This window comes from Equus przewalskii, chromosome 2 (assembly GCF_037783145.1).
Source record: "Equus przewalskii isolate Varuska chromosome 2, EquPr2, whole genome shotgun sequence".
NCBI lineage: Eukaryota > Metazoa > Chordata > Mammalia > Perissodactyla > Equidae > Equus > Equus przewalskii.
Window position 1 is genome coordinate 102,838,741 of NC_091832.1, and position 144,179 is coordinate 102,982,919.

Here is a 144,179-nt window from a genome sequence, read left to right on the forward strand (position 1 = left end):
TTGTACTCCTACTAGATCAGATTTCAAAAACAAAAGAGTGGATAGACTTCCTCACAGGTCAGTTTATAGGCAACAATGAAGAAGACGTGGAAGGCAAACACACTTATTTAGAACCTACTATTTGCCATACATGTTAGGACATATGAAATCAATGTTAACACAATTTACATTTAAAAATCCTATGCTTGTGAAAGTTAAGTAATATCCTCAAAGTGTCCCTGCTAGTAATCAACAAAAGCTAATATTCAAATGATTTTCTATCTCCTTTTTCCCGGCCTGTGTTGTTTCCTCTACTGTGCTCATTCCTCAGGAGTCATTATAGGATCCAAAGATTCCCTTAGCCCATTAGCTTTGGTAGCACCTGTCCTAAGTGTTTAAATATAGCTCTCAAAGGCAAATGATTATCATTTTCTCCGAGAATCTTCTAGCTTCCTTCTTTCCTGCCTGTGGTCCCTGAAGGCTGCAAATCCCCTTCACGTATCATCGTCTCTTAGACCATGTTATGACCTGAGCCACGCACTTCAGCTGCTTAATCAGGAGCGGTTACTTCAACCCTATTGTTTTCGCAGTCTTCAAACTCTTTGCTCACATGAAGGCATCACAGGGAAAAGATTTAAATGTCTGTCTTTATTTTATTTTTATTTTTTTTTAAAGATTGGCACCTGCGCTAACATCTGTTGCCAACTTTTTTTTTCCTTCTTCTTCTTCTTCTTTTCCCCAAAGCCCCCAGTACGCAGTTGCATATTATAGTTGTGAGTGCCTCTGGTTGCGCTTTCTGGGACGCCGCCTCAACACGACCTGATGAGCCGTGCCATGTCCACGCCCTGGATCCGAACTAGCAAACCCCGGGCTGCTGAAGCGAGCGCGCGAACTTAACCCCTTCGCCACAGGGCAGGCACCATCTTTATTAACTTTTGAAGGTTTAAAATTGTTTCTTTATTTGAAAAACACCTTGGAAAATTATTCTAGGCCAAAAAAGTGCTGTTAGTAGGTAAATTTGAAACTGAAATTAATTTATTTGCAGCTTGAGCCTGAGGAGAATTTTATCTTTTTGCAGTAGGAACGATATATATGGTCAAGCTGACGTAAGGAAACAAAGCTAGGCAGTAAGAGTGGTGGATCATCTAGAAATCCAAGAGTCCAAAAATGGACAATTAGCTTATTCTGCATTCTCCAGAATATCTTGCTTAAAATCAAGTAAATCAACAAATGATACATTTAAAAAATTATTTCCAAGGCACTTAAAATTATCAGCAGTAATTTCTTAGCAGATCTAAACTGTCCTAATTTCCTGAAAAATTGTAGCTATTTTCCATAAACTTTGTTTTGCTACTGCTTTCAAAAAAAAATTTAGGCCCTTAATTCTCTGTGTTGAATACCTTCCTATCCAAATTATCTAGGCTAATTTCTCTTTTCCTGGACAAATCCTGATTGTTAAAATCTGCTTTGCTTTTTGTGATTAAAACCATCCACTGAATCACCACCTCACAGGTCTATATTTAATATGTGATTATATAATCACATTCTCTAATAAAATAAATGGCAAGTTGTAGTGGGTGGCTAGGTGAAAAAAATGAGTAGACCATCCAACTTACTTTTGATTATTTTTATCATCACCTACATTAAAGAACTATTTTCAAGCTTGAATAGGAAGGAATCCGAATGTATTGTAAGTCTCCATTTTAATTCATAATACTTCAATTTTAGTATTTTAAAACATCTCCAGATTACTTAAATGCTGTATATCAATTAAATTCAAACAAAAAACAAAATTACTTTACTGACTAAAGTCTTTTAAAAGCAGTTAGTAACACATGCTCATTGATTTTTTTTCTAAGCAGTATTACTATTTCTACGTGCAGCTAAAAACAAATTACACTGTTGATTACTTTAACACATACTTCCAACATCATAGTTTAAGGTCTGGAAATTTTTTAAACCAGATAACATTGGCTACTGTAGAAGATAAAGATTCATCTTAATTACCATCCAAATGGAAATATTAGAGTTATCAAATCTTCATCACCTTTTCACATCTTTATCAAGCATACCCAGTATGTAATCAGATTTTTCCCTTTAAATATTTCTTAAGATATTCTCACAACTGCTCGTCACTGATCTTCCTCCCAGTAGTCTCTCTCTTGTCCATCTTCTTTCCTCACCATGGCCAGAGTAACTTTTCTCATCAAAATATGGTTATGTCACTCTATTCCTCTTTACAAAAAAAAAAAAAAAAAAGCACTTCTAGGCTAGAGTCAGAATTGTCAGGATCATAGACCTCCTGCAGGGTACATGTCAGCCATGCATCCAAAAGAGACACAGAACATTCAGGAACTGGCTGGGTGCTGAGTGTATGATGGGAATTTCTATCTCCTTTAAATATTTGCTACAAGCATAGCTTGCATATTTGTGAAATATTTATCTCGTCTAAATTTCACTTTCTCTAGTCAGGATGCATTTTTCTCTCCCTCTTTACATGTAAGAAGATACTGAGGGAGACCCATCAGGGGTAACAGCAAAGCATATGGGACTCAATTATCTGCACGACATCGGAATTTACCTCCCTGCGTAGTGGAATCAGTGAATGCTTTCACAGTGGGGAGAGGGATGAAGAATCCTGCCCTACCCATGCAGACACTCTAACCAAAGTGACCCAGGTCAAGGGAGACCAGCAATTGCCTGAAGATGACCAAATGTCACATAGCATTTGAGAGTGAAATAGTTAACTTCTCTATCATTTAAAGATATGAGATTGCAAGATTTTATCATGAGTAGATATTTTTACAGGTACTTAATAAAGTTCTATTTTTTATCTGTTCCTCTCTGCTTCCTCACAAAAAAAAAGGAAATAACACTTTCTGATCATACTTCAGAAAGATCATCATAGTAAATTTTCTGAGAAGTGGAGTATATATATACACATATATACATATAATGTTTTAAATGCATATTAAATATTATATAATTAAATATATATTTATTGCCCACAGAAATGGAGAATAGAGAGCAAGGCAATATTAGTCAAGATATTTCTTGAATAACAAGAATTTTTTAGAAGCCATGCTCTCTCCTCACTATAGGGGGAGTATATTTCTATGCAATTGATCCATTTTTTTAATTGCACTGGAGATGATGAATTCTGTGTGCTTAATAAGGAATGTCCTTACTCAAAGTGATTGTGATGTCACGGCCATTCTATTGTTTCTAGTCAATGTCTATTTTAACTCAGTTCTTTTTAAAATCAGCAATTATTGCAAAGGAAATCTGTATTGTTTATGATGCTTCCACCATTCTTTTCTAAAACAACGAGACTTTATCAAAAGTAAAGTTGTGTGTGGCTATTTTTTTGAGTTTTTATTTTATTACCAGTAAAAGAACAAAACATCAGACAAGACTATTGTCTGATCCATCTGGTGTTATATTTCCTCCACACAAGCCTTGTATAACACACACACTATTTCAACTGCAAATGTTGTTTAGCTTTTAAAACAATTGCCTATCAAAGCATCCAGGTCCCATTGATAGTGGAGCAAAGCCTTTCCTGTAATTGTGAGCCAGGAAATGCTGGCCCCCTTGGCAAGTCTCATATGTCCTGTTGCTTGTAATCTCCCTCCCTCCTTGCTGGAATGTGTTATTTTTAAGCAGCTAGACTAACAGGAAGAGAAAGTTGTTACTTCTTTTCACGGGATGGAGGCAGGCGGGGGAAGGCAACTGTGTTTTAAGAATTGGGGCTGATCAAATCATAAAACCACTTACCAGGTACCAAGTCACTGGCGCGAGGGAAATCTCCAGTTCAAAACAGTTTGTGATCCATAGCAAGTTCCCCATTCCACAGCCCAATACATTTTGCAGACTTCTGAGGACTGAAAAATAGTTAAAAAATAAAGACACAGACTGTATTGAAGGTGCATAGAACTTCAGTGTTCTGTACTTACGTGGATGAAAGAATGTGTTTTCATTTTTCAGAGAGCTGCCCTGAAAATAAATTACCTTAAAGATAACCAAAGAAGTAGAGATGCATTTTATTTCATGGTGATTCCTAGAGGTTGAACCAATATTCAGTGGACATTTTACTGACCACCATAAACAGAATTGTCTAACTTGAAAAAGAAACACACTCTCTCATACTTACCTATGGCAGAAATAGGATTATTAGCTTCAATCTATCACATCTACTCATGTAAAAATTAATCTATTGCCTTACATAAATAATTCACTTTTTGTCCCCTAAGGGAGTTTGCTTTAAAAAGCAGATCAGCCTTAAGAAAACAAATATCCAAGGACACATGGAGTATGAAAGGCCCTTGCTTGCCCTTCTTGAACAGGCAGAGCATGTCCCTGCCTTTGCTCCTTTGCTCTTGCTGCTCCTCCTCCCTAAAATGCTCTCCCCGCTGCGGGACATTGACAAGTCTTCCTCTCTCCCTTAATCAGGGCTTTGCTCAAATATGACCTTCTGATGGCCATATAAAATAGCACACGCCACCCTGAAGCTCAGTCTTCATCCCCTGCCCCACTTTATGTTTTTTCATAGCCCTTAACATCATTAATAGACTCTATACATTACTTGTTTATTTTGTGTGTGTGCGTTTTTATTAACAATTTCTCCTCATAAAAATGTAAGGCCCCTGGGAGCAGAGACTTTGTTTAGTTCACTGTGGTATCCCAAGCACCTAGCAGAGAGCCGGGCCACGCCAGGTGGTAGAACGCAATAAGCAAATGTGCAATGTCTGAATGAGCTAATTTTTAGATCCTTCTTTATTAAATTGTCATGGTGTACACTTGGTTCCAGTTATCACTCCTCCTACATATGCAAATTGTTCAAATGAAGTAAGACTATGGTACAGAACACTGTAGTCTAGTTTATATAAAAGATGTCACCTGGACATTATGAATCCATAAAAGTCACACATGGAAATGTGTGTGTATGCATGCACCCATCAAGGTACTGAACACTGAAAAAGGAGCTGGAATATAATAAATGTATCATCTTTATTCTTGCCTCCCCGCATCCTTTATTTGCTCTGATATGTTAATATTAAATTCTCACGGGTAGATTATGCAACCTGCTACACCTGCGTACCAAAGAGCCAACATCCTCTCACTCTCACAAACTTTACCAATGTTCATATTCTCTGCATTGCTCCTAAAGGCCTCCAGTCTCTATCCCAGCTTTACAGATCCTTTCATGGCAGCGTTTTCCATTCAATCTTTCAACAGTCAGTTCTAAGTCCTAGTAGATTCCAAGTTCCAAGTTGATTGGTATTTAGAACATCTCTATTATCTCTCCTTTTGAACAGCCATTAATACTTTTTTTTTTTTTGGTAAGAAAGATTGGCCCTGAGCTAACATCTGTTGCCAATCTTCCTCCTTTGACATGAGGAAGATTATTGCTGAGCTAACATCCACACCAATCTTCCTCCATCTTGTATGTGGGATGCCACCACAGCATAGTTTGATGAGTGGTGTGTTCATCCACACCCAGGATCTGAACCCACAAACCCCAGGCCACCCAAGCAGACTGTGTGAACTTAACCACTATGACACCAGGCTGGCCTCCCCTCAATACTTTCTAAGATTTATCTTAGGAAGTAAAAGAAAAGAATGTAGAAATGACAAATAAGTATTAAAGAGATATTATTTTATTAAAATTGTATTCTTACTTAAATTTTAAGCCCTCAATCTGGGTTTACTATTCAGAGGAAGAGAGACCAGGCAATACTGCTTGCAGAATTTTGTTTATTTCAACCCACAAGACTGGTAGGACATTGGTTGACTCTGGTCCCTCTGTCATTCTGAATAATAAAGTGGGGCAAAGTTGAACACGTAGTGTGGGACAGCAGGGGGAAGTGAGTTTGTTGTTATTCTACTCTCCCCAGCAGAAAGCTTGCTCTTTATTAGAGACTTGGATGACTTCGAGGCTCCCCCAAATCAGCCATTGCTATTGGTTTACTCTCTAAGCTCTCCATCCTCCTGTTCTCACCCTTAAATGACTTCTCAAGATTTCCTATGGGGAGAAAACTTGCAATAATGAGTTAAACCTTTCCTCTTTTTCAGGAACCTCCACATCCAGGCCTTATATTGACAGAACAGAATCTCTAGGACCCAGTCGTGTCATGTGGATCACATCGGCCTCCAGCTCGCCCAAGTTTGCACCTTAGACATGTGGTCATTGCACAGGTCAAGTGTCTGGAGCACCCTTACAAGACTGCACTTAGTCTTAACCCAGAGTGAAGTCACATGCCCGTGCCTATATCCAGTCCCTGTACAGGACGCCAGATTCAACTGAAACCTGACTAAAGAGGAACATCCTCCATCCATGCATTTCATGCATCCACCCATTCATCAACTCTATGCCCAGCACTCTTCTCTCGGCCCTTCGCTGGGCTCACTGTCTACAGACCCAAGACTTTGTCCACCTTCTCTATATTCTGTGTTTCCTTGTGGTCTTAACCCCAGACCAGGGTTCATATATCTAACTGACCACTTGTTACATCCACTTGAATTTCTCACCAAAATCTCAAACTTAACATGTCTCAAACTAAGATCATAATCACCTCCTTCGCCTCAATAATACTTCCTTCTAGCGTACTCTAGCTAATACTCTACTACTACTCTAGCGACTAGCAGCACTACCCACCTAGTGGTTTAAGCCAAACTTCTGATTCATTCTTATCTCCTCTCTCAGCCTCATCACATACACAATCCAAGCTCTGTTGTTTCTGCTTCCCTTATATCGCCTGAGCACTCCTTTTTCTTTCTTTTCTCATTGCCAAAATCCATCATTGAAATAATTTCCTAAATACATACATGTGTGTGTATATATATACATACACACCTGCATTTACTCTATTTCTTAAATTCATTTTGAATGATACTTTCAGGACATTTCTTTTATAAAATACAAATAATGTGCATCAATTCTATGCTATAAATCCTTGATTTGTTTCCCACTTCCCATGGAAACACACTCCAAAATACTTAAAATGGCCCAGGATGGCCTGGCTCTGCCCACTTCTTCAATCTTATCTCTTAGCACAGTCTCCTGCACTCTCTCAGCTCTCTCCATAATGCAAAATGCCAAATCATCTGCCGGAAACGCTCTCCCAGGCTGTTATAACCTAGGTAACCAGCATGTATTCTTCAGGGGTCAGCTAAACAGCATCTCCTTAGAGAAGTCATGCTGATTGCCTGTTACATACTTTTCTAACACATTCTTGATCTTAAGAGTTTTAAAAATTCATAAAAATTGAGTATATTATTTACAATTTTGCTTCATTCCTACGTTCCTAGTCTATTGCAAGCTCCATGAAGGCACGAAATCTTGCCAAGCATAGTCATGTCTATGTCCCAAAATATCTGTTGCAATGCATGATATCTAGCAAAGACTCAAATATTTGATAAATGAATGAACGAAAACAACCATTGAGCAATTTTTATGGCCAAGTCCTCTATGTTCCTCAAGCTGGTGTTTCAATCCTATGAAGTCCATTCAAAATTCTTAGCTGCCAAGAGAAAACTTGAGTAATGTCTCTTGGCAAATCATTACACTTTCTTTCATTTCTCTCTGTTTAAAAGTGATTTCTCTCTCTTAAAAAAAAAAAAAAGCCTTTCAGTAAACAGTTCTAATAAATATCAGCTAATAAAAGAATGAATGTATCAAACAAACAAATTGAGAAAGGTAAACAAACCAAAGAAAGTATGGAAAGAAAATCTAAAATGACGTAAAGAGATTCCTTGAACTTTGAATCTAAGGGAGATCTAAGAGAATAGATGTTCTATTGGAAGAGTAGCAGAAAAGCATTGGATTTAGTTATGAAAAAAACCCAATGATTATAATCAGTATCTTCCTAGCTGGAGGAAGAAAATAAGCTGGTAAATAAACAAATGGTGGGTATGCTAAAGAACTACCCTAGGGAAGTTTGAGTAAATAGGAGTGAAAATGATTATGGTCTGGTATATGTTTTTCACATGTCACAAGAAAGAAACATCCATTAGAATCCACACGGTGGACAATAAGTTGCTCAATAGGAATGCTGAGCTGGGAGGATGAGGCTAAACAGAACACTGGGAAGTATGGGCAGGCTTGGCCAACCGTGTTGTTAAAAATGACACAATGGCTGAGCCGATAAAAACACATCTGCTTTCTTTCCTCGTATACAAGATAATAAATGCTTCTAGTTAACTGCAAGTCTTGCCCCTGGAAACTTTGATATTGCAGATGTAAAATAAATCAAGACAAGACAAAAACAGGCAAATTTATTGGGAAAAAAACAAATGCAAATTTAGAAAGCTCAACACGTAGATCATTGAAAGCAGGGAAGAAAATTGTTTCTAGATAGTGTTCTAATTCACATGGTTTAATTTTCAACTGATAAAGTATAGCTCAGCCCTGCCCCTGAAACATCTGATTTAACAAGCAAACTGCTTTGGAGGAAAGCAATGCATTTTCATGGCTCTCCTAGGGGGCAAGGCTGTTATCCCTGGTAGGTAGCATTTTCTAGGTATTAATTAGTTTTTAATTAATTTATTTTTTAGCATTAGTCTTTCTGAATTTTCTTAATTTTACTCCTTAACTCGAACCCGTACTCACCATGCATGTGTTAAGCCCTCTACCATCTACTGATCTGGGCCTCTACCTTACTGACCTCCTTTCCTACCACACCCCTCACTCACTCCCTCTGATCCTCCTCACTGGCCTCTGAGCTGTCCCTTGATGACATCCCGGACATGCCTACAACACAGCTTTAGTCCTCGTTCCCTCTAACACACGGGCTCTGAATGTGTCCTGCCCGGTGGGTGCTCCCTGGATGTCTACCATGACACTACCCAGAATGATATGTTATAACGTATCGAATTCACAGGATAACAAATGTAACCAATTCTATTGAAACAAAACTATCAAAAATATTTTTAAACTAAATGTGTTTTGTAGTGACATATATCCTTCTTCATTAATTCGTGCAAATAACAAGATCTAGCAGCAGGTCTAACAGTAACCATAATGTCAAAGTAGGGGTGACTATAAGTTTTTTTCACGATGTCTGAACACTGTTATCTAAAATAAAAATATCTGTAAACTGTGTGGGTAACAAAATTACAGTTCCTGCCAGGACTCCTGTGAAGTTTTTTTTTTTTTTTTTTTGCTGAGGAAGATTTACCCTGAGTTAACATCTGTGCCAACCTTCCTCTGTTTTGTATGTGGGTCACTGATGAGTGATGTAGGTCTGCATCCAGAACCCAAGCAGGGTGCTGAAACGGAGGGTGCAGAACTTAAACATCAGTCCACAGGGTGACCGTCTGTGGATTCTTGATAAAATTCAAAATTGAAGGGAATGCTAAATTTCAATTAGAGGTTAATGAGAGTAACATTTTAATTTTTTTTTCTAAATCGAGTTCAGGGACTGCCTGAGTTCTAGGGGGATTCCAGATTAAAAAGTCCTGCTCAATGGAACACTCTTTTCCCAGGTATCTGCTTTACTCACATCTCGTGTCCTTCAGTTCTCTACTTGTGTCCCTTATTCTTAAGTAAAATAGCTCTCCCTGTGTTCATTATTTCATATTTTCCTTACCCTACTTTATTTTTCTCCATAGCACTTACTGACCCAATAATATTCACTCGTTCTTTATTTCCTGTCTCCCCACTGGTATTTAAGCTGTGTGAGGGTAGAGTTTTTCTTTCTTTTTCAGTCATTGCCATATCCCCGAGTGCTAGCAGAGTGCCGGCACAGATTGAGTCTTCAGTAGATATTTGCTGAATGCATCGGATGAATGGATGATCTTTTAGCACAGCCTATAAAACCCTTCAAGATCTCACCTCAGATTGTTTTGCTAGTCTCACCTTGCACTGCTCCCCTCTTCACTGACTATGTCCCAGCCACTCCTGTCTTCTCTCTGTTTTCAGGAAGAACCAAGTGCCATCCTGCCTCAAAGTCCTCATCCTGGTATCTCAAGCTCTCTGGAGTCCTCCTCTTCTAGCCCTTTCCCACTCCACTGGGCCTGGTGAACTCCTAGACATCCTGCAAGACCCAGAATGCCTTATTTAACACTCTGCATGAAGCAGATCTACTTGTCCTGTACACTTATATATATGTTTCTTTCATTGCCCTCTTCAGGAACGTAGTTAAATGATTATTTGCATAGTCTTTCATTTAGTGTCTGTTGTTCATGCTAGACTATGGCTCACTGGAAGCAAGCCACTCACATTTAGAAGCACTCAGGCAACATTTTAAAAAATAAAGTGAATAAACCAAAGAAGTCACAGAGACTACCCTCTACAGATTCTTCTAAATGTAAAACTTGGAACACAATAACAAAGTTAGTTGGCCTAGCTTGAGCAGTCATCTCTTGCACCTGTTGTCTTTGAATTAAATTGTAATGAGATGGCAGAGACCACTCATAAATATTGATGAAGACGAGGAATTTGGCACAAACTGGCACTGGGCTGCAAACCCTATGTGATGTTATTTCTTGTTCAGTAGCTTTCCAGTATCACAGCCCCAGTTCCATCCTAACATGTTGCCAAAAATTTGATCTCCAGAAGGAGCTTTTTTTTTTTTTCTAGGTTGATTATAAAGACTGAATTTAGAAGAGACTCAACATTTTCATATAATTTTATCTTAGAGGCAGTTAGCTTCTTCATTTTATTCTAAAACCACTAGATTTCAGTAAACAAAATGCTATGTAAGAGATATGCTTCATAGAAAGTAAGCAGTGTAGACAAAAGGAATGTCACTTTCCTTTTTCTTAGTCCTACTGTTTACAAACATGGTCAGGACAGTGATGTTGGATCTTAAAAGTAAAGAACATTCAATACAAAAGTCTGAGTTACAGAAGGATTTGTAAAAACCAAAACCAAACCAAGCTAACAAAATCAGCAATGTTGTTAGAGTCCTCAAGAAATGAAGGTTAATAAATTTGAGGGACAACTCCTAAATACAGTTTCATCTCTTTAGCAAACACCTCCAGGTTGTCTATCAGCAATATGGACATTTTGTCACCTTTCTGGAATGCTTCATTTCTATCTGTCCAACTGTAATTAGCTGTTTGGGAATTTTTTATGCCATGTTCCTCGGTCTTTATTAACTCACAAGACCATCCCTCAGTGCCAGTATTTTGAAGGAAATCTCATTGAGGAGTGAAGGACTGACACTCTCGTCGATGAACAGTACAGAAGACCGCAATATATTAGAAGAGACTTAAGGAAAGTTAAGTAGATTATTCTGAATTTTAATTCCCGATGATTATTTGAGAGTTGAAAAATAACTGAATTAATGTTAACCTTATTACTTGGAAGTAATTTTCACTTCCATCTAACACTTTGGAAAAAGAAGCAAATGCACCCAAGGATCTCTTGAAAGTTACAAAAATATCAATAGTTATAAGAAAGAATTATTTTTTTTTACAAATTTGGAGCTCCCTGGGAGGGTGGTTTTATAAAGACAAAAGCCTGCTCTTGAAATAGTTGTAAGTAAAATGAATGAAACCACTGAAAAGACAGAAACTATTTTGAATAAAGCTTAATCAGTATATTCCTGAATTATTTTTGCAACTGTTTAGAGCTTTGAATAAAAATTTCCATGAGAAATATTATACTCTGTCAGCCTATGAAAAAGAAATAGTGATTAAGCATAGAATTACACATTTCAGACTTGAATTGCATTGATTGTAGTGAAGTCATGACACTTTTTTTGCACTACAGGAGGGTCCACACGTCGTGTGCTCGTGCGTTTACCTGCACGTATATAGATGCCACTGGCTATTACCTAGTGCACTCTATTCTGTGACCACTGAAGCAAGAGTGAATTTTGTCCTGTATACTCACACGTATTCTCTCTCTCTCTTTCTCACACACACACACAGAAACACACACGCATGGGTTCACAAAGCCAGTTTTGAGAAAAGTCAGACATCAATTTTTATAGCTTATCTACACTGTACAATATAAACAACTAAGCTTCATCCCACTAGGAAACAAGTGATAAGTCATTTCTTAGAGCATAATTTTTCAATTTTGAAAAAATCCTTTTGGTTCGCCTTTATTAAAAATGTTTGCTCATGGGGATTTTTGCAAGTCAAACCAGGAGTTTTGTTCACTTGTGCTCATCTGCATTAAATACATTTTTGTTCATCTGGTGAGAAATCAATTACAAAACAACTGCTTATCAAAATTAACATCTGAAAAATCAAACCGGTAATCGGTCTCACGAACTTCAGTATATTCAGTTAACATAAATCATTCTCTATGTGGACGTATTTTTCTAGACAACAAGAATGTAAAGCTTCTGTGAGGATTGAGGAGAAGGAACTTTATGCTGGAATAGTAGGGGATATACGTGAGGAGCAAGCACTTCTGAAGAGCAGTGGTTAACTCATCTCAGAGGAGAACGGAAACGTTCAGAAAGGGTTATACGTTTGAATACATTTTTGCAGAAGAGTAGATAATTTTTAGTTAGAAAAAACTGACAAGACAGCAACAAAGCACTAAGAAAATGAGATCATAATATCCCATCTCTTGCACCAAAATTACAGAGTAACAGCCAGATATGCCAGAAGGGAGAGAGGGAGGAAAAATACATATCTATCTGTATCTTTCAAAGTAGATGACATATCCTAGATAGATCGTGAAACATGAGTACACATTAAATCAGCTACACACTTTTCAAGAGAACAAAAATAAACCACAGTACTATTTATTTTACCACCGTTTAAATAGCAAAGCAACTTCACTAAGAAAGACGCATAAACTGGAAATCAGCGATAAGCATCTTCTAGTCCTATTTCATCCTGTTGCCTCTGTTTGTGCTGGCGGCTGGTAGGCGAGGGCACAGGTTGCCCAGGGGCCTGCAGGGCGTCCAGCCTCACTCCGAGGCTGCTTCAGTTGGGAAGAGCGCTCAGGTGGAGAGAGGCAGCACAGTGTCACGCGAAGGGTGGAATGGCTGCAGCTTCAAGTGTACCCCATAAGCATTCAGATTATTTCTGACAAAGGGGTTTCACTGGAGTAGGTTACCTCCCTCTGGGTGGGAACAGGCAGGGAATATTTGAAAAACAAGGGACTCAGCTGTCTCTTTTGGCTGAGCTCTTTTCTAAGGAACCAAGTATAATATTAACCTCAGACCTGTTGCAGACTGGCTCTCAGCTCTCAGTCCTCCCCCTCGCTCCCTACGTGGGCTGAGAGGGAGAATTTCTTCTGCCTGATGGTTCAAGCAAAAGAAGGCATATACCATAGGGAAGAACGTGTTCCGTTTTCTGTGGGCTTTGCCTGATTTCTTTTCCAAAGATTCCTCGACATGTCATGTTTTCTGAGCCACGTTGCTCAGTACGTTGAAGATGAGCTTCAATTCAAATTATTCCTCTAACCCCTAGCCCTCCCTTTTTCTTTATTTATCACATTTTATTGCTGCTCCACTGGAACTCTGTTATATTAACACCAAAGCTTTCCTCAAACTAAAGTCATATTTAAGCAATAATATAACCACTATTTTTTACCAGAAGACCCAAGTAAGGTGCCCTCGGAAACCATCCAATGTGTTCACTGGAAACATCTTTTTGAGGGTAGAACAAGTTACAAGTACATTACCATAGTTTTCCTGATGGAGACCACAGCAACAATTTCTCTCATATATTGAAATTAGGAACCATTCCTTGCACTTTACCAGGAACACAGTGAGACCTCATCTCTTGAGCACTCTGACCTGTATACCTGATCATGTTCCTTTTTTTTCACATAGCTGTTTAGACGGCTTTGAGAGAGACACATGTTCCACTTCTAGAACATGGACAGACTTTCATGACCTGTTCTTTGTGCATCTCATCCTGCTGCATTGTATTTTTCTATTCTACCATAACCCCATGCCTCAATTCTCTCACCTTTTTTAACCACATTTTGCCCTGTAGACACCTTTGTCAAGCTCCATTACAACTTTCTAGAATACAACAACATATGTCAATTATATTAATTAAAGAAATTTAACAAAGGAACTTCTGAGGGAAGATCCCTGACTGAGAGGAACAAAGAACATTAAACTGTGGTTACATCAACACTTCAAAATGTAAAAAACAGTAACCAGAAAAAATACAACTCCAAAAGGACACTCAAATTCGTGGGGAAATTCACACCAAACTCCTTAGTTTTTTGAAAACTTCATGATGTCTAGATCAGGAATTGGCAGGCTAAATCTAAATAAAGTTTTATTGGAAACCAGCTACAGTCATTCATTTACATATTGTCCACAGCTGCTTTCAGCCTAAAATAGCAGAGTTGAGGAGTTGTGACAGAGAGCATCTGGCCTACACATCCTAAAATATTTACTCTCTGGCCTCTTAAAGGAAAATTTTGCTGACCTCTGGTCTAGATGATTGTGTTAAACCTGCTGAGTTATTTTCAGCCGATAAGTGTTACACCTGTATAGTGCCACCTATGGAGAGCCCAGGAGGCCCAAGCTGGAAATGTATTATAGCGTATCTGCTAAAGAAATTCCTGACTCTGGTTTCTCCATCAGTATTAATTACAACACACTCCTCTGGGGTCAAACATACCTAATCATCAGGGACAGTTATTTATTTTAGAGAATGTGTGCAAACATAATTCACATATCTATCTTTGTGGGGTGAACACCTAGACAATATATAATAGATTTGTTATGGAACAAAACAATTTCCCTGTACATGGAGAAAATGTCCAATTTTCCTAATGGACTTACACATTATACAGTTCATATTCTTATACTTAAAAAATAAAAAGTGAATTAAATTTGTCAGGAGACCAAAAATCCCCTAGTAGAAACAAAACGGATGACCTCTGTTTTGATCAGTTTAATCCAACTACATAGCTCACAAAAGTAAAGCCAGCTTTTTCCACCCATATCACATGTGTCTGTCTGCCTGCTTGGGAAAGGGCTGTGAAACCTAAGGGGAGTTATTATGTTACTGATGAAAAGCTCCAATCTGTAACACATATATGCATTTCGGTATGTAGTATCTGCTTATTTTCATTAAATTGCATTAAATACTTCAATGTGTAGCAGAGTCATCTTCCTTAGGAAGCATATACGTGTGGAATTCTTTGTGGTATCCTTGGGAATCCCTTTACCATGTATCCATAGCATTCTGCCCCTACAGGGCTCATTTCTTCCTGTCCCCTGGTATATTTATTAAGATGGGGGAATTTTTCCTTTCTTACTCTTAAGATTTTGCTCTTGTCCCTAAGCTACTGTTTTTGAACTGAAAGAAAAGGCAAGGGACAATATATTTGAGGAAACAATATAACACTACTAGAAATTACAGCATATCTATTTTCTTACTTAAAGGCAAAAACAGAAGTTTTCTCTCATTTTTCCTTCCGAACTATTGTACTTTAGACCTAAGCTAAAGCTTGAAGTAGCAGAACAAAGCAAGCTGATATTTTCCAAGCTGGGACAATTTCACCATTCATACATATTCACCAGAGTAGGTATACGGGAATGAATCACCACTTTTTTACAAACTTCTATTCTCTGCTACAAGGCATCCAAGTCTATACATGAACTTTAAAAGAAAGAGTTGACTTTAAAATTTCTTCTTTCAACGTACTTTGCTATGTTATTCCTGGAAAAATAAGTGCAAATGTACCTCAACATTTAAATATTATTTTATAAATATGCTTCTGCAAGCATCTGATAACATACAGGGGGTTTTCTCTTCACTTCTTCTGGTTAACTATCCACCTTTGTAATCACTTTGACCACAGTGTGCAGATTGTAGATGCTAAGCAAGATTTCTTTTCAATCAAACTGAACGTCACATCCCCAAATCTATCTTATTTCTAAGTTTTTCATTTTGCTAGCTAAAAGTCATCATCACATTAATTTTGACGGCAAATAACTCATTTTTTGAGATATAAAAACCAAAGATACAAGCTGTTATTTATTTTTTGAATGCAGAAAAACAAGTAAGATGTCAAAAAAACAATTCTAGATGAAATTCAATCATTGCTTATTAATTTCAAACCAAACATATGGAAGGTTTTGCTTCTTAGAAAGAACAAAAAATTGAGGAGGAGGGCATATGGCATACTATTGCTCATAGGAAGAATCAAGAAACTATCTGTAACTCTGGAAATCAAACACCTGTAGAGTTTGATTGTTTTCTCTCATCTGGATGAGTCATTATAACAAGAAAACTCACACTTACAGTTTAAAATCTTGTGTTTACACTCATCCAAGGATGGCTGCAGCTCTGTGGCTTCCCACCCCAGGTGTGGGGATCTCAGGAACATGGCAAAGATGGCAGTCACAGCATTAACTTGTAGGCACTCATTAGTACCTCACCTTCTGGTTTTCCCTGCCCCACTTTTGGAGCAGGAGAATGCATGAGACAGCAGGAGAGGGAAGAATTTCCTTCCAAGTCTAGGTGCTTGTAGATATTCTGATGCAAATCAGCAATTCTTAGCAAGTTTAAGTGGAAGAAGTGAAATATGTAGTATTAAAATAATATTTGTTTTTTTTATAGGTTTAATTCTCCTAAAATAACTCACCTTTGTAAAATAGATAATTGAGAATTTGTTGTCAAGAGTAATGATAATGATAATTAATAGCATAATAATACCACATATGTCAGGCACTATTCTAAGCAATTTATGCATAATTAATTTGTTTAATCTTCAACACTTCACAAGTCTGAGGCAAGGACAGGTTAAATAATTCGTCTAAGGTCACAGAGAAAGGATAAATAATCTCTCTCCAGATCCAAACCATCTCCCCAAGCTCATATGAAAATAAATACATATGTACCTTGGGGTCTCAGATTTTTATCAACATCCTTCTAGCATGAGCATTAAGCACAGGTTCTTTCATGAAAGAGCTACTCAAAAAGGACTCGCATCGTTGAATGATTCCCATCTTATTTGAGAGGCTGTAGACTACAATGGGTAAAAGCACCAACTCTTCAGCTAAGATTTCGAATCCTGGATTAGTGGACTTGAAAGTTACAAAATCTCTGTACCTCAGTTTCCTATTCGGTTCTGTGGAGAAAATCATAGTACCTACTTCATAGAATCATTGTGATGATTCTACAAACTAATATGCATACAGTGCTTAGAATAGTGCCTGGCACACAGGAAGCACTATATAAATGTAATTGATGATTATGATTATAACTGTTATGAGTTGAATTGCATCACCCCAAAAGATATGTTGAATCCTAAGCCCAATGAATGTGATTCTACTTGGAAATAGGGTCTTTGTGGATGTAATGACGCTGAGATGAGGGAATACTGTGTTAAGGTGGTCCCTAAACCCAATACGGGTGTCCTTATAAGGAGAGAGCGATTGGAGATACAGAGGGACAGGGAAGAAGGCCAGGTGTTGACAGAGGGAGAGACTGGAGTTATGTTGCCACAAGTAAGAAATGCCAAGGTTTGCAAGCCAGAAATTAGGAAGAGGCAAGGAAGGATTCTTCTGTTCAGAGGGAGCGTGGCCCTGCCAACACATTGATTTTGGACTTCACTCCAGAACTGTGAAGAATATTACTATTATTATAATATTATTATTATTACTTACTCTCAAGTTAAAGTTTATTAATTCAGTGTTATTACATCACATGTCAGTCTATTAACTATTTTGCGTTAGACATCAAACTAATCTCAAATTATATGGTTTAAAATAGATTTATTTAAGCATGGTCTACTCATTATAAGCCTTGTCTGTCTTAGAATCAGAATGTAATATTTGGAAGGGAAAATGAAGTTTCTGAATTTAAAGTTGTTCACACAAGTCCTCTATGGATGTGTGTCCTCTATAGAAGTATTTTGTTTCTGGTTCTCGCATCACGAGTCACAGATGGCGATTATCAGGGTCTATCACTACGAGAAACCACCCGAAGAATTAAACTAATAGGAATTCAACACATATTTCTGGAGGGTAATGCCATTTTGAGATCTGGAAATTCATTTTATTACTTGGTTTATTCTGGTTAAATTATTTTAAAGATTTACTCTCTTATCCATGTAGCAAGAATGTGTTTTCTGCTGTTCATTCCCAGAGCAAAGGCAATGAACAGTCCTGGCAAAGCTTATCACTTTTGTTGAATTGTAATATGGTAAATTAAATATTGTGATTTAAATTGGACTACCAGATGAGATGACTTCATTCATTCCAGACCTGAAAATGAGTTCATGTTCTCTTTTCAGGCCATGACAAAAGAAAAGTATTTCATCGACGTGGAAGAATATGGAGAAATAAACTACTTTAATATTATGGAGCAGAGGTTGCTAGCTGTATCCTTCTGTTATGTTTGAACCGGTATATGCTTTGGGGATGAATTTGTCTGTCGCTTAGTCTCTCGTAAGAAAAAACACACATTGCAATTCATCAGTTGGTCATTACACTAAGCAAGATACATGGTATGAAAACAGCTGGAATAAGAAAAAAAAGATGGAAACATGCATATGAGTGTTTTGCATTCCCATTATAAGCTCTATTTCTTTGAATTCAGCCTTTAACATTAACACCATTACATCAAAATTTTAATTCTTGGAAAGCTGAGAAAGATAATTTGCACATGTGTGTATACTGTGTGTATTTGTGTGTACATGTTATCGCATCTTTCTAAAACCAATATTATAAGTTGATTTGTGCTATCTAGAGAAAAGCTCTAATTCAATCTGAGAACAATGCAATGTTTTCTTTTTTAATAAAAAGTAGAATATTACTCTCATTTTTCCTCAGACATCAATTCAGATTTCATAATAATGATAAACCATTTGAAAATAAATCAGGCAGATTAAACTCTTCAGAAATTAATGTTGCAAAAAATGTCTAAAAATCAATATATATAAAATAGTGTAAATCTAAGGATAAACATGCTCACTATTTTCTGATTTATTTTTAAATATAAATAGGTCATATTTCAAGATATAATGAGAATAACAGCTAACCTGTTAATTTGGTTTTGCCAACCACCACAATTCCTTACATCATTCTCCTCTCTTCTTACTCTTTACGAATCCACTCTTCCACAATGAATAGAGAAATGGCATCCATCAATTCACTTATCCATTCATTCATACTAAACTATTTATTAAGTTCCGATATGTGCAAGGCATTATGAAAAATGAGTAAAATAGGATACCAGAGGGAACTGGTGTTGATTCAACAGGTATTACAGGAGCAGACAAGATCATCCGTCTACATGGAACAGATGATTCTGCTTCCCTGGGTGGTTTAGCTTTGACCTAGGCGGTCTTCACCTGGCCATCTCTTCTCTCAAAGCTATTCTCCCTCTGGAGTTCCCAGATCTGGGAAACAAGGCAGAGACACACCTCCCACATTGTGAAGGAGATGTACAGACTACTGTGAGCTACAACAGCAGAAAACGCTACCAAGCACACCTCTAGTGACTTTTTAGGAAAACCACAAATAAGAAATTGCAGTAGTCTCAAGCATCTAGAATTTGGATCTTTGATCAAAGTTACAAGTAATTTCCTCTTTTACTCCTTCTATTTTAGATAGCTTGCATGTTGGTCCGTAGAGGATCTTTGGATCTCAAGCTGGTCTTATTAACCAATTGGAAATTTAGGTCTCTAGGGATTGAAGACTTAGTGCTTTGCACTTTTAAAGGAAGATTATAGTAAGTGAGGGTGTAAATTTTAAACGATTTTTAGTCTAAAAGGTCATATTAGTTTTCTAGGACTACCATAACAAAGTACCACAGACTGGGTGGCTGATACAATAGAAATTTATTTTCCCGTGCTTCTGGTGGCTGGAAGTCCAAGATCAGCGTGTGGCCAGGTGTGGTTTCTCCTGAGGCCTGTCTCCTTGGCTCGCACACAGTCACCTTCTCCCTGTGTCCTCGCATGGTTGTCCCTCTGGCTTTGTTGTCTGTGTCCTAGTCTCTTCTAACAAGTACACCAGTCACTCGTGCTGGATTAGGGCCCACCCTGATGACCTCTTTTAAACTAAATTGTCTCTTTAAAGTCTCTATCTCCAAATACAGTCCCATTCTGAAGTACTGGGGGTTAGGGCCGCAACAGTGAGTTTCGAAGGGACACAATTCAGCCCATAACAAAGATGTATCTTAAACATTCAAAACTTAGTGAAAAGTTAAATTTAGCAGCTAAGATGTGAAACTAAATACACATTTCAAAAATGAAAGGTGAAATAAAATTTTCCAAAATATTAAATTTAATCAGATTTCAAAATCTGTAGCTAATTGGTTTAACTAGACTGATGTTTTTCCTGAGAATCTCCCAAAACTGTGAAGGATCCACTGTTGACAGAAATGAACTTCTCATATCTTAAAATTAAAAAAATGTCCCAAACCTACCAAATTGGTGGTGCTTGTTTGTATACACAGAGGACTTTTAAAACATCATGTAGTATTACTTAAGTAGTTTCCTCTTGCCTCATATTCAGAGAGAGATTTACTCCTCATGTAATCTGTAACTGGCCACAATTGTTTGAACTGTTTTTATGTTAATGATGATCCTGTTCAATATAAGATGTAAATAAAGGAAAACACATATTCTCTAAAAGCTGAAGTCTACTACTAAGAATGAGGGTCATTCCTGAGGACAGAAAAAGGAAAAAAGGGGAGTAGTGTGTCATAGGATACACTTTTGTCTCCCAAATGTCTCTACTGTCCACAGGGAGAGGCTTTAGGGCAATAAAATTATAGAGTTTAACTTTTTTAAATTATTGCTTTGACCTATATTAAATTGGAAAAAAACTCCTGAGGGTAAGAATTTAGGCTACTTTGTGTCATGTGATTTTTTTATCATAAGTTTTATAAAAGGGAAGAATGAGACATTAACACCAAATGCCTAAGTGAATGTGTGTTGGCGGAGGAGGTGGTGTTGCTGAGAGCTGTGAAGTCTGAGACATTGTGGGAGAATATTGGTTGGTGGATGTGAGGGAGGAAGGCAGGATGAAGGGGTGGAAGTGAGAAAAAGCAAGAATGTTTGAGACGTTGAACAAAATACCGACTTAAGTGTATTATTTCAGATCAGCTCTTTAACTTTACTGACTTAAGAGTGCCAAATATTTCACTGAATCCATTTTTTATGCTGAAGAGTTTCAAAAATCTCTCCTCTTGCTGCTGAGGCTGAAATGAGTCATCACAAATTAATGTCAATCAGTTGGACCACTCAAGATTAGGCTCAGTCATTTGAAAAACAAAACGTCTTTTGTGAACCAAAGGAAGAGTAATATTCAGATAGTAGTCTTCTATTTATTCAAAATAAATGTGTTAAACAAACCCAACACTACCATTTTTCTCTCAAAATTCTAAATAGTGCTTCATACACCTACCCTCGCAAGCACGTTTCCAAATGCTTTCGTACCTTTTGATGCTCTCATTTTGGGTTTTTAGATCACACTACTGTTTTCTCGATGGACAGAGCTTATTCTGCATACACTATTTTAAATTATGTTTTAATAACGCGCAAAGTAACAGCACTGTTTCCTCTAATAGTTCTGTTATCAGAGAGAGCACTCAGCTATCAAAGACTACGACTGGATGTGTACTTGATATGGATTTAAGCTTGCTCTCTGATGATGAGAAGCTCTGGAAACCACACAGAGATTGTAAGGTGGACTCTGGGAAGCTGATTCCTGATAGCACCAACAAGCCTGAATACTGCTGTCTTTCAGTTATTAGCTAATAGGAGCCAATTTCCAGAATAAGCAGCAGTGTAGAGAAAGACAGATTCCTCTGCAGTATTAGACTCAGTGCAAGTGGGGTGAGGTTTTGAAAGCCCAGGCAAGAAGCCTCCATGATGGTATCAGAGTTGTAGCTGTTGCAGGAGGTGTTTGCAACCATACATGTGTTTGGGGATAGCAAACACTTCCTAGACACTTTCATTTAGTTGCTTTAGTTGGTGGAGTTACAGCAATTAATCCATAGTTTCTTCTTTCCAAGTCTTTAGTTTGATTGGAAAGAAAACAGTAATACTGCAAAAGCAATGGAAGGACACCAGAAGTTAATATTAAAAAAAAAAACAAAAAACTATTTATAGGGCCAGCCTCATTGCCTAGTGATTAATTTAGGCATGTTCTGCTTTGGCAGCCTGGGTTTGGTTCCCTCATGCGATTCCCCAGTGTGGACCTACACCATTCGTTGGCGGCCATGCTGTGGCAGAGACCCACATACAAAATAGAGGAAGATTGGCACAGATGTTAGCTCAGGGCAAATCCTCAGCAAAAAAAAACACCAAAAAACTATTTTTAAAAAAGAGAATTAGTAGGGGCTGGCCCCGTGGCCGAGCGGTTATGTTCGCGCGCTCCGCTGCAGGTGGCCCAGTGTTTCGTTAGTTCGAATCCTGGGCGCGGACATGGCACTGCTCATCAGACCACGCTGAGGCAGCGTCCCACATGCCACAACTAGAAGAACCCACAACGAAGAATACACAACTATGTACCGGGGGGCTTTGGGGAGAAAAAGGAAAAAATAAAATCTTAAAAAAAAAAAAAAAAGAGAATTAGTAATCCTAAAGTTGGGTTCGTGCGAGTGTTTATGTTTTGGAAAATTGGAATATAAAACATTATATTTTCCAAAAATCTACTTAAGAATATAATTAATATTTATGATAATTATGTAATTAAAGAGAACCTTTGCTTGTCTGTTTAGAAAAGCCTGCACTGACCTCCTTGTTTTTCAGTTTTCAGTGCCAAGACAAAGAACTAATTTGCCCGGTTAGGAGACAAAGCACCTTGCTCTCCGGTGGATGTTAATTACTTGAAGGCAAAAAGCAGAGGTTCTAGTCTTGGACCTATAGCCTCTCAGAATTTATTACCTAAGTGATGTGTTTATGTAAACATTTTAGGGAAGAAGATCATAACTCTTACCAGATTTTCAAAATAATGGCCAAAAATTAATAAGTAACATTTACTTAGAAGGATAATGCAAAACTAAATGCCAAGCCTTTAAACTCTATTTTAGTGATAAAAACATCACAATGACTAATATTAGTTTTTCTAACCTTTTGTCTCTAAGATCATTTTTACACTATCCTCAAATAAGTCCAACTTTCCCTCATCTTTATTTCTGGAATTCACTCTTCTTAACTAAAAAATTACGTTTTCCATAATATCTACCTACTTCCCAGAATATCAAAGTCATTTTTCATTTCAACACTATTCTCTAAATTTAATTCTCACCACATTCAACTTTATAATATTCTGGCAATAATCACTAAAGCATTTTAGCCATACTGTTTATTCCAAGATCAAGCCACAACTGTTATTCATTTCCCCAAGAAGAAGAGTTAAGAATAAAATTGTACATGTATTAATTTATTTTATAATTTTTAAATTATATTTTATATAAAATAATAAATGTATATAATTATATAATAAATAATAATGTATTCTTACATCATGTGAATTAACCTATTCAAATTTTGACCTCTGTCTTTGGCAAAGGCCATTGTCATCTCTAGAATCTCTTTTTGGAATATAAATCATAATATTTTAGCGTGCTTTGTTTTAATTTCCTTCTAAAATGTTTGGGATATGACAATTTTTAAATCTGTGTGTGTTATAATTGCATGTTCTATCCCACATCACAAATAACTATTTATATTTGTGAACTCCACTATCTTTTTACTGCATCGCTTTTTTAAATGACTGTTGAAAGACTTATTTGTAATATTCAACACTTGAAAATAATTAATACATCTGTATTAAATTTATTTTGTTACTTTTTTATGATTCTTTCAGATGATGTATATAAATATCTAAATATATACAAAAATATCTAAATATCTCTCCTTATTTATACTATTAATATTGTAATATTAATAAACATCTAGAAACTAGCAACAGTATGAGCCATTTTAGGTCAGTGTGTCTTCCCTGAGTGGTACTTTATTTATTTGCAAGAGACTAAGTACGAGAGCACCCAGGAATCTGAAAGATTTTTAAGAACCTAAAAAAGTAATTTCCCAAGAATAATTGTGGAAAAACATGACTTGGTTTATTTCGTGAGGTATAAGATATATAAAAGTTGGCAATCAGTTTATTTACAACATAAAACTCTACTAGTTGTAAAACTGTCTCCAACAAATGATTATTTCTTAGTTTTAACACACACAGCTGAATAACAATAAAAACCCAGAAATTTATAGAAACTAATCCACTCAGTGTTCCAAAGTTGACTTGATTGATACTCAAATAGTTGTGCAAGTAACATTGGGGGAAAGTAGATCGTAGGGTACTTTTGAGTATAGCAAAGTTAATCATCTATGATACAATGCTCTATGTGGTATGATTTCTTGTTATGTCTCTGTTTTGCAAAGGCAAAATTTGTACCTCTATTTTTTTTCCTAATTATTCTCTTAGTTTCTTACATTACATTTGTAAATCCTTAGGAAGTTTTGAAATCAATTATCGTTTCTCTTTTCCTTTTTAATTGTTCCTCACAATTTCACATGACATTCTTTCCAATAAAGTTATTTAATGGCAATAAACTCTGGACATACCAGAATATATTTGACATCAGTAATAATCAATTTGAATTTCTTTCACCTAGGACATCAATCAAGCAATAAAGTTTCTACTAGCCATTAACACTGAACAATTACCGCCAATCCTTCCACATTTCTTACAATTACAAAGTTGAAAATGCCTTGACATAATATCTTTGAATCTTTATTGCATGTTATTCTCCATATTGCAGAAAGGATGACATAGTCATATGTAAACTCACAATTGAGGACGATGTAATTAAGAAGCCGTAACAAAACATTATATTCAGTCATGTCAACAAAGTTAGAGTACGCTTATTTTCCCATTTTTAAATTTCACCAAGTACAACTATTTTGAAGTGCAGGAAATTTCTATCTTAGAATGTTTTCTAATTTTCCTTCATGTCATCATTTCTATTACCAGAGTAGGATATCAAGAATGAGTCAGAGACGGGGAAATGAAGACAATTGTAGCACAGTTTATATGTCAGATTTGTAGAACCAAATGCTTTACAAGCCTTTTACGTGCATTCTGGTACTTTGCGAGTGCAGCTACAGTATCTCCAGGCCTTTAACATCCTTTCTTTAATCTCTCAAGTGGCCCATAAATGATGGTTAGGAGGACATAGACTAAAAACAAAATCCCCAGAGGCGTTTTCCGGTCACTTTTTCCAGTTTGAACATTTAAAACAAATTCCTTTTCCTTTTCATTGGTTCTGCTTATTTTAGAGAAACTGTTTATATTTTACGGAAACCCTCAGGCTAACCAAATATCTAAGAAAATTCCACTCTTTCTTCTGGTGTTGACAGTGATTTTAAAGGACCTACGGGTATAGACAATGAAATTCTTGCATTGGGTATTTTATGAGCAAACAGTACAAGCTTCCCTCTTTCTCTCCTATCAGCAATGAAATAAGCCTAAAAATGGACTCGTTCAATTAGGGATTGTTAATTGACCTGCTGTTGGGTCAATCCTGATTTTCTTCTCACAGACTTTAGCTACAAAATTTATAGCGTCTGAAAATGTTGCTTTTTACAATGTGTTTGAAAACTGTTTGAGCCATATCTCTCCAGAGCTGCTGAAATCGTACAGAGTGAACATTAACTTTACCCTCCACAGAGAAAGGACTTATCTTTCAATGTATGGTCTACCTCCTCTTAAACATCAAAATAGTTACATTTTGCAACTTACATTTTTTTTTGCCTTTATATTTTAGGTTAAAAAAATATAATTAAGCAGAGCATATGGTCATTAACACCCAAAGGCAAAGGCACCTTGAGACCTATAACTCAATAATGAAAAGCAATATATAAATCCTTTTTTCAAATAAGAAGCAAGCCTCATGACCTGGAAAATTAAACCCCATACACTTGGTCTAGTTGTACACTCGTGAGCCTCCCTCACTGCGCTGGACAAGACTTCAAAAAGTCTAGTCAAGTATACTGCTTACATATACTTAGTAATGACTAAGCTATTCTTTCACTTTAAGAAGCTGAAAATAATTTTTTATTATTTACAGCCAATACAAATCTGATTAGCATTTATTAATAGCAATCAATTCTAAATTATTATGCCATAAGGAATATTTCAATATGGTTTGCTTTTTCAACTTAAGCCCCCTAACCAAAACGTTAACATAAACAAATGAATAATGAAACATTCTCTATCAGCTATTATTATTGTACAACAAATCATCCCAAAATTTGGCGGACCAAGAAGTAACAACGTACTATTGCTCAGGAGTCTACAGGTCAGGAGGGTGGTTGTTCTGGTCTGGGCCAGGCTCCCTCCCCATCTGTGGTTTTCTGTGAATCACCTTAGCAGCTAGGCTTCTAGGAGTTTGCTGGATGTCGATTGAGGTGACTTGTTTCTCCTCCCTGTTAGTTGAGATTTATTCATCTGCTAGCTGAGCAGGATTCAAGAGAATGAAGTGATATGGAAAGTTCAAGTCACCTAAAAACTTTGTAGACTTCCTTTGAATCAGACTCAAGTCCATTCTAATAGCGAAATCCACAATATTTGGGAGACGTGCATCTCTCTAGACCTGTGTACAGCTGCTTTGGCTGTGTCAGAAGGCTGTGACACAAGGCTCTTAGGTTTCTTAGAAACCCTGTTATCTCACTGAAAGGGAATCCTAGGTGCCGACATATAGTAATAAAGGGTCTTATAACAGCACATGTGATTAGATCTTGTCCTCAGAACTTATTTTATATTGAGACTCTTACTGGTTGGGAAGACAGAAGATGAGAAATAGTTTTGTTTTCATTTTTTCCTATGTACTTCTAAATTCTCCTTGAAAACTGGCCAGTTCTTCCTCTAGTTCAGAGGTTGGCAAACTAAGACCTAGAAGCCAGATCCAGCCCACCTCCTAGTTTTGTATGGACTATGAGCTAAAACTACTTTTTACGTTCCTTATGGTTTAAAAAGATCAAAAGAAGGACAATATTTGTGATACATGCAAATTATGTTATATTCACATTTCAGCATCCATAAATAAAGTTTTTTGAAACATAACCACACTCTTTTATATACACATTGTCCCTGGATGTTTTTGCATTACAATAGCAGAGTTGAATAGTTGAGACAGAGGCTCCATAGTCACAAAGCCAAAAATATTTACTATCTGTCCCTTTATGGAAAAAGTTTGCTGACCTCTGCTCTAACTCGTATTGTCCCCGTACTATCTTACCATTTACAGGGAAAAGAAGCCAACTGACACTTCCAACATTTTGTCTGGAAATCATTTTGCCAAAGACCAACAATTTATGAGGAACATATCTATTGGTCTAGTCTTGCCAATTGTTTTGGCTATAACATGAGGTTCTATTTTTGCAGCCTCCAATAACGTCTCATGCTTTTCCAGCCTCTACTAAGTATTTGTTCACCATGTTTCCATTATCTGCTCCTTGCTTTGCTCTCAAACCAGAGTCTCTATTTTAAGTCAATAGCATTCCATTTCTATGTACCAATTTCTCCATCAGCTACCTCTTGCAGTATAAGAAATAAACACAAAACTCTGTGGCTTAAAACAACAAGGATTTGTTATTGCTCCTGAGTCTATGAGTCAACTGGGCCATAGTCCTGATCTTACCTAGGTTTGTTCATGTATTTGAAATTAATTTGTAGTCTAGCTCGTCTAGAATGATCTCTTTAACAGATCCCTTATTTGGCTGGCTGTTGGCTGAGGCCGCAGGAATGACTGGGCTCTGGGCCTTGTGTCTTTAAGCAGACGACCTTGGGCCTGTAAACACATAGTGATGGGGAAGCAAAAGAATGAGGGCAAGCATGCAAGGTTTCTTGAGGCATAAACTAGGAACTTGTACTCCATAACTTCCTCCACAATATGTTAACAAAAGCAACCGAGGCCTGATTTAATGAGTAGGGAGATAAATTCTGTCTCCTGATGAGATAATCCTAAAACATAACATGATTTAAGAAGCTTTTGATATACAGAGTATACAGGCATGCAAAGCATACAGACAAATTTGTATTTGCTAACAGTCTTGGATTCTAAATGTATTGTTCACAAAAGAATTGTTCTATTTTTTCCAGTCCTAACATTGCAACGATGACAGATGAATAATGAACCACTTCCAACAAGTTTTTAGCACTGATGAAGATCATTTTTCAAAAAGAGAATTGGGAAAAGGACATGTAAAATAAACAAAGAAATATAAATCCAGGTAACTCAAAAGTCATCCTTTTCTAGGTACAGAGGCAAAAAACATCCATTTTATGTCAGCCTTGTGAAGCTCAGGCCAAACTTCCTACTGGGGTTATTAGGATACCTCTTGCTAAGAAAAATACATCAGAGACTCAGGGCCCAAGGGTCAAATAGCCAGTGGGTTCGATGGGCTTTCCTAACTGGGTTTCTTGAAGGGCCACAGAATTCATTCTCTTGGCTTCTTATGCTATTGTTTTCTTCAAGCATAGAGCTGTAACCAATCTGGGAAGACTACTTTTCTTTCCTGGAGACTCTTATGGGGAGCTCTGTCTGGGCTTTGCAGGGTGGCTGCAAAGGCACATATGATGGAGAATCTTTCCCTCTAAACCTAAGATGGGCAAGAAGTAAAAGTTTTAAAAATTTGTTTTGTATGACTGCCACAGAAGGGAATGTATCCAAGGAAGAAGATTTTTGCAGGGGTTGTTTCCATAGAAGGCCTTATTCATAACTCGCTTCTTTGTATCCAAGGGATTACCTCTTTAAAAGAGGAACTTGGTTTGGGGGCAGCTCCGCTCTTCCTGCTGGTAGGGGTGAGATGGGTCTTACGCTTTACTCAGTTGCTGAATCCTAGTCCTTTCCAGTGTTATCCGAAATGTCACTTCCTCAGAGAATCCGTCCTACTCCCCAATTTTTAAAAAATTTTATTTACTTATTTATTTTTGAAGACCTTACTTTTTTATGGCAGATTTAATGACCCTTTGTGTGTTCCTATGTAACAGCCCCCAACTTCCTGATCGACTCCTACTTTCTCCTACATCCATAGCCTGGTATTCATTGGTTACTTTAAAAAGACCCAGCAGACATGTTTATAATTTCCGATGTCCGAGGCTGAATCACCTCTCTGTGTAGGGTGTTTCCAGACTAGTCTTTACAAATGAAATGGAAACAGTGAGAGGATTTATAATTCTTCTTTATGAAATACCTCAAACGTGGGAAGTGGGCATGTGAATTGATCTTCCGATTAAACCCTTGTGTACTTTCCTTCTAGTCTAATTCAGTCACATATGCATTCACTTAACTGCTCCATCTCACTCCTTCCATCTCCTTATCCATCCCCACATACGAGCCTTAATCTGCAAGGTCATCTAACTCTTGAAAATATTTCTGTGAATAATTCATTTATCACTTCCAGGTACAATTTGTCCAAGCCAATGGAATCCTAAGAATTTTAATATGATTTATGATCCCTGTTTATTCATAAGGTTTTCAGGTTCTTCAAATATGTGGTAGTAGGTCTAGTCACATTCATTTCTCCTACTCTTCATTGTTAGTCTTTAAATAGCCAAGAATCTATATTTTGGTAGCACCATAAAATAGATAGCTTTAAAACTTAGAAGAAGGGATTATCTGTACTGAATCAGACCAAGTTTCAGCTGAAAATATGGGGGCAAGCTTATTAACTGTACTAAGCTTAAGAATTTTAAATAAATTTAAAGATAGATAAATAAAACAATGGAAGCATTAGTATTTTTTTTCCTTTCTAGCCATCGTTATTTAAACATCTAATCACTTTTTGAAGTATAATTATCTGTATAAAATGTACACTACATAAATGTGTAGCATGATGAATTTTCACAAACTGAACACACCTGTGTAACCAGGACCCAGATCAATCGGAGGTCAGTATTTTTGAAGGAAAAGAATGTAATGTGGGAGCAAATGTAGGGCCACCTGACACCCATCCGAGTTTTACTTTCTCCATCTGTAAAATGAGTGGAACAATAAACATGCTGAAAAACTGCTCTATTAAATGTGATCAACTCTATGCAAACATGTTTTAAACCACAGCAAGCTGCGCAAATGAACAGTATTATTTTAATTTTCTGTTACTACAAAGTACCCATTGCAGAGTTCACCTTGGAAAAATGATCAGACTTGGCTTGAGCCATGAAGAAGAGCGAGTGCGGCTGGGAACGCCAGCAGGCTGCCTTCCAGCAGACCTCTTAGAGTCTCCTTACCTTGGTAGACTTGCCTGGCTCCGAGTCGGGCCCTCAGCCTTTCCAGACTCTGAAACCTCGTTGTCTATTTCTAAGGGGCCTAGTGATATTAAATAAGCTCAAGGGACTGATTTTAAAAAATCAAAGCCCTGATTTATTAATTTACAATGAGGGGACCAGGCACTTGAGTCCTCTGCCAGAACATTCTCTCCAGGCTGATACTCCTTTGGGGAAGGCACGCTGTATTCATTAGCTTGCTCAGAGAGCATGGTTTCAGAATAAGAATTAGGCAACAAGAAGCTCCTCCTGTACTGTACAATCTTGGTTCACTACTTTTTTGTACTGATGCAACTCTGAATTTTTACTATTCTCTTCAGGCCGGCTCAGCTGCCAATCCTAGGAGAAAGCACTCTGAAGCCTCCAGCTTCCACGAAATGAATCATGTGACCTTTCTCACCCCGGAAGAAGCCTGTGTACGCAGCATTATTATCACAGAAGTCAATGAGAACGAGACCCTTACAGCGTTTGGGGCTCTCAATTTTAAAAACGATTTATAAGTCCTGTGTGGGCTCACCTGCTATGTAACCTCGCTGACCTGGCGCCCATTCTCCCCTCTGGCAGAAGGTATATATGCTTGGCTGTAGCACCCAAATGCCGTTGTATTTTCCTTGCCTTCTCTTGCTCTGTGTGATAATTCTGAATGTTTACTTCTGGGGTTAAACTTCTTTCTTGTGTGTAATTACTAGGGGGAAAGTAGAAGCTTCCCCAGAAGAGATCTGTGAGTAACTGAGATGGAAGCTTGTACCCCTGAAGTAAATGCTGAGCCATCATGCCCACAGTTGGATACAAGATTCAGAGATTCACTAGTACAATGTTATGGTCACTTCTCATACTCAGCACTTAGATGGGTAATGGCTGCCACCTTCCTTTGTTTCTGATCTCTCCTATTTCTATGCTTTCCTGGTTGAGCAATCCTCACCCTATCCCCAGCCTCTAACCCATTGAGCAGCCATTTCTTTAATAAGGTTAATATTTCCAGTCAAGAAACTCTTGTGTCCTTCTGGAGACATTCTTGCCCCTTGTTAAAATAAATTTTTTTAAAGTCTGGATTGATCCACTATGCATTGATTCTAAGTTCTTGAGCTAATAATTGACAATACTTTTAATCTATTCCTGGTCAACCTATCCTTCTATGATGTTTATTTAGATCATTTGTAAAATGGGTGTTTGAGGATTTATTGAAATGATAAATACAAAGAACTTAGAACAATATCTGACACTATTTATGGATGTGCCCCCAAACCACATATTTGACCAAATGCAAAGCGGTTAATGTTAAAAATCAATACTTATTATTTGTGATTTTGGATTTTTTCCCTCTTCATGAATTTTTGAAGCATTAAAATTGATATTTTGCTTTAAGTTCATCGTCACAATATGTGAACAATTCCAAAATAGGATCGTTCTTTAAAGACTCATGACCTAAAAAGGATTAAATGACAAAATATTAGAAGCATAATTTAAAGGTTATTTTTTCTACCTATAATGCTAATATACCAAATAATTCTAAAAGACTGGAATTATGCTAATAACATATTTGGCACTATGCCATTGTATGATTTATACTAAAACAGAAAACATTTAATAGCTCAAAAGGATTGAAATAGTCTCCCTAATTTTCAAGCTAATACATTGTCATTACATCAATTATTAAAATACTTCTCAACTTGTCTATTTTAAAGTTCTTAGAGTTTTCAAAACAAAATTCACAGCATCATAAGCATTATCAAATATGACAGTATTTTTTTCCTTTTGCAAAACAAATGAATGTATACTTAAAACGACTGTTTGCATTTCAACATATAAAATACATAATGAGATTTTCACTTCAAGTTACACCAAGAATGATCTCAGTATTTGAAAATACATATTTAATTATTAATAATAATAACCCAAGTAACATAATAAAATACTAATATCATTTTTAGTAATCAGATATGACAATGATCACATTATCATCGATGATGAACAAGTTCAGAGTTGTCAGAAAGGACACTAAACGGGTACTCAGATATTTGGGAATCCAAGGGCCAGGGTAAAAGCCAGGGTCAAATGGTAGGCTTTTGTGAATTTCCTGGGTTTTTTGGTTAATTTTATCCAAAAGCCAAAGTTTAGAGAATCCCTACTTAAGATATATTCAATAAGCTCTCATAGTTACTAGACTTGTTTATGTGTTTCTGTATGTACATAATCTAATTTTCCAGTAATACTTAAAAATTAAGTGATAAACATACATTTCAAAGAACCGTAATTTCTTCTGTTTCGAGATTCATAAGAATCAAAATTTCACAAATCGAAAGCAAAAACAAAAAGTCCTAAATCCGGAGATGAGTGTTTTAAAAATGCTCCTCCTTATAAAGAAACTAAAGTGTTTCAGAAAGGATTGCTTTCAGATGGCATATTATTAATAATTCTAGTTGACACATTTTAAATGTTTAAATCTGAGAGAATCATATAACTGACCTAATATTTAATTATCCAATCATTTCTCCCTACTCTTGATTCCTTTTATTTGGAAAGAGAACATCACTCTTGGGATAATTTGATAAATGTTATGTCAGCAATTTTTAAAAAGAGTCTTCTGTTGTTATAAAAACTGGCAGATGCTAAATGGACAAAGTCTCAGAATAATTGACATGGACAACAGAAGTAAGAATTTTGACTCCCAGTAGGCAAACCACCTGTACAAACAACGCTTCCAGCTTCAGTTTGATTTGCTGGCTTCTGAACACTCAATTATTTAGGGCATTTGAAAGATTTCACTGATGGAAGTAATATCTGCAGGCCTGAATTACAAAGGTGTTTTTTATCATTAAAGATTAGGTTTCAATAATAAGTATTGTTATTGCTATGTTGATGACAAATGCTTTTTTCTGTCAGAACTAGAACTCTTCCATTTTAATATATTATTAATGTTTTTGTTCAGAATGTTTTAATGCATTTTTGCCATGAAATCTTCAGTCGGATGTTTTTAGAGGCAGAATATAAAAAGACAGAAAAGGACCGTCCAGATGTTGCCACATTCCAAGGTTATCACTGCATTGCCATCCAGACAGATTCTGTTCTGGATTCTTAAGAAATTAGTTTGGGTTAAAGGGGTGAACCACTTGTACAATTGTTCTCTTTTAGCATCAATATGCATCACATAGCCTGTTATTACAACAAATTGACTTAGAGCTTCTGACTCATACTTAAGGGACAATAATGTTTTGTTTGGTTTGGTTTTATTGAGGAGTAGGGATTAAATTATTTTTAAATAAACTTTTTTATTTTAGGAGAGTCTTAGATTTACAAAACATTGTGAAGATAGTACAGAGAGTTCCCGTATTTCTGGATCCATTTTCCCTTATTAGTAATATCTTACATTAGTATGGTACATTTTTTACAATTAATAAGCAAATATTGATATATTACTGTTAGCTAAGATTCATAGCTTATCAGATTTCCTTAGTTTTTACCAGTGTCCTGTTTATGTTCCAGGAGTCCATCTAGGATATTACGTTACATTTAGACATCATGTACCCTGAGGCTTCTCCTGGTTATTGTAGTTACTCAAACTTTCCTTGTTTTTAACGACTTTGACAGTTTTGTGTAATATCATTCAGATATTTTGAGAATTGACCCTCAATAGGAATTCTTCTGATTTTTTTCTCAAGATTATATTGGGGTTATGGAATTTGAGGAGCAAGATCACAAAAGTAAGGTAACATTTTCATCATATCTCATCAAGGATAATGACTTATCACCAATGAGGTTGATCGTAAGCCCCTGGCTAAAGCAGTGTTTTTCAGGTTTCTCCACTGAAAAATGTCTTTCCTCCTTTTCCGTGCTGCCCTCTTTGGAAGGAAGTCACTCTGCAATGCACATGCAAGGAGTGAGGAGTATGTTCCTTAAGGGCACAATATCTACACGAATTATCTGGAATTCTTCTGCACAGGAGATTTGTCTCTTCCTCCTATTTATTTATTTATTTAGTCAATCATTTATTTTTATGAGTATGGACTCATGAATATTCATTTTATACACTGAGCTATAATCTAATACTACTTTATTTAATTTGTTGCTCAAATGGTTCCAATTTTGACCATTGGGAGCTCTTCAATTGGTTCCTGTATCCTTTTGGTCTAGCTTATGTGTGTGTGTATATGTGTGTGTGTTAAGCATTTTCTTAGGTCCCGGCACTATAAGATGCTCCAGGATCATCTTGTGTATTTTCTGTCCCAGTCCTAAAATCAGCCATTATCCAAGAAGCCTCATTGCCTTTATTGGAGAACAATAGTAGAAACCAAGATCTGAGTGCTAGGTGTGCTTATTGATATTGGTGTGTCATTAATTCTAGCTCCCCTCAGTCAACAGTGCAAGGAAATGGATTTATGTATGTATGCTAACCCCTGAATCTACACATATCCATAAGTATTTCCATATATAAACTTCTGTGTCTATATTAAACTAAATCTGAGTTCATTCTGATGACCCCAACTCTTAACTCACTACCAAATGGATCATTCTAACCTGCTCTCCCTGCTTATCTGCAAACTACCACTCTGGCAGTGAGAAAGCCTGGATCCAAACAACCTTCACCCATCGACTTAATTAATCAATTTCAGTGCACATATGAAGTGGTCACAGAATTGTTAACCTGTACAGCCATAGGAAACTAGTTTATCAAATACAGCACAGTAATAATGTACAGTTCCTTTTGATTTTACTCTCAACAAACTCCACTCTTTTCCATAGTTACTTCGGTTGCAACATTTTTTGAAGTAGTTTCTTTTATTTGCAATACACAAGATTCTTCTATCACATTCTACATTCCATCCTGGGGTCGTCTAGTCTCCTAAATGATTTTTTTTTGGAAATTTGCGTACATTAAGGTTCATGTTTTGTGGTGTAAAACTGTATGGATTTTAACAGACACAATTTCATGCATCCACCGTTACTGTATCATTCAGAAGATTCACTGCCCTAAGAAATCCCCTGCATTTGACCTATTCAACCCTCCTTTCTTCTCCCCACCAAAACTTCTGGCAACCACTGATTTTTTACCTTTGTTATAATTTTGCCTTTTCTGTAAATTATGCAGCCTTTTCAGACTGACTTCTTTCACTTAATATGCATTAGGATTCATCCATTGCTTCCCATGGCTTAATGGCTCATTTCTTTTTATTGCTGAATAATAATCCATTGTGTGAATGTAGCACAGTTGATCGATTCACCTATTGAAAGACATCTTGGTTGCTTCCAGCTTTTGACAATTATGAAGAAAGCATGCAAGTTTTGGGGTGGACAAACGTTTTCAAAACAATAAGGTAAATAATCTAGGAGCAGGGTTGCTGTATCATATTGTAAGATCATGTTTAGATTTGTAAGAAACTTACAAACTGTCTCCCAAAGTGGCTGTATCATTTTGCACTCCCACCAGCAATGAATGAGAATTTTGTTGCTTTGCATTCTTGCCAGCAATTGATACTGTCAGTGTTATGAATTTTAGCCATTCTTTTTTTTTTTAAAGATTGGCACCTGGGCTAACAACTGTTGCCAATCTTTTTTTTTTTCTGTTTTATCTCCCCAAACCCCCCCTGTACACAGTTGCATATCTTAGTTGCGGGTCCTTCTAGTTGTGGGATGTGGGACACTGCCTCAACGTGGCCTGACGAGCGGTGCCATGTCTGCGCCCAGGATCCAAACCCTGGGCGGCTGCAGCGGAGTGCAGGAACTTAACCACTTGCCCATGGAGCTGACCCCTAGCCATTCTTATACATGCCTAATAACACCTTCTTGTTATTTTAATTAACAATAATGTTGAACATCTTTTCATATGTTCATTTGCTGCCAGCATGTCTTTTTTGGTGAGGTTTCTGTTCAGATATCTTTCTTTTTTTTAAAGATTGGCACCTGAGCTAACATCTGTTGCCAATCTTCTTTTATTTTTTTCTTCTTCTTCTTCTCCTCAAAGCCCCCCAGTGTATAGTTGCATATTCTACTTGTAGGTCCTTCTGGTTGTGCTGTGTGGGACACCACCTCAACCTGGCTTGATGAGAGGTGCCATGTCCAGGCCCAGGATCTGAACCAGTGAAACCATGGGTTGCCAAAGTGGAGCGCACAAACTTAACCACTCAGCCACAGGGCCAGCCCTTGTCTGTTAAGAATTTTGCCCACTTTTTTTAAATGGTTATTTTCTTCTTGTTGAATTTCAAAAGTTCTTTATCTATTTTGGATACAAGTCCTTTAATAGGGAAGTATTTTGTTAATATTTTCTCCCAGGCTGTGGCTTGTCTTTTCATTCTCTCAACAGTATTTTTTGCAAAAAAAATTCTAAGTTTCATAAAGTGCAATCTATTTTTTTCATGTATCATCCTTTTGGATCATGCTTTCTTTCTGATGTTTTATATAAAAAGGCATCACCAGGAAAATATTTTTAATGGCTATATATCTGTTTTTGAATAGTAGATGCTTAGAAATAGTTTTCAAATCTCTCTCTTTGTTCGCCTTTCTCTTTCTCACTCTTTTTTGCTTTCTTTTTCTGTATTTCCTTATTTTCTCTCTGGCAATAAGTAACTAGAATACAAAAATGTAATTAAAATAAGCTAGTAAGTCAATAAAGGCTGTAATTTATCCATTTTTCCTCTATGGATTTTTTCCCTTAATGTTGTTATAAATATTCTTGTTTGATCTAGAGATCATCTATATGCCAGCTTATTGGTAGCAAAACATACTTAGCAGTAATCAGGGGATGCTCTAGTCATGCATCAATGAATCAAAATCTATATTTTTAAAATACTAAAAATTAATTATCAATAGAATAAGTGCATGTTGCTATCTTCTCTATTAAATATTTATTCAAAGACAAATATGTTCTCCGAAAGGATTCCCTATGAATGACCACAAAATTAGCTTTTGTCCTAGTTCCTTCCTCTCAGGTTTGGCTCTCAAAATCTAATGAAAGAAGACACATACAACTCAATTAGTGAATTCCAAAACCTACATTACATAGGGTTTACTTAAGTGAAAGACTACCATCTAGATGCTCCATACTATGTGATGATCGACAAATGGAGAGAGCAGTGAGTGCTGAAGTATTCATGGAAGGCTTTATGGAGGAAGCAGGGCTTCTGCTTGTCACCGAGGATGATTATAATATAGATACAGAAATAATATACAACACAACACAAGTTAAAGAGGAAGGGGTGCTCCAAATGAAGGAAAACACAAGCAAAAGCATTGGTGTGAGATGACTATGTCATACTTATTGCACAGTTCTAACACAACTCTAATTAACCAAATAGCTTTTAAAGTCGAGATGTCAAGTAGATTAGTAGATTACGTGTGGTTATCCAGAAAACTTAAGTTTCTGAGTAGATCGTTGATGCAACCAAAAGGATTTTTAAGACACGTTTGGAGTACTGAGTCCACTGTTAGGACACTCTGAAGCCCTCTCAGCATATGGCATTCCCCCGTCCCTTGTGATTGGCTCACATCTAGAGATATAATCTAATTGCATCTGACAGAGGGAAGTTTATGATTTTCATTTGACGGCATTTGGAAGAAAAGTTCTCCCTTCTGAATAGTGTGCCGTACAGATGGGGCATCTGAAGGTAAGGCCCACCGATAGGGGATGATAACGCCAAGAGGATCATGAAACAATAGAGCAGAACACTGATCATAGGTCCCTGGAGCCTGGTCTCCTTCTGGACTGTTACACTAATTGAGCCAAGAAGTTCCTATTTTGTGTCTTCTTCCAGGAACTTAGAAAATGTTTCTCTCACATCTCATACACAGTCTCACATAAGGGAATTATTTTTGCTCTACTTTCAAAAGTATTTAGATTCTACTGCTTCACACCTCTCTACCCGGTCTCTCTAATCCAGACCGGCATCAGGTAGCAGCTGAATTAACATAACAGGCTCTTAGCTAGTCTCCCTTTTTCTACCCTTGTTCCTTCCCAGTCAGTTAACTGCACAGTTGGCAGTGATCTTTCAAATACAAAAATGAGATCTAACCACTTCTCTGCTCAGCCTTCTCTAAAAGCTGCCGGTTTCATGTGGAATAAAATCCAAAGTGCAGCCCGTGGTCTACGTGGCCGACGTGATTTGGAGCCTTGCTGCTTCCACGGTATCATGTCTTACTCCTCTGCTGCTGGTTTCCTCCTGCCATATGGCTGGTTTTTTTTCTGCTTATCAAATGCACAAAACACACGTTCATCTTATGGCCTGTGCACTTGCTGCTTCCTCTGCCTGAAACACAGTTTCACAAAATATTATTATGTCTTTTTCCCTCACTTCATTCATTTTCCTTATCAGAGAAGATTTGGCTTCCATTTAAAACCACACCCTGTCCTCATCGGTGCCAGATAGTATTTTCATCATCCAGCTTTATTTTTCTTCAAAGTCCTTTTCGCTACTCGAGATGCTGGTTCTTTGCTGGTCTTCTATCCCCCCACTACCCCCTGGAATGTAAGTTTCCCAAGAACAGGAAGGTTCTGTTTTCTTCATTGATGTCTCTAGAACCCGGAGCAGGGCAAGCAATACATAGCATATGCTCTTAAATGGAATCAAACTGTTCTTCAAGCTAATGAGAGTTGTTCTTATTTCTTTTATGTCACTTTGGTACTAAAAGCACTTTCATTAGGTAAATGCCGATCTAATTAGTCTTTTCTAAAGTTTAGTAAAGAGAAGATTACATGTCCACGTGCAAAGAATACATTGTAAATCACATGATAGATCTTTAAAGTGAACTCTTTGTATTTAATATTTTCCATTAAAAGAAGTGTATTATACAGCTAAGAAAAACTGAAATAACAATTCACGGAAATCTTTTGTACTGGGAAAAGAAAAACAGCCAAGAATGAAATACTTCCCACTATAAAAATGTGGAGGTCTTTACTAAAAAAGAAAAAAAAGCCCACCACATTTCTCTACAAGTACTAAAGTATAGTTTTGTATTTCACAACAAACGATAACAATGATGTGATTTACAAGGATTCAGTTACATAAAAGCGAGAACTGAGGGACTATACGTTTCCGGAACTCATCCTAAGAGTCAAGGTCTTTGCTGACTGCTTTACAAATATTACCTTATTTAACAACTTCAAACTTCTTTCTAGTGAATATTAGTTATTATTTTTCAGAAGAAAAAAGTGAAGTTCTGAAAGAAAGAAAAATTTCCCAAGGGCCCACACTCATACTTGACATTCAAATCTAAAGCTTCGAAACTCATTTGAAAAATGCTTTTTCCAATAAATATGGAAAGCTATTGGTATGCATACAAACATCATTAAAGTATTGTCTGCAAGGCCCTTTTTTTGGAAAATATTAAAATCCTTTCATGGTTTATCAATCTGAAGTAGTATATTTTGTTTATTGAAAAAACTAGCTCACTGATGTTGTACAGATAAGTAATGTTAGCTCTGCTCTAATTACTTAAAAATTTATGTAATTATATGAAGCAGATGACTAATACAAGGGAATAAACCTTGCATACAAAACTATGTTAGCAAGTGCTAGAGCCCTTTGTTAAAGTAAATTATATCAAGGATAGAGAGAGGACTAGAAAGGCAGACAAGAAACAACAGTGATGTTTATAGTTAACAATGACTAAGAGGTGAACTTTAAGTCTATTTACATACTTCTGTAAAGACGGAAGCATCAAAGAAAACGTCTTTTTACCGCAAACCAGAAGTATGGAGGAAACAAAAGAAGAAAATTACTCAACATGGAGAAAACTTTACTCAAAACATTATGTGATAACAGAAAATATACGGTGACCTAAAAAAGAAAATTATAGACAGATAAGCAACAATAATGGCATTACTAATGTCTTACGATTACTTACTATTTTAGAGACAAGAATACTAAAAGTTAGGTGATATCTGCGTTAAATTTTTACCAGTATGTGATACAAAATAAAATCAGCCTGTGTTCCTAGTTGTGGCTTTCCACACTGGGGCTGGAAGATTCTGACAGCTTGGGTCTGAAAATGTGTGAGGCTTTGAGCTTTGAGGTGTGTGAAAGCCTGGTCTCAAATCCCTTGCAGCGAGAACCCAGCCAAGTTCATGGGCATCTGCATCACACTGGGCTCCACCACCACAGCCACCCGTGAGACAATCATATCTGGGACAGAGGAGGCTAGTGCCACCACTCTTCCCCATGCTGTAATCATTCAAGGAGTAAAGACCCACTGAACAGACTCCTAAGTGCCAGGGTCTGTTTGAGCTTCTTCTGGCAGTTTCAATTTTGGAATTCTACATCTGCAACTTCAGCATCCACGTTTGCTCCTTCAAAGCTTTGGGAACTGTGCTTTTTGGATATGAGCCTGCCACTGGGCTCACTCTAGAAGGAAAAAATACAGGAATGCCAGTGACTGTAACTACTGGCTTAACTCTGGGAATGGCCAGACACAACATCTGCAGCTATGACATGTTCCAGTTTAGGAATCTGTAGGCCTGCAGCGAATGCTGCACCATTTACTCCACTTATTACCTGCGCTCAGCTGGTGGTGGCACTGTTTCACCTACTCTGTTATCAATTCCAGAAGCTTCCATGGGATTTACTCCACATGATTTGGGTGGAACAACAGCAAAAACAACAACCACATCAACAACCCCTTCTCTAGGGCTGGCTAGACCTAGACTTCGATTTCCAAGTGTGCTCACGCTTACACTCAGCCTTAGCTGCTTTAGGAGGTTTGCTTTTCCAAAATCCAAACACAGCAACATCCAAATTTGGACAGGATGCTATCGGCATGCCATTGGTAACTGCTGTAGCTATTTCACTGTGGCCAATGAAGACCTTAGTGATGTAGATTTCAGTAGTTCATCATATAAAAAGTGACAAAAAGGGAACATGATCAGATGATAAAAAAGTACCAAAGGATGAAAATCTCCCTCACGTCATTGTCCAGGATGTGGAAAATCTTCAGAAGTTTGTGAAGGAACAAAAATGGATACAAAAAGAAATCTTTAAAGCAAGGATTAAAGTATAAGAAGGTATTAAGGCTTTAAAGCAACTTCTGCCATTGGCTGCCAGCAGATGAGATAAAAAGGCAGAACTCTCAATATCAACAACTTGAAAATAGAAATTACTCAGGGGCTAAACAAGGCAGACACAGCTTTCAGAACCCAGGAACTATTATCCGGACTTCAAAATGAAAATACATAGAGCTTCTTCAGACTGCTTCACAATCACAGCTCAGCAACTTCAGGTGCAGCTTTAGCAGCACACACAGCAGACTGAAGAACTGGAAAACTGTCCTGCCACTTAAACAAATAATTCACGCAACCTCCCAAGATTTGTCAAGGGCTCTGCAGGAAACTGAGAAAAATTTGTAGCTTTGGCTGTACAACTTCAGCCTATTATTAAACATGTGAAGGTGTGGGGCTGGCCTGGTGGCGCAGCAGTTAAGTTCGCGCACTCCGGTTTGGCAGCCTGGATTTGCCTGTTCAGATCCCAGGTGCAGACCTATGCACCGCTTATCAAGCCATGCCGAGGCAAGCATCCCACATATAAAGTAGAGGAAGATGGGCACGGAGTTAGCTCAGGGCCAGTCTTCTTCAGCAAAAAGAGGATTGGTGGCAGATGTTAGCTCAAGGCTAATCTTCCTCAAAAAAAAAAAAAAGGTAAAGGGGCTGGAAGAACATTACCTTCACTACAGAAAAATGTTGGGAGATGCTATAGATCTGTTTGAAGTCAGGCCAGCAGAAGCCAAGAAGTGGCAGAATGCACCCAGGGTTACTATTAGACCCACCCTTCTCAGTGACACACAATGAAGCAGCCATCACCAGCACTCCAACACTTAGGATAGCAAGGCTGGCAACAGTGCTTCAGCCACTTCTGGGGTGTAGTTTAACACAGATTCAATGCGGGTATTGGCATTGAGTTCCAGGTAAGTGGCTTAGGGTCTTCAAACTGAAAGTTTTGGAACTAGTTCTCATTTTAGAAACAGCACCATTACGGCCACAATTGGATTTGAAAAAATAAACTGTCAGTAATCTTAGTGCAAGCTTTGGCAGCTCAAGCCCCCCTGCATTAGCTTCAGAAGCTCTAGCATGACAGTCCCGAGCGGCTGGTCTTACAGGGTGCCCGGTCCTCCCTGCAGGTTTTGGACCAGGAGGGCAGCTTCTTCACTTGAAGAAACCTCCAACTGGAAAGAAAACAAGAAAAATGATATATATATGAGCTGATGTGTTAGAAACCATGGCAGCATTGTTCACTCTGTGACTCTATTTTTCTAAAATTGCTGCAGTAATTAAATTGCACCTCAGGAGACTTATAACATTTTGACATTTTTCCCTTCTCTGGAATTTGAACTCCTTTCATATTTGCCACACTGAACAATTCATTTTTCTGTGAATATAAAAGCCAGTTGCATATTTTTCCTTCTTTTGTAAGCCATATTCTGATTACATCTCTGACCAGGAAAGCCTATCATTTAGCCAAGTGTCAATAGCTGTGTTTTTGTTGATATGGTTGACACTACGTAAACATATGCATAGTTGTTTCTCGTACAGATGGAATGATCTCTAGTGTTTATAGTAGGATCAACATGTTCTTTGACAAAGGCCCCTGGAACCACACTGAAGGACATCTTCTGTACAGAGTACTATACACATTTGTGCACGAGTATAAAATATGAATTCATAGAAAGAAACTCTTGGCTCAAGCTATTTCCCTTTTTTAAGGGTATTCCATTTTTCATGGTTTAAACTCCAAATCTTCCCTGCCTGTAGAAAGATGAATTAGAGACACCAAGTTACTGAAATTGGTTGCTTAAAAACTTGTTGAAATACTTCCTGGCCTAAATGTTTGGCGGACTCAACTTCGCTGTTCCTGGTCTTTTCCATTTTTGTTTCCACCTTGACCTTTGGCAGCCTCTCCAAAGGGAGAACTCTGTGAATTTTGTCAAATAAACTTTTATTATCCTGTGTTGGTCACCGTTATGATGTGATGTGAAGTGGGTTTTGTTTCCACCTCTGAGATGAATCTTCAGAAGCGTAATTGCACCATAATCATATTGATTGCATGTGGGAGAAGGACGTATTTCTACTTTAGGGGAAACTTTACAGGTTTTTCCAATGCAGAGTGATTTCTTACACAGCGATTAATGCTGACTCTAAATGGAGCAGCTTATATGTCTCTTAACATCATAATGGCTTAGTACAGATTAGAAAAGCAACGCATTTAAAAAAATATTCTTTGTACCGTCTCTGACCTCTTCCCCGTCTTCCCAGTGACAAGAGAGCCAGGTCGTAATGTGCAGGCAGGTCAGGCTGCATCTGTGTAATGTGCCTGTGATAACATTAACAAGAGAAGCAGAATGGATAAAAAGGAGAGCCGTGGAAACAGAAACTGCCTTATCCCTGGTTTAAGAGAAAAGCAATTAAATTGACCTATTTACCTTTCAAGTGCAGTTTCCCAATGTAAGTTGAACGTGGAATGTCATTGAAAATGGTTTAATTTTTTATATGGGTTTAATAATATGTATTAAGCGAACACTTTCAGAATCATTTTCACAAAGACACTAATTTTCTAAAATAGATATTGTACATACGTAAATGATTTTTAGTAAAGACTAGCTGGTTTTGTTTATAAAAGTGCTGTAAAACTGTTTTATTTATCTGCTTATAGCAATGGTTGGCTTTTCTGAATGAAATTTTTGCACCTTGATGCATTATAATTAGAAAAGATACTTGTTTCTGAGCACTTAAACTTGTTTTTATTTTTTCATACCTCTCTATTACTGCAATCTCCAAGTCTAGATTGTGGAAAAGGGCATGAAAAAATGTGATTTTTGTGAATTACTATCAGAATTAACTGCATGATCACATCAACATTTTTTAAAAGGACATTGCATTGGTCTGCAAAAATCCAAATATATTTCTTACTTAATGTAATTCGCATTTTAATGTATTAAGCTACTAGAAGTTTTGCAATACAGTGATTCATGACAGGAGTTTAAATGGGTTGTCATTATCCTCATTGTCTTCATTTTGTCCAGTCTACCATCATGTAAACAATAAAGCTTAGTGTGTCAATTGTTGTTAAAACATAAAATCAATATATTCAAGGCAGGCATATGAAAGGATTTGAAAGTTATTGAGATAAATTGTGCATTCTCAATATGGCTTTGCAATCTTTACTTTCTGATGACATGGAAGTCATGGTAGTGACCCAGGTCACTGACCAGAGGACCTGTAGGGCTGATGTGGTTGACCACCTTGTTTGACCTCATTATTCCACTACCAGTGCCACAAATCCCTTTACCGTTACCATGGGCTTTAGCACTGGTTTACCATAGAAAAGTCAAAGAATTATATAGTTCAGAAAACTCTACTCTTCTCAAAGTGGTATATTATTTAATATAGAAACACCTCTTTTCCATTACAAATTCCACAACCTTCAAGGGCTCTTGGCATCTTATGACATTGACTGTGACATCTGCTCTAGAAGGCATTGCTCCATTTTCCCTTGTGTCAAAAATCGTATAACTTCTACATATGAGCTGAGAAATTTGAAATAATCTGTGACAAAATGAGTATGGCTTATCAAGGGAGACCCGCATCCCCACCCCTGTTTAAGAGATAACAACTTTCAAGTGACAGAATGCTGTACCATAGACTGCTTCTGCATAATCACGGGAGAGAAACTCCCCAGAGCAGCTTGGTCTCCAGATCCCTGCTGTCTGGATAGTTCTGCCATCTCCATCTGAAGTCACTCTCAATATAGGCAGTTTCACTTTCAAGTAGGAATAATCAAGGAAATAACAAGAAAGCAGTGCCTAGCACAGCCTTCTCTGCTAAATCCTTGTAGGGAAGGCTAAAATGGGGCTTTCTGCTGCCAGCACATTAGGACTTAGATGCACAGAAAGGTCTTGATTAGAGAAAGGAGAGGGACTTTGCAATTTCTGTTACAAGAGAGGTGGAGCAGATAGTCTGACTGGAGATTTGGGTCAGGTATGGGCAAACACCCCGGGCAAACTGGGAAGTCATTTCTCCCTACTTTATTTTCTCTGCTGTTTTTCTATTACCAACCTGCTTTTTGTTTGTTCACTCATTTATTCCACAAATGTTTATTTTTTAAAACATTTATGTTAACAATTGGACATCAGGACTACTGGACATGTCATCAAGTAATTTATAATAAATGTTTTGCCACTGCCAAAAAATTTTTAAATTTGCTACCATCCACATTTTTTCTTATATAAATCATATATCAGTGCTTCTTTACTTTTAATGTGTATACGAATCACTCGAATGTTTTATTTATATGTAGATTCTTATTTAGTAGGTTTCCAAGGATAAGGAGGGGTTGAGTTTCTATATCTCTAATGAGTTCCCAGGTCCACGGTTGATAACTGTCTGTAGACTATACTTTGTGAAGCAAGAATCTAAATTATCTTTTCTTCCTCTTCTATAATTTTCTTTTGAGTCTCATACCTCTATAATTCCAAGACTCAATACCTTATTGTGATCATTGAAAAGGTTTATCTTTGACTTCCCATATCCAATTGGTCCCCAAACTTGCTATACTCTTCCTTCTCAATGCCTCATACGCCTGTTCTCTCCTTAACACTGTACTCTCCTAACTCTAATTCACATCACTTCATGTCACAAATGTTTATTGTTCATCTACTATGTCTCAGCCACTGAAACCATATCAGAGAATGTCCCTGTTATCCTAGATTTCAATCTTGCCTCTCTAATTTCTAGTGTTTATCTCCAATTTCTTTCTCTCACTTATTTTCTCTAGTCTTATTTTCTCCCTTGCTCATTTCAAACAGCTTTATAACTCCTTCTCCATGCACGTGCCCCCCACCACCCCATTAGAAACTTGGAGGTGTAAAAAGTAGAGATCAAGACTACTTCTCATAATCCAATACATGTTATGGCTAATGGACAATATTAGCAAGAGACGGGATGTTTCATCTTATCTCCTCTACTCTGAAGAATCAAAAAGACTTAAGCTACTCACTAAGATATAACCAAGATGGCATTTGGAGCATGGTTGAACTTTGAGGACCTTGGCTGTACATAGAAGAAACAGGACCAGTGTGCAGGGAAGAGAGGGTATTGAAGAAACAAACAAAAAAGAGCTTCATGGGAATAGTTAAGAGGGAGGAGGAAGGAGAGAAGAAAGAGAAGGTATTTCTGAATTTCCACCAAAATAGACCTTAAAGATAACTTGATGTGATGAATGAAGAAATTTAATGCATAAACTTTTGGATTCCATGTATTTTTAAGATAATTAATATCAAAACGCCGTCTAGAAAGTAATGAACAATCTAATTCATAACAATGATATAATAATTAAAAGAATGAAAATGTTTTAGAAAAATATAGGTAGGCCTTAGATTTAGTGGGATGACATATTTCCTAATAGAGTCATAAAGAGGAGGTACCCAAGGCTGCATGCTATTTGAAGTTCTGCCCCCATTATTTAGTCTCTGTTAAGTACAACTTATCTTAACACAAATTTTCACAATCTCTTCTAGAATATAGAAGAACAGGAAACACTTTCCAGCTCATTTTACGAGGGCAGTATTATCGTGATAGCAAAACAAGACAAAGACAATACAAAAAATGAAAACTACTGACCAATATATTTTATGAACTTAGATTCAAAGAATGCTCAATAAAATATTAATAAATCAAATGAAAAATGTATAAGAAATTATAAACCATGACCAAGTGGGATTTATTCCAGGTGTTGCAAGACTATTTCAACACTTGAAAACCATCAGTGTGATCCACCATATCAATAGGCTGAAAAAGAAAAATCATATGATTATTTTAGTTGATGGAGAAAGAAACATTTGACAAATCCAACATCCATTCACGATTTAAAAAAAGTCTCAGTAACTTAGAAATAGAGTGGAACTATGTTAACTTTGCAAAGATCACCTACAAAACAATCTGCAGGATTCTTAAGGATGAAAGACTATGATCAGAAAAAAGATGGAGATGTTCAAACTCAGCATTCTTATTCAATATAGTACTGAAAGTTCTAGCCACTGTAGTAAGGGAAAATAATCAGTAAAAGGCACACTAATTAGAAGGAAAAAGTAAAACTGACTCTGTTTGAAGATGCGATAATTGGCTATGTAGAAAATGCCAATGAATCTAAAAATAACAATAACAACAAAACCACCAGGACCAAGAGTGAGTTCAGCAAATTTGCAAGATATAAGATCAACACACAAAAATCAATTGCTTTTCTATTTACTAAATATAAGTTTGTGGAAACTAAAATTAAAAGCACAATAACATTTAACATCACTCCTAAGAACATGAAATACTTAAATATAAACTTAACAAAGAATGCATAAGATCTATATGCTGAAAATTATAAATAGAGAGAAATACCATGTTCATGGATTAGAAGACTTAACCTAGTAAAGATATCAATTCTCCCTAAATTAATCTGAAGATTAAATGCATTTTCTATCAAAATTCCATCAAGATATTTAGTAGATATAGACAAATTTAATCCAAAATTTATATGGAAAGCCACAAGCCATAGAATAGTGGGAAAGAATCTTGAAAAAGAAGAATAGAGTAGAATGAAGCACTCTACCTGATCTTAAAGTCTAATATGTAGCTTCAATAATCAAGACTGTGATATTGGCAAAGGGATAGAAACATAGATAGGTGAAACAGAAAAGAGAACACATAAATAGACCCTCACAATTATTCCCAACTGATTTTTGACAAAAGTGCAAAAGAAATTAATGAATGAAGGATAGCCTTTCTGACATTGACATATGATGCTAGAGCAATTGGACATCCAAAGGGGAAAGAAAAAATGAACCTCCAAAAGGGATCATAGACATAACTATAAAACTTAAAACTTTTACAAACGCATAGAAGAAATTTTTCAGAGTCTTGGGCTAGCCAAAATGTTATTAGACTTGGCTTTAAAACTCACGATCCAGGGGCCAACCTGGTGCTTCAGTGGTTAAGTTCTCACATTCCGGTTCTGTGCCCCAGGATTCACCAGTTCGGATCCTGGGTGCGAGCCTATGCACCACACATCAAGCCATGCTGTGGCAGGCATCCTACATATAAAGCAGAGAAAGATGGGCATGAATGTTAGGTCAGGAGGAGTCTTCCTCAGCAAAAAAGAGGAGGATTGGTGGCAGATTTTACCTCAGGGCTAATCTTCCTCAAAAAAAACGAAAGAAAGAAAGAAAGAAAGAAAGAAAGACTCATGATCCATCAAAGGAAAACTTATGAATTTAGCTTTATCAAAATTAAAAACTTTTACTCTGTTCAAGCCCAAATGAAAAGGATGAAAAGACAAGCTACAAACTGTGGGAAATTATTTTTAAACTGCATATCCAACAAAAGACTATATCTAGAATATATAAAGAACTATAAACACTCAACACTAAAAAAAAAATCCAATTGGATCATGGGAAAAAGACCACAAACAGACATTTCACAGAAGAGGATATAATGACAGCAAATAAGTACAGCCATGCATTGCATAACAACATTTTAGTCAACAACACACTGCATATATGATGGTGATCCCATAAGATTAGTACCATACAGCCTAGGTGTGTAGTAGGTTATACCATCCAGGTTTGCGTAAGCGCGCTCTATGAAGTTTGCACAATGACAAAATTACTTAATGATACATTCCTCAGAACATATTCCCTTCATTAAGCGACACATGATTGCATGTGGAAAGATGTTCAACCTCATTAGCCATTATAGAAATGCAAATTAAAACCATAATGAGACATCACTACACACTTATCAGAATGACTAAAATAAAAAATAATGACGATACCAAATGCTGGTGATGACATAGAGACATTGGATCCCTCACATATTGCTGATGGCAAGGTAAAATGACACAGGCATCTGGAAAACAGTTTGACAATTCCTTATAAAACTAAACAGGCAACCACCACCCAAGTTGTGTGCACTCTTAGGCACTTTTTCCCAAGGAAACGAAAGCTGCTTTTCACAGAAAAATTTGTGCATGAGTGATTACAGCAGTTTTTTTCATAATAGTCAAAACCTGAAAATTACTTGATTGTCCTTCAACAGGTGAATGGTTAACAAACTGTGTGCATCCATACCATTGAATACCACTCAGTATAAAAAGGAATGCACTACTGATGCCTGCAACAGATAGGATGAATTTCCAGGGTATAATGCTGAGTGAAACGTCAACCTTAAAAGCCTGCATACTGTATGATTCCATTTATATAACATTCTGGAAATGCCAAAATTTAAAAATAGAGAACAAGTTAGTGGTCAAGAATGCTTAGAGAACTGAGGAGAGGAGAGGGAGGTAGATGTGACTACAAAAGAGATAGTTTTAATGATAGAACTCTTGTAGTGATGTCTGGCTGCCATATTGTACAATAGTTTTGTAAGATGTTACCTTTGGAGAAAGCTGGGTAGAAAATGCATGTGTGGACTCTGTATTATTTTTTACCATTGCATGAGAATCTACACTTAAGTCAAAATCAAATGTTTAATTTAAGAAATTATCTTCTTTTTTCTTCTTTTTTTTAACCCTTCTCCCCAAAGCCCCAGTATATAATTGTATATCCTAGTTGCAAGTCATTCTAGTTCTTCTATGTGGGATGCCACCACAGCACGGCTTGACGAGCTGTGTGTAGGTCTGCACCCAGGATCCAAACTGGCAAACCCCAGGCCACTGAAGCAGAGGGAGCAAACTTAACCGCTTTGCCACAGGGCTGGCCCGCATCATTTCTTTTTGTATTAGTTATTTTATGTTGTGGCAAAGCTTAAAACTATTTTTAATACAGGTATATTCAAATGACATGACTTTGTCCAGCACTGTGATATACATGTTCCCTTCAAGATTATTTGTTACCAACATATCTACTGATTTAATCTGAGAACACAAATGTTTGTAAGATGTGCCTTTTAAATGATTCTTTTTTTTTGTTTTTTTGAGGAAGATTAGCCCTGAGCTAACTACTGCCAGTCCTCCTCTTTTTTGCTGAGGAAACCTGGCCCTGAGCTAACATCCATGCGCATCTTCCTCTACTTTTTTTTTATATGTGGGACACCTACCACAACATGGCATGCCAAGTGGTGCCATGTCCACACCCGGGATCCAAATGGCAAACCCCAGGCTGCCGAGAACTGGAACATGCACACTTAACCGCTGCACCGTGAGGCCGGCCCCTAAATGATTCTTAGTGAAGAAAAATAAATATCCATGGATCCTCTCAAGACAGAATAGTCAAGATTCAAAGATTAACCTTATGATAACCATGAATTATTAACAAATGCCAAGAACCCTTCTTCTTTATACCTCCACCAACAAACAATAGCAAACTAGCTATCTGAATGTCTTCTTGTTCCCAGAATAATTTTTTGTTTCCTTTCTGAATTATTACTTTCTATTTGTAGGTTTTCCCCTAAATTTAAATAAATAATGCCACCTGTGCTCCACCCCCTACTGATTTCTCAATGCACCCATATGATTTCCGCTTTTCAGTGTCACATCATCACCGTAAATCTAAATTATGGAGGTCACATGGGTGCATTTTTATAGCTGACAAATGATTCTGAGTCATTTCTGCTCCTGCTGTGTCACTAGAGATATACATAAAAACCAAAGTTCAGATGAAATTATTAATTTTCCCTCTTACATAGTAAGATAAATGAAACTTGGATTAAATAACACAAAGCAGCCAGTTTTCTTTTTCTGTAGGGGGAAGGGTCAGAGGTTCTATGATTGTAAAATTACTCTAGCAGCATCAGGATCCTTCTATCAATTCAAGAAAGAACAGACACTGAAATCCATTTTATAGATATTAACCCACTGATTCTGATGCTATTTCCTAGATTTTTGCAAAAGCCACCTAATTCTTCTCTTTGCTACTGTACTTTCCATGTTCCTACAAAACTTCTAGAATAAAAAACAAGTATCATATGATTCCTCTTTTTAAAACTTTCCAATGGTTTCCAGTGACATTCAGAATGAAATTCACACTCTATAGCAGGGTGGACAAGACCCTACCTGACCGAAACCCACTCTCGCTCTCCTTCACTACATACTATGCACATTGACCTTTGCGTCATTACTCAAACACTGCAAGTTTATTCCTATTCAGATGTTTTACTTGTTATTAGCTCTGACTGGAACCTTCTTCCCTCCATGTTCATACAATTTGTTTCTTTCTTCTTAATACCTGTCTGCTTAAATATTCTCTCCTCAGAGAGACATTAACTTATATCCTAGACATTAACATGATTTTTGTAATATTACTGCCTTTCTTTTCACTTTCTTTTCCATTACTCTTATTTTCTTCAGAGCTTTTGTAAATATCTGGAATTATACTGACTCTTTAACCTACTTTCTTATTATTTTTCTTCATCCAAGAGTCTAAAAGCCCAGAAGAATATGAACGTTGTTTATGGTCTCACCGTTGTTTTCCAGAAGCTAGAATAGTGCTTAGTGCATATTAGATGTTTACTAACTGTTTCTAAATGAGTGAATGAATAGTAGTAGGAATGATGAGAAGAGATTAACAATGCTTCTCATGGTAAATGATTGTTTAGTTATTCAGCCAAAGAGAAGAGATGGGATTGGCATAGTGACTGAATTTAAAGTAGCTTCGACATTCATTAGCCCAATGACCTTGAGTAATAATTTAATCTGTTCAAATCTCAGTTTCTTCAGCCATAAAAATGAAATATTATATCTATCTTTCAAGGTTAGAATATTGTAAGAAAATGACATTAAATATTAGTTATTCAATAGCTGTCAATTGTAAAAGTTAACTTTGTTAGAGTCCTGGAATAGAGAAATGATGGGTCCAGTAAGGATTCTGATGTGAGGTCGACAGGATAAAACATAAAGAAGATTTAAAATTTTCAGAATAAGAATGATGATAGAGGAAATTCCTGAATAGAACCCGTATTGAGACACTTAGTTAATGGATCCTCAGTAAAAATTTCTGTAACTCCTTGGTGGCAAAGGGCTGAAGTTAAAACAGAACTTTATACTGGTATATCACACTGTTACTGGTGGGTGCATGTACATATGATTGCATGTTTCTGTCATTTAATAAATTATATGCATTGGTTCAGGACCTATGAAATAATCATTTTCGGAAGTATTGATTTTTATTCATTTCAGGGATTATTAAAGGAAAGTCCCTGAGCTCAAATTGTAGTTAACAAATGGACAACATATTTTTCCTAGAATCATGCCTGAAACCCATCTATATCTGATTAGGTGTATCTTGTGTCACATATTACTTAAGTCAGTCTGGAGTATGTCATTTCTGTGGTAATTTCTTTTACCTTCTTTTCTTGAAATGTTCTAGCCACTTGAAGAAGAAAGCCAGAAAACCGCTAGAATTTCACCCAGTGCTCTTTTCCCTGTAAACTATGCTAAAATCTCAAGTAAAACGATACTCCAAGAAGGGAAATTATTTTACCTGCTGGCTAAATTAGAGCAGTAGAATAAGACATTGTACTTTATAATAATATTAATATGGAAAATTTATTTTTTTCTAATATACCAAGTGCTGTGTTGATATATGAACCATCTTATTTAATCCTCACAAAATCCCCATATGTTGAGTAATGTTATTATGCTCATTTTTACTGATCGAAAAACTGAGACTGATAAAGGTCAAGTGACTTGCTCATGTTTACCCGAGACAGTGTCTAGAACCAGGGTTTGAAGTGAGAGTTCACAGACTTTTCAGTTTGACTTTATTTAAATCTATGACTAATTTAGCCACTGCCCAGTTACTCTTAGAACTTCTGAGTTTACAGTATACAATCTCTGATACTTAGCCTGCTCTAGCTACTTTAAATCCCATATTAGAGTGAGAAGGAAAAGAGAAACAAGGTTAATAACATACAAACAACTGGATTACATAACGAAGTGAATGCCAGCAATATTCTCATTTGCCTCAGACTCAACCAGCACTTTGTCAAAAAATCAGTTAATTTTCAATTTTGTAACATAGTTTAACTTCTTTCGATGATTTTTTTTCATGTTTGATATTTACAGTAATTCACCTTATTTCTGAGGGAAAGGTGGTTGAGATATTCGCTCTGAGACGTTAGTCGCAAAGGGGAAAAGGATGTTCTATCTCACAGTTGAAAGTGAAAGTCAAAATTCAGAGGCAAAAGTTACTATGGAAAGACGAGAGAGAAAAAGACTTGCTTCGGGACAAGCAGTAACATACATGGAGTTTTGCTTCAAAAACAATAAGAATCTTGACTTGGAATTCCTCTTAAAATTTGAGATGAAAGTGCAGATTCTGCTAGGCTATTCCTAGATATTGAAAGCTCCGCTCTTAAATAGGTCTAATTACTTGAAAACTATGCCTTATTCTGAATTTACTTTGCCAGTCCATAAATTTCACTTCTAGGCCCTACATCTATATTCCAGAAATGAACCAAATGAGTCCATTGCCTCTTCAACATGACAGCCCTACAAACAATGGAAAATTGTCATCTCTTCTTATTCTTCTGTAACAGGCCTTTTCTTTAGGAGGCCTCTTCCAAATTCAAGGAAAATAAGGTCAGTTGGAATTCTCTATCAAAACTTATTAACAGAGCCTTTTTAAAAGCAGCTGAAAATAAACTGAATACAACTGAGTCAAAGTATATTAAATATTCAATAAGAAAGGGTAGCAGCTTTCTTTTACTTGTTTTTTATCGCTTTATATTTTTAATTATGACTGACAAAGTAGATTAACTTAAAGTTCTGTTACAGTGAATAACTGTTCTGTAAGTGGACACTGGTGTGATATTTTCATATGGATCCTCTGTTATTTAATTCCACAGCCCAACTCGTAAACGCAGTGACCATAAAGCAGAAATGTCACCTAGAGACATGAAAAAGGGAAAAGTCACAGGAAAAGAAGTATCTACCCTTTAAGAACTTTGTTATTTATTTCACTTACTTCCCCAAAAGGTAGCATTTCATGGTTTACCTTAAACTTCAATTAGATATCATATAGGTTCTTTTTCCCCATCTTCTCCCCCTAACCCTGCTTAAAATCCTCTAGCGACTTTTAGAATAAGGTAAAAATCCTTAACACGGATTGCAGAGTCCAGATTTCAAGATGCTGCATAGTCTGATCTCTCCAATTTGCACAGCTTGAGTTCATTCAACACTCTCCTTAGCTCTCAGCAACAATATCACACTGGCCTTCTTTCAGGTTGTTGATCGTGTGTCCTCCCACCACAGCGGGTTCTCATGCCTGCACCCTCAGCCGTTTTAACCTGGTAGACACCTTCTCACCCTTTAGATCTTGGTCAAATAACGTTTCCTACAGAAAGCCCTCCTGGACCACCCTTTCCTTCATATGACTAGCACTATTTATTTCTGTGATTATTTGGTTCATAGTTTCCTCTCCCAAGAGAGGGACGTTGCTGGTTTGACTTTTCATTTTATCCCTACATAAAACACATTGTCTGATCCATATTAGGTACTCAATAAATATTTCTTGGAAGTATAAAGGAATAAGCAAGCTGGATATTATGGACTCTGTCTGCTGGTTCTACTGTAACTTGATCCTCTGTTATTCTGATAATTATAATGAAATTTTATTGCTATATTTTTCATATGAAAGTAGGAAAAGAGTCAGCAGTCATATGAGTTACTGTTCTATGATGATATCTTCTAAGGGTGTAATTTTTGACATGTGTGTTAAATAGAAACTTAAGTACTTTCAAACATTTCCTCCTTTTTGGCAATCTGTTTATGTGACATTTTACTTTTAACTAGTTAACTGAGTCATGAAGAATGCCTTCACTGATACGTGTACACACACATACGTGCACACACACACGTAACATCAGTAGTCTATGATATGAATGCTTGAATATAATATGCCTCCAAATCAAATTTATCTTTTATTCTTAGCCCCTGAACCCTTGCCTGAAAGAGACAGATATGTGTGAAACTGTGCATAGTGTGCAAATGAGTGGAAAAGGGAGTGAGGGAAACTCTAATAAACTGTTTACTTACTATGCGTCAGAAACAGTTCAAGTTGGGTTCTTTAGTTTGGGGTCTTTGTAATATTGTCTATTTAATCCTGGTAACAAATTTATGATGTAGGTATAAGCACAGAGAAGCAAATGATGCACAGAGAAATTAAGGAACTCGCCCAAAGCCCCACAGCTAGTCATGAAGAAGTGAAGATCCCCATGCTGGCATTCGAACACCAACAGGTGGTCTCAACTCTGAGGAAGAAATCATTTTCTCCCAAACACAGCCTTCCATCCACATTAATATGACTTTTTGTTTTATTTTGTTTTTTGTTGTTTTGCTTCCAATATGTGGTTTATTGTTGACCAAACTGTCATTAGGTGGCACATGACTGCATATGTAGCCATAGCTAAACAGACAGATGCATACTCTATACTGCTTTTTTACATATTTTGACATGTTCAGCAGCGCAGAAAATAAGCATTCTGAAAATGTCTTGATAATACTACTTGATTTTTGCAATGCCAACAAACTCCTTTGCTTATAGTCAAGTGCTATTTTAAAATTCAGTTCTAACTGAGTTTATGAATGGAGAGTAAAGCTATGTAAGTTGCTACAAAATGATAGAAGAATTTACAACACACTAATGTAGAGTTACAATGGTGTGGTAACACAGGAATAGAATTTCTAAATGTAAAGTCCAGTTTAAATCCTGGTCAATGCAGTTTTCACCATGATCCACGTCATGGATACTGTATTGTGCCACCCAGATAACACTTTAAGAAGAAAGGGCTTATTCCCTAGTTGCTGGGAAGGCTGCCACACAGCTGTCCTCCACTGTCACCCTCTTTGGGGATCACCATGTTGAGGAGATAAAATCCAATGCCCTGGCCACATCTGACCGCTGAAGTGTCATGCCAGATCCAGAACCCTCCATGGTGTCTACTGAGGCCTCCATTAGGACTGCATTGCCGCTCCACTTTTCCCTCTGCCTATCTTGCTTCTTTCTCCTCCCTTCCACAGATATTGATCTCAAGTACTCTTCCTAATAAATGCCATGCACACAAGTCTCCATGTCAGAGGGCTGGGAAATTCAACCTATGATAACCTTAATTTTCTTACCTATGAAATTTGGCTAATAACATTATTAGGCTAATAATATTATTACCTATTTTATAGGCTTTTTTTTTTCTCCCATGGGAAAGTGAAAATATTTTGAACTGGGAAGCATTATTTAAAATCAAGTTATGGCTATTTTTATGATTAGTCTTATCCAGGTGTTTTCCCTAAACCAACAGATCTCATAAAGCCCTTAGTCAACTTAATAGAAATTCAATCGTTATGTCAGTGAAAAAATATGCAGCCACCATCTATGAATGACACTTCATATCAACATTTACGTGCCTACGTGAATGCTCAAACATCCTCAGGGTGTGCATAGGATAGTCTTTCCCCGACTAATGAGCTAGTTCTCAAAACGTAGTAAGTATTTACTTTGCATCATTTTGCAGCACATAGTACATATCTTACTGTAGGCTATTTGACCCAGTTTCGGCACCACAGAATTAAAATCACAGTTTTAAGGTAGACGTAATGTGTGATCTTTAGAGAACTTTTATCCCCTTTGAGTTTTTAATAAACTCTCTGAGCTATAGCCCAAACTCTTTAGCTGGATTTGGTTGTCTGTCCCTTTGCGCAATGAAGTCCTTTAAACAGTATTACCAGGAGTTCCTTTCCTGAAGCCCGCCCTGCTCTGGAGGACACACATCAAAGAGAAGACATATTTTTCTGTGTGTAAGTCCTCGGCTAAAATATTCAACCTTAAAAATACATATCTCAGATCTCCAAGTAATTCATTTAGAAGGTTCATTGTAAGAACTTTTTCTGAAAGCAGTTATGTTCACATTATAAAGCTATTCAAATTAGTTTTTTAAAAATAATCAATCAATTCTAATTGTTCAATCAATTTCTGTTTGTTGCTATGGTAATTAAAGAATTAATATCTAATTGCATCTGCTTGACAATGAAAAATAGAAATGAAAAACTAAAAAAGAAATATTCCCGAGTCTTCAATTAATACAAAATTAATCTTTAAAAGTGTAGATATTTTAACTGAAATGAAAACCTGGTACTTAAAAGCATCTCTAAAATTGCTTTGTGCAGAAAATAGGCCCAAAATTCCAGACAACATCCCTGTTAGTGAACTGCTTTCAGGACCAAAACAACCACACAAAGATAAAATGACAATTTGAACAGAGGGAAGTAGAAATGTTCTCTCAAATCTTGTATTTAAGTGAAGATACAGGTCATATGAATGCGCTGTTTTTCAGATACCAGTGTGATGCTTCTGACCCACTGTGGAAAGAGTCTGCGCTCTGAGGTCCCTTCTCTCAGTGGCAGGTACTTGTTCTAAACCACCCGAGCATCTTTAGACTCATGGCACCAGAGGGGCAGCCAGTACACCTGGACTTGTCTGATTCGCCTGTACGGTCTGTAGGAAAAACTTTATGATAAAGAGTTAAAAATGAAGTTCCGTACTATGATAAAAAATATTATAGAGTCAAAATAAAACAATGATGAATTGAGAGCAATATTAAGATAAAGCGTTAGTTTAAAATGTTCAACAATTGAGAGTTTGTAAATAACCAACCTATGATCAATCTCTGGCTCTGGAAGACGTGATCATATTTGAAGAAATAGGACAATGATAATATTATTATTTTTAATGTAACAACATACAAGAGTATATACCATATGATGATACTTTAATGCAAATTAATATATAATTATAATAAAACTACTATTATTTTGATATAACATTTAAAAGTTTACAAAAAGCTTTGAAATATTTCCCTTTAGTTTCAATGTCCCTAGAATTGAATGGACAGGTGAACGGACTCCATGAGAACAATGATTAGAGATGGGCAATATCCTTTATGCCTTATCAAATCTCTCAGGAAGCTAGAAATATTGAAGTGGCCTAGACCTGAGTGTGACCAGCTGACAGTGTTGGACGAGTCTCAGCCTCTGATACAGCAGGATTGAAGGGACTGCCAAACTGATTGGGCCCTTCCCAGCAATGGTTCGTCAGAGATCACACAGAACGTTGTGCTTCTGCGGCTCAAGATGACAAGCTGTTTCTCACATCGGACTTGTAGAGTGAAAGAGAACAACTCAGCTTAATGAAGTGACAGATTTTGGCAGAATTCACATCGTGAGGAACTTGTGAGAAAATTTTAGAATTTAAACAAATGCCTTGGATGATGAAAGGATGTAAGAACTTAATGGAATTAAAAGCACTTCATAAAATATTACAGAAACCCATTTTAATCACATTAATCAAGCAATCTAATGCTAGACTTTATGTGAGAATTCAGTTGGAGTCTTTTCTTTCTGTAAGGGAAATCTTTTGAAGTTAGAATCAGACACATAGAAAAATTGTGTAGCAGTGTAGGAGGGAATTAAAGATAATACAATTGACGTCCTCTTCTGATTCTGTCACTAGGCTATGTGACATGGTAAAGTCTTATAATATAGCTAAACATTTGTCTCTTGCTAATCTGCAAAATGAAGATAATCTTCTAGAACCCAAGGGGAATCATAACTCATAAATTGGAAGCATCAGGCAAATTTTAATTAATTTACAAACTGTCAATTATTTTTAACTATTTAAGTAAAGAATTTATTTTGCCTTTCAGTTAACTGTACATGTGAAACCACATGGAGATTGCAGTCTTTCTTCCCTTTCCCTCTGGAGCAGAGGTTCCTCACGCCCCCTCTGTGACACAGAAAGGCTAAGTGCAGTTTCAATGAGTCACTTAAAGATTAACCTGAGTTAGATGACATGCCCTAGGGCTGTTTTTCAAACCTTCAGGGAGTTGTTACTTGCCTGACCTTGTATGCATTTTCCTAGAATCAAAAATTAACTGTGCTCAAATAGAATAAAATAGTAGTGCTAAAAAATTGAAGAATGTGACAAACATATTGTTCAAAGTGATTTCTCTTGCCAAATAAGTAGAGTGCACATAAAGAGAGGGGAATTTTCTTAACCTGATAAAAAACTATGTAGAAGAAAGCCAGAAACATTGCATTTCAAAGTAAACTGTCAAATGTGTTTCCTTTAAAATCAGTAACAATTTAAAGGTGCCAGTTATTAACATTTCTATAAAGCATTATACTAAAAGTTTGAAATGATATAATAACACAAAAAAAGCAAAAGAAGTAAGGGTTGAACAGAAGAAACAAATTGTCATTATTTACAAATAATATGTCTTCATTAAAAAAATCTACATATACAGTTCATCAGCAGCTGGGTAAAGCGTTGATATCTACAAATCGAAGCCATTTTTGCACACAATCAACTATCAGCTCAAATATATTTGTAAACTAAGATACCATTTAAATCATATGTAAAATATATAGGACTATGTCTAACAAATACTTAACATCTCCTTTATAAAGTAAAATAGAAAACTTTATTCAATCATTAAAAATACTTAACTAAATATTGGAAAGACGTCAATTTTGCCCAATTTGATCAATGTAATTGAAATCAAAATCTCAAATAGGGTTTTTGAAGCAGATGCACTTGACACAATTATACAAAATGTATATAAAAGAAAAAAAGGCCCAATTTATAGTCAAAAGACTCTTTAAAGAAGGAAACGAGATAACTCATCCTGTTAGATATTAAGATTTACACTAAAGCTATAGTAATTATGTCAATGTGGTATTCAACACTGGGACATATGAGGGCATAGAAATAGGCCTTCCTATTTATAGATCACTTACGATTGAAGGAATGATCCAAGTTAGGTGGGAGAGGATGGGCTATTTAATATATGGTGTGTTAAAGTTACATATATATGGGGGCTGGCCTGGTGGATCAGCGGTTAAGCTGGAACGTTCTGCTTCTTCCCCGGGGGTTCACTGGTTCAGATTCCTGGTGTGGACCCATGCTCTGCTTGTCAAGCCATGCTGTGGCAGGCGTCCCACATATAAAGTAGAGAAAGATGAGCATGGATGTTAGCTCAGGGCCAGTCTTCCTCAGCAAAAAGAGGAAGATTGGTGGCAGATGTTAGCTCAGGGCTAATCTTCCTCAAAAAAATCCAAAAAATTTAAGAACTACATATATATGGAAAAAATAAAATTGAATACCTACTTTCCACTGTGCACACATACACAAAAATTAAAGTAAATTAAAGACTTAAGTGCCTAAGGTAAAACTTGTAAACATTTAGTTGGCAATATCTTTAAAATCATTGGGGTAGGAAATAATTTCTTAAATAGAAATTTGACAGCACGGATCATGAAAAGATGATTAATTTGGCTACATTAAAATTAAGCATGTCTATGCATCGTAAACTGACCATAAAGAGAATGTAAAGACAAACTGCCTGATTGTGGAGAGGATGTCTGCATGACATATAACCAATTAAGAATTAACATGCAGAAATTTAACCCATAACTATATACCAGAAAATTAATCAAATGAAAAATTCATTAAAGACAGAAGCAGGCATCTTACAAAAGAGGAAATGGGACTCCCTAAGTTACTAGTAGGACAATAAACTGGTACAACCACGTTGCAAAACAGTTTGGAGTCACTTAATGAAGTTTACCATGTGTCTACATTATGTTCCAGAAATTCCGCTCCTAGATATATACTCAGAAAATCATTGCACATATGTGTCCAGAAGATGTTTATAATAATGGATATAACATCATCTTTTTTATCAGCAAAAACTGTTAACAGCCCAAATGTCTGTCAATGGTATAATGGGTAAATAAGTTATTGTATAGTTGCAACAAAGTTCTTATAACCCAACTGCATACATCTAAAGTTTTTAATATTCAAAAAATTATACCATGTGAAACAACAAAATCACAGAACAAAGATAAATATTTGTCTTTACATGTAACACAAAATAGGGAAAATTAAACCATAATTTTTTCAAGGATACATATTTACATAATAAAACTAAAGAAAATAAGAGGATGGTTAGTTAAGTATCCATGATGATATTAACTTTTAGTGGAAGGAGTGAGGGGATCTGAGCAAGGATTGATATGCTGAGCCCTCAAAGTTACTAATAAATTTGTTTTTAAACTGACTTAGGTCAATCAATACTTTTATACTATTTTTTTTTTCATTCTACCTGCATTCTTATTTTATGTAAGGTATGTTTCACCAAAAACAACAGCAAAATCTAAGATGCATTTATCATCTAAAGCGATAAGATTTGGTCTAATTTTCTTCCAGAGAAATATCAGTTTACGTCTGTGAGATGGTTTATTTTTGAACACTAAATCAGAAATTTGGGGAAGAAGGGGTTATTTTGCAGACATAAGTCACTCTTAGGAATCGAGTCATGAAATTCTGCTCCCAGAGTTCTGATCTATGAGGAATTTATTTTAAGTCTTTCCACAGTGACCACCATTCATACTTTCTTTTCTCTCATTTTCTTATATGGTAACTGCAGGGAAGAATTGCATCAGTCCCAGGCACAGCTTGGATATTGTGGTGTATTTCTTTTTCTTTTGCTTCATCTTCTCTTCTCTCTCCTCTTTCATCTCCAGACACTGAGTTTGAAAACAAATGAACTCTACCAAAGGTAGATGTCACCACAGACTGGAGAATTATTTTGTCTTTTACTCCCATTTAGGCTGACGGTATTTCTTCTCTGAAGAAGGGAGAACCCTTAATTAGCAATTAATTCCCTTAAGAATTTACTTAAAAAGACATGATAGTCATCATCAATTACCTGAAATTTTGACAGCAGAAGAGACAGGATTAAAGGAAATTAGTACTATGGCAGAATCTTCATAGCAAACTTCTAACCTTAATACATAATAATGTTTTTAGACTGTTAAAATAATTCAACCCTCTAAATCTTAAGACAGGATTCCTTAAAGACAAGTAAGATAAAACAAACAACAAAACAACAGAGTTTAGGCTGATCACTTGTCTCCTCCTGGTTCAAGAGCAAATGGAAATGCGGTAAATTATGGGACTTTTTCCATCCAGCAGAACTGCTCAGCAAAGCCAAGAACTATATGGGAGTAAGCACTTAACTTCTCCCGTAGAGCGAATAGGTTGATCAGCGGAATACTGTAAAAATGTATGGCAAAATGATTTCTTTTTCTCCTTTCTCTACTCTTTGCTTTTCTTCTCTCCTCTCTTTATTTTTAGGGAAAAATAAATAGAGAAGGAAATGAGTCATTAGCCTTCATAGTCTTTCATCCCTTTGAACTTCCCTGGGCCTACCTCCAACTGCTATACCTAAGTAAAACAAACTGCGATTGTTAGTTTTCCCAGCCACTCACATGCTATACACATATCAGCCAGAAGCAATTAATAAGTTTCTAGTGTCTATGACTAAAACGATAATGTCTGTCAAATGCACAACACAATCTCTGGCATGTTGTAGGTTCTCAGCCTCCATTAATCTTTTATTTCTCACTTTTTCTTGTTATTTGTTTTGTATTCAATCCAATAGCTTAAATACATCTCAGGGATTTGGTCTAAAAATTTATCAATCCTTAAAGAAGCTCTGAAGATAACGTGAGTGGAGTTTCTAATTATTATTTATTGTAAATAGGCCTCCCACAAGATTCTCTGGTATTTGATGGGGCACAATATGTAATTTCTTGGATAAACAAAAACGTTTGCAACTAAAAGAAGTCACTGCCACACACAAATCCTTGAACTTGCAAAAGTGTGGACTGAAACCCAAGACTGAGCCGCCTGACCTGTGTCTTTTCATGAGCACTCTAAAAGCATAACAATAATAAAGTGGAAAGCAAGTCCTTTCCTTTTTAGCTCACTTTGCTTAGCATTACATTGGTACTGGATTTACATCTCCCCTGTTATTTCTTTCAAGGGACTGAAGCAAATTCAGTGCCAGGTGGCTCTGTGGATTTGCATTGACTACTCAAGCTATTTTAACTTGGGATCGTTTTTTCTAACAATTGACTGCAGTGACAGCAGGAAATTGTCCCTACAGAAAAATCTAGACATGGTGGAAAAAAGAATTTAGTTTTGGAGACTTGTGCTCCCTTTTCACAAATACTGCAGTGATTAACATGGATCATATAGTGAATGAGAAGCTTGTGACAAGCAGTTGAGAAGATCTGCACTGGTCATTAGCAAGTGAAGGAAATCTCCAGGAGTCTGCGTGAGTAATTTGCAAGTGAGACAGTACCAAATGATATGTCTACCCCCTAGCTTTTTTTCCAAATGGCTGAAAATCCCTTGGTATAGGCATCAGTTTGGAAGTAGATGTGGAATTTTACTTAAACTACGTATAGTGAAGGATTGACCCTTTAGGTGTGAGACTTGGCAGCTGAGCTATATGGAAAATATATAAGTAGTGGAAGAAGAAACCCAAACACGAGGGAGAGGTGGATGCCAATGTATCCTTCCCGTCTGTGGCAGTCACTGTGGAGTGGTCGCAGAGGTTCAAAAACAGTGTACAAGCGCTCAGTGCATACCGAGTATACCAACATGCAGGATGCTGCCATGTTAATTCCCAAATGCAATTTGAGAGATTTTTTCTATTGAAATCTTGAAAGGGATAACAGCTGATTTTCTTTTTGTATATCAAGCTGCTCAGTTTGTATATGTAAGCTTTGAAATCGATGATAAAATTAGAAATCAGAGAATTTCAGATGAAATTTCAGAATGGACCACCACTTTCTAAATGTTAATCACACTGCCTTCCAAATATAGGTATTCAATAAATATTTGTTGAATTAAGCTGAATTCCAAAACAAACAGTTCTGCAGTTACTATTCAGTCTAAGAACTACTTAGGCTTATTCCCAAGGAAAATAAAAGGGAATACTTTTAAATTTTTCCTATACAGATGAGAATCACATGAATAATTTAAGTTTTAACAAGCTGAGAATCTGATAGTTTGGAAGCAGTAACCTGTTCTAACTATAGAATGTGGAGCAAGTCCTCGATATAAATTCTGTTATATTGGTTGTTTTCTTTTTAATCTTGATGCTGTGATGTTTGGAAAAAATAGCATAACCATGTGATTAAAGGTAAATGGTTGGAAATATGTTAGGTAGAACATAGTGCTACGCATCTCTGTACATTTGCTATTGAGAAAAGATTGGGGGGAATGTGTGTCCTATGACTCCGTATCCTTTCCGATTCAAATGAGGGGGTTGAACTTGATTATAAAGAACAAACCCAAGCACTTCACTTGCTCCAATGCACTGCCTCTCTCAGTACAGCAGGCAAATATACATTTCAGTCCACTGCAGACAAAGGGAACGTGGAAACTAAGGCAGGCTGTAGAATATTATCTGGGGCAGCAACACAATAAATTGAACTGTACCAAAAAATGCATATTTAAGCTAAACATTTGCTTTATAAAATTGCATCATTTTTAATTATCAATAATCATATAATTATTGATTAATTTGACTAATTATTAATTATAAAGATTAATTATCTTTTTCAGTGTTAGTTTCTTCATCTGTGATATTCAGTTGTTATTGAAAACAAAGGAAACAGTTTATAAAGCAGCTTGCACAGTACGCAGCACATTGTTAATAGTCAATGGAGGCTAGTTACTGTCCTTCCCTCCTTTCTGACCTCTTATAAGTATATTCCTGTTCCCTTCCATGGACATCTGCAATTATTTTGCTACACATGCAAACTGACCATCCCTTTTAACTTATTAAAATGAATAAAGAGCTAAAAGAGAGGATGAATTATGCTATAAAAAAATTTAAGACAAAAAGTCTGTACAATAACAAGACAGGGTCCAATCAGCTATTGAGGATTTAATTCTAAGACTACAAAGATGAGAAGGGAGATACTACAGAGTTTTTAAAAGAAGGAGAAATACTGCAAAATTTTGAATAGTTTATTATTGGCATTGAAAGAAAACATAGATATTGATAGCGGTTGTTTTCTATCGGTAGAATCAGGAATAGCCAGTGACAAAAATTCTCTCCTTGACCAAACTCTGACTAGGCTCCTCTCAGCCCTTTCTCAACTAAGCCTCAGGCTTGGCCTATAAAGACTTGAAAAAACCACTAGCATACTTTCTAACAACTCAACGCCACATGCCCAGGATGACCCCAGCCCCTCTTAAAGTGCCTACTGAGAAAACTCAAGGCTGCCAAAAGAATTCACTGTTTGTTCCAGCAACACTGGAATATAGGCCCCTGCCTCCCAGTCTCTGTGGGAGCGTAGAAGCCTAACGTTGACAAGGGCCAGTTGACAAACAAATCCAGATGGGTTTCATATGGACCAACTCTCCTTGTCCCACTTTCTTGTAAGTTTTCACTTCCCTGACTCTTCTGAATCCCAGCTCACCCACCTCCCTGTTCTTTCACTCTCCCTTTAAATCTCTGACTCACCTCTGTACAAACTGAAGCTCAGTTTATGATGCGGGGTCGGTGAGCCGAGGAGTCAAAAGAAAGATTTCTTAGACTCTCAAGATCTGGCAGTAGTGCTCTTTTATTTAGAGAATAGTGTGGAATAGCATGGGGACAGGACCCATGGGCAGTCAGAGCTCCTGCTGCTGCCACTTCTGCTGCCCCCGCTGGCATGGGGACAGGGCCCATGGGCAGGCAGAGCTGGTGCGTGGGGACAGGACCCACGGGCGGTCAGAGCTCCTGCTGCTGCTGCATGGGGACAGGTCCCATGGGCAGTCAGAGCTCCTGCTGCTGCCCTGAGTTGAGGGTTAGGGCTAATTTTATAAGGCATGGGTACGTGACTTATTTTTACTGGAGAAAAGAAAAGATGATGTAAAAAGTCATTAAATGATTTCAGTGCAGATGGGGTCTGGTTATTGTGCGGTCATATAACTTTAGATACGAATCTGGCCATATAGATCGGCATGCAGGTGAGGATGCCCTGGGCTTCTCTCCCTGGGGCGGTCCTAATTCATACCATAAAAAAAGTCCACCGGGTCGTATAGTTTGGCATGTAGGCCAGGTCACCTTGGGCTTCTCTAGCTGGGGCAGCCTTAATCCACATCAGTTTAGATCACCCTGGACTCCTTTCCCTATAGCAACAGTATATTACAGACTAAACTCTGTCCTTATCTTTTTAACTAGTGTCTGTTTTATCTTTGACACCATATATAGACCTAATATGACTAACTAGGATCTTTGATATTCTCCCAGAACAACTACCTGTGACAAGGTGTTATGGACTAAATGTTTGTGTCCCCCCAGAAATGCATATGATGAAATCTAATCATCAATGTGACAGTGTTTGGGAGGTAATTAGGTCATGAGGTCATGAATTAGATCATGAATAGGGTTAGTGTCCTTATAAGAAGAGGACAGAATTAGCTCACTCTCTCTCTGCCATGTGAGGATACCAAGAAGTCAGCAGTCAAACCCAGAAGAGAGTTCTCAACAGAACCCGACCGTGCTGACATCCTTCCCTAGGACTTCCAGCCTCTGGAACAGTAAGAAATAAATTTTCATTGTTTATAAACCACCCAGTCTATGGTACTTCATTGTAGTAGCCTGAACTAATTAAGACATGAGAAACTGCAAATCTATCAATCCCATCAGCTACTAAGTTCCTCTGTGATATATACTGTCAGAATAAATCTGGAATACATCTTTCATGACATTGAAGGAATTTGAGGATTAGGAAACACAGATGGTGTTTACATCTCTTCTTACAATTAACACTCACATGTTAAAAGCAAGTAAGTTTATATTGGGAGTGAAAAATAGTATTGGATTTGACCTGCTGTATACAAGACCAGAATGATGAGCCTCTTATTTACAGAGGACACTGAGGCCATCAGGTGTAGTTACCAGGACTTTCCTCTCCCTTATAAGCTTTCCTGCCCCCTGGTACCAGCATCTACGGGCACCCCCTCTACCAGCATCTGTCTATAACTTTTCTACAAATTACCCTCTATTTGTGATCTTGAGCACATCCTCTCCGCAGTCCTCCAGGACCTTACTCCATTCATGTCTGTCCCCTCAATGATAAGTCAAGACGCCACCACTGAATTATATTCCTTATCCATTTGTCTTTTTTCTATCACCGAGGATACTCCTGAAAGGATGGTCTGCTTTTATAGACAGTCAATTCCTAGGCATCCCTCATCACACTACAGTCCCCACGCCAACATTCAGGTGGGTTGTAGAATATTATTTGGGAGGCAATTTGGTAAATTGGGGGGGAAAAAGAGAAAAAGAAAAAGAAAGCCTCTTCCTAAGACACTAACTGAATCTATTTTTTTAACCACCTTCCTAGGTGGCGTCCTGCAGTATTTGACACTGTGGGCAATCCTATATTTTTCTTCTATTTCTTTGGCTTCTTAGACACCCTTCATTTGTGTTTTCCTATTACTTTTCTCTGTTTTCAGTTTTTTTTTTAATCTTGAGTCCCATTTTAAATAATTTCAGAAAGTCTGTAAACCTTCTGATCATGGTCTTTGTTTTTCATGGGAGATGGCCCATGAATTTGATCAGAGTATTAAAAGGCCTATGAACCTCCAAAATGTTGAGGCCTTCTCAACACACTCTTCACGGATAATCTCGTATTTTAGTGTCAAATTCTCTCCTGAGCTTTATTTCCATCCATCTGGCAATCTCTTTCCAAATGTGCCACAGTTATCACAAATCAAATATCCTCATCTCTGCTAGTTCCTTCCCCTTGTTAAAAATAATTTCTCCTAGTTTTTCAATATTTCTTTTCAGTTTATGGTGTTGGCTATCCTAAACTAGAAGATTTGTACTACTCTTTGACTCTTGCCCTTTTCCCTCCTGTATTTCTCATCAGTCACAGAGTTGCTAATTCTACCTCAGCGATATCTTTAAAAGACATGTTCATTTTTGTATCCTCATCAATGTTTTTTATTTCAGTCCATTCTGCACTCAGAATCACTGTTGAATTCTTTTTTGTAAAGGGAGGGATTGGGGAGAGGGAGATAAAGGAAAAAGAAAAAAAATTTGATTTGACAATGCCCCTCCATTTAAAAATCCCCTGGTTCCTATGTGCTTTCATGATGTCTTAGTTCATGCTACTGTAACAAAATACCACAGACTGGGTGGCTTATAGACAGCAGAAATTTGTTTCTCACAGTTCTGGAGGCTGGGAAGTCCAACATCAAGGTGCCAGCATGGCCGCATTCTCTGGTGGGGGCCTTCTTCCTGGTTCGTAGCTGGTGCTTTCTCACTCTGTCCTCACATGGAAGAAGTCAGCAAACTCTGTAGTTTCTTCCAAAAAGAGGGCTAATCCCATTCATGAGGCTCTATCCTCATGACCTAGGCACCTCCCAAAGGCCCACTTCTAATGCCATCACATCGGGCATTAGAATTTTGGAAGGACACAAACATTCAGACCATAGCACATGATAATACCCAAACTCATTATTAAGACATGCAATCATTTAACATGTATCCTTCTATAACAGGAAGGAACACTAAGGATGGCTGCCAACATGAGAAGCAAAGAGAAAGGCATGGAACAGATTCTCTCCTAGAGCCTTCAGAGCGCTGGATTTTGGACTCCTAGCCTTCAGAACTTAAGAATGTAAATTTCTGTTGTTCTAAGAGGCGTGCACACACACACACATACACACAGCTAATCCAACTCCTTGTATCCTATGCTTCAATTACTCTTAAATGTCTCTGATGCACCAAGTCACTATGATTACATCATCAAAGTCCTCCTCTCTGCCTCAATTCCTTTGTATCTCTCCCCTCTAGACAATCACTTACTATACTATAATTAGTGAGTAAAAGGTTCTGGGAGCCAACTCCAACATGTGTCAGAGGAGTTTCCCCCATACCAACAGTTCTCCAGACACCAGCAGGTTGTCCTACAATTCAACTTAATTTTAACACTATCTATCTGGAGATAGTGTCAAATTCCACAGGTTAAGGGTTCAGATCCTACAAAACTGCTCCCCTCCCCTGCGTCGGATGCTAGTTGCAAGCCCAGGTGTCCACTGTACTTCTTAACAACTGGCTGTAAATCCGAGGGAGCCACAACGCCTCCTTAGGTTCAATAACTTGCTAAAGTGGCTCACAGAACTCAAGAAACATTTTACGTACTAGATCACCAGTTTATTATAAAAGGATATAGCTCAGGAACAGCTGGATGGAAGAGACCCATAGGGCATGGTATGGGGAAAGGGCAGAGCTTCCATGCCTTCTCTGGGTACATTACCCGCCCAGCACCTCTGTCAACCAGAAGCTCTCCAGCTTTTGAGTTTTTATGGAAGCTTCGTTCCATAAGCATTATTGATTAAAGCATTGGCCATTGGTGACTGAACTCAACCTCTAGTCCCTCTCCCCTCCCTGAAGGACAGGAGGATGGCACTGAAATTTCCAACCCTTAATCACACGGTGGTTCTCCTGGCAACTAGCCTCCACCCTTAGGTGCAATGCAGAAATCCCCTTATTAATGTAACGAAAGACACATTTGTCACTCTCCTCACTTAGGAAATTCCAAGGGTCTTAGGAGCTCTGTGCCAGAAATGGGATAAAGACCAAATATATATTTCTTATTATAAATCACAATATCACAGTCAGGATAAAGAATGACAATGATTCTAACCAAAACTCAGTGCCTTAACACATTACAGACTTATTATTTGCTTGTTTTATAGCTCTAATCAAGTAAAATGATCCCACTAGTCCTCTTAGTACCAGCTTAGGGATCCAGGTTCCTTACACTGTGTGACCCACAGTACTAGGGGCCTTCACTTCCATCTCTTAGAGAAAACAAGGACCATGGAAGAAAATCAGTGAGACTCTTAAAGGCCAGGTCTGGAAGTGGCCTAAATGACTGCAGCTCACATGTCAATACCAGATCTAGTCATATAGACTCATCTATGTGCAAGAAATATAGCCTTCCTATGTGCCTTGGAGAGAAGGCAGCCAATGAAGATGGTTCAAGGACCATGTGGCATTACTTCTACCACATTTACTCAACCCCAACACAGTTCTAATGTAAACGCCACGTCGAAATTTCTCTCACTTCAAAAATGCTAAACATGTCTATTACCACATCTCTCAGCTTATACCTATATGGCACTTTAACACACAGTTTATTAATTTCCTCATTAAATATTTCTCTGCAGTTTTACACAAGCCCTCCAAAATCAAGTATGGCTTTTACTAATCTTCATATTTTCTAATTTGTAGCACATGGTAGTACTCCCAAAATGTTTGTTGGATATACCCACTTGCTTAATATTATATTATAGGAGCTCTTCAGGTAATAGCAATTGTTTTTAGCCATTATCCTGACTGTAATTAATATATATAAATTATCCACAGTTGAATGGAAGATAAAGTTTAACACAATATTCTTACATAAAAAGTGAAACATAACTATGAGTTATAAAAGTGACTCTATATTTTGCCCATGTGACCCATAACAAAACATTATAAAGTGAATCAACTTCTATACACTTACTAATGGCAATACCAAAATGCTATCTTAATCCAGTCAAGATGAGTAATTTATATTATTTTATTGAGTTTCTATTTTCCACAAATTAAAGACCACACAAAACCTCAAGTAACATTTTCAACTTCCATTCGTTTCAGAACAAAGCAGTGTATAAATATACATCTTTGCAAAAAAACACATTGATTTCTCTAGTTGCCACAGATTCTCAGCAGGTGCGAAGCAGACAAAATAGCAGATGGAAAAGCCAAAGAAGAGAAAAGAAACTGGGAAATGTTGCAGATAATTCTATTTACTATAATAAAATATAGTGTTAAAAGAGTGGCCTATTTATTTTTACTTTTCTCACTGAAATAATTAACACGGAGCACAGCTCCTAGAATTTCCTGGGAACTGAGAATAAGAAATTATTTTTTCTATCTTGAATAAAATTCCATTTCACTTTGCATAGTTTTGAGCGTCAACAGAACAGAATTTATGAAATATATGTTTCATAATAAATATTTATGCCCACAACTCAGTCTTTTAACAAATAACTTTATTTTTTAAATTTTTTTAAGCTTTATTGAAGTATAATTGACAAATAAAGTTGTAAGATATTTAAAGCATACATTGTCCTGATTAGCAAAGGCCAACTTTAAATGTTACATCATCATGGCTGTATGTTTATTTCCAAATATAAGTAAAGGAAACTTTTAAAACAATGTCCACATTTACTCATCAAAAAATGGATGATTGTGTGGAAAATTTTTTAATTTACCTAAATTAATTTCTTTCCAAACACAATAATAGAATAATTGATTATTTATAAAATAATCAGTTTTTCATATAAACCACATTTTTTTAAACTTAGTTTGCTAACAGCACCACCGCACTTCCAGATATCTAGATATGAAGCCTTAGAATGGTAATCAATAGCCCCTTTTTATATTTTTTCCACATCCAGTCATGTTCCATATCTTAGTACTTTTTACTTAAAAAGGCCCCTTGCACTTACTTTTTTCTTTCCACTCCAGTTAATTTAGGTGCTTTCTTTTTTTTAACACGTGCCTTGGTCATGGAAAATCCTTCTAATAGGTTCCTTTCCATTTGGTCCCAAGTAATCGACGCTTTACACTTGTTCCAGAATTATTATCATTACTATTTTTTTTTGAGGAAGATTAGCCCTGAGCTAACATCTGCTGCCAATCCTCCTCTTCTTGCTGAGGAAGACTGGCCCTGAGCTAACATCCGTGCCCATCTTCCTCTGCTTTATATGTGGGACACCTACCACAGCATGGTGTGCCAAGTGGTCCCATGTCCGCACCCGGGATCCAAACCAGCAAACCCAGGGCCCCGAAGCGGCAAACCCTGGGTCCCTGAAGTAGAACGTGTGCACTTAACTGCTGCACCACCAGCCAGCCCCCAGAATTATATTTTTAAAGCTTTGGTTATATAGCTTGGCTGGACACTTTACATGGCATATTGTTTACAAAAAAGTACAAATCTCATTAACTATCTTTCAAAATCTATACATCATCTTTATTTACAGATTTATCTCCAACTATTTCCCCAATACAAATTATCTGTACTACAAACACTCTTATTATTTTCTAAATATCTCCCATATCTCCTTTACACAAACCCAGTATCCCATAGACGTGAGAGTGTCTTGCATTATGCCAACTCTGGAAAGTTGCTCACATCAATTTTTCCCCTTGAGATGCCCCTCACAACCCATTTTGCTATCTTACCATTTCTCCAATGCCTTATTCTGATATTATGTCTTTTATGAAGTTTTCCCTGACAGCCCTGACAGAGGTATTTTTCTACTTCCTCTAATCTGTCCTTGTACTTTATTTAGGAGCATCATATAATACATTATAGACAACTTTGAGCCAGGTGTCTGAGCATATTCCCCCTAAGAAATGCTCAAAAATTTTGTTACTTTACCTTATCAGTTACTATCCCTTATATATAAGAAGCACAAATATTATTTTAATGTTGTTACAATGTCTAATCTCACTAATGTACTCACATACATGTATGAAAAACTTAAAAATAAATTACCATTGTCACAGGTAAAATGAACAAAAATGAACAATGGCAATCAATATCAGTCCCTTTAACACATGGCTGGTTGGGTTATAAGGTAGGGGGAAAATTTGGGAAAGCTATTTAGCAATAGATACTTAGGGCTTTAAAACGTGGTACCTGGACATGCAAGTTTAAGATGGCACCTGATCAGAATCCCTGGCTCTCTTCTCAATTCCTGCCAAAATAACAACCAAGACAGAATTAAAAAAGGAAGTCACACACACACACACAGAAAATTAGGACCTAGAAAAAAATTAGGCTAAGAGCAAGGCTGAGACAAGTGAGTAAAAACAATTTCAGTTCATTCGATTTGGTTCGTTACACTATGCTATACCTCAGGAAGGAGTACAAGCCTATATAAAAATGTGTAAGGAGAACCTGTATCTTCCTCCCACTGGCTTCTCTCTGATTTAGAAACACTAGATCTATAGGAAACTGAAAATTATACAACTGCCCAATTATTTTATGAATGTTCTTAATAATACTGCCTAAATCCCAAAAGTCCCTTTTTCTCTACATATAGACAAACTGCCATTTCCAGAAGAAACGGGAGGAATTGGGAGTGGGGACATGCCTGTTAGCGGAGGAGCATCAAAAGTAGGTCAATCTTCTCAAAATAAAGCAAGCACAAGTACTCAAATGCTTCCCTTATAATAGTATATACATGGTCTTTATTCTTCCAGGAACTTAATCCACTTTGTCTTTTAGGAGCCTGAGGACTGGAGAATTGAGAAGATGCCTAATTTTTCCAGCAGTAAAGGATTCTAGCGCTGGAAATCTGATTAGATGGTATTTCTGCCCAACTGCATATCCAAAAAGAGATTTTGACTTAAGCCAAGGAAATAAGTGAGGGAAAAAAATCCAACAGCATATTTCTTAGCAAATAATCACTGAATCTAAATACATATCTTTCTTAATGGATGAGTAACAGAAAAATAAGAACTGGATGCATGAAAAAATATTGACGATTAATAAACAGGGAATATAATTTTGAATAATCAGAGGAAGAACTAATCTCTGAAAATAACTTGCTTCAGGCAACTGAAGGAAATGTTGAAAACTCTAAAGCATTTTGAATCACATGTGTTTCTTTCAAAAAATGAGGCCGGGGTGGAGTGGACGTTCCAAAATGTTTATTGCATAGAATCACTAAAAAGGTAGACAGGGGAAATAACAGTTGTTAGTAAACTATGCAAAAAGACCCACAAAACCCCACATTGAAGGTTATAAAAACCAGAATTAACATTTAAGTTGTGAGATATAAAATTAAAGATAAGGAATAAACAAAATAGAAAGACAACTGATGAATTGTAAACATTTTTCAGAAGGCAAAAATAATAATTATATCCAAAGCAATAATCAACAATTTAAGAAAACTATTTTATACATAAAAAAAAATGATCTGGAAAAAATAGAAACAATAAAATATCAAACAAATTTGGTAAAAATAGTTATTCAGAGGACATGTTAAAATTAGATATATTCATTTGTGCTGGTTAATTTGACAATCCAAATGAAAAGAATGTTTTTCAAAATAAATATAAATTATCAAGATTTCCTTGTGGAGAGATCATATCTGGAATAAAACAATAACCACGGAAGGAAATACACCCAAATGTTGGCAGTGATTTTGGTAGGTGCCAAAAAGGAAATAAGGAGCTGTGATAGAGGATACAGGGAAAGGGACCTATTTTAGATGGAGTGGTCAGGGAAGTTCTCTCTGAGGTTATCAGCTGGTGACAGAATATAGAATTGTAGGAGAATTTTATGCTCTTATTTAAAATAAAAATTTATTACATTATATACTTTCAAACTTATACAATGGACAGCAGAAAATATATATTATTACTTTAAGGGTTGTTTCCTTTGGTAAAGTATTTTTGGGAAATGACACAAAGGGTATTAACAGTTTTTTCACAGTGGTGCTTATTACTTTTTAATAGAAAAATAATAAAAGTAGCATAAAGGTTAATAATGCAAAAAGTTCTATAATTTTTACAGAATATGGCTGGAAAATGTTAATATTAATTATAATGATAGAAACATGGGTGACTTTCTTATTTTACTCTTTTGTAGTTACCTATATATACTAGGATAAGTATTAATATAATCAGAAAATAGTAATATAAACTTTATGTTCAAAAAAGAACTAAATGTCTAAAAAACTGTAATTTGTTAAAACTACCCAAAATCGTTCCATTTTTCTCCCTTTCATCTTTTATTAAATGAATTTATGTTTCCTAAGTCACAAGTGTATCTTTTTCTGAAAAACAATTAATTTATTTAGAGGACTCATTCACAAATATCAGAAGATAACAGTGTTGAACTTTATCTGAACCCTGTGTTCTCGGAGAGCGACAATGGTGGAGAAAGCCCCCACCTACCTGTGTTCCTAGAAATGTCGTCTGCACAGGACAACAGAGCTGTCACATCCTTTGAGATAAGAGCAATCTCTACCCCTGCCCCAATGACTCAGGTAAGACCCATCTCTGTCCTTGCTCTGACTCGCAGAAGACTCTGACGACTCCATTGTTTACTGCTTCTATAAAATCTAGATGCCTGTCCTTTGCTTTGACATGTTCCTCATTTATGGACATTTTTCCTATTGCAAAAGTCTGAATAAAGTAAACTCTTTAAATATCCAGTGTACATTCTTTACAGTTCAGGTACCGTGGTTCGAATGGTGTTGGACCTCACCTACCAATCCCCCTTTACTCCACCCGCAGAACACCGTTTGTGCCTCATCCATTCCTGACTATTGATCTGGGCACCTGGTGATGAGTCCAGCTCTTGATTTTGTGTTCCAGACGTTTGTCTGTTGGTAACGTGGTAAGGATTTGATACTGATTCTTTCTGAGTACTCACTTGATTTCAGGTGCCAATTTCATTTGATTTCATGGTCTGATCATTTCGTGAGTCCAGAAAATGGATTAACGGTTTATACAACTCTTGTCTCTGTTGGGGCTGAAGGATGAGAATCTAGTTTGTTAGAATTTTCTGTGCATTTTGGCTCAAATCAATTAAGAATTTCATGTCCATTTGATGAGGATTTTAGGCTGGTTAATTTTAAAAAACTGCAGATGAGAAGCAGGCTCTGAGGACTGGAATTTGCTTGCTCTTTTGAGAGACATTTGCATTTGTGAAGGAAGGGGGGATGACCTTGTAGGGACCTGAAATTGACCACCCCAGGATATGTCTCTTTGGCATTGGGATTGTTTGGGACTGATTGCTTTTGATAAACTGGGACAGGGAAGGAGGCTCTGGGGAATGGAACTTGCCCTTGTTGGGACACATTTACATTTGTAAGGTAAATCTCTATCTGTAAAAGGTGCCTCCCTCTCTGTACCAGGAAGAAGAAGAGAGATGACCTTGTCCCTAGAAACTCTTAATGGGGAAGGCAAGAACTTAAGTTGGTTGCTGTCTGGCAATCTCATGTAACTGATTTAGGGTGGTGACTTCTAACCTTTCTAACCTTTACTTAATCCGATTTGATTCTTGTCTAAAAGTCATGGGATCACCCAATGACCAGACCCCACCAGCACTGATACCATTTTAACTTTTTCATATTCTTTCCTTTGTCTTGTAAAGAGATAACTCACATACCTATGCCTTAAATTTAGCTCTAACCCTCAACTTGGGGCAGCAGAAGCTCTGACTGCCCATGGGTCCTGTCCCCATGCTACACTATTCTCTAAATAAAAGAGCACTACTGCCAGATCTTGAGAGTCCAAGAAATCTTTCTTTCAACTCCTCGGCTCACCGGCCCCGCATCACATTGGGAAGGAGATATCTAAACTGGTAAATTTTGTGTTTCTGTTTTTATGTTTGACTCAGGCTGAAATGTTGGAGTCGAATCTCTAAACGATCTTTCTATTTGTGTCTGTCTGAATGTTTGTATGATTGTAATTCAGAAAGGCGTTTACCTTTTATTGTGTAAGTATGTAACATTTTCCTACCTCCAGATGACCTTACCAAGGTAGACTATAAAATCTCTTAAAGGAGATCCATTCTGATTGCCTTGGAGATAAAGAAGTGCTTGTATAACTGTGTTCCTTAAAAAAAAACCAGAAAATAGGAAAATTGAACTTCTAATATTTTCAATGTGCTAAAAGATATATTCTTATAGAACCTAACTCAGAAAGATTTTAAGAATTCACATTAGTATAATTTAGGTGCAACTTTGGCAAACAAAATTAGTTTAATATTTCTGGCTTAATGAAAACAACTATGTTTGCTCTGACATAATATTAAATATTAAATATAATACAAGTGCACATTTTTATTCTACATGGGTATGTTCTTCCTAAACTTATACAAGTTTACTAATTTAATAAGGTAGCACTAATTTCATTAAATGTTTAAGATTATTAAAAATGTATATTTGTATTTAATAAAATTGAATACTTATTCAAACTTTATTTCAAAAATTATTATGTTTTGTAGTATGTCAGCTTGAAAATAATTTTCAAAATCCCATCAGATAAGCTGATGATCTTCTTGCTTGTCTGACCTTATAAAACCCAAGGCCTCTTGCTTTTCTTTGAGATGGTCCTCGTTAATGAATGTTCGTCCCCATTGCATTAGCCTGAATAAAATTCTCTCTTTAAATGTCCAGTGCATTTGATCTTTCACAATATCAACTTAAAGTACTTGAAATATGAACTCATAAAAAATAAATATATTCACTTTTTAAAATTTCTGACTGGGTTAGCTAATCAATATGTATTTCCTTTAAAACAACTTGAAATGTTCTGCCCAGATCAAGAGAAACATAAAATACCATGTTCTTTGCTTGACTGATATCATATCTTTTTTTTGCCAAAAATCAATTCCTTCTAATAAATGATGAATTTGCCACCAGAAAAGATCTCTAAATTAAACACCTTATTAAGGTAACCCTTTCAGTTATTTTTATTCAAGCTCTAAAGATTCTTTCTAAATCATCTAAACAACTTGACATTTATCACTTGGGCTTTGATGCTTGTTTATTGCATTCTATCCTAAACTGGGATCCACCAAGTTTGAATCCAAAATCAATTACATTCCTTTAGTGTGTTTGTTAACATAACTGGTTCTGAATAACATAAATCCTGCAGCTTTGGAGAAAAGCTGGAAAACTCTCAATATAGATAAAGCCAGAAGTTCCTTCACCAAACCTGTAGAGTGACATTTTTATTGTGTAATTTATCGGAACCTTCTGGACTGGAACAACAAGGAGGAACCTGTAGTGTCACTCCTCTTAAATTAGTTCTAAAAATGAGGTGACGCTATTACCTATGCTGAGTACATGTCAGGGTTTTCGTGATGAGGCACTGAGATGATAATATGATGACACAGGACGGCCCAATTTTCACAAAGCCACACAGTATTATTTCAACTTTTTTATTCTTATCATACAATAATCCATGACACAAATTCTGTCCTATAAAAATGATCTAAGCCCAGTGTCCACGTTGAATTTTGTAATTTCTAGCTTCTGCTTTTGCCAATGCTATTTTTTCTGTTTAAAATGTTGAACTTTTCCTCTAAGTCAGCTTGAAAGCCACCTCAAATCATGTCTCTTCCACTAAACCATCACTAAATGAATAACTGATATTTTCCCTCTGTCATGTTTTCATTATGTATTTACATATGCAATTATTTTCTTCTGAATTATACCAGTATTGGCGAATTTCTGATAAAAAACGAGTTTTTCAGAGAGAACCACATTGAGTCTATCTATTCATGATCATATTTTTATGTAAGACAATGAAAAAATACCGAATCTTTGTAAAATCCTTATGAAAAATTGTTCCAAATTGTTTTCATTAGGTCAATTTTTGCTTTTTGAGTATTACAATAAAGATTTGACAATGTTTCACTCATATACATTTTACTAAATATACTGATTGCTTTATTTTTATTTAACTTTTATTTTTGGTAACATGTAATTTTTAAAAATCCTGTAAAATTTGTATGAAAATAGCAGTCATAGGCCCCACAACTTCCTTCCAAAATTCCCTTTCCTCAGTAACATCTTTCAACTCTTTTCACTGTTCCTTTTTTTCTTTACTTCCATATGTCTAAATAATATATTTACCTCCATTTTATAAATAATTACATTTCAATGTTTTTGTAAATTACAACACATACTAGGATTTAAAGAAACTGTAGACTTGACTAAAACTTGCATCCGTTTTGTTTGGAGTCCTTAAAGACAAAGTAATACACGTAAGACAGAAGAAGATTCTTTGTCATATCCATCACCTTTGTCCCTCCACATTCTTACTGGGATGGGACAGGATTTTTTTTTGCTATTACAGAGAAAGAAAACTTTTTATTTCGATGTCTCACTCTGGAAGCTCTCATAGGCCAATGTCCATGAATCACATATCCCTTTCGAAAGGGGACCAAAAGGAAGCGTCATCCTAGCCTTGAATCAGTGGTCACAAGGTGGGGCTGGGTCCTTGGGGTGATAGTGAATAACACTTTGGAAGAATAGGAAGGTGGAAGAAAAGCCAAGAATATTTTAGCCCATCCTCTAGTTTATGAATGTGTTCTTCATTAGCTGATGGTAAGAATATATTCTTTTAGTTAAGACCTGTTCCTGTTTGTCCTTGCAGATACCAGGGGGGCTATAACACTTACATCCATGCCTAAACTGGTCACAAACACCCACCACTGCATTTTGCAATCCCCCAGTTTGCTTATTACCAACTGCTTTCACCTTAACTTTGTTTTTACCTTATTTGGCTTTCCTCAACTGACTTTGAAGTGGTTAGCTCCATGAATCTCAATGTCCTCATTGCCCTGAGAAAGAATGCTTATTTAAATTCTAACTACTCCCTGACCTTCTACAACTGCTAAACTCTGACTGGGCCAATCTCTGCCTGGAATAGGAGGAATGGATGGTGTGTGAAATTTGGAAACTCTCTCAGAACCATGACACAGGTCTGCTCTTTTTGTCCTAAATTCAGTGACGTTGGGATTACTTCATTCTGCCTATGAATCTTTCAATGGAACTTGTACAAAAATTAGCCTGAGAGACTAAAGTATTAGCAGAAGGAAGATTTGAAAGAAAATCTCATGGAGAGAAAAGATGAGTTGTGTTTTCAATCTCCTAGAGTATAACACTGAATAAAATCAGAGTAAAGGAGGGATTTAAATGATGAATGGAGAGAGATTGGGACTTCAGATTATCAGAAATACTAAGTTAGAAGAATCAATACTAAGAATCTCAGACACATGTATTATACACAATATTTAAAAACTCTTATTCTATCTTGCTAAAAAATTTAGTTTGTTCTTAAGAAGTTATCCAAACCAGGCAGAAACTACTTGCTACTGTCCTTTAATGTTAACTAAATTTATGGAAATCTAAATATTCACAGAGTCAAGAATCAAAAATTATGTATATTTATATTTTTATTTTATTGAGGTCATAATAGTTTCTAACATTGTGAAATTTCAGTTGTATATTGTTATTTGTCAGTCACGATAAATATTTGCCCCTTTCCCCTTTCACCTACCCCCAACTCCCTTCCCTTCTGGTAACCACTAATCTGTTCTCTTTCTCCACGTATTTGTTTAACTTCCACATAAAAGCGAAATCATAGAGTGTTGGTCTTTCTCTGTCGGGTTTATTTTGCTTAAGAAAATACCCTCAAGGTCCATCTATGTGGTTGCAAATGGGACAATTTTTTTTTATGGCTGAGTAGTATTCCACTGTATGCATATACAGCATCTTCTTTATCCATTCATCAGTTAATGGGCAATTGACTTGCTTCTATGTCTTGGCTATTGTGAATAATGCTGAAATGAACATAGTGGTGCATAAGCCTCTCTGAATTGTTGATTTCAAGTTCTTTGGATAAATACTCAGTAATGGGATAACTGGGTTGTATGATATTTCTATTTTAAATTTTTTGAGAACTCTCCACATTGTTTTCCATAGTGGCTGTGCTAGTTTGCATTCCCACTAGCAATGTATGAGGGTTCCCTTTTCTCCACATCCTCTCCAACATTTGTTGTGTTTTTGTTGGTGATTATAGCCATTCTAATGGTTGTAAGGTGATATCTCATTGTAGTTTTGATTTGCATTTCCCTAATAATTAGTGATGTTGAACATGTTTTCATGTGCCTGTTGGCCATCTGTATATCTTCTTTGGGAAAATGTCTGTTCATACCCTCTGCCCATTTTTTGATTGGGTTGTTTGTTTTTTTGTTGTTGACTTGTGAGAGTTCTTTATATATTTTGGAGATTAACCCTTTTTCAGTTATATGATTTGCAAATGTTTTTCTCCCAGTTGGTGTGTTGTCTTTTCATATTATTCATGGTTTCCTTTGTCTTGCAGAAGCTCTTTAGCCTGATGAAGTCCCTTTTGTTAACTTTTTCTTTGTTTCCCGTGCCAGAGTAGACATGGTATTTGAAAAGACCCTTCTAAGGCCCATCTTACCTTCAAGTCTTTAATCCATTTTGAGCAAATTTTTATGGATGGCAAAAGATAGTGGTCTACTTTCATTTTGTTGCTTGTGGCTGTCCAGTTTTCCTAACACCATTCATTGAAGAGACTTTCCTTTCTCCATTGTATGTTTTTAGCTCCTTTGTTGGAGATTAGCTGTCTGTAGTTGTATGGTTTTATTTCTGGGCTTTCAATTCTGCTCTATTGATCTGTGTGTCTGTTTTTTTTACCGGTACTGTGCTGTTTGGATTCCTACAGCTTTGTAGTATATTTTGAAGCCAGCTATTGTGATGCCTCCAGCTATGTCCTTTTTTTCTCAGCATTGCTTTAGCTGTTCAGGGTCTTTAGTTGTCTATATAAATTTTAGGATTCTTTGTCCTATTTCTGTGAAGAATGTCATTGTGATTCTGATTGGGATTTCATTGAATCTGTATATTGCTGTAGGTAATATAGGCATTTTAACTATGTTTATTCTTCCAAGCCATGTGCATGGAGTATCTTTCCTTTTCTTTATGTCATTATCAATTTCTTTCAATAAAGCCTTATAATTTTCAGTGTATAGGTCTTTTACTTCCTTAGTTAAATTTATTCTTAGATATTTTATTCTTTTTGTCGTGATTGTGAATGGGATTGTATTCTTAAATTCTCTTTCTGTTAGTTTGTTATTAGAGTATAGAAATGCAACTCATTCTTGAAAGTTGATCTTGTACCCTGCAACTTTACTGCAGTTGTGGATTATTTCTAATAGTTTTCTGATGGATTCTTCAGGGTTTCTATATGTAAAATCATGTCATCTGCAAATAGTGAGAGTTTCACTTCTTCCTTGCCAATTTGGATACCTTTTATTTCTTTTACTTGTCTAATTACTCTGGCCAAAACCTCCAATATTATGTTGAATAAGAGTGGTGAGAGTGGACACCCTTGTCTTGTTCCTGCTCTCAGAGGGATGGCTTTCAGTTTTTCCCCAATGAGTATGATGTTGGCTGTGGGTTTGTCACATATGGCCTTTATTATGTTGAGGTATTTTCCTTCTATCCCCATTTTGCTAAGAGTTTTTATCATGAATGGATGCTGTATCTTGTCAAATGCTTTCTCTGTGTCTATTGAGATGATCATGTGGTTTTCATTCCTCAATTTGTTAATGTGGCGTATCACATTGATTGATTTGTAGATGTTGAATGATCCCTGCATCACTGGTATAAATCCCACTTGATCATGGTGTATGATCTTTTAAACGTATTGCTGTATTTTGTTAGCCAATATTTTGTTGAGGATTTTTGCATCAATGTTCATCAGTGATATTGGCCTGCAATTTGCCTTCCTTGTCTTGCCCTTGTATGGCTTTGGGATCAAGGTGATGATGGCCTTGTAAAATGTGTAAGGAAGTGTTCCATCTTCTTTAATTTTTTGGAATAGTTTGAGAGGATAGGTATTAAATCTTCTTTGAATATTTGGTAGAATCCTCCAGAGAAACCATCTGATCCTGGACTTTTATTTTTTGGGAGGTTTTTGAATACTATTTCAATCTCTTTGCTTGTGATTGGTGTGTTCAGAGTCTCCATTTCTTCTTGATTCAGCTTTTGGAGGTTGTATGAGTCTAAGAATTTATGCACTTTTTCTAGATTGTCCAATTTGTTGGCATATAGTTTTTTATAGTATTCTCTTATAATCCTTCAGATTTCTGTGGTATCCATTGTAATTTCTCTTCATTCATTTTTAATTTTATTTATTTGAGGCTTCTCTCTTTTTTTCTTGATGAGTCTGGCTAAGGGTTTGTCAATTTTGTTTATCTTCTCAAAGAACCAGTTCTTAGCTTAATTGATCTTTTCTACTGTCTTTTTTGCTTCAATTTCATTTATTTCTGCTCTAATTTTTATTATTTCCCTCCTTCTGCTAACTTTGGGCTTTGTTTGTTCTTCTTTGTCTAGTTCTGTTAGTTGTAGTTTAAGTTTGCTTATTTGAGATTTTTCTTATTTGTTCAGGTGGGCCTGTATTGCTATGTATTTCCCTCCAAAGATTGCTTTTGCTGCATTCGTATGAGCTGGTATGCTGTATTTTCATTTTTATTTGTCTCTAGACATTTTTTGGTTTCTCCTTTAACTTCTTCATCTACCCATTGGTTGTTCAGTATCATGTTGTTTAGTCTCTACATATTTATGATTTTCCCAGCATTTTTCTTATTGTTGTTTTTTAGTTTCATAGTATTATGGGCAGAAAAGATGCTTGATAAGATTTCAATCTTCTTAAATTTATTGAGGCTTGCCTTGTTTCCAACCTATGGTCTATCTTTGAGAATGTTCCATGTGCACTTGAGAATAGTGTTTATTCTGCTGTTTTTGGATGGAGTGTTCTATATGTATCAACCAAATCCGTCTGGTCTAATTTTTCATTTAGTTCCACTATTTCCTTGTCGACTTTCTGTCTGGATTATGATCTATCCATTGATTTAAGTGGGGTGTTAAGGTCCCTTACTGTTATTGTGTTGCTGTTAACATCTCCTTTTAGGTCAGTTAATAGTTGCTTTACGTCCTTTGGTGTTTCTGTGTTAGATGCATATGTATTTATAAGTGTTATGTCCTCTTGATGTAGTGTCCCTTTTATCATTATATACTGACTCTCTTTGTCTCTCATTGCACTTTTTATCTTGAAGTCTGTTTTGTCTGGTATAAGTATAGCAACACCTGCATTCTTCTGTTTGCCATTAGCTTGGAGTATCATCCTCCATCCCTTCACTCTAAGCCTGTATTTATCTTTAGAGCTGAGATGTACTTCCTGGAGGCAGCATATTGTTGGGTCTTGTTTTTTAATCCATCCAGTCACTCTGTGTCTTTTGATTGGAGAATTCAATCCATTTACATTTAGAGTGATTATTGATATATAAGGGCTTAATATTGCCATTTTATCACTTGTTTTCCACTTGTTCTGTATTTCCCTTGTTTCTTTCCCCATGTATTTTGGACTGCCTTTTCAGTTGGTGGCTCTCTATGCTCTCTGATAGTTTTCTCTTTATTTATCATTTGAGACTCTTCTGATTTTTTGTTTAGTGGTTACCTTGAGGTTCGTACAACAGATCTTGTAGAGGAGATAGTCTATTTTCTGATTGCCTCTTATTTCCTTCCATCTATTTTCTCTTCTCCATCTTAGTTATTGTTGTCACAAGTTATTCCACTTTGTATTGTGAGTTTGTTTACAATGAAATGATTATGTTTATTCTTGATGTTTTCCTTCCCTTTATCTTTAAAGTTATAATTAAGTTCTGATAGAGAGTTGCAATTTTCTGATTTTCTCTGCCTGTTTATCTCCTTGCTCAAAGCTTTGTAAACTCTTTCTTTTCTTTTCTTTTTTTTTTTCATGTATGAGGGCCTTCTTGATCATTTCTTATAGTTGGGATCTTGGGGTGAGGAACTCCCTCAGCTTTTCTTTATCTCAGAGAGTTTTTATTTCTCCATTATATCTGAAGTATATTTTCACTGGAAAATGTATACTTGGCTGAAGGTTTTTGTCTTACAGTATTTTGAATATATAATTCCATTCTCTCCTGGCCTGTAAGGTTTCTGCTGAGAAATCCACTGAAAGCCTGATAGCAGTTCATTTGTAGGTTATTTTGTTCTGCCTTGGTGCCCTTAATATTTTTTCTTTGTCAGAGAATTTCTTCATTTCTTTTTAGTCTTAGTTCCCTCTCCTCCTCCATCTGAAGCATTTTTATAGTTGTGTTCTCTAAATTGCTAATTCTGTCCTCCAGAATATCAGCTCTGCTATTTAAGGATTCCAGGTTTCTCTTTATCTCATTCATTCTGTTTTTCATCACCAACATTTTTAATTGGGTTTTTTTTACAGTTTCAATCTCTTTTGTGAAGAATTCCTTCCATTCATTAATTTTATTCCTGATTTCATTGAACTGTCTTTCTGAGTTTTCTTTTAATTCATTTAGTTTTTTTATGATAGCTATTTTGAATTCTCTGTCATTTAAATTGTAAATTTTTGTGTTTTCATGATTGATTTCTGGGTGTTTGTCATTTTCCTTCTGGTCTGGCATATTAATATACCTCTTCACGCTATTTGATGGAGTGGATTTGTGCCTTTGCGTAGTGATAGTATCTGGTCACAGATTCCACCTATCCTCCTGATGGCCAGGGGTAGGAGCTGTGTATTCTGAACCAGCTGAAATCCCTGGCAGATGTGCCTGTCTGAGCCTGGGTCACTCTTTGGGTGTGTGGTGGCACTGTGGGCTCTCCCACCAAATGGGAAAGTGATCACATGGGGTCTCACCAAATGGGAAAGTGATCACATGGGGTCTCAGGGCTGCTGCCACCTGTTCCCACAGACCTACTGAGGCATGCTTCCACATTTGGGGCTGTAGCAGTACTATCGGCTTTCTCAGCAGCTGGAAGTCATTTGCCTGGGTGTGCAGATCTGCCACCACCTCTCCCTAGGTTACACTGGCCATTGTGCTTGGTGGATGGGGCCTCCCCACTGATTCCAAGCCTGGGTCACTCTCTGGGACTGCAGTGGCAATGCGGGCTCCCCCACTGGATGGGGAAGTGGTCATGAAGGGGCTCAGGGCTGCCATTACCTGTTCCTGCAGTCATTCTGAGGTGCTCTCCCACCCTCAGGGCCACAGCAGTGCTATGGGCCCTCCAGCCAGGAGAGGAGTCACATGCATGCACAGGGCTACCGGAGGGCTGGAGAATGCTCACCTATCTCCACCACCTCCCTGGAGGTAGTCTATCCACCTTCAGATGTATAGCTGCATGGGTCTCTGAGAAGTCCTATTGTGCTGTGTGGATATCCTCCATTGATCAACGAATATCCATTTAGTTGTAGTTCAAAGGGGGAGAGATAAAAAGAAAAGTTTACTCTGCCATGTTGCTGATATTCACTTTCTGAGAACAAACCTACAATTCCTTTAGCATTCTCTGCTGCCTTGGAAGTGCCTCTGGCACCCAGCAACTGCTGTGGAGACCCCACACCACTCTGGGAGAAGCTGCCATGACCAACTCCCATGAGTGTTGCCAAAAAAATTTTTATATTTTTGAGGAGCCCTGAAATTTTAAGCAGACCCTAGATATCAAGAGGACATTGTGAATCATTTTTTTGCTAAAAAAGAAAAACATAGCAGGGAAAAGTACTTGACATGTGGTAGAGAATAATTCAAGTGTGTCACGTTAGTAAGTGGAAAAGAATAAGGAGTATATGCGTAGAGGATATATACAAGAATGTTTGTAGCAGCACTATTCACAATAGCACAAACGTGGAAACAAACAAGTGTGTATCAGTGGGAGAGTGGATAAATAAAACTAAAGTGTTACACAATAAAATACATAACATTTGAAACAAATGAATTATAGTGCTGTACAGTATGAACACATCTTAGCAACATAATAAAAAATTATTCCAAAACTGTTGCACACAGTATACTGTGTTACAAACTTGAAACAACAAAAAGATGTATTTTCAGAAATTTTTATTTTTTGGATTAAAAAATTGGAAAGTGAGGAAATTATGAACATGGGATTCAAAATCATGCTTAACTTGAGTGGGGATAGGATGCTTACTTTGGCAAGGTGAGAGGTGGAACTATATGGATACACATAGGTCATTGTCAAGACTCTAGATTTTATGTTTGGAGATGGTTTCATGGATTGTTTTTATATTATTAAAAATAACTAATTAGTTAACTAAATAAAGGAAAATAGTCTATGCGTGGACCAATGATAGGAGTGTGTGATGAAGAAGAGACTAGAAAGAACCCAATTCTGTGTGAGATCCAATTGAGAAAAGTTGTAGATGGGCTTAGGGTATGAATGTCTCCACTCTCCTTCCGTGAACTCTCCCTAGCACAGCCCGCTTCTCTTTGGCTAAAGCTGTGAAGCAAAAGCTTCAAACAGCTCCCCTTGATGGTAGGTGAATAATTCGGACTATTCTTTCTCTACAAAGAGACCAAAGTAAAGGGGGATTTAATAGCTTAATGATTTTCCCCTCTAGGGTTTTTTTCAAATAGGTCACAATTGGTTGGATTTTTAACGTAATTGAAGCTGTAGAAGGGTTATAGCATAGAATTTTCCTTCAGGATAACTTTCCAACCACGCAGATTTAAAGTCAGAATTATTAATTCAACAATTTTCTCATTTATAGACTGAAAATGCACTGATATGTCAACCACTATGTGAGTTTTTGTTCTGTCAGGAAATGGGAACCGTGACCTAGAGTTCCTGTCCAGTACAGTAGTCACGAGCCACGTGTGGCTGTTGAGCATTAACCTGAATTAGGATGTGAAGCAAGTTTAAAATACAGACCTGATTACAAAGACGGTGTGAACAAAAGAATGTAAATTCCTCCATTAGTAATTTTATCAATTGCATAGCAAATGAAAATATTTAAGTAGATTGGGTTAAACAAAAAATGTTATTAATTTCACCTATTTCTTTTTTGAATATGGCTACTCAAAAATTTAAAATTTCATCTGAAGTTCATATTCTGTTTCTACTAGACATCGCTCATCTAGACGGGTCAACATTCCCCAGTTACTACTGAGCCTTCTTTAACTATTAACTTCCTGCTCCATTGAGTGAGAAAAAGAGAAAAAAGGATGATTTTGCTTTCAAATTCTGAGTTGTCAAAGCAATTCTTTCAAGTGGGAAACATAAAATCATCCAGAAAAGACTGTTGTTAGGGACAGAGAGACTTTCTGGTGATTGATCACTCCAGAGAGAATAAAGAGCCTTGATGGAACAAACTAGAAAATTCTTCACCCATTTTCCATGGTTTGGGGCAAAGATAATCCCTAATGTTGTTTCAATCTGAAATTGAAGTAAAATATGAAAAGATAACATATGCATATATAGACACAACAGAAACTTAAATTAAATATATTCTATCTGATAGTAAAGTAGATGACAGAGTAATAAATTAATAATTTATTAATAATAATATTAGTAATAACAATAAAAATCAAGCGAAGGCCACTGTATATTCTTCATCGCTAAAAGAAGGTTGAAGAATGATCTAGGCATCTTAAAATAACAAAAGGAATATCTTTGCAGAAAAGAATTTCCAAAGATCAGGCTCTCAGTGTGAGATTTCCATCAGAAGTCCCCAGCGGGAGAATCTAGTTTAGAAAAGTCTTAAGTATCAACCTCAAACCACTGTGCACACACACGTAATTACAGACAAACACATACAATTCTAGGTGAGAAGGAGACCCCCTAGTCAGGAAAATTTTGGTCAAAAAAATAATCTCCTCAAGAGTCTCAGCACTTCATGTGATCCCTCAGCTCAAGCTTTCGGTGGTTTCTATTGCCTGAAAGATGAATACAATATTCAGCCTGGCACTCATCATCTTCCATTATACTAACTTCTTCAGCACTTACTTTTTGCCAGCTCAACAAGAAGCCCATCCACCTGTCAAACGACCCAATGCTCACAAGCCTGACCGCCCCTCCCTCAGGATCATCGGTCACCCCCACCCCACTCAGAACAACACTGTGTCTGTGGTAGCTAATTCTCAAATTGCTGCCCGAATGCACCAACCACCCTTCCTAGAGTTTTGAAAACTTCTGTTATACACCTACTATTTCCCTTCTTTGTAATCCCACTTAAATTAATTTGTATTTCCTAAGGACAAGTAACATTTGAGCTTTTGATTGTAATTATTTTTCTGATTTTTATTATAATTATTAAACTCCAAGCTCTATCAGATAAACATAACTGCATCTTGAGATAAGTTGTGCAATAAACATCCATTGAACTAAATGCATGATGCAATCTAAAGGAAAACAATGCAAGTTTAAGCTTAACTCTTATACAAGTCAACGTCTGTGACTATTGAAAAAATTGCAGTTTGGAAAGTAGCTTCATACTTATACATACTCATCTAGCCCATTTATCAGCCATGAAATGATTATAGTCATCAAAAATAATTTACTTCAGAATTGGCAGTTTTCACCTTGGAAACAACTCTTAACTTCATTTGCAATTGTTGAACTGCCATTTTTTTTTTAAAACAACTCATGCAGCAAATATTTGAACATGTTTCTTTTCACTTCACAGATTTCTTTCTACCTTTTCACCCAACCTTCCTAGAAAAGAATAACTTAATTGTGTTCATGAACTTTAAAACCATTAGAGAAAAGAAGAAAAGCTTTTGCCCACTTTATTTCGCTAGTTGATTTGCAAAGTTTCAGAGGCTCTCTTGGTTAAACGATGCCCTGATTCTAATTCTCTGTCTTGTGTGTTCCTTCGGGGGGGTTAAATAATATAAAATCTTACTCTACTCAAAGATTTCTTACAATTTCAAACCACTTTAGCTTTCAAGCCACAAGATATTTATGGCCCTTGGAGAAATTTGCTCAAAAATACAGTGTTTGTAGAGTCTCAAACTCCCTCCTAATGAAAGAAATTCTCTCGCATCAAAGCTTCCCCACTCTGTTTTGAAGAAAACTGGATGACCAGCAATTTAGCTTATTAATTACTGTTTGCTCATTTCCATGTACCGGAATCTCAGGCAATCACCAGGACCTAGGCTGCAGCCGTGTAATTCCTCAGAGATTCTGCTTCTCTACAGCTTCTTTTCTACCAATATTCCATCCCCTTTCCTTTTAAGATTTTTTCTTTTTTTTCCCTCAAATAATTTTTATATCTAGTGTTAAACAATATTGCATTTCATGCTTGCTTGCTGCTTCAGGTCTGGTAACCACATTTCTTATGAACCGTGTAATAGTAAAAGTCAGATTGGTTATTTGCTCTTTGATGTGAAACGGTTATTGTACATGACTGAGGTGCCACAAGTTATTTTGCCTCTGATCATATCACACATAATAAAATGAGTAACACTCCGGCTAGAACGCAGATTGACTCACAAAGTTTACAGAAGGTTGTCTTTTTATGTGAAATTTATTGCTAATGTAGAAAAATAAGAATTGAGAATTATTGGCCCTCCCAAAAAAGCCTACAGTTTTTTAAAAATTAGAACCAGTTTAAATATATACACACACATGCACACGCACACACACACACACACACACTTATACATATATACATATATCTAGGCTTATTATTAACAATGCATTTACTATTTAAAAGATAGAGTTTAAGAAAATTCAATAATTAGGAAAGATACATTGTGAATTATATATAAAACTATGCCAAATAGTGTAATGAGAATAATGTATTAATGGGGCAGAATAACACTATAAAGGGATAATGTATGTAAGGAAACATGAATCAATAATATCTAATTAATACAGGAAAATTAATAAAGTAAAACCAGGGAGAAAATGGATAGATACAGACACACACATATACATGCACAAAGACACATTATTTTCTTATTTTTGTTAACCATGAAGACTGTATATTTTCTTTCATTTTTCTGTTTTTGAGGTGAAAATATGTACTACTTCCACAATAAAAGAGTACTTTTTGCAAAACGTAAGAAGATAACTGGCATATTTTGGAGAATTTTATAAGATTCAATTCTTTAAAAAAAAATAAAGAATAGTCCATTATAGACTAAAATGTCTATGACCCAACCATCCAATAAAACAGAGACGTGTGTATTTATAAATGCTATCATAGTTTGTTTAATTCCCTTCTGTTCACTTGGTTGGTGAGGGGGGATTCCCACTCCAGGGTTGTGGGGATGGCTCGAACACCTACCACTGGACAGATGAGATAGACAGCAGGTTATTAGTCTCATCCATTCATAGCCCAGGGGAGGAGGACACTGCACTCCACACAGGGTGACACCATGGTGGAGGGCTACACTCAAGGACAGAGTGACCAACCAAGGACTGTGGAAGCCAAGTTCTATAGTCTCAAGAGAGTGGAGTGCCCCCCTGACTCCTGCGGGAGGATGTGATCAGCTTGTTTGAGTATAATTCCATGGGCTGGCAGGGAACTGAATCTGCTACTCAAGGATAAGCAAGAATCGGGCCTGGTCTCCTGATAAGGAGGGTTGATTGGCTAGGGGACCTTATCCGAGGGAGCAGAGGGAGGAAGAGAGCTGTGGTTAGGTCAAGTGATGGACGCTCTCCCAATTTCACCACATGTCAAGGCAGCACATAATACTGGGCCTCAATTTCAGACCTCACATTATACTCTTTTAATAATATAAATGTTTTTTTAAAACATGCTAAAACCAAAATCAGAGACAGCAGGTGAAAAATTAGCATAATTAAGTTGGTGTTTGTAGAAACCTCTGTGAATTATGAATAATAGCAACATACAACAGGCCAACTACAGCTAAAGCAAATACTCTGCTACAGGAATCGTTGACATTTGATCCAATACAATGAACCAAATTTTGCTTTCCTCCCCCCCAATACTTTGGATTATAATGCAATTGCAATATTACTTTTCTAGACACCCTTGTGTATATGTAGGACTATAACGTTGTCATTATAGTCCCTCTGAGAAATATATCTAGGAGTTTTATATCAATGAAACTAGAGTAAAAGAGTAAGATTTACTTGACAAGAGGTGTACCCCTCTCATATTAGACATACAATTCTATTTTCTCTTACTTGAGAAAGTCTCAGAAAGGAAGTGCTTTACCTTGGGGGTTGAAACAGAGTTGGAAGACCATTCAGCCCAAAGTCCTTGTCTGTGTATGAATCCCATCTACACAACTCACTGAAGTAATTGCAGGTTCTTCCCGAATTCATCAGAGAAAGGAAATGCGCTCTCACTGGATAAACATATCTTTTGCCTACTTGATATTGGCTGAAAATTTTTTTTCCAATTGATTCAAAATGGGTCTCCAAAAAATATTAGAAGTTGCCTTTTATCCCACCTTCAGCATTGGATTATCTAATGTATTTAATACCCAGAATGGATCATTTTTAATGCTCCTGCCTTTATGTGACAAAATTATATTTAGTAGTAATCAGGAAGTGCCAAAAAATAATAATAGCCAGAACTGAAATGCAGTCATTGAAAAGTTTCTTTTGTTGAACTTCACTTATGGAATTATATAAAAATTAAAATATTACAGCATTAAAGAGAGGAGTATTTGACTAATATACTCTAATTTTTTAATATTTTACATTAATGTAGTTTTGATAAAGGGGAAAACTTATGCCTATATGTTGGTTGGTTGCCTTAATGAATGAAAACCATACAGCTTCTGTTTTTAGCTTAACATTTGCAAATTTGTCACTATCTCTGTCAAAATTGATCTTCTTGACATATTCACGCTCAGCAGACAGTATAGACAAATTTGCCAACCTATCATCACTCACAGGGATAAAAGAATAATTTTTATTAATTTCACATTTGAAAAGTTCCTTTTGCATGAAGCTTCAGATGTGCAAATATTTAGGAAAAGGCTTAATCATAAGGATAACTTGTGCAGAGATTTTTGAAACTCCAATTTCATGATAAATCTCAGAAATTCCAATCCTGTCCATGCTTCTGTGTTTTAGGTTCGTTCTAGCAGCTTTCAAATGTCCAAAATTTTAAAGGCAAATAAAAACTCTAAGATGTCATATGAAATGACAGATCCGAAGTAACTCGAATTCTACTTCTTAGTTTTAAATTGTGCTATCATTACTCATACGAAATTACTGTTTAAAAGCAAGGCTATGTGGTACCACAGTGATTGGAGACACAAGCTGCACCAGATGCCATAGCCAATGATTCTGAACCCTTAAGAATTATTTCAAAAAGGTCAGATATAGCTGAGTCTCTAATTTCAAGATGATGATGTAACTGGGAATTTTCTAAGTAACTTAGATGTAGTATACAATGTTTCCTGAAGCATAAGTAATAAAAATATGTTATTTTGGAACATATATATAATCAAAACTCAGCAGGAATGAAGAGGATTGTTTAGAATTTACACTAACAAAGATTTCTTTAGGGAGGATATTTTATTGTTGGCATTGCTTAGAACTGCCAGTGTATGGTGATAGTAAAAGTTAGGACCACCTTTTTATCAGTGTTGTTACCATTTTTGAATCCTCCACCAACAGTGCGCCCATTGCTGTTTGTACCCAATAACGACTGTTCCCACTCCTTTCTCTGAAGACTTCTGCTGTCAGGTTGCTTTGGGGCAGGCTAAAGATTCTCTTTGGCTTAAGCATTCCCTCTTCCTTTAACCATTCATTATACAATAATATCCTTAACCTTAACCATTCTAGTCCTATATGCCTCTGACTTTTCAATAAGGCACTCGATAATCAGATTAGTAATAATTTGAGCTGAGGATGAATTCCTTTCTCTTTTATAAACCAAAAGTTACAAAATGTTAAATGTGTTCTTCAAGTGTGAAATATTACATCTATAAAATTCCATGTGGTTCTTAATATTATCAATGTCATCACTAATATAAGCAATTCTAATTACAGTTATTTTATGAACTGAAACCACCTCGCAATATTCCTAATGAACAAATTACCATAGGGACATAAAAGGAATCCAGATACTTGTGCAGTTAACATTCTACAATCCATTCTGATGTTCATTATGCCCCATTGCTTTACTCCTTTCCTCATATAAACTGAGATATCAGTATTTTATATCTCTTCTCCTTTTTGACCTGATTTTGTGTCCACCTAATTGTGGGTTCCCTATTGACATCAGTACAGTGAAATATGGTAGCTATAAGAAAATGTTAAAAATTAATATCTGAGCCAACCCTGATGGCCTAATGGTTAAAGTTTGGTGCACTCTTCTTTGGCTACCCAGATTTGGTTCCCAGGTGTGGAAGCACACCACTCGTCTGTAGATGGCCATGCTCTGGTAGCAGCTCACGTAGAAGACCAGAAGAACTTACAATTTTGTACCAGGGTTTTGAGGGAGGAAAGGAGGAAGATTGGCAACAGACGTTAGATTAGGGTGAATCTTCCCCTGAAAAAGAATTAATATTTGATGGATTATAGGCTAATGTCCTTGCTTTATATGCAAAATAATTTTTACACATAATACTGTCTTGTAAATTAATTCTAAAATTTAGTTTGAAATTTTAGCAAAGAACCATTTAGGATATCAAAACTCAGACTTCTAGAGCTGGACAAAGTCTTCAATGTAACCTATTTGATTTTTCTAAATTTAGACAAAAATTAAGATCCATAGATGTTAAATGCCTTTGAAGACTTCAAGACCTAGATTTGAGTCCTAAGCTCCACCGTTTACTGAATGTGTGACTAGTGAAGAAATTAATTCCTTGAGCTTTCATTTCTTCATCTGCAAATACTTAGAAAGTGACAATACGCAACTTGTACAGTTGTTGTGAGGATTAAATAAGATAATGTGTATAATGCATTTCCGCACAGTGCTTGGCATAGGTATTTTCATTGAGAGGAAGCATAACACGGTGAGAGACTGAACAGAAGATTCAGTGCACATCGATTCCAGAGCCAGAATGTCCAGGTGTGAATCTTGGTGCGACTGGTTAGTCTCTTACTCTTCTGTTTTCTCATTTGTAAAATGGGAAAATAATGCTACTTTATATATTTGCCATGAGGGATAAATAAATAAGTTAATGTGTGAAAAGTACCTAAAACATTATTAGAATGCTCGATATACAGTAGATATACATGACTACCACTACAAATATGATTCTCATAAACATGACCTCCTTTAAAAATGCCTAATTCTGTGAATGAGAGAAGCACCAATATTTTTCTTTAAAACTAGAAAAAATATTTCTATTGAGTGTTTTCCTACAAACAGAGAACCGAATCCTGAGGTGCCGTAAAGTAGTGCAGCTAGGCGTCATTTTTGAGATCCACACAGCTCTGAATACATAACTTGGGGGGAGGAGAGAGGCAAAGACGTATGTTTTTTTTCCTCCCTATACCTGCTTTTTCTTTCAGACTCTTCTGTGGTAAATAACAATGGCAACTAAAACATGGTAGTGAATTCTTTCTCTGTCTTCTTTTATAACCATGTGGAAATTCGGAAGCTGGCTACAAGACCCCCTAGATTAGGAAGAGATTACTTGTGTTCTGAAAATGGCTGTGGCCTTCTAAGTGTCTAAACAGTAGTCCAAGAGAACCTCAGGCTGTACGGAATAGAGCACATGTTAATAAAGATATTTAAAGGGCGTCTTTAAAGGCTATGGATCAATGGTTCTCAGTTGGGGTGGTTTATCCCCAGGGGACATCTGGCACTGTCTCGAGACATTTTTGTTTGTCACAACTTGGCAGTACTACTGGCATCTCGTGGGTAGAGGCCAGCAATGCTGATAAACAATGCACGGGACAGCTCCCCCACAACAAAGGACTCTCTGATCCAAAATGTCAATCATGCTGAGGTCGAGAGCCCTGCTGTGGAGAGAGAGCCTGAACTTCTTATGGTACTTCATTCCAGGGAATTTCTACTTCAGCACAACCTTATTCCACACATAAGTGTGTTTGTTTAAGCAGTTGTGCCAACATTTCTAATACCAGTCACTACTGATGAGGAGACATTTCCTGTGATGCTAAAAATAGCCTGTTGGCAAAGGTAACGTGACTTTAGTACTGTTATTTTTATCAGACCCTAATTGCCAGGAAACGTTCTTTCTGCTGGTTTTTACCACATAATTATGCACTTTCTGCATGTGACCATCATGAATTTACTTTTAAAATACTGTAAATATTTGTTCTAAATACATATATAAGCGTTTCCTCTACTATAGCTGTAACTGGGGAGTAAAATCATACTTACTTGTAAAATGCAATCCATGTAAGGGTCTGCAAGGTAAGAATTGCCGCTTTTGAGCGGAAGATGATTTCACGAAATCAAAGTTTCATATTGTAAAATGTATACAAAGGGAGGTTTTTCCCATTTTGTTTTTATAATATAATTATGTTCTGTACTTCTCCCAATGTGAGTTATTATCATGATTATAAAAACAAGGCGTATTTATGGCCAGTGAAAAGAGTCACATGATCTCCCACCCATCCCTCCCTCCCACAAGTCACGCTCCCTTGAGGCCACTGCTTAGGTTGTGTTTCCTCTGCTCCATTTCTGTAAATCTATGCCTATCCCCCTCCCTTAAATGGGAGCACTGACAGAAAATTCTATTATGTGCATAGAATTGGCTTCATATCAGAATAAATTGCAAGAAGCAAGAAGGGAAAATTCCCTTCATCACTTCACAATCACAGCTCTCAAGTCAAAATAAGAAAGCTTTCTCAAAGGCCACAGGACCTGCGCCCTGGCTCTCCGTAGGAAAACTGGTAAGTTTTTGTCGTTGTTTTAAGATGGCTTAGCTTTACTTACGAACAAGTCTTGTTGCCAATAACTTTGCAATTTTGTTAGCTTAGGAACAATATCTTGTTGCCAATAGCTTTGCAATCACAGGCCTGAGGAGGGGGGTTGGGTAGAGACTGACCTACTCATTGGTCTCAGAAGTCTCAGGAAATTTCTGGTTTCTACTCTCTTTCCCAAGGCTGGCCTTAGACATGTGGGTGGTTTCTACTCCCTTTCCCAAGGCTGGCCTTACACATGTGGATTCCAGGCTTAAAGAGTCTCTGCCAGAGAAAGAGTGAGTTCCATCTCTTTTCCCCTAGGAAAATTATACGTAATTCCATTCTAATTCTTTTCACTTTTAGAAAACTATAAAGTACTTGGCCCAATGATAGACCGTGGGCTACATCCTTACATCAGTAGGATTTTTGAGGAAGAAAGGTAAAAATGCGTGTTGAACTTCTCATTTTGAACCAGATTTTTAAGTTAACATTTAAAGACTATTTTCCCCAACTTGCTTCTGTTTGTCTACTCTTATTTTGTCTCCAAAATTATTTATCCTAAAAAGCTTATGCATTATTTAAAATATCTTCTTACCCTGTATCCAGCCATCTTATCTTGGAAAGAGGAAGAACTTGAAAGAGAACTGTCCTTTTTACAGATTTCTAAAATACTACTTTCTAAAGACCTTAGAATTATGAATAATGAAAGAGTAATTTAAAACAGCTATTGAATATTTTTTAAAACTTTCAAGAATGTGGTCAAATTCATAGTGTTTTTTAGTTTTGAACCACCGTAAAACTTACAGTAAAGTCAAACACAAAGCAATATGGGAATTCCCTCAAGAAGCCTCTGAATCTGGGCTATAGTTTCTTACTTATACATTTTGCTTAGTGCATTGTGGAAAGGCCTAGTCATTGGTTCTAATGGACTTTTTATATGTAATTTATAATTACTCTTAAAATATAAATATAGAAAATGACATTAGATCTAACACATAATATGATTTGAGTTATTTTCTGATCTAGAAAGAAACTCCGTGGGAACACTAAAATTATTTCACACATATATGTACACGGAATCAACAAAGAAGATACCGTTGTTCTAAACATCATCACTTATTGATCCAGATGGATTAAATTAAGCAAATACTGTATGAGTTAGTTTTATAATTTACATTTAGGAAAACAACATACCTTTCATACAGAAAAAAGAATATTTTATCACTGAAGAATTACATAGTAGAAATAAAAATGAAAATCAAAACCTTTCATTGAAATTTTTTAATGCATGAGAAGGAAATAAATTTACAAATATATTTCAATTATTTCACTTCTTATTTTTTTTAAAAAAGGGTTGTTCAAAAGAAAAGATAAATTAGAAAATAAAATTGGGTTAAATATGCAATATAATTTGGGTTCCATGCTCTGGAAAGAAGTTACACCATAGGAACAACAAACTGGTTATGTCACTTATTAGATTTGTGGGGAATTTGGCAAGGAAGATATCATTTCTAAACATCGTCACCTATTGATCAAATAGTGTAATCTTATATTATCAGCCTTTTTTTTTTTTCGGAATAGTCTCAATAAGTTTAGCCATTTTTATACTTTGTAAAAGAGTTTTCACATCTATGAAATATCTAAAAATTAGGTAATGACTTGGGTATTCTGATATATTTGGTTAAATCAGATGAGACATGTCAGCAGAACTGTCAAAAGTTGTTTCCTTCCTTGGAAGTTTACAATATTGGTGCACATAAATATGCTCTGACAGTTGAAAGAAATTTCATGACAAGCAGCAACCACTGCCTGGAGAATTATCTTCTGTTGTAAAGTCCATATTCTTTGTCTTATAAATTTACTGTGATAACCGGTTTGCTAGGAAATCAGCTATAAATAAAGAAAAACAGGACATCCTAATGAATTTTAGAACCATATCTCAGTATTTGAATTTATATCATGATATGTTTTTTGACTTCTATTTGACAAAAAATCAGCGATTTTATCATGATAATTGAGCCTTTTCATAGGTGAGCAATTATCAACTGATGGAGTCAATGATTAAAATAAAACAATATAAACCCCCCTAAACACATACATACATACCCACACGGACACGATGACTTTAACGACGCAGTGATTTTAACGACACTTGGGGGAACCAAAAGGTTTCCAGGGCGTCAACTTTGCATTATCTATTGGTAACCATTAATCACACAGAATTGCTTCTATTCCATTGCTGTTACATGTAACCATTGCAAACATGTGTACATGTGTAAAAACATACATGTATATATGTATTTTGCTTCTGTATTTGATTTTGTCTCTGACCTTATACTTGTTCCCTGAAGGGCATCTTAATGTAAAGGAAGAAAATTGTTCTGTGATGTAGGAAACACAATTCTAGTCTTTCCTCTATCACTCAAAGCCCTAAAAATGTCTAGATGAATCCTCAAGTCCCTATCATTTCTCACATTGTGAAGCTTTATGTATAATTTCAACAGAACAAATATCCCCTCTGAATTTTTCTAAATTTTAAAAGAACTGTTACAGAAAACTCCTAATTTTTTTGTTTTAATCTACATCCTATTAAACTTATAGATTCTTTCCAAGAATTTTTTTCTTGTTTGAAAAGAGTATGCAACAACCATTATTTTTTGACAAAAATATGTAGAGTGATATCTCCATATTATAAATATATTATTTAAAAATTATAGATGTAGCCATAAAGTTATATATTTTATCCTGTGTCATATTTTTCACACTTTTTGTTTCTTTTTTTATTATAGTCTTTATTTCCTTTTGTGTACTGTCTTTTTCTATATAGACAAATACTTCATTTATTTTTCATTTACAGTTTTCTTCTGGTGGCAGACTTAAAGGGATCTCCACTTAGGGAGTGTATGAGGATTCTGTGGTTGCTGAGAAAATTCATTTCAACTATACTCAGGAATGGGGGGAGGAATGCCAAGACAGTTTGGAGTCTCACTGGGCCTATCTCTGGATCAGGTTATGGTCAAAACCTTGTTTATCTTCTGACCTTATCTGTATCATAGAAGCATTTCAAGTCCTGACAAATCAAGGTTAGCACAGAACCAATTCCAATAAACCCCGAAGGAGTGAATATTAACTTTCCACACCAGTGCAATTTAACGAGCTGTTTACTGAAACGCACTTCAAGAATGTGCATGAATAAAACTGAAATTATTGATAAAAATCTGGAAGGAACTCTTCTCAAAGCTCAAGAATTTATTTCATGTTTGCAATATTTTTAGTTCATAGTTTCGCACATTGTGGGGGGACTTCTAGATTGGAGCACACATCAAGAAATGTTATTCTTCTCTAAAAGTTCCTCCCTGGTAGTGATGAGGAGCCCAGGGAGATTTCTAAAATTCATTAAGCCGCTAAGTTACCATTTAGAATGTATTACACAATATTAATAATAATTAAAAATTAGGATTGGTGTTAAAGACAGTACAAATATAATAAGGTAAGATGCCAATGGGGACAAAACAATGCTTTAGGACCTCAAGAACAAGATTGCAAAACACAGTTCAAGGAAATTAGTATTTTACCTGAGACAATAAAACTTGCAACATAATTGAATTTAAAATTCAATTCAATATAGTTTAAGATAATTCTAGGATCATCCTTGATGTACTGCAACGATAATGCAATAAATGGTATCATTATATCTTGGAAGAATTAGTGACATTGTTCAACGCCTAATAAACTAGACATGGGGTGACAGACCATTTCTGAACATATTAGCATGTGACATTTTGCTTCACTTTAAAATGTCATTTGGGAAATTATCTGAATAATTCAGGTCTGTAACTCTTTTGACAAATATCAAATAATTGAAAGTAGTGTACTGGCTGGAAATGTCTCAATGTTTGCTTTGCACACACTCTTTTTCCTTTTTGCCACAGACAAGCGTAAGCTACAGCACAAGAGGGATGCTTTCTTGCGATTAGCGTAGAATTCTTGACTCATAATATACCGAACTAAAAAAATGCAAAAAACTCTGTAGAACATACATAAAGGGGATCTAATAAATATGAATCAAATGTAACTTATCAAAGTTGGAAATAAAAGCTATGCATAAATTGCTTAGTATATGGGGCATTTTATTAATAGTACATTAGGGGAAATTAGAATAATATTTTTTACCAAAATCTTGAAGTGAGTGATAGGAAATACGAAGGAAGAAGGTTATAAATATCTTAACGCTCTTTTCAGAATTTACAAACTAGTTACCAAATGAAGAAGGATTTTGTGTAATGGGAGAAACATGGGGCAAAACGGATATGCTGTAAAATTTTGGATTATCTATAAATGTATGATGGGCGTAGGAGAGAGACCAACCAGAAATGAGTTAAGTAAGAACTGGAATAGTGCATATTAGCAGTGATAAAATGCGCAATCTGCTTGCAAAGTTTAAAACAATGAAATCTTCCATATCCTTTAAAGTCAAACTCAAGTCGCATGGCTTCCAAGTCTTTGCCAATCAAAAACAATCTTTTCTTCCCTTCTTCTGCCTTTGTAATTTGTAATTCTACTTTAATTCTCATTGTGGCCTGTATGGGATTATATCTCTTTATATATGTTTTTGTTTTCCAAACCACACTGCTAGCTGCCAGAAGGTAGGATCCTTTTCACTCTTCATAATAACGGTTGAACAAGATTAACTGACTCGATGAGAATATAAGTGTGATCCAGCTTGGACAACTGTCACTCCATTTCGTTCCAGAGTTGAGTAAGCAGATCTGGCAGGCTAGGCTGGAATCCCATGGCTTCCACATAGCTCTTTGTTGTACATACTTAGGTGAATAGGCAAACTTTTCAGAGAAAAAGAGGTATATACCTTAGTAAAATTTATCTCATTCGAACGATAATGATGTCTCAACCTGGAGTAAATTTGAATGTGAGATATATAGGAAGTATATCCTGCAATGTACCGAGAATATGGACATGCCATGAAGACAGGGAACAACCAAAAGCAATGCAGAAACAGCCATCATTCCTTGTGTGTGTGTGTGTGTGTATGCACGTGTATACATTTTATGTCAGATACTTAAAGATATGCAAGCTGTGCCTAATACCTGTACATACACGTAGTTTGTAATCATGAATTTTACACATATGATACAAAATGCTATAGTGTTATGCACCATCCAGATGCGTAATTGAGAGAGTATGATGGATTCAAATATGGAATTAAGATCTCATGTCAATCAATTAGAGCAATTTAAATTGAACCGTGGCTATTGTGAGCCAATCATAAGGTGTTTTTAAAATCCTGACTACAAGAGCAATATTCTAGGATGGTTTCAAATGAAAAGATATTTTTAAAATTTTAAAATAAATTAATGGATTTGATCCACTGGTAATCGTTTCAGTGGTTTTGAGAGACATTTTCAAATCATACCCTCAAAGTTGAGGAAAAAATAGGCATAATTCTTGAGCTTTCTCTGCTTCAATTTGTAGGTCTTCTCACTTTTCCAGCTGCTAATAGACTGGGACCAGTTCAAATTCCTGAGAAAAATATCTCATTGGCCAACCCAATTGTCATCATCCTCGTGTGGGTAGATTTTTAAATACCAGACAGCTTATAGAGGAGCCCTGGTCAGTCTCTGTTACCTGTCGTTGTGTCAGGAGCCCACAGCAGACCTACTACGCGTAGCTCTTGGGGTTGATTATGAAGTAGGGCCACTCCGGGGCTCTCCTCAGCCAGTGGTAGGGATGGAGCAGGTTTCTCATACAGGGATGACGATACGGCAGAAACCGAGATTCATCTGTCCAGTAAACATATTTTCTTATGCACATATTCAAATGTAGCCAAACTATGCACATGCCAAACTGGAAAATTATCTTTGAATCTGTAAAACATATGAAAATCTGAAAACTAAGTACCCAGTGGAATTTAAGGAGAAAATAATACATCCCCATTAAAAAAGCTATTTTTCTTAATTGGCAATATTTCCTAGTGCATTTCTTTTTATCCTTTCCAACAAAGCATAAGTAAAGCAATTGACACCTGGAATGTTTGGCAAACGCTTTAGTCGTGGCACACAGAGATGAATACTTGGCAGACCCGTGCTGAAGGCTGGCATATCACCAAACCAGGGGATGACCTGATGCCTGAGATATGGCTGCTTTCCTTTTTACCCAAATTGGGCTTTGTATTTAAATAAGAACAACAGTGTTATAATTTTAGGAAGCCGCAGAGGTGTAGAATTCAGCATTAGCCGAAGCCTTCTCCAAAAACAGATGCATTACATTATTGAGAAAAACTGTCTTCAGTGGAAAAAGAGCTATCCCAGTTTCAGTGGAAGAGTTCATGCGCCACATCCACTTAACATGAAGAGAAATTAAACAAGCAGCAGGACGTCACCCTTCCCTGAATCAGCCTGAAATTAGCACAGCAAATGGATACCCACACTAGACAAATCAAGGGCAGTAAGTGTACACAAGTACCTTAAAAAGATCTAGAGGATCAGAAGCTGGGCTAACCACTGCATTACTGAGTTAAAGGCCACGGCCCCCTATGTGCAGTTCAGTGTTCAGCCCACTTCTGCTGCAAGCACTACTACAAGACCACCAACTGCCCCTCACACCACGACACTGGTGACAACACTAGCCACATGGCCCCTGCTACCATAGATCCCCAATATCTCTACGACCTGGCTGCCACAAGATGGCCTTCGTCTCACTTTCATCTGCCACGTCTTGCACAACTGAATGTAATTTGTATCCAGATCTTTATCCCTAAGGGCATTTGGGAGACACACTTGCTGGAAGAGGCACGGAGCGGAGATGAGGGAACACCATTCCTCACACGCAGCACCATTTCCTCCTCTAATACTTTCATCTCCCAATTCGATCTTACGTCTTTCTTTCACGTCTTATTTTTCCTTTTATTCAGTATCCTTTCCTATCAATTATCTACTGCAAAAATAAAACCCCCTGATTTTGTAAACTAGCGCATCACTTGGCAGGTAAGAGGAGGTGCCCGGCATGAAACATCATTTACTTTGTTCAGTACAAGAGCACTATATCTTTCTTCTTAAAGCAGGAAAACAAGAGTTACTAGAGAAAACTTTAGAGTAGTCACAAATATATTTCAAGTTCTAGTGATATTGCTGTATAATAACCCACTATTGCCAATCTATAAGCATCTTGCTCTCGAAGATATTATTTTTACTCATGACAACAAAATGTCTGATTCTGTTTAATATGGAGAAACATTGCTAGTAGAACTATCACGCCAGAATCTATCGCACTGGTGAATTTTAAATATAGAAGATGTTTTGTAGTTATGGGTACATTTTGAATTATTGAATTTTGCTGTGATTCTTAAAAGGCTCATTGGTGACTTTCCTTTCTTGCTTGTTATTCTTAATTATTATTTAATAAAAAGAATGACTCCATTTCAACATTTTCAATTCTTACTTTATAAAAAGAATCCTTGAGGTGGTGGCAGAAAGCGGCTCAATTTTTCAGACAAATAAAAGGAATCCATGCTAAAATGATGAAAAGCATTATATAATATTTTATTTACAATAAAATTGTAAGTTCCTCTGGGAAGCAATTATATTCTGGATGACACTGACTAATAGCATAAATTTCAATAAAATTAAATTTAACAATGCAGAGTTACTAATAATTTACAATAATTAACATTGTAAATACACTGGCTAAAAGAAAATATTAAATCTGGTAACTTTTCTTGGGACTATTTTGGCTTTCTAAATATAATCACATCAATTTTAAATATTAGTGTGTTTCTCTATCTATAATTTATTTTGGTTTTTTTTTTTTTTGAGGAAGATTAGCCCTGAGCTAACTGCCGCCAATCCTCCTCTTTTTGCTGAGGAAGACTGGCCCTGAGCTAACATCCATGCCCATCTTCCTCCACTTTATATGTGGGATGCCTACCACAGCATGGCATGCCAAGCGATGCCATGTCTGCACCAGGGATCCAAACCGGAGAACCCCGGGCCGCCAAAGTGGAATGTGTGCACTTAACTGCTGTGCCACAGGGCCGGCCCCCATATTTTATATCTTCTTCATGTCTATTATCATCCTAGCTGAGACCTAAAGTACTATGTTGAATAAAATTGGAGATAGTGGGCACACATATGTCTGACCTTAAAGAAAATGCTTTAAATATTCATTAAGTATTATGTTTGTTTTAGGTTTTCAATAATTATCCTTTATAAGTTCAAGAAGTTTCCCTTTTGTCTGTAGCTTTATATCAAGTTTCTATGATGAATGAGTGTTGAAATTTATCCATGCTTTTGCTAAATCCATTGAAACAAAGCACATGATTTTCTTCTCCTTTAGTATGCTGACGTGGAAAGTTGTATTAGTAATCAAAGTACTTGGTTAAGAGAACTTGGTATGGTTTTGATGTCAGAGTTTTACCAACTTGTTTAACAAATTTGAAAAGTTACCATTTCTCTCTGTTTTCCTTCCTCCTCTTAATATTTTGACAGACTCTTCAAAAATATTCTTAATATTTGAACAGACTGAGGCTGTTTCTGTTTGTTTTTGTTTTCCTCCCATGGAAGAATGTTATACGAATGATTCAATCAATTCTTTTCCAGGTATACAACTGGTCAGGTGGTCAATTTCTTCTTGTTTCAGTTTAAGAATGCATGTCTTGTAAGTTTCCAAATTTAATCTTATAAATGTAGTCATCCTTTCTCATTATCTTTTTAAACGCTTTTACGTTAAATTATAGGCATTTTAATTTTACTAGTTTTCTTAGATTATTTTCTCACTACGTAGAAGCTGAGGCAAAATGTTGATTCAGGGAGTTTCCTTTGGAGCTCAGCCCAACAGCAGGGAGGAAGAACGAGGCAGACTGATGCATGGATGGCAGGAATGTCAGTGTAAATGTAAATTATCCAAAACACCACAGTGGGTTATAGGGGCCCAGCTGTGCTAAAATGTCCAGAGACCTGTCCAGAAGACCTGTGAGACATAGCTACCTAGAGGATGAAAGGTGGGAACATACATCTATCACCTTCGGTGTCCTTTAACCAATGACTGCCTATGGGAATATTATCTCCCCCACATTTCTCAGCTGCTCATACACACATTCCAAATAAGTTTCCACCAATGGCCACAACACTGGAGGGAACTCAGGCAGAAAATGAAGCCATGTAGTGTGTTCTTTAAGTGGGCTACTTCTGGCAAGAAGAGTATCAATACACATACAGAACTATCCACTACATAACTGAAATCAGAGGTGATACTAAGAATAAACAAAAGCATTTGATACAGTCCATTCTTTGCATCAATCAAATCCATTTGTGACCTAATTAAATTTTTGCTATTGTGGAGTATTCATGGCAATGGCCTGCAATCTTTACGAAATATATAACATATGAAGGTTAGTATACCAAGCTTCAGTTCCTGCAACTGCAATTGTTTACCTGATCATAATTGATATTCATAATGTCTCTCCTCCAATATCCATTCTAGATATTCCTTTCCTTAGCTAGAATTTATGGTAATCTAGGTTGTATTCCTGTAGTTTGACCCAGACTTTCAACCCAAAGAAATCTGGGTTCTTGATTACCTTCTCTTAATAGAACCATAGTTGCTGAAATTGCACATTCACTATTTTCATTGGGAATTGAAGTAACATGATATGCTCTGGTGCCATCTTTATCTAGCAGAAATCATTGCTCCTTGTGATAATCAGAATTGATTATTCCTGCCAACGTAGTAACTTTGTTCTTTGATTGCTAGGCCACCATCATGAGGAGTCCAAAGTAACCAGATGATAACCAGAGCTTCAGTTTCAATAGAACTCTTACTGAGCCACACTGTTGAAAGCATTCATCACCCTGGGAGCCAACACCTTAAATCCAGCATTGTCTAAGCTTTCAAGGCTTGGCAGCCAGAACTCCATAGGTAAGTTGCTTGGATGAAGGTGAGAAGTGTCAATCATATTTTCACCCCTTCGTCCCTGGGTGTCATACTGCTAGATATATACAACTGTTGGTTTAGTTTCATATAGCACATTCTAAAGGATAAAGCCCAAATGATGGAGGGTCATTCCCAAGATGGTGCTGAAGCTCCAAGATCAAACTACAGCAAAGGGCCAAATCTGGTCCATCACTAATTTTTATAAATAAAGTTTTATTGGAGCACAGATTCTACCATTCTTTTATTACTGTCTTTGGCTCAGAATTAGTAGGTTTACCATAGATCCTATGGCATGTGAAGCCTAAAATATTTACTACGCCCCCCTTTACAGTAAACGTTTGTCAATCCCTGTTGTAACTGGACCTTCAATAGGCCATTACAGGCCTCTAACTGGTCTTTGGTCATGGACCCATTGATGCACCTATTTTACCATAAAATAAGTCCTTCCACTGAGGGGATGTTATGAGTTATTGATAACCTTTCAACAAATCAAGCTTTTCCTAAACTGTTGGATGGGAATGTGGGCAGAAGCACTACAGGCAGAGAAAGAAAATTTTTATCTGGAGCAGAAGGCAGTTCAGATGAATTTACACTGCTGCCCCCTTCAGGGTAGAAGGAGGTCCTTTGTGTTTGACTTCTTGCTAAGGAACTACCTGGTCTCCTTGTGGGATGGTTCCACTTCTTGCTAAGGAACTACCTGGTCTCCTTGTGGGATGGTTCCATATCAAGGGCTCAACCTCAATTTTTGCTACTAGCAAGTTAGTTATTCTAAAGTGGCAATAGTTACATTAGCCTTCTTGAGAGAGAAGTAGCGTGGCTGGGCCAGTGCATAGCCTCCTTGCTTATGGCCACTCTGTTCATAGACCCACTGTACAAACTCTCAGAGAGTCAGGGACAGAGACCTGCTGCCATCTGCTAGATAAGCTCTATTTTCCACCTGTTTGTCAAATGCCTCCTCTGCGGTGGACGGTTTCTGGAGGCACTCACTTGGCGCACTTTATGCTCATCCCATAGATCTGTCCACACACCTCTCCCCGGGATCACCTTGTCACCAATTCTGTTCCTTCCAGACACAACCTGCCTCCCGGAAACTATCGGTATTGATACAAATCGAATCATTAAGTGGGCTCCTTGAGACTCTCCTTACAGAGAGGATTCCCCTCTCCAGTGTCCTTGCTTGTCGAATTGTAACCCACTGACCAGCCGCATCAGCATCAGGTGGGAGCTTGTGATAACTTCAGAATCTCAGTCTCCATGCCAGTTCTACTCCGTCAGAATCTACATTTTAACATGATCTCTAGTTGGTTCTCACGTGAACATTAAAATGTGAGAAACACTGAAACAGTGTACTTTCTATATTGCAATGTAATTACACTGTAATTATTATGTTAGTAACATTAACAACACTTCTATCCTGGATTTTTCAATTTCTCCTTGAGATTTTCTCAAGTACTTTAAGGCTTTTTAATTTGATATATAAAAACTTTGAATTATAATCAACTCTTGCTTTATTAAAGCATATCATGTTATAATGACTTCATGTTCTCCTAGTAACTTTTTTGGTTTTAAAATATGTTTTGTTTGATATTAACATGACTCTTCCTAGCTTTCTTTTTGTAAGTATTTTTTTTAGTATTTTTGGAACCATTTATTTTTAACATTTCCATGTCCTCAACTTATTTTTAAACTTTTAAATTTTTATATTTCTATGTGTTTCTGATAAACAGCATGTATCTGAATTATTTTTGTTGAATATTATATTAATTTTTAAAATAGTATATTTAATCAACTTTAAATGGTACATTTAATCTATTTAAAGTTATTGTGATTATCAGTATATTTTGATATCTTTCTGATATCTTATTTTGTGCCTTCCCACTTTTTCAACGCTCCTCTTCTTTTCCCTTGCCTTGATTTGGTACGATATTTTCTTTTTAAAGTTCACATTGTTCCATAAATTTGTAAAATATGTATTCTATGTCTGTTTTTCCAGTGGTTAAATTTGGATTTTGCCAGGTGTACCTTACAAAGTCTACCATTAAATTTAATATTTATATACTCTCTTTACAAATAATAATAGACCTTGGAACACTTCAACTGTAAATGCCAGCTGAAAAGGTTATATTTGTCCAGATTTTAGTTTATCTTATATTTTTTTAACCACACAAATTAAAAATTATTTATTTTTTATTCAAAGTTTGTTACACGTATGCTTTACTTACCCATGTCCGCTTTCACCATTTGTTTCTGACTACAGGTGTTCTTTGTAGGATCATTTTTTTCTTCCTAAAATAGATCATTTACAGTTTTCTTTATTGAGGTTGGTTGGTGGTAAACTCTCTATTTTAGTTTATGTCAAATGTTTTTAATTTGCAATTACTCTTGAAAGATTGTTTTTCTGGGATACAAATTTCCACGTAGATACTTCTCCACAGAATCGTGAAGTTCTATATTTTATTGTTACTGGTGGGAAAACTTCTAGCAACATGCATTTCATTCACTTTAGTGATGTTTCCAAGCTGCTCTTCATAGCTTTGTCTTTCCCATTTTGAAGTTTCACTAGATGAACTTAGGTGTGGATTTCTTTGGATTATTATTCTTCAGATTTATTGTATTTCATTACCTCTGGAATCTAAATTTTTTTATTTGGGGAAATTTTCAGCCGTTATTTTTGCAAATATTGTCTATCTCTCATTCTATCTTCTCTCCTTCTGTAACTCCAGTTATGGATACATAGATAAAAGAAATCTGTTTCCTCTACTCACAGCACTTCTGACACCAAATATGTTTTCTTCTCACACCAAGCAATTCTCTGCAGATACTAACTGGGTGTCCTACAATTTGATTCAATTCTGACACTAACTATCTGGAGTTAGTACAGACCCCACAGGTTAGGAGCTCAGTCCCCCAGGGCTGCTCCCCACTTCAGATGCCAATTGCAAGTAATGGATCCCTAGGATACTCACACTTCTGTCCAACTTGGCTACAAAGTTGGGACTTCCAACAACTCTCTCTCAGTTCGATAATTACTTGACTGGCTCACAAAATTCAGGGAAACATTTACTTGCTTTTACTGGGTTATTGTTAAAAAAATGTTATAAAGCACACAGATGAACAGCTAGTTGAAGAGATACATAGGATGAGATCTGGAAGGGTCTCCAGTGTAGAAGCTTCTGTCCCCCTGAAGTTGGTATGCACCGCCCTCCTAGCATATGGATGTATTCACCAACCTGAAGGCTCTCCAGACTCCATAGTTCAGTGTTTTTACGGAGCTTTCATCTCTTCAGCCTGATTCATTAAATCTTTGGCTATTGGTGATTAACTCAGTCTCCAGCCTTTCTCCCCTCCCTGGAGGTCAGGGTTAGGGCTGAAAGTTCTAATTTCTGATAACATGGTTGGTCTTTCTGTGACCAGCTCCTATCTTGAAGCTATCTAGGGGCCCCCAGACACCAGTCCTCTCGTTGGCATACAAAAAGACTCATCATTCAAAGATTCTAAGGGTTTTAGAGGCTCTTTTGTCGGGTACCAGAGAGACAGAGACCAAATACTATAACAAAAGATGTTCCTATCACCCCTATCACTCAGGGAATTTCAAAACTTTTAGGAACTCTCTGCCAGGAATGAGGCACGAAGACCAAATATATAATTATTACATCACAATATTGAAGTAGAACTTGTCATTCTATGTTCCACGTCTCAACATTCTTCCATGTTTCCTGTTTCTTTACCTTTCTATGCTGAATTCTGGGAACTTTTTTCAGCCTCAATTTCCAGGTTATTGATCGTCTCTTCAGCTGTGTATCATTTGTCCTTTCTCTCATTCTTCACAAGATTTTTTTCTTCCCTTAGAAGTTCTCTTTGACTAATTTTCTATTGTGCCTGGTCATTTTGGTTGTCCCTTTACTCTGCTTATTGACTTCACCTTTTATCTCTTTAAACTGCTTGATATAGATCTACTTTATTTTCTTTATCTGATAATGCTATTTTCTCCTATGGATGGCTTAAATTTCTTCTTTTTTCTATTGATTTTCTCTCATGGTGGCCTATTATTTTTCGTTTTATATATAATTTTTTTTTGTTCATATGTAATTGAACAAATATTGACTGCTGAGAATTTAACTTGTGACAATCACAGGGGACCTCAGTTGAGTATGCTTTCCTCAGGGAAGTTTTACCTTTGTTTCTTCCTAGCATCAAGGGACACTGCAAACTAGAAATTCTTTAATATTATTTCTTGGTTTGGGATTCCCCAAGGGGTGGTGGTGGGGCGGGTAATATAAATTAGAATTTCTCATCCATCTGGGAGCAGGCTTACAGTGACAAAATTTGGAGCTTGTTGATAAATGATGATGATGATGACAAAGTTTTCCACCCAGAGCACAACAGAGAAAGATGGGGATTCTTTTAGTCTCATTTTGGCAACAGGCAGATACTTTCTAGCTCTTTTTTACTGAAGGTATAACATGTTCAATGATCCTAGCTTTACGTGGTTAGTTACTGGTCAGCTTCTCCTTCCTCCACTTTAAATAGCTTCCACATATTTAAGCCCTGGAATCCCAATATGCATGTGCCCATTACTCTCTGGTCATAATCAAATGTCTTTCATCATTCTCACACTCATAAAATGTAAGTTTGATCACTTCCATGTGCTTAACTGGGTGTCACGTGTACCATCTCACTTCTTCATTTGCCTTGTCATTTCATTTTCATAGCAAATAAATTGTTTTATGGTTAAAAAGGAGAAAAAAATCTGTTATTCTAAATTATCTACTACATTATTCTATTAAAATAGAATTAGAAAGAGAAAATTTTCAAAACAATACAAAGTTTTAACTGTGATTTTCAAAGGCCAACTCTCTCTATAAAGAAGATTCTAAAGGGTCAGCCCCGTGGCCAACTGGCTAATTTCACACTCTGCTTCAGTGGTCTAGGGTTTTGCCAGTTCAGATCCTGGGCACAGACCCAGTACTGCTCGTCAGGCCATGCTGAGGCAGCGTCCCACATAGCAGAGCCAGAGGGACCTACAAATGGAATATACAATTATGTACTGGGGGGCTTTGGAGAGAAGAAAAAGAAGAAAAAAAAAAGGAAGATTGGCAACAGATGTTAGCTGATGTGCCAATCTTTAAAAAAATAGATTCTATGTTTCTGAACTGATGAGAGACATTCTTATTACATGGTTTGGAATATTACTAAATATTCTTTACATTTTTTAAAAGGAATCATTCTTATTATGAAATATCTTATTAACAAACTTTACTGACACAAATATTTTTGAGAATAATGCAAAAAAAATTTCAAATATAAAATTTTTAGAAATTGTATGTGTCCTCAATAAGAATTTTTTTCATTTTTGTAATATATTTCTGCTGTTCTTGATAATCAAGCCACTCAATTTTTCTGTGGAAGAAAATCATTGAAATGATATTCTTTGATTAATCACTTAGGCACTAGAGAGTGAATTATGATATGTAAGAATTAACTTGTCTTTACAAAAGTTTTTGTTTTACATTATTAGAAGCAAGCCTCTTTAAATGTTAAATTTCAATTAACTTCCTTGGGAAAACTTAATAGATTCTTATTATTTCCTTAAAATTAATCCTCATAAACTTGGATTAAAATATGTGGAAGATATAGATTGTCTTTTCTTTCTTCTCTTCTCTTTTTCCTCCACCTCTTTCTTCCTTTATTTTTTCTCTTGATTTTTGAAATCCTCAAAGAAGAAAAGAAAACTAAAATGTAATTTCTTCTGCAGCGTTTTGTGTTGACGCTGAAAATTTGGCCAGAAACAATTCTGCTTTAAACATTCAAGAGTGTGTGTCTGTTTTCAATATGAACTGAAACGTTAGGGAAAACATTTTAGACTTACACAGCCTTAAACGATGTTGCCTGCCAGGAACCCCGAGCAGCTGCAAAACTCACTAATGAAAACTGGGACCGCTCTTCACAGAAACGGCTATCAAATATCTTTCCAAATAGAAAATAGAGGTGAGCATAATTAACAAACTAAATAGTGAAATCATGTATATTTCTGCGACTTTCATTCTTTCCGTCTACACTGATGCAGAGAAAGTGAGTTAATTTTGCAAACTTCACAATGATGGGTGGCAGGGATTAGTCTCCTCTCACTCATGTCAGTCACACTCAAACCTGTTCCAGTTTAGATCTGGCAGGAGACTGAAGAGATTTTGAAGTCAGGATATCCAAAGCTGAGAAAGCAAGTTTTTCTTGGGATTACACGGAACTGATCAAAGAGTGGGAAATTACACCACATTGCTGCGCTGTGCATTGAGGCTAGGAAAGGGTTTGAGGGGAACATTCATTTGGTCTCCCACCCATATGTGACACCACTTCTGTGACTAGAAAAATGTGTTAACAAAGGACAATAATAATATTTCATCTTTTTGGGGATTCGTGTATGTGCCTCAGAGTGGAGGCTGCAGGACAGGGGTCAGGGGAAATATAATAAAAATATAAAGGAGACGATAACTCTGATAACTCATATTTCTCCCAGTTAGTGTCTTTCCACAGTGATCTAATTGGTACAACAGTTTTACATAATTGCAGAAGGCTAACAATAAATTCGAGACCACTTTTATCTAAGATTCTGAATGTTGTTCACAATTTTTCTCTCATAATACTTTAAGACAATACAGTATAGAAATACTTGAAAAATAGTTTGTGGTTTTCCATCCCCAAATATGAAAAAATGAAAGCCAAATAATATAGGAAAGATTTTACAAGATAGATAGTATGGTAAAATTGAGAAAGCAGTGAAGTAGTAAGATTCGAGACAGAATTAAGCAACGTGTCTCCAAGAAATGATTTATTTCCAGCAATTTTGTTTAAAATCCATTGAATCAAATTTTTTAATTACCCCAATCAGATTTCTTCTGGCTGCTACCACTATGATCTCCTCCATGGCTTCTCACACTTAATGTTCATTTGGATCATCAGAGAATCTTGTTAAAACGCAAATTCTGATTCAGTCTCTCTGATCAAGTTGGGACCCGAGATTCTGCATTTGTAACAAGCTCCCAGATGACTCTCACGCTGCTGGCATTTCTATACTTTTGATAAAAAGATGTGCAAATCCTTGAATGATTTCACACAGGATGGACACGGAAAATATTAGGTAATTAGGTAGCAAAATTTGTGTTTATTTGCAAGATCAACTGTGGAATGTTTTTTAATTCAAAGGAAATCAATTATTTTCAGGTTTTTTAAAAAATAAATTAATCCATGTTTTTATACCTTCTGCATTGGAGGAAAAATGCCTCCTCAAATCACATAAAAATATGCAGTTATATTTGTCATCTGGGTGTCTACGTTTGAATGAGCTAGAAACATTTGTGTCTCTATTTTGAAAGGATGCTGTTGGAACATTTACATGGCTCTGGAGCTGAGTGTGTTTCTGAAGAAGCATAGGCTATAAGATATCTTCCTAAAACCAAGAACCCACAAAAGGCATTTCTTTGCTATTAAATGACAATTTAAAAAGTAGATAATCCTCAATAGTGACAGTCTGGGACTTTCCTGACACAAAATACTATGAAAATAGAAATGTGGTATTTTGTTAATTTTTGGCTGCTTATTTAGAATCTCCTTCCATGAAGGAATTATTTATATTTTTTCTTACCATGGAAATAATGCCTTCAGGAACCTTTTATAGATTCTGTTGTCATTATTTTTTAGATAAAAATAAAGCCCTCTTTGTACTATTTACTTGAAAACTGTGGTGTTCCTTCCCTTCCCCAGGCAGACCACCCGATGCAGTCGTGGCCTCCTTGGGAGTGGGCTTTCCTTTCCTTCCTGTCTCCTACCAGGCCATAGTTATGTGCCCTTCTTTACACATGAAGTCCTATAACTGGGCAGTTGACAGATTGCTACTTCCAAAGTTACCTGCACCAAAGGAGCAAGATTTTATAAATATATATTGGTATTTTTTTTAGAAATTTGAGCAGTGGCAAGACTGGCTCACATTGCCAGGAGGGAGAAAATCAGCTGAATTTTAGACAATTTATTTGTGGTCTTATTTTTTTTATTTTTATTTTTTGGTGAGGAAGATTGGCCCTGAGCCAACATCCATTGCCAATCTTCCTCTTTTTGTTTGAGGAAGATTGTCCCTGAGCTAACATCTATGCCAATTTTCTCTATTTTGTATGCGGGACTCCACTACAGCATGGCTTGAGCAGTATATAGGTACATGCCCAGGATCCAAACCCACAAACCCTGGGCTGCCGAAGCAGAGCATGCAAACTTAACCACTGAGCCACTTGGCTGGCCCCAATTTGTGGTCATTTTTAAAATGAAAGTGTCCACTGATTTGTTGAACACACAGGACAGCATGCCAAGGCGGAGGTTAAGGCTAGAGATTAAGGTTGACCTGTTGGATCAGGGCTTTGGGAAGAGGTGCAGTTACTGAGGGTGGTGGGAAAGGGGCTGGGTCTGAGGCTAATGCCCACAGTGAGAAGAGAGAGGACAGAGATTGAGAAAAACACGAAACTTGCTTGAAGCTTCATGTCTCTATTTTCCAAGTCTCTGTTTCACTTAAAATTGGTTGATATGTTAATCTTTGGATCAAGTGATACATTTCAAATGCAAGTCTCACATATTAGAATTTTAAAAAAAAATGTGCCTATAATATAATTTAAATTTTGGTGACTATCATCTTAAAGCTAAATACCTTATTTATTTGCAACAATTATTTAGAATGAACTAGTTACTGATAATATTTTCCTCAATGTTCTATCTGAGGGTTATATTTCATTAATATCCAATGCTAGTAATTTGTTCTAAGAATAGAGATTTATAAGCTTGGCAATGAGAAGAAAATAAAAATTCAAAATCATTAATATTTATTAAACTTTTTTGGAGGTCCTATAGATAATTATAAGAAACAAATTTCTAAGTAACTAAATTGTTTTATTCTGACTGCTATAAAATAGACAAAGATGAATTCTATAAAAATATCCAAAGATTAATCAGTCAATTTATACAGCAAATGTCCCTCCAAAATTTTGCCTTTTAATCAGAAATAGTAATGATTTCATTAATTTATAATAGAGAAACTAATCAGAGTTATATTTTAATAGTTCAGGCAACTATTAGTAAATGAGCATAGCAAGATATTCCTATTAGAATGATAAAATATATGTAAGAAGTAAGAAAATTCTAGTATAAGTATTGAAAATACAAATCATACTTGAATATGGAATTCTGCATTGTTTTATTTTATTTTTTCCTTTTCTTTCCTTCTGCATCCGTTCCTAAAATTCTATAGAATTTCTACCTTTATCCAGGCACGAATACATCATTTTAGAAGAGAGAAGAACAAATGCACACTTTTGAGTATGGAAATACTGTGATGTCACCAATCTCTGCTGTTTCATGGCAAGGAAAATGATCTTCTACCATCATTCCTGGGATGGGACATGTGCCATATCAGTGTAAAATTAAACTGTTGATAGATATAAGGTTGTCAATATGATTTTAGCTAAATCCAGTACTTATACCATAATCTCATTCAATTCTAATGGTATCTCTAGTTCAACCAAGCTTAATTTATCAATAACTCAAATATCTCAACTCACATATTTTCTCATTCTACTTTTATTCTTGGATTTCACATTGATTTTATCCAAAATAAATTCTCTTTGGAAAAAGAAGAGTATAATTAATATATAAATGTTAGCAAATAAAATAAATAATATCTTGCATGAATATATTTGGAGGAATTTCAGAAACTTAGCATTGTGCCCTTGTAAATTATGCCTTCAAAAATATTTCTCTAGTTTTCTTGTCTAATTTGAAGAAATGCCTCTAATGTTAGGAATTGCAAACTATGTTAAGGGGAAAGTAAATCAATTACACAATGGGGTACTGAAAAGGAATTTTATGGGAATGACTGGTTTTAATTACCTCAAAATACAATGCAATTGTCAATACTGTTTTTAGATTAAAGTTTATTGCAGTGACCGAGAACCTCAAATCCCTACTCCAAATGATAACCACATCTTTCACCTTATCAAGCCTCAGAAAGAGAGAGACTATTTGCCACTGATTTAAAGTTCAGAAAACTCTGAATTTTATTTGTAATCTCTAATGATGAAAGCTGTCCTTAGGATAACTTCAAATTCTTCTCATCAGTTTCTTCCCCTTCTATTCTAAATAGTACTAAGTATTCAAGTTCTGACATCTTTAATTTCTCAATATCTTTTTAAATAATTTCATTTTGTTATCCTTTATTGTGTTTCTCTCTCTTATTTGATAAAAATTCTTGAATACTCATCTATCTTCTCCCTGTCACATCATCCTGATCCTGAACGTGAAAGTTTATTTTATACTTAACTCCACTTAAACTGCTTTTGTTGAAATCACCCTTGCTCCTCTTTTGTTCAAATCCAAAGGCTTCTCTCTTAATACTTTTCAGTCACTTTCTCGTGTTTTAGGCTCTTGATCATATTCTTCTTAGTACACTGTTTGATATTTGTCTTAGGATTCTCTGGTCATTAGGTACATATTAACTCAGTTGATTTGTCTTGACTTTTGAAACTGACCTTCATTCTCCCAGTATTAACCATGTGTTTCAAGACTTATTGTCCCTGCTTTGGGCAATTCAGTGGTTGCAAAGCCATGTCAAATATGGTTCCTGTTCCCAAGCCGTTATGGTTTAGTTCAAAAAGTGCTAAACCATGTACAAAAATGTAAATACTAATTATAAGGCAGTAAATGAATTCTAAATAAATAGGTCAATTTTGTAGTACTGACTCGTTTCCATTTTTTTACATTCAGGCATTCTTTAGAGACGGTTTGCTGGTCTTTTCTCGTTTAGAAAAATATGTTCACTTTATATATTTTTCCTGTTTTGGGATCTTTCCATGAAGTCTTATAAAAGATGACCTAACTGAAATATCCAAGTAAGTCCAGCTTGCAGAACAGCAGTCAGCCCGAACCTGTGAAAGGATCAGTATGGTCCTGCGACTATGGACCTTTGCCACCAAACACGTCTGTGTGTTTGAGCTGACGCAGAAAGTCCCTAAAGTGTTATTCCAGGTTCTTGAAGGACACAGCACCAGTTTTCTTACTATTATTTAAAAGATAACTTCCCAAGGTGATCTACGGCAGGGCATACCCACAATTACTTGAGTTATAAATCCAGTTGTGCTAGTATATTCTTTATTCTATTAAAGGAAGAAGTCTTCCAATTCTCCCTTAGAAATATTACTCCAAGGGAGCATTCTCCTTCAGCATCACATTGTTCCATGAGGCAACATTTCTTCATGAAATTAAAAAAACATAGGATTTCAGAATTGGAACTTGTGAGAAAGATAATCCAATTGAAATATGTATTGCTAGCAAAATAAAAATAAGGAAGTAAAATGTGGTATTTGAAAATACGACTGTTAAAGATATCAGAGGAAAGATTGTCCTCTAAGCGGAACTTGGATGGTCACAGGCTGAGCTGCAGATCAGGACAGGAAGAGATTAGGCAGAATCCTGGCAACCAAAGGTTTCGAGAGAGGTTTCGAACCAAAGCAGACTTGAAGTGGATTGTAAATCTGAGGAAGCACTGCCAAACAGTGTTCCAAACACTAGACTGAGAAGATGAGCATAGGGGCCAAAAAATGTATGTGTGTGTGTGTGTGTGTGTGGAGAGGAGTGGTCAAATAATTCTGGACTTTCTGGATTAAAAAATTTTTGAGTGTTGTTTTCTATCAGGACTTCTCAGAAACTTTAATGTATTTGCTTGGAAATGTAAAGAAATAAGAGTATCGGGTAGCTGATCACCATTTTTTTTTTAAAGGAAATTTAAAATTTGTTTGTAGGGTAAAACTAGGCTAAGGAGAGATTTCACTCATGACATAGTGCAAAAGGTTTTTAGAAGCACTTTCTCCTCTCTCTAGTGCCACTCACGTAGCCCAGCCAGCTGATCGGCCCCAACTCCCCTCTTCTCTCCTAGACTCTGCAATTCTCCACCTAGAAGCCACTGGCTGCTGCTGCCTTTGGTTTTTCGTACCCTTCTTCTCACCTTTTCCAATCTTTTCTGGCTGTAATCTCTGATTTTTACAATGAAATCAAATAGCTCATGGATGCTTTCAATACTTTTTCGCAATCCCATTGTTTCAACCCTCCCAAGATTCAGAAAAAAACAAAAAAGCAAAGACTACTTCTTTTTAGCTGATTAGAGAGAAAGATAGAATTTAATTCGTTCATTAATTAATTTGTTTATTTACCTATCAACGTATCTATTTACTTTCATATGTATAAAACAATTATTTCAGAGCCTGGTGATTGCTAAGAGTCAATAAATAGCAACTGTTACTACTATTAATGAGAAAGGCACAGCATGGAGGGTGGAAGACTCACCAAGCCATTTTAGGAAAGAGCCCAGAAGTTAATATCCTGAGTATGGAAATCTAAACTAAACAATGCCTTAAAAGCAAGCTTTTATTATTGAAAATGTACATTTATGTAAGTAGAAAGAATAATATAATTAATCCAATGTGCTCATCATCCAGATTCAACAATTATGAGATATGACCAATCTTCTTTGAGTTATACCAACATTCACTGGTTTATTTTAAATGGATCTCAGGCATTGTATGTTTTCATCAGTAAGTACTTCAATATATATCTCTAATAGATACGGATACTTTACACAAACCACAAAAACTCTTATTACATCAGGATGATCATTTATTATTCACGAATACCATTAAATATCTTGTGTATGTTCAATTATACCCCAACATCTCTGAAATGTGTTTGGACAGATATCGTTGTTATTATTATTATTGTTTTTTAACTCAGGTATAACTTATAGCAAGGTGCACAAATCTTAAATATACAGATTGATAAATTTTACGCAAGTATTTATCTGTTTAATGACCATCTAGGTCAAAATATAAACATTTCCAGCATCCAAGCATGCTCCTTTCCAATTAATGTACCCCCAAATTCGCTGTTCTTCTCAAATCTTTCATAGACTAGTTTTATGTGTTTTTGAACTTCGTGTAAAAACGTTGAACATACACCTACTACATGACTGGCTATTCTATTCCTAAGTATTTACCAAAGAGAAAGGAAAACACACGCCCATATAAAGAATTGTACCTGAATGTTTCTGCAGGCTTAAAATGTAATAGCCAAAAACTAGAAATAACCCAAATGCGCATCAACAGGTGAATGGATAAACAAATTGTGGTATGTAACGAAATGAAGTACTATCCAGCAATAAAGAGAAACAAATTATTGAATCATGGGAGGCCAGCCCAGTGGCACAGCAGTTAAGTTCGCATGTTCCACTTCGGCAGCCTGGGGTTCATGGGTTGGGATCCTGGGTGTGGACCTGGGCACTTTTGTCTCAAGCCATGCTGTGGCAGATGTCCCACATATAAAGTAGAGGAAGATGAACATGGATTTTAGCTAAGGGCCAGTCTTCCTCAGCAAAAAATGGGAGAATTGGCAGCAGATGTTAGCTCAGGGCTAATCTTCCTCAAAAGAAAAAAATTATTGAGTCATAGAACAATTTAGATTTATCTCAAAATAAATATAAAGAATGAAGAAGGCAGTCCCCAAAAAATAGTAATACTGTATATTTTGGTTTATATGAAATTCGAGAAATGCAAACTCATCTGCAGTGACAGAAAGAAGATCAATGATGTCTGAGCATTGGTGGGTGAGCAAAAAGAAAGGATTACAAAGAGGCAAGAGGTATCAACCTAGTGGCACAATGGTTAAGTTTGTACATTCTGCTTTGGTGGCTCAGGACCCTGGTTCAGATCCCAGGTGTGGACTTACACACTGCTTATCAAGCCATGCTGTGGCAGGCGTCCCACATATAAAGTAGAGGAAGATGGGCATGGATATTAGCTCAGGGCCAGTCTTCCTCAGCAAAAAAGAGGAGGATTGGTGGCAGATGTTAGCTCAGAGCTAGTCTTCCTCAAAAAAAAATAAATAAATAAAATAAAGAGACAAGAGAGAATTTGAGGGATGGTGGGTATGTTCCTTATCTCAACTGTGGTAATAGTTCCATTGGTGCATGCATACATATGTAAAAATTTATCAAATTGTACACTTCAAATAGCTGATGTTTATTGTATATCAAATATTCCTCAAAAAGCTCATCTACAGTGACAGAAAGAAGATCAATGATGTCTGACCATTGGTGGGTGGGCAAAAAGAAAGGATTACAAAGAGGCAAGAAAGAATTTTGGGGATGATGGATATGCTCATCATCTCAATTGTGTTCTTCATTTCTTTTTCTTTTCATGCATTTTTAGATTAATCTAGTTTTTAAAATTCTATATTAGATTTTCAGTTATATATTCTTATGGTTGATGTGACCCTTTCTCTTATTCTTGCCTGAAATTCAGCTGAAATACATGGAACTGTACTAGTTTTAACCATGAGTAAAATAAAAAAATAAAATAGAAATCAAGAATGTTCATTGCCATTTTAGAGAAACACTAAGGGAACTGTATAAGAATATATAACTAAAAATCTAATATAGAATTTTAAAAACTAGATTAATCTAAAAATGTGTGAAAAGAAAAAGAAATGGAGAACACATGGGACAAATAGCAATATATGCCATTAAATACAAATATATCAGGAACTGCAGAACATATAAATGGACAAAAATCCAATTAAAAGGCAACATTTGTCTAACTGGGTAAAAATATCAAAACCAAATTACATGTTGTTTATTAGAGATACATTTGAAATATAATGATAGAGAGAGGATAAAAATAATGAAAAAGTCTATACTGTGCATACAAAACCAAAAGACAGCTATTATATATTTATTAACAGTCAGCAAAGAAGACAAGACAATGGGTACTACTAGAGAAAAAGAGATATTTCAAAATGGTAAAAGAATAAATTGTATGGAAAGATACAAGAATCCAAAATCAGTGGGTATACAATAATAGAGCTTTGAAATGTACATAGTAAATATGGCAGGTTTAAAGCAGAAATAGAAGAGCCTAAAATCATATTTGAAGATTTTAACAACTTGTAGAAGATTTGAACAACTATTAACCAGTTTAACCTCATTGACCTACAAAGAACACTTTAGTTAACAGCTAAAATAAAATGCCAAGTCTTTTCAAGTACTTTATTTCCTCAATGGTAAATTGATCTATGTAGGCTATTTTTTTTTTTTTTTTTTTTTTTTGGTAAGAGAGAAAATTATCTGGGTTTTCATCTAGGTTTTTTCAAACTAATTTGCACGAAGTTGTACAAAGTAGGTCTCTTCATTATTATTTTTACAGTTGCTTCTATTTTGATGATGATTTTAGCCTTGTTATTTCTGTGTGTTATGCTTTGTTCCCCACTCCCACCCCAATCTCTCACTACCACCATGTTTTCATTAAGCTAGCTAGCTGTCTTTCAATAGCGTTCTTTTTCAAAAAATTTTTGTAAAGAACCAAGATTAGGATTTACTTATTTATGGCTGTTTTCTCACAGATTTATTTTGCTTGTATGAAAAGTGATGCTCAATTATTGGGTGCACAGATATTAATATATGCCACATCTTCATTTTGAATTTTAATCTATGTCATTTTTTCCTCCTTCTTTTAATGTTTTTTGATCTAAATCTTATCTGTCAGATATCAACTTGCTTTCTTTTTTATTTGCATTTTTCTGGTATAACATTGCTCTTTCTTCACCTTTTTACCCCTTCAGAATATTTGTTTTAGGTCTGTCTTGTGAATATAGCATAGAGTATCGAGTTTTGCTTCATTAGGCAATTTGAAAAAAATTTTTTTCTATCATAGATAATTTAAGGTATTACACAACTATCAATATGAATAATGACTTTGGTCTCAGTTCTTTCGTATTATTTGTGTTACACACACCCACGTAGATTTGCATTATGTAGCTGGTTTTATATGTTCTCTTTCTCTATGTGTGTGTGTGTGTGTAGTTATCGGTATACCTTTTGGCATTTATAAAGGTTTGCATTTCTTAAATGTTTACAGTACTGGTTGTATTTCCACTATTACGCTGGATAAAAAAAAAAATCACCCCAAAATCAATGTTTAAAATAACAAGCATCGACTTAGTTCACAAGTGTGTGGATCAGTGATTTCGGCTGCGGGGTTCCTCTGGTTTAAACCGGGGCTATGCTGGCCGTTGACGGGGACAGCTTAGTTCTTTCCACCTGGGTCTTTTCTCCAGCCGGCAGAGACCAGACATCCTCTTACCACAAAGGCAGAGTTATAAGAACCAAGGAGCAACAGGCAAGTAGTTTTTCAAACCTCTCTTTGAATTGTTATTTGTTAACTTCCCTCGAGCCAAAGGAAATAATATGGCTAAGCCCGGAGCGGGAGGGAAACGGGAGACATGAAGAATTTTTTGCAATCTAACACAGTTGCAACTATTCTTATACCTTTATATAATATCCGTAGGCACCCATTTTTGGGGGTTGGAATGTTGATTTTTTAAATAATGTTTATACCTATGAGAAATATTGAAATCAGCCAGTAATTTCTTTTTCCTCCCCTCCTCTTTGTTCTCTTAGAATCCAACTTGAAGTAACGTCATTTTGTTTCCATTTAACTTCTATAAGGCAATCAGTGAGATCTGGAATTAGGCTAATTGAGTTATACTCATTTGGAAATAAACATCAGGAATAGAGACAACATCCAAGAGTGGTAAAAACTTTAAGGATATCCATTTGGCATTGTTGCATGTCTTTTTATTCCCTACACATTCAATTACTTGAATTAAGTTGTGGTTTTAAGGAGGGTTGAAGTTTTGCAAAGGGAGAGAGGAGCAAGGGAGCAGAGGACAGATGCTACGAAATGGTTGTAAAGATGGACCGTAGGGACAGGGAGGGTAAAGACATAGGGACATGAGAGACAGGGAAAGATGGTGGGAATATGGATTGAGAGGTCCTTATGAAGTCTAAAAATTGTTCAGAGAAATAAACGTGAAGGTTAAGAGGCGGTATATGGAGAGCAGATGTAGGAAACTGAGGTTTTGGAGAAGGTGTGGATGAAGAGTCTGAGGATGGGAGGAGAAGGCGAGGTGAGGATGGAAGATAAGATCTTGTGAATGAGGGACAAAAACAATTTAGAAATAAGGCTTCTCTCTCTTTGTACTGAAATAAAGCACAGACCATCTAAGGTCAAAGGAAATCCATTCATTCATTAAAAAAATATTTAATTAATATTTACTTTGTATCTAGTTTTTTTTCTATGTACTAAGGATATGAAAGTGGTAAATAATACAGAACAGATACTGCTTTCATGGGGGTGATATTCTAGTGGAAGATTAGTCTAGAAGGGGTTGGCTTAAGCTGTTTCTGAAAATTGAATCATTCAAGCTGCTGATAGTAACGAAGGTGTATCCAATCACTTCTGAGCTCTCTGGCAATGTCCTAGATAAACTGATTGAAAAGAGATTCATATTATATAGATTGTACATATGCAGTTGGCAAAAATGATAAAATTGTTAGTTCACTTTAAAAATTAAAGTTATATATGGGAGATCATCTCCTCTTCACACAGAAATAGGCTATATGTGTCTATTGAATCTTCCTAATATGTGGAAACATATACATTTACGTTAATATAGATATCACTGAATCCACTTTATTTTGACAGAGTATTCATGGTATCCTCATCTATAAAGATTCCACGTAAAGAATCTTCACCAAGAGACTCTTCAAAGGGCAACTTTGCCATAGTCACCACAAAGCATCCATCATGTTTTTCCTCTCTTGTACCAGTTTCACAACTACTGCCCACAAAACAAAGAAACTTCCACATAGGTATTGCTAACAATGTCTCTTAAGAGAACATCAGCATCTGTGTCCGAGTATTGTCTCCAGATGCCCAAACTTTAACTGACGATTCAACAGAGTTCCAGAGGAGATATGAGTTCCGTATAGATGTTGGGTGTTGGGGGCAGGGAGGGGACTAAACATCTACGTAATTTCATGCCACAGCTTCCCTGGGCTATTAAGCAGCACTGTTATGTACAGAGTTCTCAAACATCTCCCAGACGTCTCCCCTAGCTAGCTATTGGCTCTTGTTGAAAATCCAATTAGACGTATGTCACAGTGATGAGGAGTACGGACCCTGGACCCTGGAGTCACATAGAACTCATTCCCTTCACAATCCCTTATATTGCAGACTTTAAAAGGCATCTATTTATAATTAATAGTTTTAAAATATATTTATTAATGGATGATAAATTCCAAACTGTAAATAGATGTATATCAACCAGAGAAAGTCATATTTTAAAACGTATTCTAAACTTTTAGTATAAATATGTAGAAACTACTCATTAAAATATTTCTCAATATATCAGTGTATTGCTAGGAAATAAATTTTTATGTGAGAATATGAAATGTGGATAAAGAAAATATTTAGTTTCTTTATCTTTACCTTCAATCCTGAATCCTAGTCATAGACGTGGGAATTGTTAAAGGCAGTGGTCTATAGATGAAATGTTGCAAAAACTAGTAAAGGCAAAGACATAAATACTGTATCCTTGAAGCCAGCTCTACACTTATCTAGACAAGATCTGCACCTCAAAACTCAAACCACGTTGGCGAGCTAGCATCATTTGGGAGCTATTCTTTCCTGGACTTATTTTGGTTTAAGTATCAAAAACCAAAAAATGTTATATAGATGAAGTAGCACTTATTTTTGCTTTTTTATTCATTTCTTCTTTTTAACTGTGATTGTGCTGTGATTTATAAGATCATCTCACAAATATACTTGAAACTTAGCAATAGAATACAGGTCAACAGCTTTACAAATTTTATAACAAAATCTAATTATTAGTACTCTCAGAGATCATTTTGATAGTAATCCCTTCCATGTAAAATGATCAGACCTGATTAAAATGGAATTTAGCGTTTGTTTCTGGGTATGTGAAGAAGTTTTGGTTCACATAAAAACAGTGTCATTTTTTCAATTACTTGATGTGGTTGAGTGACTCTTTAAAATGATAAAGAAAAGAAAAAGAACATTTTCAACTTGACATTTTTCTGTTCAAAAAAACAAAACGACTTAATTGAACAGAACAATATGGTCAGCAGAATTACTCCTTACAATTTCCTAAGGGAACAAAAATAATGAATAATCTGGTCTTTTGACTGTGACGTGTTCAGATTTCAGCAGATTTTTCGTTTTAAAATGAAGAGTAAAAATTCTAAATCTATTGAGAAATGGTCAACACATGAGCCCTGGTCATTCACCTAGTGAGTTAATGCAGCCCAATCACGTGGCATTGGAATGAAACAGCAACAAGACTTTGATCTTGAAGTCTATTGAAATCAAACAAAAAAGAGCCCTTAAGGATTAAAATCTGTGTAAAACTTCTGTCCAGAAAACCATCCTTGAAAATTGAATTCCATAATTATATTTATCTGAAAGAAAACATTCCGAAGTCACTTTTAATACTTGTTTTTTCACTATTTACTTGTTTTTGTTTGCTGTTTTGTTTAACTTCAGCATCCAAAAGTCATAACACAGCTTTCAACTTCCTTCCCAGTATTGAGAATTTGATATTTTATTTTTAGCTTTTATTGCAAACAAAATTGTGTTACCTGAGAGGGAGCAATTAGGTTAACTATGTCTGTTACATAACCCTCTGGGAGAGGAACTTAACTGTGTTTTCCAAATAAGAAAGGATAAGAAACATTTTCCTTTCGCCTTTAAAGAGGGCCAGCAGGGCTTAGCTCCAGGAGGACTAAGGATATTCTTCCTGTGGGGCAAGAGTTGAAGCTTATGTTTTCCAAGACCCAGGCTCTTGACGAAGAACTGGGTTGTTGGGAGAGCAGGCTGTGCTAGAGCTTCATGAGAAGCAGCTGCTAGGCCTGTTTCAGAAGGCAGCTTCCCAGAGAGAGAGCAGAGACAGGTATTGGTGAGGTATTGCATGGAAGGGCACCTTCTACATGCAGTGCCCTGGGTGGGAAGGAGCAGGCTGGATGGTTGTAGCATAGCTCTAGATATTAGGCACATTTGAGACAAGTTATAGTTTCAGTTGAGAAGACACCAATAGTGCCCCACACACTGTGGAAGACCAGCATTTGTCAATGTCAAAGTATAGCCACAGAGGGATGAAACCCTCACAGTGAAGTTCAAGACCAACATCCTCCCCCACTCTCATACAACCCCCAGGAGTCTTATCTGCTAAGAAAATGGAAAAGACCTCCTCTCAAGGCCTCGGGTAAGAAGTACTTCCTCACCAGTCCTGGCACATCAGCTTTTATTTGATTAAAATATTTGAAACCAGCAAGCAAACTCAGAAGATTTACATAAATTATTCTTTAGCCAGGCTTGCCATTTTTCAAAAACTGCTGAAATTTTTAGGTCTCTTATCTGTACGTTTCATCTGAAAAGAAAAGTAAAAGTTTCAGCCCAGTATATAGTCCAAGTTTTCTTTGTTAGCTGAGTCTAAGGGCAATTTCAAGTTTTATCCTCATCAACAATTAAGAAATTCCTTTTGGTTACTTCATTCCTTTGTGTTTTGCCTCGAGTTCCTTGTGATACGTAGTTTGATTCTGGAAATGGCTGTCATTAATCCAGCATTTCTGAAGCTGTCTTCTTTCTTCACGTGTACTTTGGGTAATATTCTAATTTGTACTTCTGAATTTAGTCTACTTGTTTTCTGTGAAATCTCTTCCAAAATCTATTGACTTTAATGATTAAATCCTTGATTGTGATTTATGGTAAGGAAAAGTGAAACTTACATATTTCAGTAAGTGTCCAAAGCATCCACATTAAAACACCTACGAACACAATTAGCTGGTAACGTGTTTGTCTGTCACTAGATTAAGACCTTCTCAAGGTTGGGAATCCTCTCCTGCCATCATTGTGCCCTTAAATACTAGCCCTTGGCATAGCAGATAACATTGCATGTGATAAACAATTCTCATTAAGTAGTTGAATGAATGAACGAATGCGTGTCCTGAGGCAAAATTCCAACTTTCTATAAAAAATTCTCCCCTGTTTGAGAAGATTCACTGAAAAACGAATTATTTAGCCTCTGTTTAACCTAATTTAATAAACCAGAAAACTAGTCTAACATGTCTACTCCTACTAGTGAACTAAGCTATTAAATTTTGGAAAACAAAAAGGAGAAGATAATAGCCTTTTGAAACATTGGGGAAAAGCTCCTTACAAATATTAAATAAATATGTTTATTTTACAACATTAAATAAATGTTTATTTTACAACAGCTCCAAGTTTTCTTCCTTTTAACTCCACGTCTAGGAAGCTACTACATGCTTCAATCTTCAAAGTCCACGTCAAAATACTGCATTCGCTTTTTGGAAAGCATACCCAGTGAACTAGTGGTGCCCTCAATCCATTGTGCCTTTCAAGGCCCTTTCCAATTAACAGATACTTAAGCCAGAGGTTTTGCATCTTATTCCTCTGTAGGTTATACCCCATGAAATATTAATTATAAGTTCATGGGCCATTTATGGAAAGCTCTTCAGTATATGTGAACCATCTGTACATATGGTAACAATCCTATTTTAAAAAATGGCTTAGAAACATTGTTTGACTATTTCTTTGACTATTTACCTAATTAATAGTTACCAGCATATATAGGATGACATATTTAGAAAAGGAACAAAATATACTGATAATACCAAAGAATAACTAGTTCAGATTACAGAGTTATAAATAACTATTTCTGAAGGCTAGAGAAAGCTCAGCACACTAGGAAGGTGGTATCAGCTTAAATTTTAAAATTATCATGGCAATATATTTCAGGATAGTCCCTAACTATTAATATTTCAAATACATATTTTTGTATCAAAGTATTTATTCGTTGCTTATAGCCAAAAACTTGCATTTTGAAGACTGTGAAAGTATTATTTATTCTTTTTCATTATTTATATTTCATTGGTTCCTTCTGATTTTAAATATTTATAAAAATATCTTAATGTATAAGTTTAACAAATGATACTATCAAATATACATATATGCACATATACATACATATTTTGGCAGTTTCAAACTAAACCCTGTATAATATTACAAATTGTTCTATTATTTACTTTTCTCTGCCACATTCTAAGTGTTTCTTTAAATGTTATTTGTTTCTTATTAAGAGGCTCTATTTGTTGGAAATTGACTCTATTTATAATTTTATTCAGAGTCTGTATATCTTGCATTTTGTGCCAGGTTAAAGCTCACACAACTTTTTCCAGTCTCAAAATTCTAATTCATGGAGATGACATACCTAATCAAAAAAGTTATCTTGAGGTTAAGTATACAGAGAAGAGTTGGATTAATGAATTCAATAAATATGTTTCCTGCCACAACCACATTCTTCATCTCCATTTTGATAAAGACACAGTAACATCCCATGAACAATCAGTCTCTTTGGCGGTTAAGTTAGACAATAATCTAAAAGGTAGTTTGGTAGATATGCACACTGAAAATGTATATTTGTGACCTATCTCTTTACAAAGTAAATGGCTGGGAGATTATACGAAGTTAGGCACACAATAGTTTAAAAGTTAAGAAAAGGAAGAAGAGATCTATGATTCAGTTTTCTTCTGTTTCCTGATATTCAGGGACTCAATAGACACACCCACACACACGCCCACACACCCACAACACTTACCTGTAAAAAGAAGGAGAGTTTCAACAGGAGCTCCACAACTGAAAGGCTGTAAGACTGTCCTAAAGGATAGGATATTAGAGAATGTGCAGGCCGAAGTCATTGGAAAATACAGGACAATTTAAAACTGGGAACGAGAAAAAGTCTGAGAGCAAAGCAGGCTGGTTGAATCCTCTTCTCTGTTACTGGGAACTTTGAAAACCACGGACCTTGATGTTGAGACTCATTCTCACCCTTTCCTTTTTTCTGTCATTGCCTACTTCTCTCCCTCCTTTCCTTCCTAATCCCTTCTTCTCTCTCTCCTTCCCTCTCCCTTCCTGTCTTGCCTCTTTCTCTTTCTCTGGTAGCATGTGTTAAAAAGCATTAAAAAAAATTCACTTGCTCAACTGAACCTCTGGAGTATGATTCCAGAGCCCACATTCTTAGCCCTGAATATATAACTGACTCATGATTTCCATTTCTTTCCATCTATGACTTCAAAGACAGCGAGCATAGGTTTTTTACTTTCACTTCATATAGTCCTTTTAATTTAAACAAATGTGTGTGTATGCGTAATTTTTAGAACTTTATTTTTCATATCTGCTTTTACTTATTAAGTATTGATCCTTTTAAAAGAGACTCTTTTAAAAATCTAATTTAAAATCTCCGTATTGTTACAATTTTATGGAATAATAATCCTGGGCAGTTTGCTGTCCTTTTAGTGGATTGTGTCAACAGCAGTTACCACACCAACCTGCCAGAAGCTTACTCATCATATTTCTGCCATGGACGGGGCCCTCTTCTCTGGGAATGAGGATAGAGCAAGTCCCTGACTTCCAGGAAATTACACATAGTAGAGGAGACAGAAAATTTATAAACAAACATGAAATCAAACTGTGTCAGTTGACAAAGATTGCTATGAAGGTTAAATAGCGCAGGACGAGGGGAACAAACAGTATTACCTAAAAGGAATATAATGTTATTTTCTAACCAGTCTCAAATTTATGTTGTTCTTTGATTTAGAAATTTCCATTGCATACAGACAATGTTAATTCACACTTTATACTACTTGTAACACAGCAGTGCTGGGGTTTCAGAATTTTCGTGGAATATATTAATATGAAAATATATATATGTACATGTGTGCATATGTGTATGTATTTTATATGTATATATAATGCACACATAATAAAGAGAATACATTTGTATATACATAAAGAGAGATTATGCACATATGTATTTTTTTTCTTTTCCTCCTAGGAATTGACTCATCTTTTTTTTTCATTCTCCTGGGATAGTGACAGACCCCAGCTTTATCCAGTGATCTCAGTTCTGGTTTTCGTACTTTCACTCCAGGGACCGTGTGTCCTGTCCCAGAATGGGCATTGCCATCCCAGACCTTGTCCCTTAGTTCCCATTACTGCTGTGAAACCCTTATAGCCACCACTGTATCAGTTCAAGAGAATATTGCAAATTTATTGCTCTAATTTTAAGTTCCCACTTCATTTTGCCTTCTGGGGATGTCTGATATTTTGTGTTTGTTAAAAATGCAAACTTTCTAGGTGTTTGCGCTGAGGCCCCGCGGTTTCTATGAGCGCAATCGCTCATGCTGTTGGGGGCTGTGGTGTTAAACTGCCCCGAATTTCCTCAGTCCTTTGAGTCTTCTTCCCATGGGCTCTTTCAAATTTTAGTTTTTGTTTATGATTTTAGTGATTCTCAGAATCTAATGTTGAAGAAAAAACCTCTTTGTGGGTAGGCCACTAGCTCTCCTTTACTTGGAACAGACACATTTAGTAAAAATGTAAGAATTACTGCTCCAATAACGCAGTGCGCTGTGATACTGCTATCATATTACAAAAAGTTTTTTTCCTCTGACATTTCCTTCCCCTGCTCCTCTCTCTTCTTACAAGTTAAATGCTAGACCATTTAGCACTCTTTTGCTTAAAGAGGAAAGTAACACTATCGAGGAGAAAAGGGGGTCTCTTTCCCCAACTCCAGAGTTTCGAATGTAAAGCCCTTAAAAGAAGACAGAGTGCTCATGACCTGGGAAAAGATTTGAAACAAAGCTTCATTAATTAGTCCAAGGCTCCCCTGCCCCACCACTCAACCCAGGACAGAGGACAGGCGCCCCAGAGCATGAGGGATAGCTGGAGGGAAATTCTGTTTATGTGGATAAAGATGGGTCTCAGAGAGGGAGAGACCCTATACCTGAACGCTTGGATGAAGCCCTTGGGGAAGAGCAAAAGGCACAGATAGGCTTGTGGATATTGAGAGTAGAGGAGGGGATAATGAACTGTTCTCAGATAGAAGTGTTTACATGTTGTATCTAGACAGATAGAGCCTTAGTTGACATCACAACAGAGAGATGTTGGGGAAAGGGATCCACTTCTATGTTTCCACGATGCCAAGAAAACAGTGGATAGAACTGGGCAAACCTGGAAGCCATGCAACTGGAAATGGGGACATTTCCATAGCATGGATCAAGAACTGAGTTGCAGAATGTTCTATAGCTATCTCAGCAGATGCCAAAAGAGGACAAATGGCACTGATGGTGATGTCTCAATACTGATGCCTTATTACTACATAAGCCTCCTTAATATTGTATACCTCTTAAGAAAAAGAGTTGATCTCAAATTGATTGAGATTCATTTCCAACGCCACAAAGGAATGGAAGACAAGAAAAGAAATTGACATATAGAAACTACAAACAGGTTGTATTACTTACATGAACTGAATTTAAACCTGCACCAGAAACAATGCTTTCCTCAATCCAAACTTCCCTTCCCTTTCAAGTTTGTTTATTTATTTGATTTGAAGCATTTCACCCTAAATCACTCAATGTTTTTCTTTTAGTAGCAAAAACATGTAATATTTGATATGCATGTTTCCTAAAGCACTGATTTCAAAGTGATTTCTAAGGCCAGATTCAAATACTTTCTTTTGTTCATCTCACAGTGGGATGCTGGAGACTGCTCAGACTTGCTCCCAAGAACTAATTGCGCACATTTCTTCCCAACTCCACCGTTACTGATGTCTTCTGGGTAGCTCAAAATTGACCAGAGTGGGAGTATTTACACCATAGAAAGCAGCAAATGCTGTACGTCAAGGTTTCCTCCTCCCCTGAGAGCCATTGTTAAATGTTTACCAATATGCCACTGATTCTGCATCTTTAGCGCTGGAAAGCCATTTTTAAATTTCTCGTGTTTCTCCTACAACTGAACTTAGTTTCAGTTTTTGAGCAGTGACTACCCATTCACGTGTGACATTTTTTGTGAATCCTAGGATTTCCAGGTTTCTCATCTAGTAAAAGTTGTGTTGTATGTTTAAAAAACTTGAATTATTGACTTTATAGAATGATTTCTATGGGGCTGGGATCCAGCTGCCTGGTGCCCCCACCCCATCGTGCCAATCCAGTATTTTGCATCTGTTGGGCACACATACAGCCACAGCAGCAGCCTCTAAGCAACAGTTGCTCTTCCAGCAGCAGATCGATGACCCAGAGAGTAGATTTTATATTAGCCCTTTCACGGAAAATAGAGTTGGAAGAAATCATGTCGTGTAGATTTTCTGTGCGTAGACATAGAATCATGTCGTTTTTATTCTTTTTTAGAGAACTGACTAATGTCAAACTTTTAAGGAAACTAGTGATGAGGAAATTAAAGGAAGGAAATGAAACGTACAGCAACAGTATGTATAGTTTATCTAGCCTCAGAGAATACAGAGATAAAGGATGAAAGACTTGTTCCAGAAGCAAACGGTGGGAGTTTCTTTTATCAAGTGAAATGAGTACAAGTGAATTAAAAGATCACTCAGAAATGACTTTGTTTATTATCCAGATCTCCTGTGTTTTATCTCTTACAGAAAATAACAGTTTGTGAATGCTCTGCATAATGCCCTGTATGACAAGAAGGCAGTGGTATAGGGAGTGAGGCTAAAGACAGGAAAACAGAAAGTGAAGAAAAAAATCGCCTGAGGGTTGCCTGGAGGGGAGAAAAAGGGAGGAAGGGGAAGCCTTACTGAAAAGTGGGCAATTTCCAGATCCCACACAGACTTCCTTCAACAAGAGGGAAAAAGCGTCAGGTTTTCATAGTTCCAAAGATTTAGACGACATGATATGGAATGACGACTGCCGGCTCAGACGCCAAGCCAGTTGTCTTGACTCTAAAGTTTATAACAGTTATTACATTAGCCCCTGATGCCGAAAAATTAGAAAAACTGGATATTTCCCTAAATCACAATCCATCCCCATTTGCAAAGGATTTATCTTATAATATTTTCTCCCAGACTGATATTTTTATACATTGTTCAAAGCTATTTTATCCTCCAATATTTTTTATCAGTCTAGTCATACAAAAGCCATACTAAAACACATGTGAATGTTCAAAATAAAGTAAAACCTTACCATTTTTATATATTTTATAACTTATTAACTAAGTCTGCAAGATTGTAGAAACTACATTTATTGGGCTGAAACAGATATATGTTAGTTGATATGTATTGGCTGGGAATATTTTAGTTGAAAATACATTACCTTTTTTTTCAGAAAAATACAAAATGCTATAGTGTACAAGCACACACATGAGTAAATTGTAAGAGTGCCTGGAAAGTTGAGATTGGAGGCATTTTCCCTCAAGAATGTACAAAATAATTCAAATAGAACTTTATTAAGTAGTGATTTATATTAATATCAACTCAAATTAGGAAAAAATGCTACTGATCAGAGAATGAGGAATTTTAAACCAACAGTATAATAGTAATTAACAAAAAGTCCTAGGTGGTCAATTCTCTTTCCTACACTGTTAAAAGCAATAATTATTTTAAGTTAAGGATTTTATTCAACAAATATTCGTTAGAGCCTAATATCTGTCAGGTCCTCTTTTAGCACCGGAGATACAAGAGATTAAAAAAAGACCAAAAAAAGATAATGCTGGAGCATTTCATTCAGTGTCGGACCAACTAGGGAGAAACTAAGGCCTAAAAGAAACTAAAGGTCTCTGACGCACTTGGCATAGGGGCACATTAACATGGGAGCACAGCACGAAGAAACTGACTCAGCCCTCTTCCTTGTCTTGCTGATGTCTTGGTGGCGAATGTGGCTACAACCAGCTAAGAAAGGTCTTTCCCATGTTCTCCCTCAAAGTGCAGAGCAAAACGTTTGAAAAGCTCAAAGTGTGGAGTTGGGTGGGCGTCTCTCCTCTCTGCCCTAACCTGTGATATTACCTAATGGCTTGATATTTGCCTGAAAAGAAGTTTCATCAAAACTCTAATATGAGGAGGTTGGAAAATTGTTTCTACTCTTTAATAAAGTTACATTTGAAGAATTCTACCACCTTCTTTGAAAATTAGCTTCAACTTCACACGTTATCTAAGTACAAGCTAAATGCATTGATCTTTGCATGTTTTAACCATTTGTCATGTACACCTGGAATATTGTCAGCTTTTGAATTATCCTCCGATTGCCTTAGAATTTCTTTAATGTTTTATTTTAAACTTTTTTTTTAAATTATTTTATCCGATTTAAATGAGACGAGACTGAAGGCATCAATTTTATGTTCTCTTCAGACTGAGGAGACTGGCTTCATCTCTGCTCTTGGCATCATGAAATGCCAACTGAAATTTATGCCTTGACTATTTTAATGATCAAATCTGTTGCACTTGGAACTTTATAATAAAATCTATTTTCAGAGCTCTAGCCATCCTGGTATCCTGTTTTGTCCTTCAATTATGCTGTTTTCAGTCCTGCTACAAAGCTGTTCCTGTGCCGAGAGAATTTCTCCTAAAACCCAGCGTGCTTTTTCACCTAGTTAACTCCAATTTTCCTTCACATCAAGCTTTCCTTAAGCATCACCATCTCTGTCAGTTTAAGCTTGATTCATTTTGTCACATACTCGTAGGGAACCATGTAACTTTCCTGTCTTGCATTTAACAACATAGAATTTTTAACTTTTTAACATAGAAACTTGTAGAGAGAATAGTATGATGAATTCCCATGTACCCATCACCTTCAGCTTCACCAATGACAGCCCATGGATGATTTGTTTTTCTTAGCAATTTAATCAGTTATAGCATACATATAAGAATATTTAGCAATTTTAAATTTAAAATTTGATTAATTTTGTCTAACACGTATACTTTTTTAACTGTCACCACAATCATCATATAGAACATATCCATCACCCCAAAATGTTCCTCTAGCCCCTTTGATGTCAATATTATACCTTTTTTTTTTCTGCTTTAAAAATTGCAATGATTCGGGGCTGGCCCCGTGGCCAAGTGGTTAAGTTCGCGCACTCTGCTGCAGGAGACCCAGTGTTTCGTTGGTTTGAATCCTGGGTGCGGACATGGCACTGCTCATCAAACCACGCTGAGGCAGCGTCCCACATGCCACAACTAGAAGGACCCACAGCGAAGAATATACAACTATGTACTGGGGGGCTTTGGGGAGAAAAAGGAAAAATAAAATCTTTAAAAAAAAAAAAAAAGAAAGGTTTCATTAAAAAAAAAAAAATTGCAATGATTGTGTGCCAGTCTACCATGCACAATGGTTTGTGGCCTAAATGAAGTTATGTAGGGGAAAGAACTTACATTTTACATAATCAGTGCATCCTAAATTATCTTTCTCTTTTGAATGGGACACTCTTCTAATTTTGCAAAGTCATGGATTAACAGTTAAAATTATGTAGAATACAGCATTACCTATGAAGTAGTGAAGGAATCTTGTCCACCTTGGACTTTTTAATACTTGAACTTTCTGCTTGGATTTTGTGCATCACTTTCATTTGACAGGCTCATTTCAGGATTTTGTAAAAATAAAAACTGAAAAAAGGTAGTTTTGAAACACCTAGATCAGAGATGAACCCTCAGAATAGGTGTATTTCTCTAGTAGCCCAGAGGACAATAATGTGGTTGGTGTTTTTTCTGGTCTTTCTATTGTTGTGCAATAATCCACCATAGAACAATGGCTTAACACAATAATAATCCGTTATTCTTCTTATGAATCTGGATTTTGACTTGTCACAGCAGTTTTCACTCAGGGTCCGGTTCAGTTACCACCAGAGGGAGCATATCAGAACTTTCTCCACGCACATGCCTGGTATTTGGATGGGGAAGACTCAAGCAGTTGAGGGCATTTCACTCCTAGGTAAATACACAAGAGAAATGGAAACACATGTTCACACAAAAACTCATACCTGAGTATTCAGAGAGCATTATTCATGATAGCCAAAAAGTGGGAATATTCCAAGTGTCCGTCAACTAATGAATAAATATATAATATGCTATATCCATACAATAGAATATTACTCAGCAATACAAAGGAATGAAGTACTCATACATGATACAAATGGATAAACCTTGAAAACGTTATAAGAGAAAGAAGCCAGTCACAAAAGGCCACATATTGTATGATCCTATTTATATAAAATGTCCAGAATAGGCAGATGCACAGAGACAGAAAGTAGATTAGAGGTTGCCTTGGGCTGGTGAGTGGAGGATGCAAATAGGAAGGTCAAGGATAATGGCCAAGGGGTGTGAGGTTTCTTCTTGGGGTAATGAAAATGTTCTAAAATTGATTGTGGAACTGGTTGCATAAGTATGTGAGTATGCTGAAAGCCCTTGAATCGTACATTTTAAGTGGGTGAATTGTATGGTATGTGAATTACCTCCAATGAAGTTGTTAGCAAAAAAAAAAAGGACATCTGGAGCTCCTTGGGCCTCTCTCTCATCTTGGTGAAGTCTCTCCACTTGGCAGCTTCAGGGTAGTCTGGTTTCTTTGATGACAGCTGGGCTTCCAAGGTCAGCTACCCAGAGAAACCAGCAGAAGCTTCATGGTCTTTTTTAATCCAGCCTCATAAGTCTCACAATGTCACCTACACCATATTCTAATGTTTGTGCCACAAAGATTTGAAGATGAAAGGAAATTAAATTTACTTTTTGATGGGAGGAATGCAAAGAACTTGCAGACATCATTTCGAATGACCAGAGTTGTGGACCAGTATTCAGGAACCCCTTCACATCCTTCAGTTACTGAGTAGCTATTCATATGTGTGGTAACATTTTTTTGTTGTAATTGGAAAAGAAAAATGTTTTATGAAGTGAGTTGGTGAGAAAGAGATACAGTCTGAGGAATGGAATAACATCTTTCTCACACAGAAAGGTCTTCTGAACTCTTTTTGAGATCTCTGTGAGGAAAAGAGTTTAAAAAACTGCTAGTTTCATTTAAGGACAACTGTGGGGCTCTGGATGCATGGAGGGCTATTCTGGAATGCAAGTGACAATGAGTTGTGAAAACAGCACAAATCAAGTGAGTAGAGGTAAAATGTGGGAGCAGCTAACAGCAGCATCCTTGACAGTTTTCTTCGCTGTAACAGGTCAGTTTCTGGAGCTTGAGTGTTTCCTTCCAAACTTCCAACATTCCTTAGGTAACAAAGACTTGACCTGAAGTTTCAAGGGGCTTGAGAGGATCCAGTGCCCTGTGCAGCTTTTGGATGGGGCTCACCAAAGTCCTGAGGAGTAAGCTTTCATCCTCCACAGGAAATTCTATGTTGCTGCTATCAAACAAAGCTCTCATTCAAACTGCAAGTGAAAGGAGACCTGCTGTGGCTTCTCCCCACAGATGCCATGATATCCTGATCTGAGTGATCAGGCAAGATTTGCTGACATCTCCTCAGTTTGACAGATTGTATTTTGCGAAGACGGTACTATGTATATGAATTGATGGGACCTATGTTCCCTCCCTTGAACCTGGACAAGGACTTGTAATTGCCCCAACCATTGGAGTACTATGGAAGTGATGCTATATGACTTTTTAAAAAATTGATTCTTGTAGTAAGAACATTTAACATGAGCTCTACCTTCTTAACAAGTTTTTAAGTGTACAATACAATATTGCTAACTACAGTTACAATGATGTACATCAGATCTCTAGAACTTATTCATCTTGCTTAATTGAAAGGTTGTGCCTGTTGCTTAGCAAATCCCCATTTCCCCTACCCCTTAACCCCAGGCAATCACTATTCCACTTTTTGATTCTATGAATTTGACTATTTTAGATACCTCTTATAAGTGGAATCTGCCCTTCTGTGACTGGCTTATTTCACTTGGCATAATGACCTCAAGGGTCATCCATTTTGTCACATATTGTAGTATTTCCTTCTCTTTTAATACTGAATAATATTCCATTGTATGTATATACCACATTTTCTTTATCCTTTTATCTGTCAATGGACATTTTGGTTGTTTCCACATCTTCGCTATTACGAGTGCTAATATCTCTTCAAGATCCTGGTTTCAAGTCTTTTGGATAAATAAAGAAGGTTCTGTCTGGTGCTCTCACTCTCTTTCTCTCCTTCTCGGGATACCTACCTGTGGAACCCAGCCACCATGTTAGAAGGAATCCCAGGTGACATGGAGAGACTATGTGTATGTATTCCTGCTAACAGCCACAATTAAGGTCTCAGCTGGTAGCCGTGAGTGAAAAAGTCTTTGGAAGATGGCAAGGCTCCAGGCTTCAAGTCTTGCAACTGAGACCTCATATGTTATGGAGCAGAGATATCCTACCCAAATTGATGACCCACAGAAACAGTGAGAGATAACACATCATTTTTCTCATTTTAATCAATTAAATTGTGAAGTGATTTGTTTCAAAGCAATAGATAACTGAAATACTTGTCTTCCACGAGATTCTCCAGTGCTGGCCATAGAAAGGGATTGGAAGTCTCTTCACGCTGATTTCCCTCCTCTCAACGTTGTCCTCCATGTATATTTCTCCCATGTCATGGAGTTATCCAGGGTTTCTTCTATTACCCTCTTCCAGCCAAAGGGTACAGCATGATAATCTGGTTTTCCATCTATTCCCTTTATAATGTACTAAATAGCCAAGACTAAATAAATAAATTTGTTACTAAATAATAATTAAAAGTCCCCCAAGATACAGTGTTTCCAAGGTTTTCTTCCCAATTCTCAAGATTTTATTTTGATATTCAAAGCATTTGGGTCTTTCTTACAGCTTTTCTGCTATAGAAATCTTAATTCTCCTTGATTCACTGTGGAAGACTGATGATGTGGAAAGAAAGAAAAGCACAAAGGTGAATATTTTAAGATACGATTTCACTAAACGTGTGTGTGTGACATATAAGGATGTTCTATCTGAATAAATGGAGGTTAAGGATCATTTATAATAAGTATGCATTTAAAATATCTATTCACCTCATTCACATTCACTTTCCTGGAGAGCTTTAGCATTACTCCTATTCCGGATATCCAGGACCAAAGCATGCAGGCCCTCAATTATGTATACATGTTACACAATTCTCTCAAATTCTCTCAATCACTGTCATTTAGGAATGCCCAGTATGGAGGGAGATTCAAGCAAGGAAACATTTTTCTTAGTTCCCTTCATACTGTATTACTATTTCTTTCTACCAACATATATTCTCACATTTTCCCCAGGTTTTCCGTTAAAGTGATATAAACCTTCACACAAACAGCAACAACAAAACAAAGTGAAAAAACAAGGCAAATCTCCTGTTCTTGTTATTAGAAGCTGTTTGCCTACCAGCCCTGCACCGCCCTTACCCCATAGCACTTCTTCTGTCGAAAGGCACGAGGACTTTCCACATGTTTTCTTGGCTGATATTTTTATTACAAGACTCACAGATAGAAGTATTGACAGGACAGGGTAAGTGGAAAGGGAAGCTAACAACTTTTAATGAAATGTAAGACACATAACTTGAACATGTAAATAAGAAAATTATAAGTTTTTGTTACTCAATAATGCATGCTTCTCAATTGTTAGTGATTATAACTACGTCTCAACATTTCCCTAAAGGTAAAATTTAACTATATAAAGTTTAGAATACAAACTTTTTTTATATTCTCATTATTTCTCATTTTATTCAGGTGTATTTTTTGTCAGTTAAATGATTCAATCATTCAAGCTCTCGTAAATTATGTGCTGAGTGATTACATAACATTTAAAAAGCTATCAAGGTAGACTGTCCAATGTGAGTTTCTAAATGCACTTTACAAGAATGGCTGTCTTATCAGAAAACACAGTTTATTCAGACCAAGTTTCAGTGCATTAACACACACACACATGAGTCTGGTATCAGAAATTTTCTCATTTCTGTGGCTACCACTTGTGGTTTGTTCACCTTTAATCTACTAAAGTTATATCATGGGGCTGGATCAAAAAAATGGGCCCAAAGCCTTGCACCTGAAGTAATTTATTTCCTATAAAACTAGAATTCTTGTAAACAAAGCCCAGGAGAAAGGTTAGCTAAAACAGGCCTTTGAAATGTCTTTCGGCCACATGCCAGGAAAGGATTTTTTAGGCACATGAGTATGTTTCACAATATAATTAAGGGTCAAAGAAAGTGCAGTCTTGCAATGGTGGAACCTGAGTTTCCATGATTTCAAGGCCGCCTGTTTTCCAATGCCATCAGGACTGGATAACTCACCTGGGCTGACTACTTTAGTTTAAAAGTTCCTAGTGGTTGGAGGATTTTGGGACCAGGCAACCTGAGGAACCTAAAACTAGGTAAAGTAAGCACAGCAAAACAGAGCAAAAACAAAATCATATACCAAGGAAGTCCAGCTCCATCTTCCTTTTGCTCTCCACGCTCCCTTCCAAGGAGTCTGGCAGGGGAATCCAGGACTAATTATTAACTGAGGTTAAAAGCGAGAGAGTGAGGCTTACGATCTGTCATCTTCTTGGGCTGTTGGTGGGTACCTGGCACCATTGATTAGCCGTCTCACATTGCTCGTTTTTGGAGGAGGGTGAGACAAGGAGGGTTTTCTTTCTAATTATTTATCAATATACTTTGATTCCCCATCATAGGGAATAATAAATTATTCCCAATAGACTATTTAGGCTACCCAAAGAGTAAAGAAAAAGAAAAGAGGTAAGACAAGATCTTCAATGGCCCAGAACTTCTAATTCTTCAGGAGGAATAGCAAATTTTTTAGAAAGTAATTTTTAAAGATACTCATGTGATGTTTTTCTTAGTTTTACACTACTAAGGATTTGCACTGATACATACATTAAAAGCTTGACATGAAATTTTCAGCTCACACGGTTTTTTCACAACATTATCTAGATGCTGGTTATTGCACTCTGTCATTTAAAGTTGCACAGGATAAAAACTGCAAGCTTGTTCCTTTGCAGTGAAACTCTGTTCTGCTTACGTGCCTGAATAATATTCTTCTTATTCCTTATAAATAAGAATATTTTGCCAGCATTTGTCCTGTTAAGCATCTTTACATCCTAGCTTTCCTTGAGATACGGCATACCTTTTTTGTTGATACATTGTTTTTTGTCAGCAAAGAAAAGACTTTCTTCTATTGTTTCAAGCTTTCTTGCTTCCACGTTTTCTGTTCTTCAAGATTAGCTATCTCCCTTCTTTTTCCTCCAAATCTATCAAATCCTATCTTATTGTTTAATCTACTTGACATTTGTTCTGTATTTTAAGTTTCTCAATCAGTCTTGCTTTTACATCCATCAGTATATATTTTTGTTATATTTTATTTGCTTTAGATTTTTTAAATACCTCTTTTGTTTATTCATTTCCCTTTTCGTCTCATCCTATTGAATTTTTGTCTCAGATATTCTCCCCTTGCAACTTTTTAAATCCCATGATTGTTAGTTTACTAAAGATAAGACCCTTGTTCTTCTGAAGACTCAAAGACTACTTTTAGTCAATGGATTATATTTCTTAGAGTTCTCGAAGTCCATTGAAAATATTGAACATTTTCCTGAAATTTACTTTGGGTTCTAAAATAGATGATTTTCAGAGGAATATTCAGTGGCAGTGTAAATTCGACACGCAGACTAGGGGACAGAGTGCTGGGGTCAAATTTTCCTTCCATTCCTTAATGGAATGTGACTTTTGCCAAGTTATTTAGTTCACTATGCTCAGTTTCCTCATTGACAAAATGTGGATGATAATAAGTCTTATAAAGCACATGCCACTACACGTATTGTTTATGAAATTTACGAAATGTTAGCTACTAATATTGTTAATTATTCTGGCTTTCTAAAAATGTCAGGACTCAATCAAATAAAGTACCAAAATGGATGCCAAATTTTCTAGTTAAGATTGAAGTTCCTTTAAAAATGTGGCAAATTATGAAGAGAATTTCTACCATCTTTTAGGCTGAAACCTAAGACAATTTTTTCTCAGTCCAATTTCATCTGCTCTATTATAATGGAGAGCTCTCCCAGATTCTGGCATTACTTTATTTAACAGACTCAATTTCTGATATTGATGCTGTTTTTAATTTTTTAAACTTTATTTATAGGTATCTTGACAGAAAGTTGGTAGAAACTGTTGTTTCAAATCGTAAAATAAGTCAAACCTGTGGATTATTTATTAGGTTTCTTTATTCAGGTATGAAATCCTGCAATAGTTATCCTGGGTCTGTTATTTTCCTGGTGGGAAAAAAGAAAAAAAGCCAAAAACCAAACCAAAACAAAAAATAAATCCAGAAATCATTGAATTAAAGTTTGAGGGTCTTAGGATGTTCCTCTACCCCATATTGATGCCTTTTTTTTTTTTTGATGAGTAAGGTTGGCCCTGAGCTAACATCTGTTGCTGATCTTCCTCTTTTTTTTTTTTTTTTACTTGAGGAAGATTGTCATTGAACTAGCATCTCAAAATATTTGGAAATTTCACTGGTATTATTAGAATTTATTGAACACAGATGTATTTTCTGCAACTGGACAAGTATGTTCTCATAGGCTAGAAATCTAAAAAGAAGAAAGATCAACTAAAATAACTAGGTTTTATTCAGAGAGTGGAGATCTTGTGAACTGACAAAAGATTTCTAGAGGCCTCTGAATTTGTAGACTCATGACAATAAAGTTTTTCTGAGCATTTATTCTTTCAACTTTTAATTTAAGAATAATCATCTGCTACTAAATTATTGGTAACAGACAAAAGTAAAGGAAACGAATAATCAGACACCAAACTTATCTGTTATTACTGTTTCTGTTTTCTTTTATAAGCAAGCAAATTATTATAGCTGAAAACTGGTATTTTACTCTGTGCCCATGACATATCAGACTGATTTGAGATTTATATAAAGTTCTAAATTCAACTTTTGCTGCATTGAAAGCAATGTAGGGCTTATTTTTTTTTTCTTAATTTTATGAGCCAAAAAATAGACATCTGTATTATTATAGCTGCTTGTTATTGTACACCAGGATTTACTGTACCTGCCTAATTAGACGGCTAAAAGTACCATAAAGAAATCTTAGAGTGCCTCTAAGTAGTTTATTTAGCAAGCCTTTTCTAGTTATTTAGCTTTGAGAAGTCTGCTGATATAAGGGTAAAATATCATTTTTCAGGTTTAACATTGGCTCATGGTCAAAAAAAAAGAGAGAGAGAGAAAGAGAGAGAGATTATTTCTTTGTCAAATTAAGCCATTTTTCAAGGATCCCAGGGGGGAATACCCTTACTCGCTTCATATAGCAGAATTTGGTAGGGAGGTTAGGTCAAAAATATTGTTCTGAAACTGAAGTGAAACTAACAGCTGAGAAATGCATGTTTAAAATGGAGGTTCACATGAAGTATCAAAAGTTCAAAGTCTGTCTTGTTTCCATTTCTGTGTGTTTCATATCTATTTAACTGAAAGGCAGGAGTAGTTGAATATTTTGAGTAATTTGTACACTCACTGTCAGGACAGGGGGTGGTGATAAGAAAGAACCTCTCACCAGGCACTGCCAGAAAGTTGGCAGTTCCTTGCAATTTGATAGCTCTCTTTTCCTCCTCTTGGTCTAATCTGCTTTAGCCACAAGCACAGTCAATCAAATGAGTTTTACAGTTTCGTCCCAAATGCTGTCTGTTATAGGCAAACATTGTAAGATTTTTAAAAATTTTAAAGTTTATGCATGTTTCTGTTCATTTCAGTCAAGATCATTTTCTTTTATACTATAAAAACTGACAAGACCATTTGAGAAATTTTCTTTAGGGTCTTTTTTCACAGTAACTCATGACCCTAATTTTGACTGAATTCTAGAATAAAAAAGATACACGCTTTGTTATGCTTCAGTCCTATCAAAATATTTTGAAAAAGAAACTGGGCTATTAGCATGCATGAATATTTTTAAGAGAGTAGAATTAAGTTATTTTGAATTTTTCCTTCTACCTTACAGGAGGAAAAACATGAGCATTATTTAAAAAAAATAATTATTTGTCTCCCATCTATTTTTCTCCTTTTTGGGGGTCAGCTGAACAATACTCTCTTTATGAAATAAATTACTCCAGGGTTAAATTTTAAAAGAACAGGAAGAACTTTTGTAAACTCTCACCACACACATCAGGTGCTCTATTTCCTTCTTTAAATCACAAAGGCTTTTCTTCAACGCCGCGTCACTATTCTTTGCTTTCTTTTTTATGTGATTTTTTTTTTAGTCTTTGTAGCAAA

At 36.3% G+C, this 144,179-nt stretch overlaps 1 long non-coding RNA gene and 1 pseudogene across 3 annotated transcripts; both read left to right on the forward strand.

Annotated features, from left to right (window-relative positions):
* Positions 1-37,210: 37,210 nt before the first annotated feature.
* Positions 37,211-75,382, forward strand: LOC139081872 (nucleoporin p58/p45-like; annotated as a pseudogene).
* Positions 75,383-95,947: 20,565 nt separating this feature from the next.
* On the forward strand, positions 95,948-116,934 carry LOC139081818 (uncharacterized). Of its 3 annotated transcripts, XR_011537201.1 has the most exons (6): positions 95,948-96,212; positions 105,990-106,154; positions 107,240-107,387; positions 112,066-112,157; positions 113,056-113,304; positions 115,453-116,934. It is a non-coding gene; the product is annotated as an uncharacterized lncRNA (long non-coding RNA). The 3 variants fall into 3 exon arrangements; XR_011537202.1 differs by lacking the exons at positions 112,066-112,157; positions 113,056-113,304 and having other exon boundaries at positions 95,963-96,212; XR_011537200.1 differs by lacking the exons at positions 112,066-112,157; positions 113,056-113,304; positions 115,453-116,934 and having other exon boundaries at positions 107,240-111,901.
* The last annotated feature ends 27,245 nt before the right edge of the window (positions 116,935-144,179 follow it).